This window comes from Dendropsophus ebraccatus, chromosome 11 (assembly GCF_027789765.1).
Source record: "Dendropsophus ebraccatus isolate aDenEbr1 chromosome 11, aDenEbr1.pat, whole genome shotgun sequence".
NCBI classification, from domain to species: domain Eukaryota; kingdom Metazoa; phylum Chordata; class Amphibia; order Anura; family Hylidae; genus Dendropsophus; species Dendropsophus ebraccatus.
The window spans coordinates 19900144-20044322 of NC_091464.1; the positions used below are offsets into that span (position 1 = coordinate 19900144).

The 144179-nt window shown below is 43.7% G+C and overlaps 2 protein-coding genes and 1 long non-coding RNA gene across 3 annotated transcripts in view; 1 reads left to right on the top strand and 2 right to left on the bottom strand.

Moving 5' to 3' along the window:
• Positions 1 to 12715, bottom strand: part of DCST2 (DC-STAMP domain containing 2) — a 14085-nt gene extending 1370 nt beyond the window's left edge. Inside the window, exons 1-15 of the mRNA XM_069945072.1 lie at positions 12607 to 12715; positions 10695 to 11203; positions 10291 to 10461; positions 9263 to 9364; positions 8058 to 8252; positions 6398 to 6463; positions 5929 to 6142; positions 4444 to 4601; positions 3619 to 3783; positions 3328 to 3495; positions 2037 to 2137; positions 1812 to 1942; positions 1600 to 1730; positions 930 to 1023; positions 452 to 688 (exon numbers count right to left, since the gene is read on the bottom strand). Coding sequence (XP_069801173.1) covers positions 452 to 688; positions 930 to 1023; positions 1600 to 1730; positions 1812 to 1942; positions 2037 to 2137; positions 3328 to 3495; positions 3619 to 3783; positions 4444 to 4601; positions 5929 to 6142; positions 6398 to 6463; positions 8058 to 8252; positions 9263 to 9364; positions 10291 to 10461; positions 10695 to 11145 — 2384 coding nt within the window. The 5' untranslated portion in view covers positions 11146 to 11203; positions 12607 to 12715. The remainder of the gene's footprint in view (positions 1 to 451; positions 689 to 929; positions 1024 to 1599; positions 1731 to 1811; positions 1943 to 2036; positions 2138 to 3327; positions 3496 to 3618; positions 3784 to 4443; positions 4602 to 5928; positions 6143 to 6397; positions 6464 to 8057; positions 8253 to 9262; positions 9365 to 10290; positions 10462 to 10694; positions 11204 to 12606) is intronic.
• Positions 12716 to 20747: 8032 nt separating this feature from the next.
• On the top strand, positions 20748 to 89968 carry CTTNBP2NL (CTTNBP2 N-terminal like). The gene is made up of 5 exons (XM_069946048.1): positions 20748 to 20874; positions 51860 to 51967; positions 71680 to 71913; positions 76968 to 77075; positions 78546 to 89968. Exons 2-5 carry the CDS (start codon positions 51869 to 51871, stop codon positions 80004 to 80006), a joined length of 1902 nt encoding a protein of 633 aa, XP_069802149.1. The 5' UTR covers positions 20748 to 20874; positions 51860 to 51868; the 3' UTR covers positions 80007 to 89968.
• Positions 39420 to 100526, bottom strand: LOC138768038 (uncharacterized). Its single transcript, XR_011358926.1, has 3 exons — positions 100475 to 100526; positions 62716 to 62819; positions 39420 to 39659 (listed from the first exon to the last, which is right to left on the bottom strand). It is a non-coding gene; the product is annotated as an uncharacterized lncRNA (long non-coding RNA).
• Positions 100527 to 144179: the final 43653 nt, after the last annotated feature.

The following is a 144179-nucleotide window of genomic DNA, read 5'->3' on the forward strand; positions in this document are numbered from 1 at the left end:
GGAAATAAAGAAGAAGATCACACCTTGATGGGTGAGTGCCTGTTTCTTTATCTGTTTTGAAGGCATAATAATTAGAGATGAGCGAACCTGGAGCATGCTCGAGTTGATCCGAATCCGAACTTTCGGCATTTGATTAGCAGTGGCTGCTGAAGTTGGATAAAGCCCTAAGGCTATGTGGAAATCATGGATATAGTCATTGGCTGTATCCATGTTTTCCAGACAACCTTAGGGCTTTATCCAACTTCAGCAGTCGCCACTAATCAAATGCCGATCGTTTGGGTTTGGATGGACTCGAACCCGAACCCGATTCGCTCATCTCCAATAGTAAAGGATGAGGTTAGAGGAGAACTGAAGGGGAAAGAAGCAGATCGGCTACTATGTAAAAAACTAAGAAAGTCCCATAACTGGGACTCAGTACATAGACTCAGTACATAGAAGTAACATGAATTACTCAGAATCCTCGCCAGTTTCCAGGTCGCTTAGTCCAAAGCCGTCTTCAGAGTCACTGGGCATCATAGACTCCTTATATTTTTGGATGAGTTGGTCGTTCTTTCCTTTTCTCTTAAAAGTTTCTTTTAGTCGACTTTTGATGACTTTCTTCATCTTTTTCTTTTTGGTTTTCTCACCCTTTCCCATTGATTTCGCTGCTTCCATCCATAAAGCGATTTGTTCATCATCGCTGGAGTCACTGAGAAAGATACACAAGAACCAAGATGACGTCTATACATCCCAATGCCTGATCTGCCTATTTATGTATATAACATGATGTCAATATCTAAGGCCATGAGGTCTGTCATAACTACTTCTCTACTTCTCTATGTACTGCTGGAGCGTATAGAACTGAGCACTATATACTGGACTTCAGGGATGTAGTGTGAGTTATTAGAGATATAGTACAGAGTGTAGTAAGATGATGCCAAAGAACTTACATTTCTTCATCGTTGATCTCGTTGCACACTAGAGGTGCCATACAGAGGATGCAGGCATTGTTCAATATCTTGGAGCAACCTCCACAGTATTTTCCTATAAAGACATAGAATGTATATAGGACAGATGTGTATGTGTTTACAGCCAGAGACATAGTATATAGAACATAGAAACAGAAAGACCACCCGGTCCATCTAGCCTGCCCTTTTAGTATTTCCTTTCTTATTATCTTAGGATAGATACATGTTTATCCCTGGCAGGTTTACATTCAGTTATTGTAGATTGACCTACCACATCTGCTGGAAGTTTGTTCTAAACATCTACTACTCTTTTAGTAAGGTAATATTTTCTCATCATGTTTCTATCATGTCCCCCCTTTCTGTTCTTTACTCCAGACTATACAGAGTCAAATCCTTACAGTGACACTGTCAACCCCTTTTTGCAGTATGACTTCTCTACACAGGTGTAAAAGGTAAATTTAGCAGTTTTCATACCTTATTTTATATAATATGTCATGGTGCTTGTTCAAGTAAAAAGTGATCTTTTATCAACTGCAGATTGTGCTAAGTGGGTGGGGCTTCACGGCAACAGCGCCACTTAGCCCTGCCCACATCGCCACCGTTAATCCCGCCCCTGCATGACATCATAGGAACTTAGGCCCGGGCATCCTACCTTTGCATCCAAAAGTGCTGCAGGCATAGTATCCCTCAATGTTTTTGCCAGTAATCACTTGGGCACATCCCATACAATATTCTTCAATGGTAACAAAACGGTTTGCTAACCAGCCAAATAAAAACGGGCACCTGTTGGAAATATTTAGACAAGTCATCTGGAGATCAGGGGCACATGTACATTGATAAAGGAAACATAAGGATGGTAGTTACTTTGCAGCAAGTATTAGCAGAATGTTTATGTGGCCTCTGTCCGCACTGGCTTTTCTTATACCCTCGTATAGAGCCTTTTCCAGGTTACTACGCTTGGTTAGCAAATTGTTGTAAAGATAACAGATCCGCTTCTAAAAGGGAATAAAAGAGACATTTATTACTGATACCTTCTATCCTATAGAACCTGCCCTTCTCATATCTATCGATAGATGTAGAGTGTCTCACCTGCTCAAGGGTTGGGTAGTAATAGGCACATATGTAGCGTCTTACCCTCTGCATATATATCCCAAGGATGGCTATACCAAACGCAGCTCCATGAAGGGCCCCTGTCCATAGAGGAGCAAAGTTACCAGCCAGGAGATAAATAAAAGAAGACAGGATAGGTTCTCAAAGCAAATCTTGGAAAATATACCCTAACTCCATTTTCTATTACGGATCAGTACCACCTTATCACCCAAAGAAGGCATGGATGCTGAGAAATGTATCTGCATTTCAGCCCATAGAGCAGATTTACACATCTTCACTTCCGATCTGAAGACGTTTCTGCCTTTCTACTAGATCAGTGTTTCTCAACTCCAGTCCTCGCAGCCCCCAACAGGACAGGATTGGAGGATATTCCATACAAAGAATAGGTGTGGTGATACCTGATGCACTCACTATAATTATATCACCTGTGAAATAGCAAGGAAATCCTCAATACACAACCTGTTTGGGGAGGGGAGCCGCGAGGACTGGAGTTGAGGAACACTCTAGTAGATTTATGATAAGTGTTGACAGGGCCGCTTCTGCCATGAGGCGGAATGAGTATTCCGCCTCAGGCGGCAGATTCTGCGGCCATGCAGGGGGCGGCAGATAGCCGCCCTGCAGCCGCTCACTTGTCCTGCGGCAGCCGTCCGGTCCCGCCACTAACGCTCACCGATGTCCCCTGCCGCGCTGTCAAGTCAGCAGCTTTCATGGTCCTCCAGCAAGTCGTGAGTGCCCGGGGTCAGCGGGGGCCGCGATGAGCTGGGACAGCGGTTATCGTTGGCGGCGGATGGCGGCGATGACAGCCGCTGACTGACAGCGCGGGAGCGCGGCAGGGGACATCGGTGAGCTTTGGCGGCGGGAGTGCTGCGGCAGGACAGGTGAGCGGATGCAGAGCTGGAGCGCGCGCGGGGGGCGGGTGTTCTTTGTATACGGGGGTGCCGGGTACGCATTGTGGTCTGGGGGGGGGTCGGGAGCTAGTGAGGGGGCGGCCGCCTGCGGTTTGCCTCAGGCGGCGGAGACCCCAGAATCGGCCCTGAGTGTTGAGCAGAATGAATGGAGCCGTGTCATACAGGGGAGGGAATTCCAGTGCATAGAACGGCACCGTGCACGGGAACCGGGCCGCGGTCCGAAAAACGGACCGCGGCATCGGCTTCCCCGTGACGGTGCCGTTCGATCTATGGGTTCAGCTTAAAGAGGATGTACCTGGTGGTACATCCTCTTTAATGCTGTTATATATTTACCCTACTTTTTATTGTGTATAGAAAGGTACCTATAAGGCCATATTCTAGGTAGTTAGGTGCAGTGGGTCGGACTTGGCATTTCCTGGTGTGGATGGTAATGTTGGATTTTTGTAAAGCATCAAATGAAGAGGCCAGGGTGGTGAAGATCTCCTCGGCAAGTCCAGTTCCATTCACAAGCAGGGAAAGTATCATGGGGGCTGAGACAAGAGGAAGAACACAGTGGACATGTTAGTACTGGTATGTTTGTGGACACATATGTATATACTCCTCTCTGCATCTTGTAGAGTGTTACGAAAGATCTGAGAAAGATTGTCACTTACCACGAGTTACTATTTCTCCTCTCATTAGATGGTCCACAAAATCTAGGAACCAGTAGAGGATGTAATCAACGATTATTGCGAGCAGTGCGACGAGGAGGCTACGCAAAACGTTGAAGATCGCGAACGTATATCCTTTCTTTTCTTTCTTTGTCAATGATAATGAGGCTGGAAAGAAAAAAATACAGGGTTTATATAGATGTTCTAGGTATAACCTATAGGCTGTATGTGGACAACATTTCTTTATTTACTTAGGCCCCCTTCACATGGACGTGGTCGTTTTTATGGTCAGGAAACACTGATCAGAAGGGCTTTTAGGAGGCTTCAGGAATTTATTAGTGTTTTCTGACCATAAAAGCGGAAGAGAAAAAAGAACATACTCACCTGCTGCAGGCTGCAGCGGTGCCCCTTCTCCCTCTGTCTTGCGGGTTTTAGAAAGCAAGCTGCAACATGGGGGGGGGGGAGCATGGCCTTCTGTAACTGGACGCATAATGCTACCTTCGGTCAGAAGAGGCCGGGAGCCTGATTAGGGGTACATACAACTAACAGGCCAAGCAGTGCATCCAGAGCTCCGGACAGTTTTTGGGTGCGCATCTGGAGGTGTCCAGAATTCAAGATGCCCCTATAGGGTTCCATGCCAGAATTCTGGTCAATTACAGGACAAGTTCTATAATTTCCTATTTACAGTCATGGACACCTTTCAGGAAAAATCCTGACAGGTGTCCTAGCCCAATAGAACCCTATGGATAGATATTTTTCTGACATGTGAATTGGGCCTTAAAGTTCTATATGACTATACATTAGAATAGCCTTGCATTGTTCTCTCACCGGGTCTGATGAAATCATATGCTTCTCCTGAGGACAGAGGGAGCAGAGTATTGCGGTTTTGTTTTGCTCTCATAACATCTAGCTCAATAAAGTCACGAGTAATGTAGATATTGTCGTGATTGAGGTCAAACAGGTAGTTTTTGCGATAGCGGAGGGCTCTGGAAGAATAAAATATAACATTTACTGGTTTAAAAGACCATATAGAAGTAGTGGAGATGAGTGGAATCTGTATATTCTATATGTAGTAATAAGAATTTTATTTGTATAGCGCCAAAATATTCCAAAGAACTGTACAACTCTCAAGGTGCCTATACAGACATTACAGAGATACACACTCAGAGGGGCTCACTCGGCTGCTGAGTACTGCATCTAGTCCTTAAACTCTAAAGCTACATTCAAACATTCAATAGTTTTTCAGGAGCAAATATGATGTCTGCAGTCGTCCGCAATCAGCAAATAATTTGTCCATAATGGATCCACAATCCGGATCAGCAAAGAAGGGGAAGGTGATAGTTAAAGAGGTTATCCAGCTCTACAAAAACATGGCCACTTTCTTCCAGAGACAGCACCACTCTTGTCTCCATCTTTGGTGCAGGTTTTGTAACTCAGTTCCATTGAAGTGAATGGAGCTTAACAGAAATGACACCTGAACTGGAGACAAGAGCGGAGCTGTCTCTGGAAGAAAGTGTCCATGTTTTTGTAGCCCTGGATAACCCTTTTAAATAAATGGGAATGGTTTGAAGTGATTACTTATCTGTATGTTTTGCAGACATTACTGACATTTCTTTCTGTAAAAATTACAGACGCTCCCTTAGACCTCTATGGGTCAATCTGTGCCACAATTGCGGTCCATACTAGAGCTTCTCAATAATTTTTTGTGGATTGGGGATCCATAAATATATGAACAGTAAGAACAGCCCAATTGAAATCAATGAGCCCTAAACTTGTCCTTAAAGGGGAACTCCACATAAGGAAAAAAAATTCTATTAAAAGTACATTAAAAGTTATATAGATGTGTCTCTATAATGTATTACCGTATCTGTGCGGTTCTGCTACACTGGTAGCTGCATTTTGGGAACTGCTCAACCAGAAAGTGCAGAAACACAATACAGGAAAAAAAACGGATTTTGGTAGCTTCAAAACTGGGATAGATATGTAAGTAATGCGTTATGCTTCTGCAGAAGTTTCATTTTTTTAACCTCTACCTGGAGTTCCCCTTTAACTGCAGATCTGCAGTTACGGACAAAGCTACGGAACGTGTGGATGTAGCTTAAACTGGAGAGGGGAAAGTTAGGAGAAGGTCTTGTAGTAGTCAAGATGGGAATGAAACAAGGCGACAACAGAAATTTTACCTGATTCAACAGCGAGGAAAGGAAGGATTCTAGAAATGAAGGGATTCAAGAACGTGAAAGGGATTGAATGCTGGTGGTGAAAGACAGAGGAAATATTGTAAAGATATGTATAATAATGAAGAGAGGCTCTTACTGTACGTAGGTAAAGACGCAGACAAAAAGCATAGAATAGCTGAACATGTTGACAATCTCCATATAATACTCCACATCTCCCTTTAGGTCTTTAATGATGTCAGCAGCCACATCAAAGAAATGGCGGCTGGCGTTGGTCCCAGAAGCAGAGTCAAAGGCCACGGTGATGTTAAAGTCAAACTGGTCCTTGAAGTCCCTGACTGCAGATAGAACGGCTAGAAGGGAGAGATGTATAATGCCATTATAAATATATATATATATATATATATATATATATATATATATATATATATATTACTATTATACTGACTACCTGCACAGTGCCAGTACAACTTCTATCATATGGGCATATCCTAGGTCTATTCATCATACAGGGCACAAGGAACAATGAAACAAGACAATATGGCTGCCTGTTAGGAGGGATTACTGGAAATATAATAAGAAGCAACAAGAAAATGTCTCATACTTACGATTTCTTATGTGTTTTCTTACAAGCGTTTGCACAAAATCAGGAATGGCACACAGGGCAACCAGAACTGCAACATAGGAACATTGTCATTAATGTAAGTACGATATATAGTCAGTCAGAATGGGTTAAAAGAAAAACAACATCAAGTTAGAAGACCCGCTAAATTTCTTACCTTCATCCTTAGCACTGTTTTTGTTAAAGGGGTATTCCAGGGAAAAAAAATCACTTTTCCCCTTTCCCCTATTCCATTGGCTCCATAGCAACGAATAGAGCCATGGGTTGCATGCCGTACCCGCGGCTCTATTTATAACAGAGCCGGCGGGGTCCAATACGTAGATCGGCAGAGGGTACAGAGGACGGACCCCCCTTATCTCCTACTGTAATTTTATTCTAGACAACCTCTTTAAATCTCCAGCTTTAATAATATGTAGATTAGGCAGTTCGGTGCACTGGGGGTGGTACTACAGCACTAGTGCACCAGTCCACCCTATCGGACCACCCATACTCCTGAATATTTATCCCGCACTCTCTTGTGATGAACGCCGAAGTGACTTGACTGCAGAGCACCACCTCAATATTTATGAGGAAGTATAGGCTGGTGGGGTGACTTGGCTGTAGTACCGCCCCCAGTGCTCCTAGACGCCTAATTTACATATCAATAAAACTGGACATTTACCAAAAGCAAGGATGAAGATTAAAAAAAAATACCTTCATTTTCAGCACTCGGTGCAAATTAGAAACATAACAACAGCTTAGAGTCTTCAAACCTGCTGTTAGGTTCCCTTTGAGAAGAGTAGGTTTTGGGTAACTGTAAAGTCATATCTCATTGTGTAATGCCGATGCACAACATTACAGTGTCAGGGTACGTTTACACGTACCGGATCCGCAGTGGAGAGTTAGCAGCGAAATCCGCTGCGGATCCAGTAGTGTGAAGCTGAATGGGTCCCAGTGCTGCCGTGCACTGATTGGCTGAAGAGAAGCAAGGGGAGTCAGGAGCCTCACAAAGCCGCAATACAGAGCTGGTAATGTATGCTCGGGGCCGGGGCTGCGGGCGGCCGACGGCGGCCGGGTTAAAGGGGCCGTGTCCTATACAGGCAGCGGATCTGCTGCGTGTATGGGACCCATTCAGCTTAACACTACTGGATCCGCAGCTAACTCGCAGCGTGAAATCCGCTGCAGATCCGGTACGTGTGAACGTACCCTCAGTGAATAAAATGCAATGTTCAGGTTCTATCGTCAAGCCTAATATACACAATGGAGAGAATTTATCAAAGATGCACCTGGCATACATTGGGGAAAAGGTGCAGATTTTTGCCCAAATTACCTGGTTTGCCCAAAAATCTGCACTTTTTCTTCAATGTATGCCTCTCTTGCCTGATGAGCAGGCATGGGGGAGCAGCGGGCCTCCTCCTGTTCTGATTTATTATGATTTATGCTTGCTAAGAGACATAAGTCATGGCAAAAATCTACACCAGATATTAAGTTCCCGGCATCCTCAGATCTGCTGGATTAGCTGAGAGGCGTGCGCTTCTTAGTAAATCCATCATGCGCCAGGGGGCAGGGCTTTATTTTGCAAGTATGCCGGCCTTGAGAAACTCCCCTCAATGTTCTGTATTCCATGATGATTATTATATGATTGTGTCGCGTGACATTACACTTACTTTTCGCCAGGCCACACAGAGGCTTGAACGCATCCAGGATGTAACACACAAAGCCCATGAAGGACATAACTTTAAAGCAGTTGTTCTTGGCTTCATCAAACAATCTGTTGCACCTCTTATATGGACGTTCCAGCTCTTCATTACAGATATCACCTATGTTCGCAATGAATCTCCAAATTCCACGGAGTACCTTCCCTATAGGTTAAACAAGACAGAAGTTATTATAGAGGGGTTCCTGCTCCAGAACTCCCTAAAGGGGCTAAGAGCTGTATAGAGGGGGCAGCTGTGTACACACACCATGGCAGGGACAGTCACGGACCACTCCATGATATTAAAGGGAAACTGTCAGCACCCGGGCCCTACCTAAGGTGCTGACAGTGTGCTGTAGCTGTCAGTCCCCTTGTCAGCATGATACCTTTTGGTAATTTGTCTGTGGAGTGGATTATGCGCAATCTCGCATCTTCTACATTAATGAAGAGTTAAAGAGGAGTTGTGGCTCAGTGTTTGTGCTGCACTCCGGCACACCTCACCACTCCTTCCTCCTCCCTCTTCTTCATGAATAATATATGCTGTCCACCCTCCTGCTCACTTGTACTGTCAGCCAGTGTTTATTTAAGACATAAACTCCCTTAAGATGACTGATCTTACTGTGATGGAGCTATGGTGTAGGTGTAAGTCACCCATTTAGAGACCAACAACAGTTTTTTTTTCCTGGGTTTGATTCCTATGATGGAAATGAAATTTAGTTATTTATTTTTTTCCTTATCGTATAAAAAATTAATTTTAAAACTAATTTGGACCTGGTTAGGAATTCTTAGCACTTTTAAAAATGATTCAATGATGAAAAAAAAAAAAACGGATTGCAGATCAGACACTGGCTGACAGCCGAGTGAGCAGGAGGCCGGGCAGCAGAGATTATTCATGAAGAAGAGGGAGGAGGAAGGAGTAGTAAGGCGTGCCAGAGTGCGACACAAACACTGAGCCACAACTCCTCTTTGACTCTTCATCACAGTAGGAGACCTGAAATTGTGCATAATCCACTCTATGGACAAATTACTAAGAGGTAATAGGCTGATTAGGTGACTATCCAACAGTTATGTATCCTATAAATCCTATAATTCCAAACCTGTTTTTCCAATAAACCTACCACAGACCAGTCCCTGCTATCCCAGTAACCCCATTGTGCATATCCTAGGAGTCCTTACCAGCATGTTTAGCTCCTTCAATCATTTTATGAAATAATTTCAATATCTCCTGTGACCCTAAGCGGATCTTGCCTCCAATGTTCTCTACAGATGTTAGGGCACCTGGAAGAAAACAGAGAATAATAGCAATGCATTTGTCAGACAGACTCTAGTAGCAGAATGCCAATATCACTGATTAATGTTATGCAACATTGCATCTGCTGGATTTAACATTTCCAGTCAAACCTATGCCAGCTCTGAGCTCTGAACTATGGGGGACATTTATAAAAAGTTCTGGCAGGGGTGTACACCAGGAAGAAGGCGCAGATTCGCCCCTTCTCCCCGGCATACACCTCCCGTATCCCCCGCACCCCGGTGGACTCGCAGGCATAAATCATGATCCAAATTTAGACCTGCTGGATTACTAGGAAGAGTGCGCCTCTTAGTGAATCTGGATAGGAAAAGAGGGTGGGACCTAGTTTAAGCCCGATGTACAAGAAAGTTGGTCTTGATAAATCCCCCCGTATTTGTCCACACAAAGGAGCTCCAGTGAAAACTGAATTTATGTAGAGGCATTGCGCCTCTACATAAATGCGGTTGGCCTCTATGCTACGGGAACATTTTATAAGTCTAGCGCTTAAACCTCAAAGCCACTGAAAGCGAATGCACCACTAGTACATCGCTTTTTTACATGAATAGACCAGAGCCAGCGCATTAGAATTACTGGAGCTGTGTCACAGAGGGGAGGGCACATGGTCACGATGGGGGCTGGCGGGCCTGCCTCCAGTACTTCCTGCCAGGCCGGTGCTTGGTCATAAGACCAGCACAGTGCGTGGGAACCGGGTGGTGGTTCAAAAACAGCAGCACCAGCTTCCCCGCATCGATGCCAGTCTATACATGTAAAAAACAAAAAAGCAATGTACTAGTGGCACATTCGCTTTAACAAACCTTCCCCCATATGTTTATGGTGAAAAGAAATGTGTCATTGCAAAGTACAATAAGACCTCATACAGCTCTGTACATGGAAAATTAGAAAAAGTGTTACTCACCCAATATTGGGTCGGTGAACTTTAAAAACAGCTCTTTAGTTTCATTCAGAGCCAGCTGTGCCCCACAAGCCATTGACTGCATTGACCGTTTGCCGTTTCCTACTAAGTTTGCAGTCGGCCCGTTCAAAACCATGCTGAATGCAATAAAGAGGATGATGGTCTTCGCTTCACCTAAAATAGGCAAAGTATTACTATGAGCAGTGGTTATGACCCGCATTGCAGATAGTACTGGACTGTACAGTTATAGAGAAGAAAATAATATAATATATACAGATAATAATTTTATGTAGCATATACAGGTAATAATACAATGTGATAAATTCTAATATACATAAAATAGTACAATCCGGAATATAATAACATATAATCTATACCTATATAGTCTAATATAAAGGATCTCTTACTTGAGAATATTTCCGGCAACATAAGTAGCACCGTAATCCTGATTTTCTTTGAAAAAGCCATTCCTAGTGCCAAGAAGCCTCCTATGGCAATGGTTGTTGCTAGGCAGAACCATAGGTTGTAATTTTTGACAAACAACACCATGTACGCATAGAATATAGTAAGTAAAATGCCGACAGTGAATCCTGCAAAGCTTCTCAGAACAGCTTTAGTGGGGGAGTCCTTTCTGATTCTGGCTTTGATAATCCTGTCGGCATCAATGTAGTCGGCGGCACTGACCTCCTCAACCTTTAATCGCTCTTCAGGCGGTGGGCATAACAGGGGCAAACATGTGCACTGGCAGGTGCAACAGGAGCACACTGGACATGGAGAACGACAATCACATTTACACAATGAGCAGAAGTGCTTGCACCAACCGCACAACCAGGCCCCTGGTCCAATCCTCGTCCCCATCTTCAAAGCAAGATGGAGCTACATCTCCAAAGACTCAGTGATGCATCTTCGCTAATATCTGAAGAAAAAACAGACATCAGAACGATCAGTATAAAGAATATTTTTAATTAAATTTTTTAATTTTTATTTTTCCTAAGAATTAATACAGCAACCTAGCACTGGGTTAGCCTATTGACTGATTGCTCAGTCAGTCAACGGCCTAAGCGGGGTCCTGCCTCGGCCGCAGACTGGCTGGGCGGGCATAATACATCCCACATCTGGGACTGGGGGATCAGAGCTGCGGGATACCGGCACTGAAGCAGGGGAGGTGAGAGCATGTTACATGTTTTATCCGCCTCCTCCCCAGCCAAGATTCACCCCAGCCCGGAGTTCCCCTTTAAGCCTGGCCATGTCACTGAGGGGAGGGGATATTCCCCTTTATCATGTGATTTTAGGATAAAAGAATTGGTGGGGGGAGGATGGCAGAAAGAAACACCAATATGCATATAGACATGACTTTTTTTTCCCCCTTATAGAAGTCTATGAGAAAAAATGCCAATGTTTTTGTGGAAAAACATAGCGTGCAGGGCCTGATGCTATTTCAAAACACTGCAAAGGCACTGGGGGGAAAAAACACCAAAAAAAACCTCCTGTGGGTATTGAGTTTCATTTTTCCCCATTGACTTTCAACTAATAACTGGCCGCAGCATTTTCGACCCCCAAAAAACCCTACTATGTGCCAAATTTGGTGTTTTTAGTGTCCCGTTTTCAGAAAAACATTTAGTCTGAGTCCAGCATTATGAACAAACACATTTCTGATTTGCTACAATGTGAGGCCGGTGTGTCTGAATGTGCTCGACCTTTGTGTTAAACTTTTCAATAAAAATATCCCAAATGTAAAAAAAAAAAATCCCAAAGGAAAAAAAAAATCAGTGATTCATTTTGCCTATAAAATAAGACATATTTTTGAAAAGGGCAGCAGGCATTGAGATATGTGTAAGTCCCACAGACGGGACCTTGGTTTATGGGACATTTCTGGCATACCGTGTGAAGAGGTCCCAAATGGCAATGCCCCTTTGGTTATAAACAATAGAGGAACATTTAGTTTTATATTTGCTTGATTTCTCTCCTCAGAATTACACCTGTAGGCCCCTTTCACTCATCGGTAAGATACTGTCCTTCCTCAATTATCGATCTGTAACTGCAGATGGCATTAGTACCCATTGATTTCTATGGACCCTCTCTTTGCAAGTGCCGGATTACCTTTTGTGAGTTGCTATGGAGCCGGAAAATACAGCCAAGCCATATTTGCGGCACAGATGACCCATTACAATCAGTGCGGACAGTAACGTGTACACATCCCTAATCCTGTCCGTAGTGGAGCTGTACATTATTGATGTGTGAATGGGGTCTTATTTCTGCTGTGGATGGGGTGAGGTCCATCGCTGTAGGTCACCATTATAACAGCACAAGGTCACCTACCCTTTGACGATGATGATGCTCTGTGGAGGCCATGTCATCACTGCCAGGACTCTTCTTCTTTACACTATGGGGGAGATTCATCAAGCAGTCTCACAGTCGGAATGTTCATCGTTGCCCATAGCAACCAATCACAGCTCAGCTTTCAAATATTAATGAGCTCTGGCAAAATGAAAGCTGAGCTGTGATTGGTTGCTGTGGGCGATAGAGGACATTCTTATAAGACTGATTGATAAATCTCCCTCCAAGAGTATTGTACTGTACTGTATTGTGTTCACCAAAATAAGTAATGGTTTAAGATTATTGTTAGGGCCATTAATTGTCCATTTGGTATTATGTCAACAACACAAAAACAAAACCAGCAAGAGGCAGATCTTCATAGTGGGGAGTAAAGGTTGTTCAGCAAAAAGTTAGAGTCCCATTCAGCAGAGCACAGTACTATTTGGATAGGTCCCCCTTAGGGTACGTTCACACTTATCAGATCCGCAGCGTATTTCATTTAAATAACTGAACACAGCATCAAATCTGCTGCGGATCTGCTTCAGATTTGATGGTGCAGATTTGATGCTGTGTTCAGTTATTTAAATGAAATCTGCGGATCTGCAGCAGAAAATACGCTGCGGATCCGGTAAGTGTGAACGTACCCTTAAAGGGAATTTTATGCTCCCATAGTGCATAGCGCTGAACATTGTGTGGATCGTGCTGCCAGTGATGAAGCATAAACCCCTAATCTTTATTACAGTCTAGGACTTCTAAAGGAATAGTGCTATGACATGAAGGTGACAAAGAAACCAGAGGGGGCAGAAACTTGGCCTCATAATCCCTGCACGGCACACTATATGGTTCCATGCACTTACTAAGTGCTGTGACAGTTGGGAAAAACATGACATATATAGGGCTTCTTTGGTTTTGGGACATTACCTGCCATCAAGGAAGTATCTGCCGGATCCAGGGCAGTATGTTCCTTTTATGCACTTTTTAAAACTTTCCATACAAAAAAAAAGGGAAGTAGCTATGTCATCTTCTACTCACTCGGACTACTATGAATTGGTTACTATACTTATCTGGTTACTGGGGAAGTATAACTTCTATATTACAAAAAAAAAAAAAAAACGACAGTGCAATCACACACAAACCGTATTGAGAGGCTTGTAGAGATGTAAATCGGGTTAAAAAACTGCGGCCTATGATCAACAGGACACAGACGTGATTGACTATGCCCCATTAGGTCTGAAAGACGGAAAATGCAGACCACAGGACATGGAAGATACATGTGAGGACCTGATATTGGCTGCTTATATGTGTTTTCTGTGTCAGGGAAACAAAAGTGACTCGCGGTAGCCTACAGCTGACATTCTTAAAAGAAAATTTTGGCGTGGGAACAATAATCATTACGGACAGGGGGATAATAAAAAAGTGACAAAGCTTACTTCTCCCGGTGCCGTGTTGCGCCTCACAACCAGGCTCCCATACCCCGCTGGGTGTCATATTCTCCTGGGTTCCAGGTACATCACGACCCCGCTGACCAATTACAAGTTGGTGCGATTTAGCCCCCTCAGGCAATCAGTGATTGCAGTGGCGTCCCGTTCCAGTCACTGACTGACTGAGCAGGACATCCACCAGCGGGGTCGTGACGTAGCCAGAGAGGAGCTGAGAAAACAGCCGGCAGGGGTCAAGGAGTAGGATACAGCATGGTGCATGGGCGCCTGGACAGGCGAATATGATCTCTTTTTTATTGCCCCACCCCCTACCCCCAGACTGTAATTTTTGGATGCAGCCCTAGGGATAGGAGAACGTTGATCCAGCCATAGGATTCTAAGGACTGACTTTGTTCAGCCAACCGCTAGCTGAATGTTGACCTGTCTCACCCAGTGATTGGTTGGGTGGGGGTTTTCTGCAAGTTGGTGGAGAACAGGAAGCTCTGAGCTGAAGGAATGGCACTGGTGCATGACTGGTGGCAGTCTATAAGCATTAAATGGGAACTATCAGCAGGTTAGACGAATCCAACCTGCTGATAGCTCCCTCTTGCACTGAGAATAAAGATAAGTCTCTTACCTTTATCCTCGTCACAGTTCCGGTGCTGTTAGCAGTTTACTCCTTGGTCCAGATCACCATTATGATCACTGCCCCGCCTCCAGAGCACCAGCCGGCCCACTCCTTCTAATGAAAATGAATGGAGCGGGTGGGCCAATTTGGCACTATGGGGGTGGGACAGTGCTCTAAACGGTGCTCCGGACCAAGGGGTAAACTGCCAACAGCATGGGAACCGTGGCGAGGAGGAAGGTAAGAGACATACCTTCATCCTCAATGCCCTGTGTGCTATAGGGGGCTATCAGCAGGTTAGATTTGTCTCCTTTAATCTCAACCCCAATATTAGTGAATCTAGGCAAGCTGGTAAGTACATATATCTGGCACAATCAAGTAGGTCCATCCTAAAGTGTTGACTGAATCGGAAATGCTTTTGCTTTCTGTGTGGTTTGTGCTTCCTTCAGTGACACCACTATGATTTTCATACGTATCTCTGACAGTACTGGTGTACATAAACAGCATTCAGACACCACTATGACTCTCATACATATCTCTGACAGTATTGGTGTACATAAACAGCATTCAGACACCAGTATGACTCTCATACATATCTCTGACAGTATTGGTGTACATAAACAGCATTCAGACACCAGTATGACTCTCATAGGTATCTCTGACAGTATTGGTGTACATACAGACACCACTATGACTCTCATACATATCTCTGACAGTACTGGTGTACATAAACAGCATTCAGACACCACTATGACTCTCATACTGTACATATCTCTGACAGTACTGGTGTACATACAGACACCACTATGACTCTCATACGTATCTCTGACAGTACTGGTGTACATAAACAGCATTCAGACACCACTATGACTCTCATACATATCTCTGACAGTATTGGTGTACATAAACAGCATTCAGACCCCAGTATGACTCTCATAGGTATCTCTGACAGTATTGGTGTACATAAACAGCATTCAGACACCAGTATGACTCTCATAGGTATCTCTGACAGTATTGGTGTACATACAGACACCACTATGACTCTCATACATATCTCTGACAGTACTGGTGTACATAAACAGCATTCAGACACCACTATGACTCTCATACGGTACATATCACTGACAGTACTGGTGTACATACAGACACCACTATGACTCTCATAGGTATCTCTGACAGTATTGGTGTACATACAGACACCACTATGACTCTCATACGTATCTCTGACAGTACTGGTGTACATAAACAGCATTCAGACACCACTATGACTCTTATACGTATCTCTGACAGTATTGGTGTACATAAACAGCATTCAGACCGAAGATTGACACTGCAGCAAAGCTATAACTGCTCTGCAGAAAATCCGGTAACAATATTCCAGATGTGAGATGATGTTCTTAAAGCAGACTTGCACACATGATATAGTATTATACAGGTGGAGTTATGTCACTTGTCTGGAGTCCAGGAATCTTTGAAATGAGTTCAGCTGAGTTCTCAATACCCTTCCAACCATTGAATCATGTTTTGGAGTAGATTCCTGACTCAGTATTGTATTGCATTGCATTGTTTAAAGTAGACATTATTTGAGGTTTCCAAATTCTAGGTTGTGCATAAGCCTTAGGTTTTCAAATTCTTAGGTTTTCAAATATACAACATCAGGGAGGGTATTTATTACCTTTAACTGGGAAAAGTATCATTAGTAGGAATCCTGCTCCACACTGATGAGGGGCAACACCCCGAAACAGCTGTATGTGGATGGTTACCTGGCCTTGGTTTTTCCCTTGTCATTACATTGACTTATAGGGCCACTTAATATGGGGTTTTGCTGGTTTCCTTACAGGTGCCACCACTTGGCTGGGTCCTTCCCGGAGGGATATCAGGCTAGTCCTGTGTTTCGAGACTCTTTGATGAGGCTCCACGGGCTCTTCTTTTGCATATTCATGTTTCCCAGGGGGCAATGCACCTAGGACTTCACTGCTTTGAGCGCTTTCACTAGCAGCTGGCGGTGGTGTTGTTTGGCTGGTCTCCCTGAGATCAGCGATCTGTTTCTCTTATTAGTAGGATAGAAATAGTGCCAAGCTACACCTGCTCATGAGGTACAAAGATGCACCAACTAGAGAGATTTGGTGCAGTTTACTCTAAAGAAGTGTGAATTCAGACTGAGGCGTATAAAGCACCAATCTTAAAGCGAATGTATTATTAACTAAGTGAGGTTTTTTTTCATTACCTGGTTGGCGTTGGCATGGAGATCCCGGTGGCGCAGTTTTTAAAATGCCGCCCGGTTCCTTTGCTCAACGTTGTTTTTGTCATGTGCACCGGCCTGCTCTATGCACTGAAGGTGGGCCCAGCTGCCCCCCATGTAATGATATCCTCTTTCCTTGGTGACGCACCTCCATTAAAATCAAGTGCAAGAATAGAGTAGGAAAAGAGTGACACTCACCAGTAAAAAATGTTCAACTTTTGTTTCTTCATCTTAAAAAATAGGACACTTTGAAGACATCATATAAGCCAAGACCAGATGTGACAGACGTGTGGTCCGTGGAAGCGACAAGGGCGTGAAACAGTCTGTCACCATCTGGTTGTGCCTGCACAGTGTCCTATTTTTAAGATGAAGAAATAAAAGTTCAAGTTTTTTTACTGGTGAGTGCCACTCTTTTTTACTCTATTCTCACATTTGTTCTGAAGGACTTCATTGTTTGAGTATGCACCCCTGGCACATCATAAAACCATATACTTGCTGGGACTAGTAGTGCCACCTCTTTCTCGTTTTTTGACCATTAGAATCAAGCCTGGCCACATCACCGAGGGGAGGGGATCTCATGACACGAGGGGTGCCCGCTGCACATGAAGAAAACTAAGCCTAGCAGCATTTTCAACATGGTAGTGGAAACAAAAGGAAAGATCTCACTTAGTTAACGGAACATTCGCTTTAAGGATACAAACACACACACCGTATACGCAGCAGATCTGCAGCAGATTTGATGGTGCAGATTTGATTCTGTGTTAAGTTATTTAGATCTAATCTGCTGCGGATCTGCTGCGTATTGCAGCAGAAAATACGCTGTGTATATGATGTGTGTGTTTGTACACTGAGGGTACATGTGAACGTACCCTAAAGAAGCCTCCCACCACTTTTTTCTTAGCTGTCCGGCACCGGCCACTCATCCGCACCTGTGCATTCTCTTTGGCGCTGCATTCTTTGCGTTCTGTCTGGACGTCCTATTGCGCTTCTAAATAGTCGGCATCTTGACCAGTTATTTCCATTCATGTCTAATTAAAATAATGTCTATTGTAAAGAATACTACCCAATACTGAGCTGGAAAGATACAATGGTTGGAAACTTATTGAGAACTCAGCTGAACTCATTTCCCAGCTTCCTGGCCTACAGACAAGTAGCATAACTCTACCTGTATAATACTATATCATGTGTGCAAGTCTGCTATGGGAACATCATAGCACATCTGGAATATTGTTACCGGGTTTATTGCTCCGCAGTTATAGCTTTGCTGCAGTGAGTCTCAGTCTTTACTATTAATGCCGTCCATATAACCTTCCCCAATAACGTCAGTCATAGTGATGTCATAGTGATGTCACTAAAGGTAGTGCAAACCATATGGAAAACAAAAGGATTTCCGATTAAGAGCTGCAGAATCTGTTGGTTCTATACAAATAAATATTATTATTATACTTAACTCTTTGATGACCAAGCCAACTACTGTATTTGCTTTTTGCATTTTAATTTTTTCCTGCTTGCGCTTGCATTCATTTGCCCAGTTTTCCAGGACTGGATCCAGCTTTTCCAGGCACCCGCAGCGGAAGCGGCACGGAGTACAAAGCCAGCACTTTGCTTATTTAATACTGTATATTCGCTCATCTCTAGTATTTTACTTTTATTTTACAATACAATGTAGCCTAAGGCTGAGGCTACACAGTGATTCCCAGTCACACAACCAGTCCTGGTGATGGGCAGTGTGCAATGGTGGTTACTGGTAGCAAGATATGTAAGGCCTAAAAAGCATGAGGATAGATAGAGATATACAAGGAATAATATGGAGCATGGTATATAGAGAGGATAATAAGGAGATAGAGTATGGAACATGATATAGAGTTGATAATAAGGAGCTAGGGTATGGATCCTGATAGAGGGGATAATAAGGTGATATAGTATGTGCGATGGTATAGAGGGGATGGATAATAAGGTGATAGAGCATGGAGCATGATATATAGAGAGGATAATAAGGTAATAGAGTATGGAGCCTGATATATAGAGGGAATAATAAAGTGATAGAGTATGAATGATGATATAGAGGGGTAATAAGGTGATATATGTTTTATGGTATGGAGGGGATAATAAGGTGATATAGTATGTGCTATGGTATAGAGAGGATAATAAGATGATAGAGCATGGAGCATGGTATATAGAGAGCATAATAAGGTAACAGAGTATGGATGATGATATAGAGGGGATAATAAGGTGATAGAGTATGGATGATGGTATATAGAGAGGATAATAAGGAGCTAGAGTATGGAGCCTGGTATATAGAGAGGATAATAAGGTGATAGAGTATGGAGCCTGGTATATAGAGGGGATAATAAGGTGATAGAGTATGGATGATGGTATATAGAGGGGATAATAAGGTGATAGAGTATGGATGATGGTATATAGAGGGGATAATAAAGTGATATAATATGTATTATGGTATGAAGGGGGTAATAAGGTGATATAGTATGGATCCTGATATAAAGAGGGAATAATAAGGTGATAGAGTATGGAGCCTGGTATATAGAGGGGATAATAAGGTGATAGAGTATGGATGATGGTATATAGAGGGGATAATAAGGTGACAGAGTATGGAGCCTGGTATATAGAGGGGATAATAAGGTGATAGAGTATGGAGCCTGGTATATAGAGGGGATAATAAGGTGATAGAGTATGGAGCCTGGTATATAGAGGGGATAATAAGGTGATCGAGTATGGATGATGGTATATAGAGGGGATAATAAGGTGATAGAGTATGGATGATGGTATATAGAGGGGGTAATAAGGTGATAGAGTATGGAGCCTGGTATATAGAGGGGATAATAAGGTGATAGAGTATGGATGATGGTATATAGAGGGGATAATAAGGTGATAGAGTATGGATGATGGTATATAGAGGATAATAAGGTGATAGAGCATGGAGCCTGGTATATAGAGGGGATAATAAGGTGATAGAGTATGGATGATGGTATATAGAGGGGATAATAAGGTGATAGAGTATGGATGATGGTATATAGAGGGGATAATAAGGTGATAGAGTATGGAGCCTGGTATATGGAGGGGATAATAAGGTGATAGAGTATGGATGATGGTATATAGAGGATAATAAGGTGATAGAGCATGGAGCCTGGTATATAGAGGGGGTAATAAGGTGATAGAGTATGGATGATGGTATATAGAGGATAATAAGGTGATAGAGCATGGAGCCTGGTATATAGAGGGGATAATAAGGTGATAGAGTATAGAGCATGGTATATAGAGGGAATAATAAAGTGATAGAGTATGGAGCCTGGTATATAGAGAGGATAATAAGGTGATAGAGTATGGATGATGGTATATAGAGAGGATAATAAAGGGGATAGAGTATGGAGCCTGGTATATAGAGGGGGTAATAAGGTGATAGAGTATGGAGCATTGTATATAGAGAGGATAATAAGGTGATAGAGTATGGAGCCTGGTATATAGAGGGAATAATAAGGTGATAGAGTATGGAGCCTGGTATATAGAGAGGGTAATAAGGTGATAGAGTATGGAGCCTGGTATATAGAGAGGATAATAAGGTGATAGAGTATGGAGCCTGGTATATAGAGGGGATAATAAGGTGATAGAGTATGGATGATGGTATATAGAGGGGATATCACGGTGCCCCTCTCTCTATCACACAGTATACAGCTGCAGCCAGTGTGCCGGGGGACAGAAGTTGGGGCAGAACTATTGTCTCCGGTGCCCGCAGCTCCCGATGACAGGAGGCCGGGGAGAGGATGGATGAGGCCGGGGAGAGGATGGATGAGGCCGCTCCCAGTCCTGAGTGCGCGGCCCAATCACCGGCGGCGGCTGACCGGAGCCAATCCGGGAGCTGTTTACATGGAGCGCGGCCGGGGCTCAGCCTTGTCCTGATTGTGGAGCTGGGAGGAAGCAGCCAGGACATCGTCTCCCTGCGCCCTGCTCTACAACAAAGGAGGAGAAGTGTGAGTACAGCGCCGGAGCACCGGGGGGACCGGGGGGACGGGGGACTCCTGCCTGCACGGAGGGGACCGGTGCATAGTGTGTGCCGGGGGGGCACTGTATGGGATGCCCGTATACTACTACTATGCAATGCACTATACTGCTGGGACATAGGGGGGGGCACTATACTGCTGGGACATAGGGGGGGGGCACTATACTGCTGGGACATAGGGGGGGGGGGGCACTATACTGCTGATACTGGAGCTGTATACCTCCTGTGCAGGGTATATATGTGTGTGGCAGGGCGTATTGCTGATACTGGAGCTGTATACCTCCTGTGCAGGGTATATATGTGTGTGGCAGGGCGTATTGCTGATACTGGAGCTGTATACCTCCTGTGCAGGGTATATATGTGTGTGTGCCAGGGCGTATTGCTGATACTGGAGCTGTATACCTCCTGTGCAGGGTATATATGTGTGTGTGCCAGGGCGTATTGCTGATACTGGAGCTGTAAACCTCCTGTGCAGGGTATATATATGTGTGTGCCAGGGTGGACATCTTCACTGCCGATACTGGAGGTCTTCTATACAAGTACTAGTACATAGTATATGCCAACACTAAACACACACTCAGAACAAGTTATTGTTGCTATATAGTTTATTAATTTCCAAAATTCTTTAAAAACAATTAAAAATGATGCGATGGAAGTACAAGTCACAGAGAGCACACAAGGAAATACTGTTATTAGGCACAGGATGGAGAGTAAGCCCCAAATACTGGGTACTCCTGTGGAAAAACAATTGTAATTTGTAATTTACTTCTATTAAAAAAAATCTCAAGTCTTCGGGTACTTATCAGCTGCTGTATGCTCTGCAGCAAGTGATGTATTCTTTCCTGTCTGGAGAGCAGGAGTGGTTTTCTACTGCTGTAGACAGTTCCTGACATGGACAGAGGTGGCAGCAGAGAGCACTGTGTCAGACTGGAAAGAATACATCATTTCCTGCAGGACATACAGCAGCTGATTGGCAGATGAGATTTTTTTAATAGAAGTTAATTACAAATCTCTGGCATCGGTTAGCTTGAAAGAAGAAAAATAAAATCGCTGGAGCCCCACTTTAGGGCTATTATGTAAAGAGGTTTACATAAAATATACAGGGTGGTCTAAAAGTAGGTGGGCAGTATGTGTAATAGGGTTATGAAGGGAAAGATTGATCACACATGGTGTAAAGTGAAACTGGCCCAGTCGCCCTAGCAACCAATCAGATTCCACCTTTCATTTTCCAAAGAGTCTGTGAGGAATGAAAGGTGGAATCTGATTGGTTGCTAGGGGCAACTGAGCCAGTATCACTTTACACCATGCTTAATAAATCTCCCCCATAGTGTAATGTGAACCTGGCTCAGTTGCCCCTAGCAACCAATCAGATTCCACCTTTCATTCCTCACAGACTCTTTGGAAAATGAAAGGTGGAATCTGATTGGTTGCTAGGGGCAACTGAGCCAGTTTCACTTTACACCATGTTTAATCAGTCTCGCCCTTCATAACCCTATTACACATACTGCCCACCTACTTTTGGACCATTCTCTGTATACCGTATAATATAGTGACTGAAAGTGTATATGAAACAGCATCCCCACTCCGCTCTACTCTAATGGATACAGGGGGACTTGATTTGTCTAGCTAAAAATCCCATTGATGTTAAGGTTCAAGCGCTGCCCCCTACAGATGTGTCAGGGCATTGCAGTTTGCTGGCAATGGGACTGTTCAGCATCAGGCTGTTCACAGTGATCTGTTGCAGGGATGGGGGATCCTCGTGTCTCCAGCTGTTACAAAACTACAACTCCCATCATGCCTGGAGACCCGAGGTTCCCCATCCCTGGTCTGTGGGATCTGCTAGCAATTCATAGAGGCAGCACCCCACAACTAAGAGGCCCGGACCTGCTCCTAGGGCGGCGATGCCAGGTACTACAGGACACGCGGAGTAACAGTATGGCTGGTAGAGTTCTTCCTCACCATCCTGAAGGCAGTGTCATTAGTAAACATGGCAGGCGTACCCGCTCCTGTTATGTCTGTGTCCGGCAGTGCCCACTTGTACGGTACCTAACATTTTCCAGACATTCAGTAAATGAGAATACACTTGTGCTATTAATATTCTCGGGTAATATTTTCCACTTATTCCTTCTCTGCCTCCCGCACATACGTTTCTTATGTTATTCCTTTTGCTCACATTCACACCCGTACCACTTACTTTTTTGGGTCAAAAAAGGCCAGCAGTTTTTTGTTCTACACCTTTCTGCTATAGTCCACCAATACAGGTGGAAAACTGCTGCAAAAAGAGTTGAAAATGGACCCTAAATCAGGTAAAAACACCTAAAGAAAAATTTAGCTTTTTTTTTTTTAAGGCATAAAATGACAGCTCGGAAAACATTACGTAAACTTGTCCCCTTTCTGTTAGGTTATTTAAAGGGGTTGTTCACCAATTTTATTTTCTTTCAAATCAACTGGGGCCAGAAAGTAAAAGATATTTCTAATTCACTTCTATTAAAAAAATCTCAAGTCTTCCAGTCCTTATCAGCTGCTGTATGTCCTGCATGAAGTGGTGTATTCTCTCCGGTCTGACACAGTGCTCTCTGCTGCCATCTCTGTCCATGTCAGGAACTGTCTAGAGCAGCAGCAAATCCCCACACAAAACCTCTCATAATACCACTTCTTGCAGGACATAAATTAGATACGTACTGGAAGACTGGAGATTTTTGGAGATCTGCTAGATCGTCGCTTGTTTACTGGACCTATTACACGGCCCGATAATCGTTAAACAAGGGCTGCAGGGACATCGTTACCAATGTCCTTGCAGCCCTTGTTTAAACTATATACATTACCTATCCACGTTCCAGGGCTGCTGCTGCGGTCGTCTTCTCCACGGGTCCCGCGCGCTCTAACTTCAGAGTGGCCTGTCAGCTGACAGGCCGCTCAGCCAATCACAGGCCGGGACCGGCCGCTGACAGGCCACTCTGAAGCTAGAGCGCGCAGGACCCGGGGAGATGAAGACGGCAGCCGCAGCCCTGGAACGTGGATAGGTAATGTATATCGTCAGTCGCCGAGTGCGCGCCGCTATTACACGTAGCGGTGCGCGGTCGGCGCCTGACGAAAATGGTTCCAAACCTATATCAACGATCAGCCGATGATGGATGTCATCGGCTGATCGTTGTATTTATTACATGGAGCGATAATCGGCCGATTGTTGTTCTGTGTAATAGTGCCCTTACTGTGGTTTCCCTGCCTAGTCACAGTATACAGCTGGGGTATGCTCCCACTAAACCCCTAATGATGATCCCGCTGTAAGGACTCTCTTCTCCCTGCAGACTGCTCGGTGTCGGCCTTCCATATCCGTCATGGTCCCTGTAGGGACTGCACTAATCGGTTAATGGCGGCATGTCCTATACATATGCCATCACTGCCAAGAGTAGAATTCTCTAGAAAAAGTTGGGATAACAAATAATACAGCTATGGCTCTATTCACACCACGTCTGCACAACATGCACTGGGAAATCTCCTGATACATATGGGACAGTATCCATAGGCCCAGCTGCCATTTTGGTCTTTGTTAGGGTGCATTCTGTCAGGGGTTCCCATTTATTTGCTGTATGAAAGACCTGGGCGTCTATGATTGGTGTCGTACCCTAGGCCAGGGGTAGGGAACCTTGGCTCTCCAGCTGTTGCAAAACTACAACTCCCATCATGCCTGGACAGCCAAAGCTAACGCTTTGGCTGTCCAGGCATGATGGGAGTTGTAGTTTTGCAACAGCTGGAGAGCCAAGGTTCCCTACCCTTGCCGTAGTGGGACACTGCAAAAATGCATTGTGAAGAGAGTCCTGACTAGCTGCTGAGTAATACGGGGGCAGATTATCTGCTTATATTTTACAGTTCCTGGATTTATGTGTATTTCTCCCTCTCTCCATCAATCGGGGTGTAGTATTGATGCACCAGATCATGTGCATGTGGTTTATCAAGTTTTTTTGCCGCTGTGTTCACACAATACAGTTTTATGCCGTCACGTCACTGTGGCTTCTCTTCCCATTGGTGGGGTCACTACTCTTACCTGTAATGCAGGTTAGAAGATCTCTCTTTAGTCGGGGTCCTCTCGTCAAATTAGACTTTTATATGAGATATTATAAGCTTCATGGCAACAAAAATAGTATATTGTGAGTCACGCGCATCAAAGTGTTCTACCTATGAGTGACAGAACACAGCACGTTCCAGTGTTCAGAGCCGTGTTCTCACCAGATGACTATTTCCAGCACACGACGCTTCATGTACCATCTGGCTGGCTGCCAGTAAGAGGAAAACACTTCTCTCCCCCATACCTACATTATGCACACAGACCTCTTTTATAGCTGTTCTGTTAAAGGGGAACTCCACCAATTCCCCCCCCCCCCAGTTCTACTGGTGTCAGAAAGTTATATAGATTTGTAAATGACTTCTGTTTAAAAATCTCCATTCTTCCAGTACTTATCAGCTGCTGTATGTCCTGCAGGAAGTGGTGTATTCTTTCCAGTCTGACACAGTGCTCTCTGCCGCCACCCCTGTTCGTGACGGGAACTGTCCAGAGCTGGAGCAAATCCTCATAGGAAACCTTGGACAGAGGTGGCAGCAGAGAGCACTGTGTCAGACTAGAAACAATTCATCACTTTCTCCAGGACATACAGCATCTGATAAGTACTGGATGAACCGAAATTTTAAAATAGATGTAAATTACAAATATGGATAACTTTCTGACACCAGTGAATTTAAAAGAAAATAAATCTCCTTATTAATGCCATGTGACCTAATGTGTATACATGACCTCTGACCTTCTGTGCTTCCACCATGTTTTTTTTTTTTTCTGTGCTGTATAAAGATGATGATGTCCAGATGTGATCTTAAAAAAAAAAAAATAATGAAATATAAGCGGCAACATATTGAGAATCCTTATCTTACGGTCATGTTTTTAGTCACAAGGTCTGCAGGTCGATAGAGGTGGGCGGCCAGGACTTGACGTCCAGCTAAGGATGCTGAAGACCACAACTCTTATTGCTTTACACTGCTAAAGGAGTAGTCCAATCGTGGTATCCAGGGCACTCTGCAGAATCCTGTCCATTCACGGCTCCCAGCATCATTGTTAATTATGATGTCGGGATTACGAAGCGGTTTAAAATGTTGCGCTAGTGTACTGACAGAGCCACGCCATGTCACCGGGGTATACTTCTGTTGGTGTCCATTTAGCTGAATCTGCAGCGGAGGCCCTAAACAGAGCCTGTGCCGCAGATGCCAGCCTAGCCTTACCGTGTATGACCCCCTCCAGTGTGACTATATGGCTCCATTAGAATTAGGTAGGGCCATATCACAGAGGGGAGGGGGTATCGTCACACTGGGGGGCACCTCCACTGTATAGAACCAGGCCGGTGTACAAGAAGAAAGCAGTGCCAAGCGCAGGAACTGGGCAGCGTTTAAAAAAAAAAAAAAAATGTGCCACCGGGATCTCTGCACTGGCACAGTGGTTTTATCCCGTTCAAACTGATACTGATAAGTGCAGGAAGTGTTGTCATGAGGATACAGGTAGGAGGGATGTGTCCTCCACCTCCATAAGGATTAAGGTATTTAAATCGTTCTATTCAGTACAGATGATTTGGTAGTTATACTGTATTTTCGTCATCATCATGATGTACTAAGACATCCATATTCATTGCTGGCCCAAGGGGTGAAGCAGCCATGTCTGGCCTAATGATGGGATTATTCTCAATGATGTCTAATTCTAGGCTGAGCCATTTTGCCCGAGGTTTTTCTCTCTTCCTTCCATCCTGTGCTTGGTCTTTGGTTCAGATTCTTCAAGGCGCTCACAGACATTAGAATAATATTGGGGGAGTCTGCTGATTCTTGGCAGTGTGATGTCTATGGGGATCCCCTGCCTGTGGATGGGAGATGTCTGGGTCACTGGAGGACTGTTTTATGTGTATGGCCATCTTAGCTGTACAGCACTGAAGCACATGTAGTTTTTTAACGTTAGGTTCTATTCACACGGAGCAGAACTGGTGGGATCCCGCCACCCTCCCTGTCTCTATGGGAGGCACGCATGCCTCCTCTCTCCGAATCTCTCCATGCTGAGGAATGGACTTGCCAATTCTTCAGCTCGGAGAGAGGAGGCGCACGAGCCTCCCATAGACTATCATTATAACAGGAAGGGTGGCGGGATCCCACCAGTTCTGCTCCATGTGAACACAGGCTAAATGTTTATATGGGCCACATGTTGAACTGTGCGGCCCTTTCCTGCAGTTTAAAGGGGTTACTCCGGCAAAAATCATTTCTTTGAAATCAGCTAGTTTCAGAAAGTTCTATAGATTTGTAATTTACTTCTATTTAAAAATCTCCAGTCTTCCAGTTCTTATCAGCTGCTGTATGCCCTGCATGAAATGGTGCTTTGTTTTCAGTCTGACACAGTGCTCTCTGCTGCCACCTCTGTCCATGTCAGGAACTGTCCGGAGCTCTGGACAGTTCCTGACATGGACAGAGGTGGCAGCAGAGAGCACTGTGTCACACTAGAAAGAACAAATCACTTCCTGCAGGACATACAGCAGCTGATAAGTACTGGAAGGGTGGAGATTTTTAAATAGAAGTAAATGACAAGTCTGTATAACTTTCTGACACCAGTTGATTTGAAAAATAAAGATGTTCTCTGGAGTATCCCTTTAAAGTAATAGGCCGTGCAACATGCTGCCCTTACAAATAAAAACCTTCAAAGCCAATGATTTTTTCAGGAGTTCAGAAAGAAGCGATCTTATGTTGAGTTCCCAATTTCTGTTTGTTTAATGTTCCATTTTGCATATGTTTTAGCATGGTGCTTTCCCAGCTGAAGATCAGGTAACAAGTACATGCAGACCTCACGCTGGGGACAGTATAGATAGTAAATCATACACATGGACATATAAAGATAAGTACCAGACTGTAACAAGGTCAGTAAGGGTAGTAAGGACAGGCACCATCAGTCAGAGTGGTCTCATAAAACTATAGAGCATTAGAGCCCCCCGGAGATCTGGGTCAGCAGAATACTCCTGTCCGGGAGAGAAATGTCTGTTTTATGTCCGTTCTTTACCCCCCATTGATTTGCTTTGAATTCAATGTGAAAACGCATAACAGTTCACATGCAGTTTAATTTTACAGCCGTAATTCTACCCCAATATAGGCATAAAAATAAGCACATGGCGCGTGTTCTGGGCTGTTTACAGGCTAAAAGCATTCGTTTTTATTGCAAGCAAAGGTCAGAATGACGTAAAATTCAACTGAAGAAATATACTGTGTGAAAAAAAAAAAATATTTTTGGCCCAATTTTTTTTAGCTGTAAAACTTTTGATTGGGTGTGTGTGTGTGTTTTTTTCTCTTTTTGAGCTTTAAAGGGAACTAATCATGATGATTTAGCGTTCCGAGTTTCAATAATGATATGAAGAATGCTGCACTGTTTCCTACCATGTAAACTGCTCGTCTGCCATTGCCTCAGTCTCCTCAAAGATGCCGGCCATATGACTAGTTGAGGGAAAGATGCCGGCCATATGACTAGTTGAGGGAAAGATGCCGGCCATATGACTAGTTGAGGGAGAGACTCCGCAATTGCCTCAGTCTCCCCATAAATGTAGTGTCATTGCTCCCCGCGCTGTATAAAAACCTATCGCAATGTAGCGGTATCGTGGCCTGTGGATCACGCCCAGAGAGGTAGGACTACAGCAAGGAGGGGAGTGATTACAGCCCATTGCCCAGTTGAGGGAGAGACTCCTCCCACATGGCTAGTTGAGTGAGACTCCTCCCACGTGACTAGTCGAGGAAGAAAGAAGCAGTTAACATGGTAGGAAACGCTGCAACATTCTTCATAACATCATTATTGTAACTCAGAATCCTAAATCATTATGATTGGTTCCCTTTTAAGGGTACGTTCACACGTACTGGATCCACTGCGGATCCCTGCCCAGTAAACTCTATGGGCAGACAAACTCGCAGCAGGATGGACACCCCGCTGCGAGTTTATCAGCAGCCCGCCCGGTTAACCCCCCCGCCCACCGGAGCCTATACTTCACCTGGTCCGCGCTCCGGCTTGCTTCGGGGGTTCCCGACACGTCCCGCTCGGCCAATCAGTGCACTGCCCCACCGCACACACTGATTGAGCGAGATGTGAAGACACTGGGAGCCCCGAAGCAAGCCAGAGCAGGGACCAGGTGAAGTATAGGCTCCGGCGTCCGGGGGCTTAACTGGGCGGGCTGCTGACAAACTCGCAGCGGGGTGTCTATCCTGCTGCGAGTTTGTCTGCCCATAGAGTTTACTGGGCAGGGATCCGCAGTGGATCCAGTACCTGTGATTGTACCTTTAGGGAATGATCTTACCCCTCAGCCCTCATCCAATTTAGTTATTATTGGTGCAAAAGGAGTCCCAGCCTCTTATATATCCACCTACAGTGCTCGCGGGTATACTGTGAGCTCCAGATGAGATTTCTTACGTATACTATCTTTGTGACTAACCCTATGCCCCATGCAGATGGCATTCCCCAGCTGTTGTGCCCCTCAGGATCAGTACAGTGGAGGTGGGCCTGTGCTTGGTGCAGATGGCGGTCCCCAGCTGTGGTGCCCCTCAGGATCAGTACAGTGGAGGTGGGCCTGTGCTTGGTGCAGATGGCGGTCCCCAGCTGTGGTGCCCCTCAGGATCAGTACAGTGGAGGTGGGCCTGTGCTTGGTGCAGATGGCGGTCACCAGCTGTGGTGCCCCTCAGGATCAGTACAGTGGAGGTCCCCAGCTGTGGTGCCCCTCAGGATCAGTACAGTGGAGGTCCCCAGCTGTGGTGCCCCTCAGGATCAGTACAGTGGAGGTCCCCAGCTGTGGTGCCCCTCAGGATCAGTACAGTGGAGATGGTCCTGTGCTTGGTGCAGATGGCGGTCACCAGCTGTGGTTCCCCTCAGGATCAGTACAGTGGAGGTGGGCCTGTGCTTGGTGCAGATGGCGGTCCCCAGCTGTGGTGCCCCTCAGGATCAGTACAGTGGAGGTGGGCCTGTGCTTGGTGCAGATGGTGGTCACCAGCTGTGGTTCCCCTCAGGATCAGTACAGTGGAGGTGGGCCTGTGCTTGGTGCAGATGGCGGTCACCAGCTGTGGTGCCCCTCAGGATCAGTACAGTGGAGGTGGGCCTGTGCTTGGTGAAGATGGCGGTCCCCAGCTGTAGTGCCCCTCTGGATCAGTATAGTGGAGATGGTCCTGTGCTTGGTGCAGATGCCCACCTGCCCCCATTTCTTCCTTCTCTGCAGTGAATGCCAGCGCTCGCGTTGTCCTTCTAGGGATCTGCTTCTGCAGCTCATTTCCAGGCAATTATGGCCATCTGATTGAATCCGTATGGCACAGGCTATATTTAGTCATGAATGGAGCTCTGCCTGTTTATTTTCCTTAAATTCCTCACTGACCCAGAGTCATAGGGCTGAAATTTCCATTCTGTGTACAGAGAATGAATAGGGATCTCATCGCTGCTGGAGAGCCGGCTTATATTGCTCCCACGTTTATTAGAAATGACACAGTCCTATACTATATATACTGTCAGGGAGTCCTCAGCTCCACAAGGTCATAGGTATAGACGTGTGCGTCTACAGATATAATCATTGTCTTCAACCAGCTCTGTTTTTGCATCAATGAATTGTAAGCTGGGAACTTGATGCAGTTATTGAAATGTGATATTGGATATACAAGGCCTTAAAGTGTCAGTTAGTTTATTTATTTATTTATTTTTTAGAAATCAATAGTACAGATGATTGTAAGAAACTTTGTAATTGTGTTTATTAGCCGAAAAATGCATTTTTATCATGAAAAAGCGGTTTGAAGCTCTTCCCCCACCCCCCCACCTTCATTGTTCTCTATGGAGGGAGATGAGGCACCAAAACAGGACATCAAAGAGTTAATTTACAGCTACATCAGACTATTTCCTCTGATGTCAGCTCTGACCTCTGAATACCAGCTTCACACAGCTCCTGCTGTGTAATCCTTTGTTCTCTGCTGCCGACTAATCTCCCTCCTCCCCTCTCCATAGATTACACAGGGCCCGACTGATGTAGAAGTCGAGATTTCCCCCGGTAGCTAGTCGCACACCTGTGGTAGTACAGTACTGCATAGATTTAAACAGATTTCTCTGTAAAGATACAAACACAATGGGCGGATCCGCAGCGGATTTCTCGCTGCGAATTCAGGGCAGCACACTGATTGGCTGAGTGGAACGTCCACCCAGGAACCCCCGAAGCAAGCCGGATACTGGAGCAGGTAATGTATATGCTCCGGCCGGCTGGGGGTTAACAGGGCGGTCTTCCGACATACTTGCAGCGGGATGTCCATCCCACTGCGAGTATGGCTTCCCATAGACATTACAGGGCAGGGATCCACAGAGGATTTTGCTGTGAGTTCGCATCGAGAAATCCACTGCGGATCCGCCCGTGTGTTTGTACCCTAATACTGATGTCTATCACAGTCTATGGCAATCCATTCTGGCAGTGGATTTAAATAGTGCTGTAAACATGTAAAAACGAATTGCTTAGCTCCCGACATCATACTTACCTGTCCGCATTCCTCTGCCGCCCTCCTGCTCCTCCGAGTTTCCACACACCCACGGCTCGCTCAGCCAAACACTGCGCTGTCCCGCTGCAGCCAGTGATTGGCTGAGCAGGGATCCAGAGAAGCATGTGGGAGCACACCGGTGCAATGCAGACAGGTAAGCATGGTTTGCGGAGCCTAAGTCTATGGCGCAATACATTCTCATTGCAAGAATGGGGTGCCATAGACTTTAATAGAAATCAGTAATGCAGTGGATTTCACTGCACAACTCCGCTGCAATACGGTATGTGTGAACCTACCCTTAGGTTTCATTTACACAGATTATCTGACAGATTATCTGACAAAGACTTGAAGCCAAAGCCAGAAACAGACTATAAACAGAGATTAGGTCATAAAGGAATGCCTGAGAATTTTTCTCTTTCAAATCCATTCCTGGCTTTGGCTTCAAATCTTTGGCAGATAATCTGTCAGATAATCTTTCTGTGTAAATGGACCCTTATGCTACGTTTACACGGAACGATAATTCGCCCGATCGTACGATTAACAGGTGTCGGAGTAACTTTTTTTTTTTTTTTCATAATGATCAGCGTTTAGACGGTACGATATATCGTACGCAAATTCGTTTTGCAATCGCTTAAAGCCTATCTCACACATTGGTTAAATCGGCGAACGACTGTTCACACGGAATGATCTGCGATTTTTTTTTGGCGAACAATCAACAACGATTTGAGAAGTTGTTGCAAGATCAAAATGAACGATTTATAGCTCGTCAATTGATCGTTCGCTGCGTTTACACGTACGATTATCGCTCGAATTCGATCGTTCATGATAATCGTTCCGTGTAAACGCAGCATTAGGCTATGTTACCACTTTGGGAACATATTAGGGAAAGGTGGCCATCTTGTTATATAGACAGCTGCCAATAATGATCATGATCTTAGCGGCTGTCTATATTACAAGATGGCCGCCTTCCCCCATTGTGTTCCCAGAGTGGGAAACATAGCCTTTAAAGGGTTTGTTCACCCACAAAAAAAATTCTTTTAAATTAACTGGTGCTAGAGATTTGTGATTTACTTCTATTAAAAAAAAAAAAAAAAAAAAAAGCGTAAGCGTAGAGTGGCTAAACCTTTTTAGTGCCAGGGTGCTAAGTACTCTCTACAGGAGACGTGACCCTCTCTATAACTGATGTACACTCCTGAGCACCTCTTATACATTCTATGGTATCATCAGCCGCATTTAGTTTCACATAACAAAAAATCCAGAGCGCCTAGGTCATGCATATCCTGCGTGCCAGGGCGCTCCGCACAGGTTTATCAGCACGATTAAAAATAAAACTGCTCTGGGCTTTACTGCAATCCCTTACATGTCACTCTGAAGGATCTGGTGGTGGCGAGGACTGATAGCAGATTACTGTTTCCTCTAAGCTATAGAAGGTATTAGCCATGTAAAGTATATACTATATTACCACTACATCCACATTGCCACTTATTGAACCTGTTTTTGGTTTTTGGACTTATATAAATTAGACCATAGTGATTGATGACTGTGCATCTGTGCTCCGATGACCATCAGTAGGTAAAAAAATTAAATAAATAAAAATATATATATTTATATAGTGGCCCAAAAGTAGGTGGACTGAAAAAAATATAATTTTTTTTTGTGAAACTGGCTCATTTGCCCCGAGAGAGAGATTTTGAAGATTTTGATGATTTCCCCTTTTCAAATCCATTCCTGGCTTTGGCTTTAAAAATCTGTCAGATAAACCTATGTGTAAAGGCACCCTAAGTCTTCCAGTACTTATCACCTGCTGAATGTCCTGCAGGAAGTGGTGTTTTCTCTCCAGACTGAAACAAAGCTCTCTGCTGCCACCTCTGTCCATGTCACGAAGTGTCCAGAGCAGCAGCAAATCCCCATAGAAAACATCCTGTTCTGGACAGTTCCTGACATGGACAGAGGTGGCAGCAGAGAGCACTGTGTCAGACTGGACAGAATACACCCCTTCCAGCAGGACATACAGCTGCTGATAAGTACTGGAAGACTGGAGATTTTTCAATAGATGTAAATGATAAATCTATATAACTTTCTGACACCAATTGATTTAAAAGAAATAAAATAATAAATTACCGGAGTACCCCTTTAAGGTTTCATTCACCCTATTACATGCTTAAAAAAAGCCTCTTGGGTTCCCATGAAAAGTCTATGGTCATAAAACTAGAAAGTGGTAGTGTAGTGTGTGTGTATTGTGTTTGTGTGTGTGTGGTTGTGTGTGTGTGTGTGTGTGTGTGTGTGTGACATTTCTGAGGAACCCTTCCTGTTATGGTCTTATATAACCCTGGCGTTGACCATGCCTGTGGTGATGGATTTGTAGAGTTATCCGGGATGAGGCGCTGTGTATGCTGTTTCTTTGCTTTCCTTCGGACCATGTGACCAGGCCGTAGCCCTGAGTCTTGCAGTCTCTGAATACACAGCTATTACTGTTCCTAGCATGGAGGAGGCCAGCCAGGTGTTCAGTACATAAAGGGCTTCAGTTTCTCCTCAGCGGAGAGGTAACGCGCTGTATCATTATCTGCCATTATGTCCTGGCCACTTTTCCTTTCAGGGTTGAAAGACGGTATTGTGACAGGACTGTGTTTGTGTAGTGCGGGGTCTGCACTCCTTCCTGGGGGCCGGGCCTGGTGCTCAGCTTGTTGGAGAGGGGATTTTACTGGTGTTGTTGGGGCGTGAGGCTCTATAGGTGACACTATGACACAAGGACGCCATTGCGTGTGGAAGAGGAGTTTTCATGTATAATCTTTTTTTTTTTTAATTTATTTATGGCTTTTATTTTGTGAATTTCTGATAGAATGTGACAGAATCCGCACATGTCATCCAGTGTGTCTGTGTGATGCCTTCTCTTGTGGGTAAAGTAAGCCGCCATAGTGTTTAGAGATGAGCAAATGACTTCAAAATTCGTTTTGCGACGTTTGCGAATATTCGCACAAATTTTCGTATGTTGGTATGAAAATGCAGCTAATGTTTGTGTTTGCCGATACGAACAATTTGTTAGATCGGAATGTTTATAACGATTCTTATCCAACATTCCAACGTTTATCTTGTGATGTTCGCAACTGCGTAACGTACGCAACTGTGTATGCTAACATGTGCGTTCGCTATTGCGGTTGCCATGTTTAGAGAACATATTTATGTTTGTATGTTCGTACGAAAATGCCGCTAATTGTTCGTGTTTGCTGATACGAACAATTTGTTAGATCGGAATGTTTATGACAAACCTTTTCGAACACGTGAACGTTTGTCTTGTGATGTTCGCAAATGCATAATATTTGCGACTGCGTGATGTACGCAACTGTTTAAGTGTAAGCTAATGTGTGTTCACTATTGCGGCCGCCATGTGTAGCAAATTTGCACATCTGGGGCATTCGCGAATCGCAATGAGGCGAACTAAACGCCTGATTCGCTGCGAATCGGAATTCATCAGGTTCGCTTTGCTCATCTCTAGTGTTGTTGTGTTGGGTGACAATAGCCGCTGAATCAGGGTATAGGGAAGAAATATTCTCATACTCAGAGTTACTCTGTGTCCACCAATAGGATAAGGTATAACTAATGTTGGTGGGGGTCCAACTGCGGAGACCCCTACCAATCCGGAGGACAGATGTCTGTTGCGTATTTGGAGCGGCTGTGTGCATGAGTGGCTATCGGTCCATTCACTTCAGTGGGGGCTTCTCACCATTGTTAAAGGGGTACTCCAGGAAAAAAATACAAAATCATTCAAATCAACTGGTTTAAGAAAGCTATATAGATTTGTTATTTACTTCTGTTTAAAAATCTCAAGTTTTCCAGTACTTATCAGCTGCTGGATGTCCTGCAGGAAGTGGTGTATTCTTTTCAGTCTGACACAGTGCTCTCTGCTGCCACCTCTGTCCCTGTCAGGAACTGTCCAGAGCAGTAACAAATCCCCATAGAACATTTCTCCTGCTCTGGACAGTTCCTGTCTTGGACAGAGATGGCAACAGAGAGCACTGTGTCAGAGTGGAAATAAAACACTTCCTGCAGGACATACAGCAGCTGATAAGTATGGGAAGACTTGAGAAGTAAATTACAAATCTATATAAAACTTTCTGAAAGCAATTGATTTGAAAGAAAAAGATTATTTTTCCTGGACAACCCCTTTAAGTTCAGTACCCTGTGCTGTCCTCTCTGGATAAGCGAGAGTGTGGCTCTTTTGGCTGGACTCTCTTATGGCACATAATCTCCTGAAGAGGAGGGCGGCACAGCCTGAAGCAAGAGATGCCCACTGCAGCTGTCCTGTGACGTCACACTTCTGGTGGCAGAGCGGAACACGAAGTAAGCTTTGCCTGACTACCCCTTTAAGCTTCATTCACTTCAATGGAACTCACCCAAACTGGAGACAAGTGGTGCTGTCTCTGGAAGGAAGTGGCCATGGTTTTTCTAACTCTAGAAGCCACATGAGAATGGGACTGAACTGCTGGTTATCCCCTGCCCTTACTTGCACCCCTATGAGGACCTTGCTAGGGGGCCCCTTTAATGACTGTGTGGGTTGGCGCACACACAGGCGGGTCTATACTTTCTGCATAGATGTCTGACAGGCCAGGTGTTTTCTGCTTGGCTTTCCTCATGAATCACGGCTCTGTGGGTGGAGGTGTGGACGGCTGGCAGAGCCGATGCTCTTGTAAACTTCGGAGTGATGCAAACCCTGTTCATTCTGGAGCGAAACTCCGGGCTTAAGCTGGAGCCAGAATCTGGGCGGCTCTCATTGAAGGAGGGTTAAAGTTATTAATATATAACCTTATTGTAACACCTTCATGTTTGCTTAGATGAAGCTTTTACTACACCCCTGGCTGGACATCCTGCATATATTATACCAGCCCAGGAACACCTTGTGACTTACTTTTTTTGGTGTTTTTTAGCGCTACAAGATTTATTTTAACCGTTAAGCTACAGGACATAACTTTTTAACAGCAGTTAAAAGGGAAAAAAAACTTACAGTTCCACTGGTGTCAGAAAGTAATATATAGTTGTAATTTACTGTATATAAAAAAAGAAAAATCTCCAGTCTTTCAGTACTTATCAGCTGCTGTATGTCCTGCAGGAAGTGGTGTATTCCTTCCAGTCTGACAGTGTTCTCTGCTGCCACCTCTGTCCATATTATCATGATGACCATCAGTAATGAAAGCTGCAAAATCTTGTTGTGTGAACATAGCCAAGTAGTGTTACAATAAGTTGAATTGTAGGCCAGGCCAGGCTAGGACTACCCAGATCTCCTCTTAAGCCCCTCTTACACGGGGTGATGAGAGGGAGCAAGCGAGTGCCAACCTGTCAGGTCAGCGCTCGCTTGCTTCTTGTTCCACCGCTTCCTGCCGGCGCTATTACATGCCCAGACAGCGAGTGGGTGAGGGTCCTATTACACAGGACGATTATCGTTCGAAAAATCGGTCGGATTTGAACCATAATCGTTTAGTGTAATAGCAGAAGATCATTGGTCGTTTGATATAATTTGGACTTATTTTTATCGTTGATAGCTTGCATGCGTTCGCATGGATTAAGACATCGTTCGGTTGTACGCAGTAGCGACGGACGCAATAGTGACAACAAGACGACCGCAAGAACAATCATAAGTAACGATCTTGGTTCCCTTTTAATTGGTTGAACAATTTCAGGTTGTTTGAGAGAATTGATCATTGAAAAATCGCTTTGTGTAAGGGTCCATTTAAACAGAAAGATTCTGTCAAGATTATCTGCCAAAGATTTGAAGCCAAAGCCAGGAATGGATTTGAAAAGAGGAGAAATCTCAGGCTTTCCTTTATGACCTTTATGTCCTTGCAGCCCTTGCTAAACTGGCATACATTACCCATCCACGTTCCAGGGCTGCTCCTGCCGTCCGCTTCTCCCCGGGTCCCGCGCGCGCTCTAGCTTCATAGCGGCCTTTCAGCTGATAGGCTGAGCGGCCTATCACAGGCTGGGACCGCCGCGGCCTGTGGTTGGCTGAGCGGCCTATCAGCTGACAGGCCTCTGTGAAGCTAGAGCGCACGGGACCCAGGGAGAAGCGGGCAGCAGGAGCAGCCCTGGAACGTTGATGGGTAATGTATATCGTTAGTCGCCGCCCGTGCACCGCTATGACATGCAGCGGTGCGCGGTCGGCGCCCGACAAATAGGTTCTAACCTATATCAGCGATCAGCCGATGATCATTGTCATCGGCTGATCGCTGCATTTATTACACGGAGCGATTATCGGCCGAATCGGGCCAATTCGTCCGATTATCGTTCCGTGTAATAGTACCCTAAGAGTCCATTTACACAGATAATCTGTTAAAGATTTGAAGCCGAAGCCAGAAACAGACTATAAACAGAGATCAGGTCATAAAGGAAAGCCTGAGATTTATCCTCTTTTCAAATCCATTCCTGGCTTTGGCTTCACATCTTTGGCAGATAATCTGTCAGATAATCTTTCTGTGTAAATGGACCCTAATAGTACCCTAAGGGGGGGGGGGAGGGGAGATAGCACTAATCTGATGCAGTCACCTATCTGCATTTTCTCTTTCAACATGTTGAAAGGCAACAATCAGCCAACGCATGTCAGCTGATCATTGTCTTCTATTCTGCATTAACACGGAACGATTTTTGTTCGAATTTTCGCAATAACGATCGCATTTGAGCGATGATCGTTCCGTGTAAACACAGCAAACCATCAAGCGACGAGCGAAAAATCTTTCGACATGCTCTCAAATCGTCGTTCATCGTTCGCTAAAAATTTGTAGATCGCTTCTTGTAAACAGTCTTTCAAAGATTCACCCTATGTAAAAGATGGGCTTAAGCGATCTTAAAAATGATCACAATAACGATTTTTCTTAAAAATATCTAACGATTTATTCGTCTAAACGCTGAGCGTTATAAAAACCAAATTATTGCTTCAAAATCGTTAGACGATCGATTGGGCGAATTATCGCTTCATGTAAACGCAGCATTACACATAGCAATTAATGGCTGTAACAGCTGATATCTGCAAAATATGGCCGATAATCGCTTTGTGACTCTAGTTCTCTGTACGGGAGCGACGCTGTGCAGGGGAAACTTTAGAGGCTCCTGTAATTCCTTCTAGTGACTGACAGGGATTCCAGCTCTTTAGAACGCTCATTGTTTGTTTCAGTAACATCTGTTCCTTTCACGGAAGACTGACCATTCATGTAAAAGTACCAACCCAATGAAACTTATTGGAGTCCTTGTCGTGACCATCATTCAAGAGGGGGAAAGAGTGGCCATGTTTTTGTAGTGCTGGACAACCCCTTTAAGGGTTTCTAGATACAACTGACTTTTTGGAATGCAGTTTATAGAAACTTTTAAAAAGATGGCTCCTTTAAGAGGGAAATCCATACACTACTGTAAACAGTAAGATTGCTTTCTATATATTGGGGCTGGGACTCTAAATCTTGTTTCCCAGCTGGATGTCTTCAGTATATTTTCTAAGTGGCTGCATGTCCTCTGAACCATTCGTTCTGGATTCATATTCGTATTTGTGGTCAATTAACACACAACATCTGACCAGAAAATGAATTTCCAATGCAGATTGCCCTTTTGGCTTTATTTCCCCATCGCTGTCTCACTTGCCGTGCCGACATCTAACAAAGTCAGCGGCATTGTGCTCCTCCAGTGTGTGGTAACCCTGCCAAGTAGCTGATAAGTATATACAATGCCTCCCTGGGAATACTTATTCACGCCAAGGAAGAAAAGCAGGATGGTTCTCCTAAGCCGGTCTCAGGTGGTGGATTGTGTGACTGGGAAATGAGACTTTTCTTTGTACAGCTAATTTAGTTACCCATATGACTACCCATTAACATCCCTATCCCTAGAGAGTACTTGTAAGGATGGAACTCCGCATATCCTATAGCATTATACCTATTATTATTATACCGAACCCCATAGACGTTTTTACCTCTTCAGACATCAGTGATTAAACATTAAACCTTTCAGGGCCTGGCGGGGTCAGGAATGTAGCCACGTTTATTCTGTAGCCTCAGGCTGGAGACTCCATTTACAAAGACGTTGGTGCTTTGTGTTCCTGCGGCGAGCCAAGTCTACTAGAAAGTAAGTCCTGGTAGATAGGAGGAAGAGGAAGCTCAGACCAGGAGCTAGCAGAGCGAGGTTTCATCTGGGGTCTGCATGTAAGAACTTGTGAACATCATACCACTCGGGATTTATATCCTAGAAATGTAAAGAAATTTTAAAATTTTTATAATTTTTTTAAAATTGTAATTGTTTAAAACTGTTCATATTTTAGTTCAGAATCAAGTTCTTCCTAAAGTATTCCGAGATGCTGCATGTCTATGACAAAGTTCACAGCATAACCTAGTGACATATTACTTGTATCGTCCACAGACGTTCTCCCGATATCCTCATAAATATCGAGGACCCTGAGCGCTGTGCACTCTTCATTATGTGTGCATGCTCGGTAGTCCACGATATTTATGAGGTGCCACTCCTATCACCCACTGTCTGCTGATTGGCTTTCCATACCATGTCTAGGCAGACAGCAGGTGGTAGGTGGCGGGGAATTGCATGGCACGGGGCAGATCCAGAGAGTGCCTAGAACGTTGTAGGTGGTACATTGTTCTGTTCAGTATCTGGGGCACTATCCCTAGATTTGTAGCCTGGTGCACTTAATCATCTTTGGATACAGATGCAGAGCAGGAGCTGTCAGTCCCCTGAAGCCTATGAGCTGCTGGGGTGTGATCCCCTTATTGGCTGGCATGAGGATGATGGTACCTGTACAAGGATCCTGTCCCTGCTACTCATTGGCTGCAGATCTGTAGAGAGAAGGGAGCTCGGGTGGCATTTTTGCTGTATGGGGGCACAGAGGACATTATCACCATATGGTGAGGTTTTCTTGCCATCCTGCAGCTTAAAGAATATTCTGCTTTATATTGCTCCCCTGGGGATCCTCCTAGGATGTCTTCAGATGCCCCACTACTTTTGGAGTGGACTCGTTTTGGTGGTCTTAGCAGCCTGCTCAGCCAATCATTGACTTAAAGCAACTTTGTACCCACAATCTGTCCCCCCCCCCAAACCACTTGTACCTTCAGATAGCTGCTTTTTTTCCAAGATCTGTCCTGGGGTCCGTTCGGCAGGGGATGCAATTATTGTCATAAAAACAACTTTTTAATCCTGCAGCGCTGTGTCTAACGGCCGGGGCTTACATTTGTATATGCATTAGGCTGGCACACCCTCTCTGTCCTTCCTCCCCACCCTCTTTAGCATTAGGAATACTCCAGGAACATTTACTGCTGTTTGAGCTTTGCACAGGTGTATTAAAGATCCAGCCCATGTTCATTATGCACACAGGTGGGGAATAGGAAGCAATCTGCCTGGAGCATTCCTAATGATGAGGAAGGACAGAGAGGGTGTGCCAGCCTAATGCATTTACAAATGTAATGCTGCGTTTACACGGAACGATAATTCACCCGATCGTGCGATTAACGCTTTCGAAGTAACAATTTTATTTTTTTTAACGATCAGCGTTTAGACGGAACGATATATTGTACGGAAAATTCATTTCGCAATTGCTTAAGCCTATCTCGCACATAGATAAAACAGGTGAACGACTGTTTACACGGAACGATCTGCAAATTTTTTGCGAACGACGATTTAAGAACATGTTCAAAGATCAAAAAGAACGATTTCTCGCTCGTCGTTCGATCGTTCGCTGCGTTTACATGTACAATATCTAAATTCGATCATTATCGTTCAAATTCGCATGATCGTTCCGTGTAAACGCAGCATAAGCTCCGGCTGTTAGACACAGCGCTGCCGGATTAAAAGTTGTTTTTAGGACAATAACTGCATCATGGACCACAGGACCGATCTTTGATTAAAAGCAGCTATCCAAAGGTACAAGTGGTTTGGGGGGGGGGGTCAGATTGTGGGTACAGAGTCGCTTTAAGGGAGACAACATTGTGGTCAGTGATTGGCTGAAGATTTCACAGAAGGACTCCTGAGACAACGTGCTGAGTATTCTATATTTTTTTTTTTTTTTTAATCTCCAGCTAGCTGTTAAGTTTTATTGGGACTAAAAATGAGCATGACTTGAGTCCAGTTGTTTAGCATTTGATTACTGGTGGCTGAAGAAGTTGGATGCAGACCTAGGGAGTCCAGGAAAACATGGATACAGCCATAGGCTGTATCTATGTTTTCCCAGACTCCTTAGGGCTGCATCCAATTTCTTTATCCACCAGTATTTTAATGCCGATCGATCGGACTTGAGCATGCTTGAGTGACACTGATCTCCATACTGCCAGAGATTCCGTGTTTTTACCCTGTTGTCCTAAAAGTACTTGCTTCCCCTATACTTTGCCTTTCCTGCTGGATTACGTTTTCGTTTTCTTTACATTCTGACATTTTGGACATAAAGCATACATTTGGCAGGTCTACGAGAACACGACGCTTCTGAAGAATTTCCAGCTACATTGTTTTGTTTTTCTAACCTTCTTCTTTGGGTTGTAGAAACAGCACTTGGCAGCATTTATTAGATGAGCGCTGCAATTCCTGTAAAGTTTATTGTTGTGTGTAATATAATGGCATGTGTCCCCCAGCACTACTTATCCTGCCATGACTACCAGTCCTCTTCCAGACCCTTGTTGTTACATATGTGTGTGTTTGGGTACTTCCCAAGTTTATCTTGTCAGCTCATAGTTGCCTTTTTATTTGCGGTTTAGGGCTATAATATAATCTGTCAAGACTTTTTTTTACGACTTTTCTAACATTTTGGGGCTACCATACATTTTGGCCACAGCCTATAAAAGCGGCAGTTCAGCCGAGGATCGGACCCCTATCAATCTAGTATTATGGTCTCTCCGGAGGATATACCAGTGGTTTTAAAATCTTGGATCAGCTCTTTAAGGATTGCCTTATTTTGTCCCTTTTAAGACATGGGTCACCAAACTGCGGCCCTCCAGCTGTTGCAAAACCACAATTCCCATTGTGCCCGGACAGCTAAAGCTTTGGATTTGGCTGTCTAGGAATGATAGGAAATGTAGTATGGCAACAGCTGGAGGGCCGCAGTTTGGAGACCCATGCTTTAAGACCTAACAGGTTGTAAAATGCATTGCATTCCAAGAGCTATAACTCCAGTAGGCCTGACCTTTGATTTTAAAGGGGTACTCCAGGGCTGGGGTTATTTTTATTGTATGGCCGGGGAAGGGGTGGAAATAGAGGCCGCCTGTCACTTACCTCCCCGGTTCCAGCGCCGGGTCCAGGATCACACCGCTCTGTTCTCCTGTCCCGCTACCTGCTCTGAGCTGGCAGCTCAGCCATTAAGCTGTCGTAGTGGAGTCGCGTCACGTCCCAAGCCGCTGCTCAGACCAGGAAGCGAGACGGAAGAACGGGGCGGCGCGATCCGGGAACCGGGGAGGTAAGTGACGACGGCCTCTATTTCCACCCCTTCCTCGGCCATACAATAAAAATAACTCCCCCGCCCAGAGTACCCCTTTAAAGCTAGGCTTAAATCCCCCTCCGCCCCCCCCCAACTTTCAATAAAAATATAGATTTTTATTTATTTATTTATCTACTTATTTTAGTAAACTTTGTGCAATTGATGGTTTGATCCTTTACATCTATTCCCTCTCAGTCTTACACTGTCCCAATAGGCCGCTACCCATGGCAAAAAAGGCGGCCAGCAAGTGAGTGGAAACCCAACTTGTTGCATAGCTCCTCCTGCTGTCGTAGTCAGGTGTGCTGGCTGTTGAGAGGATGCGTACAGCTCCGGTCATCTTGCTATCCAATGAATTAACCTTTATGTCCTTTGCCTTTTGTTAAAGGAAATCTGTCACCAAGACAAAGCTATCTTATCTATCGGCATCGTGTTATAGAGCTGGAAGAGCTGAGCAGATTGATATATAACTTTGTGGGAAAAGAGTCAGTATAACTTGTAACTGGTTGAGTGAAATCCCTGATTATTCTGTGATAAGGAGTCCAGTGGGCGGAGTCACTCAATGGACTGGACTCTTTAGCATGCAAACAGCAGAGGTTTCAATCAATAAATTACAAGTTATACTGAATCTTTTCCCATAAAGCTATATATCAATCCACTCAGCTCCTTCTGCTCTATAACATAATGTCGATAGCTTGGGTAGCATTTTCATTGTGAGGGGTTTCCTTTTAAAGTGTTGGTCAATTTGTACTATAAGCTGCAGGATAGCATTTTATATTGGGTCTGCAGACAAAGTTTATCTAGTTAAGAACTGGTTATGTTCATACAGATCGGAGTCTGCATTATGTTTGTCTCCAAATTGCAATCATTTTAATTAAGAAAAAAATCTAAATACACTAATTGCAAATCTTACATGTGGTATAGCTGTGATTTGTGCAGTCTTCTGCAGTCTTTCACAATATGTGTGGTTTGTAGTTGTATGCAGCTTTTTGCTGAGCCTATGAGTTTTACAGGGATTGTTCCAGAAAAGTGTGGAATTATTTACGTTCAGATTAATATTTTTCATCGTTAAAGATAAAGATGCCACCTAAATACCACAAAACTCACTGGCCGAGATTTGTAAAGCCGTCCATAGAAGCAAGTCATGGCTCATTAACCGGGTACTCCGGGCAAAAACAGAAAATACAGTGGGGGTGGGGGGGACATTTAAGAATGTATACTTACCTGTCCCTGTGCCCCCACAGTGCAGAGTCAGCACGCTCCTGGACCCCTGCCGGATGTCATTTTCTATAGGCTTCCTAGCCTGGGGGAAAGTACCTGCAGCAGTGTCCCGCTTTAGCACTGGGATCGGTTGGTATACATTCTTTCTCCCACACTGCATTTTTTTTTGCCCGCATTATTCCTTTAAGACATATGAAAGCTGAGCTGAGCAGGTTGATAAATCTGGGCCATTGGGGGAGATTTATTAAACATGGTGTAAAGTGAAACTGGCTTAGTCGCCCCTAGCAACCAATCAGATTCCACCTTTCAATTTCCAAAGAGTCTGTGAGGAATGAAAGGTGGAATCTGATTGGTTGCTCCCCCCCTAGGTGGGGTAAACCTGGGCCATTGTGTGTAGTCATGTATCATCTGGTCACAGTATTTTGTAGTTTTGGCAGGAAAAAAACTGCACTAAAAATTTGACCTGTCAGTCGTATAACCGTGGTCTCTCCCTGACCTCATAAGGGGGCACACTCAGCGTTGGCTAGTATTCTGACTCTTTGACAATCTTAATTCATTGATAAACGACTATAGAAATGAACATTGCATTGCTTTGGTCTCAATGCCCACCCTAGATTACTGTGGTTAACACCAACCATATTACCTGATGATCATTTCTGTCCTATACAAATAGTGGAGTACTGGCTGTGTGGCCTAAACTCCACAGTCTGAATAGTGCTCTGTGATTCAGCTGAAATATATTCTGACTTCCTGTGGATTACACAAGAGACCAGTGCAAGGAACACGATGATGAGCGATACATTAGATCATGCAGACCCTTTGCCTCTCAGGCCTTATTTGTTTTGGCCCTGTATGCAAATGCACTGATATATGTATTTTTTTTTCCTTATATAGTATACAATAAATCCATTAAATCTGGCATTTAGAGATGAGTCCAACTCGAGCATGCTTAAGTCCGATCGCTCGGGATTTAACCCCTTAAGGACAGAGCCAATTTCGATTTTTGCTTTTTCGTTTTTTCCTCCTTGTGCTTAAAAGGCCATAGCACTTGCATTTTTCCACCTAGAAACCCACATGAGCCCTTATTTTTTGCGTCACTAATTGTACTTTGCAATGACAGGCTGACTTTTTGCATAAAGTACACTGTGAATCCAGTAAAAAAATAAATGTATGGTGAAATTGAAAAAAAACAAACGCATTTTGTTTATTTGGGGGAAATGTGTTTTTACGCTATTCGCCCTGGGGTAAAACTGACTTGTTATATATGTTCCTCAAGTCGTTACGATTAAAACGATATGTAACATGTATAACTTATATTGTATCTGATGACCTGTAAAAAATTCAAACCATTGTCAACAAATATACGTCACTTAAAACCGCTCCGTTCCCAGGCTTATAGCGCTTTTATCCTTTGGTCTATGGGGCTGTGTCAGGTGTCATTTTTTGCGCCATGATGTGTTCTTTCTATCGGTACCTTGATTGCGCATATACGACTTTTTGATCGCTTTTTATTACAATTTTTCTGGATTTGATGCGACCAAAAATGGCCAATTTTGCACTTTGGGATTTTTTTGCGCTGACGCCGTTTACCGTGCGAGATCAGGAATGTGATTAATTAATAGTTCGGACGATTACGCACGCGGCGATAGCAAATATGTTTGTTTGTTTATTTATTTATTTACTTTTATTTATAACCTGGGAAAAGGGGGGTGATTCAGACTTTTATTAGGGGAGGGGGCTTTTTACTATTAACGACATATTTTTTTTTTTTAACTTTTACACTTATACTAGAAGCCCCCCTGGGGTTAGGGTTATTCCCCTGGGGGACTTCTAGTATAAGTGCTTTGATCTCTCATAGAGATCTCTGCAGCATAGATATGCTGCAGAGATCCATGAGATCGGCACTCGTTTGCTTTCGGCTGCTGCCGAGCCGGGGACGGCGCCATCTTGGAGCGGTCCCCGGCCGGCTTCAGAAACGGAGATCGCTCCTCCGGGATAACATCCCGGAGGAGCGATCTCCTCCACTAGACACCAGGGAAGTGCTGCGTCCGGTAATCGGATGCAGCTGTCATGTTTGACAGCTGCATCTGATTACTGTATTAGCGGGCACGGCGATCGGACCGTGCCCGCTAATACCGGCGGTCCCGGGCTATAAGCGGCACCCGGGACCGCCGCGGTTCAGAGCGGGGTCGCCGCGCTGCCCCGCTCTGAACGTCCTTAACGGCATCAGGGCGTATATATACGCCCTATGTCGTTAAGGGGTTAAAAACTGGTGACTGAAGGCCATAGGCTGTATCCATATTTTCCCGGACCCCCTAGGACTGCATCCAACTTCTGCCACCACTGTAATCAAATGCAGAGCGTTCGGACTTGAGCATGCCGGAGTTGCACTCATCTCTACTGGCGTTTAAAGAAGTTGTCCAGATTTTCTTCTAAACACTCGGCTACCAACTGTTATAGGTAGAGGAAATATGTACTAGTATATGGTGCTCACCAAAAAATATAATACTGCCATGTACTACTTAATCATAAAAGGTCTGTCATAGCCAGAGCTGCTGTTAATGCAGTTACCCATGGAAGTGACCCTATTTTTTTTCCTATGGGGCACTGTTCATAAGCATGCTCTGTAATCTCTGCGACCTGTGAAAAGATCATTCCATGGGCAGGGAGAAGCAGAGCTGCTGTTGTATTTCCTATCAGCTGGTGTCACATTTTGCAGTAATGCTATAGAGATCACTTTACTGCAGACTAATCGCAGCCAGAACAGGAAGTCTGTGCAGTTTTAAGCCTAATGGCCAAAATGAAAACTGTGAGATTTAAGGATTATTTTAGAATATTTAAAGGGGGAAAAACTAAAATTCTTAATCTCTTTAACATAACAAAGTTATACAAATCCCCAATATACACTTATTACAGGAAATGCGTATAAAGTGCTTTTTCCCTGCACTTACTACTGCATCAAGGCTTCACTTCCTGGATAACATGGTGATGTCACTTCCTGGACAACATGGTGATGTCACGACCCGACTCCCAGGGCTTTGGCTGCTGGAGAGGATGATGGCAGGGGGACACTGAGGGACACGGGGCACTGGAGGGACACTGAGCATCCCTCTGCCATCATCCTCTCCAGCAGCCACAGCCCGCACAGCTCTGGGAGTCGGGTCGTGACATCACCACGTTATCCAGGAAGTGACATCACCACGTTATCCAGGAAGTGACATCACCATGTTATCCAGGAAGTGACATCACCATGTTATCCAGGAAGTGAAGCCTTGATGCAGTAGTAAGCTCAGGGAAAAAGCACTTTATAAGCATTTCCCATAATAAGTGTATATTGGGGATTTGTATAACTTTTGGGGGGCAATACAATACTTTATGTCCTTTAAGTCCACTGAGTATTTCCCTCCTGAAGAAGTTGTTTAGTAGGGGACAAAGGCTTTTGGCTGTTTATTTGGTTCTCTGTTAAGTAAAAGGATGGAACAGGTTTCTGTGTGTATTACCGGCCTATATTAGTAGGGAGTGAATCATTGTCTGCTACCTCACCTGTGTATGAGTGCGGTGACCCGTCTGGGTGTGGTGTGGGAGTCAGGTCTTGTGCATTCTGCCATGATGTACGGGTGTGATATCAGAGATCTTCTGTGCAGATGACATCCAGTGTGTAACATTTCCTACTACGTTCAGTCCGTAATAAAATCACCATTTTATTATCCGTTCCCGAGACGATCGCTTAGAGGTGGTGGTCAGTATGGCTGCTTTTTAAGCTGATGATTACATAAAAATGACCACTTAAGTGAAAAATAAAAGTAAGAGTTAGCTGTGCTTTCACATCAGCGTTACGTGGTGGAAACCACACCGCTATTTCTCCCTCAATAATTCCTGCAAAGTTGCACTGCTGTTAGGGAATGGGATGGAGGCATGGTTTCCACTGTGTTTGGCATGAGGGGGATCGGTTAGAAGGGGCCCTGGACAGGCACTTGGGGTCAATGTATAATTTGCAGTGTATCTACCACCAACCTTCTTCTATGTACGTTTTTCTATACAAAAACATGCATACGGCATGATAAATTTGCACATAAAGTTGTGCAGGAAACTGAAAAATAAGACTGCACCTAGCTTATGTAGATTTGCAAAAAAATATAAAAGATCCTGGTGGTTTGGTCCTTTTCTCAAAACATCGCCAAGTCCCCGCGCTCTGCACAGTTTTCTTCTTGTGCATCGGTCCGCTCCGTGCACTGGAGGCGGCCATCAGTGTAAAAATGTTCTCTTAGTGATGTCTCTCCATTACAATCAAGCATTGCCAAGTCACAGAGGGGAGGAGATATTATTACACATGGGGCGATGGGCCAGTGCCAAGTGCGGGAACCAGACGTGTTTTGAAAAAAGGACCATGGTACCGTGATTTCCGCACTGGCAATGTAGTGAATTATTTTTTGATTGTTGAATGCAGACAGTTTTGGGCACTAAACATTAAGGGTGGGTTCACACTGAGGAATCTGCGCTGAAACGTTTCCGTGGATTCCCTCGCCCGGAATCTATTCAGACTCTATTCTGTGCACAGGCAGATTCCGCCGTCTGCCGAAAGAATTGACATGTTTCAGAGGACGGCGTAATGCGCCTGTGCATAGAATGGAGTCTATAGCACAGACTGGGATGCGCGCGGGGGCGAGTGACGGAATCCACGCAAACGTCTTCTCGGAGATTCCTCAGTGTGAACCCACCCTAAGGGTAGGTCCACACTGCAGTCCCTTTTTAATGTATCTGTTCAATGGAAAAAAATATATACAATTTGTGTGCATTACTTGGGATCTGTTTTTCCATTAAATCCCATTAAATTTAAAAAAAAAAAATAATCTTTTATTTATTTTTATTTTTTTTTTAGCTTACACAAAATTCTGGTTGATCACATTTTTGTGTACTTTTTAAAAGTAACCATTGAAAAATGGATCCCTTTAACCCTTAGACGACCCAGGGCGTATAGTTACGCCATGGAAGTCTGTCCCCAGACGACCTAGGGCGTAACTGTACGCCCTGGGTGTTATTCCCGCTATGAAGCGCGCTCCGGAGCGGAGCGCGCTTCATAGCAGGTGGGGGCCGGCTGCAGTGAGCAGCCGGGACCTCACCGGCAATGACACGCTGCAGCGATCGCGCTGCCGCGTGTCATTAACCCCTTAAACGCCGCGATCGCGGCGCGACCGCGGCGTTTAAGTGTAAGTGACAGGGGGAGTCCCCTGTCACTTACCGATCGGGACCCCCGCAGTGTGACTGCGGGGGTCCCGATCGGTAAAACGGACTGCTGGAGGTCTCTTACCTGCCTCCATGCGGTCCGATCGGCGCTCTGCTACTCTAAGCCTGCACAGGCAGGCTCAATGAGCAGAGCGCCGATAACACTGATCAATGCTATGCCTATGGCATAGCATTCATCAGTGTAAAAATCAGACTAGTGTATGTAAAAGTCCCCCAAAGGGGCTTCAAAAGTGTAAAAAAAAAAAAGTTAAAAACACCAACACACTACCCCAAAACCCCTCCCCCAATAAAAGTTGAAATCACCCCCCTATCCTATTATATAAATAAAACATATAAAAATAAATAAATAGATAAACATATAATATACCGTAGCGTGCGTAATTGTCCGATCTATTAAAATATAACAAGTGTCATTGCGAACGGTAAACGGCGTACACGAAAAGAGGGGAAAAAGTGCGCGGATTACCGATTTTATGTTACATTATATATATAAAAAAATTAATAAAAAGTGATCAAAACGTCCGATCTTCACAAATATGGTATTAATAAAAACTAGAGATCATGGCGGAAAAAATGACACCCCATACAGCCCCGTAGGTGAAAAAATAAAACCGTTATAAGCGTCACAATAGTCCCATTTTATTTATAATTAATTGCCAAAAAAAAGGATTTCATTAAAAAATACATATATAACATTAGAGAATCTGTGTAACCTGCATATGGTTGTGTTCAGACTGACCTATAGAATAATAGTATCATGTCGCTGTTACCATATATTACATTACGTAGACACAGGAACCCCCCAAACGTTACCATATTGCATTCTTTTTTGCGATTTCACCAATTTATATCTTCATAAATAATATATTTGGAATTCCATCATACATGTTATGGTAAAATGAATGACGCCATTACACAGTACAACTATTCCTGTAACAAATAAGCCCTTACATGGCCTGTAGATAAAAAACTGAGAGTGCTAGAGCTCTTAGAAGGGGAGGAGGGAAAAACGGAAACACTAAGATCAAAATTTGCGCGGTCCACTGGGTCATTTTGGGCCTGGTCCTCAAAGGGTTAAACAGACTGCAAAAACCCAGTGTGAACCCAACCTAAGAGGCCATCTCCTGGGAACTTACCACACTGGCACCAGGGGCATTGCCATGAGTAAAGCGCTGGCCCCCATTATTTCAGGACACAATTTCCCTCTATCCTCAGGAAAGGGAGTTGGGAATACTCTTTAGAAACTAGGAGGTATGTTTACACTATTCCCACCGCTTTCTGTATAGGACCATCAGCAGTTTTCAGGGCTCTGAAGTGCTGACAGTTTCTCTTTATTTTCAGCTGTGTTCTATGGATTTTGCCTTTTTTTCACATTTGTGCTGAAAATCTGTTGTGCATTGTTAGCTGGCACATCCAGTGACACATCCCAACCCCTCCCAGTGTGAGATGCAGATCAGTATCTTTGTATGCCAGAGCTTGATAAAAGAGTTTCTGGTTTTGGCCTCATACACACAGTTGTTCTATGGCCCAAATTTTTGTTGTACTTTTATAGACTGTTATTGTCTGTGAAGTTCTGTTGGAGACTATGGATATTTTCCCTTTGGGGCAATGCTTGTAGGAGAGAATACCTCTAGAATTAGAAAGAAATCTGGTATTCCTGTAAGATGTTACATTTTCTTAAAGGGGTACTATATATACCGATATATATATAGTGGTTATGTAATGTAAAAGCAATGCATTCATTTTCATGCGTGATATATGGCCTGTACTAGTATGGCCTATTGCTCTGCATTCTAGTAGTGACCTGAGAGCCGGAGAAGCAAGTGGGAGCGTAGACAGTGCTTTACCTGCCGGCGCTCCTGCCTGCTTCTCCGACTCCCAACCTGGGAGACAGAGAAGCAGGCAGGAGCGCCGGCAGGTGAAGCATTGTCTTGTTTAATGCCCGGCAGCTAATTACTTAAGTGGCACTGGCTACATTCTCTCAGCGGAATGAAAATCTGCTGCGAGAATGCAGAGCCATAGGCCATAAGCGTACTGTTATCGCTACAAAACAGTGTGAAATCCACTGAGAACTCTGTACATGTGAATATACCCTTACTGCATCAGGTCTGAGCATCAGGGCTTTGGCAGCAACTCTTGAATTTTGTCAGGCACCGACTCCTTCATAAATGGCTGGTCAGACACTTACCCTAACTTTGCACCACCCCTCCCCCCCACCCTCTTCAGCATTAGAAATGCCACTGGAACATTTTCTCCATGCTGAACATTGCAGGTGCTTAACGATCCAGCCCATGTGCCGGGCTGCCACAGGTGGGGAATAGGAGGCAATCTGCCTGGAGCATTCCTAATGATGAGGAGGGACGGAGGGGTGGTACAGAGTCGCTTTAATTTAATTAATTATTTTTTTTTTTTTGGCTTGCATTTAAAAAAATTAAGAGAATCTGTGGTGTTATTTTCACCATTGAGATTATATATGAGCACTATATAATTTGTATTTCCCTCCTTCTTCCTTCAGGGGGGCACAATGAATCTAGAAAAACTCAGCAAACCGGAATTGCTGACGCTACTGAGCATTCTAGAGGGAGAGCTGGAAGCCAGGGAGCTTGTGATTGAGGCGATAAAGGTAAGTTCTGTCATCCAGCTCATTGATCTTGTGTAACTTTACCTATGAAAACCTTAATCTATGAAAAGATAAAAAGCAACGAATATTAAATCTCCTTTGCCCGAGGCTTAGGCCGTCATCCTTTGAATCTTAATAAGCTTTGCCTCCGTATCTATTTGCCGTGTTTTACAGTCTCAGAATTAGCCGTGTTTCTCTCTGAAGAGATTCCGATCACAAGCGTATTCCTGCCTGATAACGTCAAGACACATTATTTCAGATTTATTTCCACCTTAAATGTGACCCATAATCTGTACAATGCCATTGAAAATAACTTAAAGGGGCTAAATAAAGATAGGAACTAAAATAATGTTGTTGCATTAGTGTGAACACCCTCTTATAATAAGAGATCTGGTTGTGTTCAGAATTAGCCAGTCTCATGTAAGCTCTTATTAAATAGTCGTCCGTACACAGCTACCATCACTTAAAGTGATTCAGATTTTCCTGATCTTTTCTTAGGGTCCTATTACCCAGGCCGATGTATGTATTACTATGACCTGATCATTTTAGTAAACGAGCGCTGATCTGTACCGGTTTACTGGACCTATTAGACCGTCCAATAATTGGGCAGTGAGGGCTGTGTGGACATCAATAGCCGCAGCCTGCGATTGGCTGAGCAAACCTGTCAGCTGACAGGCTGCTCAGACACTGCAGCTGCTGGGACCGGGAAGCTGCAGAGCACAAGAGAGAAGACCGGGAGCGGGTAGCTGCTGTCACTTGGGCTTTAGTCAAGATGTAGGGAATCGGGGATAGATCAAATTATCAGTTTTAAAGATAAATGGGAAATTAACCTTTCAACCCAACATATACCTCCACACCGACAAACGAATGGCTTTGCCAGAAGACCTAAGTTTTGTAATGGCCCAGCCAACTGGATCCAATTGATCTCTAGATTGACCTGAAGAAGGTGCTGTACACAGGAGATACCCTCATGGTACTTTTACACGGTGCGATAATTCGCACGATTAACGATTTTGAATGAATGATGTTTTTTTTATAACTATCAGCGTTTAGACGGAACGTTACATCGTACGGAAAATTCGCTATGCGATCGTTTAAGCCTATCTCACACATAGGTGAAATCGCTGAAAGACTGTTTACACGGAACGATCTGCGAATTTTTTGCGAACGATCAACGATGATTTGAGAACATGTTGAAAGATCAAAGTGAACGATTTTTTTTGCTCGTCGTTTGATCATTTGACCGTTATCGTGCAAAAACGAACGATCAATCGTCCCGTGTGAAAGGACCATTACAGTCTGACAGATTTATAGACTGGCTGAATTGCTCATGTGCCGTGCTGATAGATTTCTACCCAAAAGGACTGAATGTCGTCAGTTTGCTGAACATGAATTTCAGCAAAGTGTTACTTTTAGGGTTGTGCATACTTATGCAACCACATTGGTGCAAACATTTTTAACGGTCATTGAAACAAAATATAAGCTTGTAATGTGCTTCAATGTACTTTTTTTTTTTTTTTTTAATATATCACCAGAGTTGTCCATTTTAGGGTGGGTTCACACGTAACTGGTCCAGAGCAGATTTCACGCTACAAGTTCGGAGTAAAATCCGCTGCGAATCCCTTAGTATGTAAACGCTGGCCCTCTGAACCCACAGCGGCCTGTTGTATACATTACCAGTCCACGCTCCAGCTTGCTTCGGGAGTTCCTGGCATCCTGACGTCCCACTCCGCCAGTCAGATTCGCAGCGGATTTCGCTGCAAACTCGCTGTGGATCCGTTACGTGTGAACACACCCTTAATAGGAAACTCCAGTAGAATATACATTCCAACCTGCTCATATGGCTACAGGCAGTAAGACTATCCATACCTTAAAGTGAACCAATCACCCAGATTTTCCATGTATGCAGAGAGCCAGAAACTAGTCATCAGCACGCCCTGCAGGATGATTGACAGTAAAAGAGGCAAGTTAGAATCCTCTTATAAGAGACTTTAGTTTGAACAGCTAAAGCTTCTCGAGAAGACCCAAGACACATGGTGTGGCAGCGTTTTAGCACATCTTCCCGCCACTGCTAGTAGCATTACCCGGATAATCTGGGTGATTGGTTCACTTTAATTGTGGTTGTCTGAGGCTGCTATTACCTAAGCTTCTTTATAAGAATATATTGAAGTCTCATGTGATGGTCCACTTTTATTGACACCCCTAAATACACAATGTAAAATAATGGAAATGCATTTTGGAGAGAACCGTGCTCGCACATTTTAAGAAAAACTGTTTGTGTTTAATAAAATGGCTCCTACATCTAAAGAGAGAGAGGCAGCACACCAGAAGGGGTAATGACTAGAGATGAGCGAACCTGGAGCATGCTCGAGTCCATCCGAACCCAAACTTTCGGCATTTGATTAGCGGTGGCTGCTGAAGTTGGATAAAGCCCTAAGGCAATCATGGATATAGTCATTGGCTGTATCCATGTTTTCCAGACAACCTTAGAGCTTTATCCAAGTTCTGCAGCCCCCGCTAATCAAATACCGATTGTTCGGATCGATTTGAACCCGAACCTGGTTCGCTCATCTCTAGTAATGATGAAATATAGGAACCCTGCAGACATTCATGTACTGGAGAGAACTACAGGGGAAAAGTGAAGGAAACTACAGGCAGCAAGGAACACCGACAGCATTCCTCATCCTGTTATCACATAATGTTACGCAACGGCCGGGCCATTTCACAGAAACCCTAGCTGTAACTTTGGCCACAGATGTGCCCCTGAGTTATTGCCGCAGTCCGCAGGGGCAAGTTGGAGAGAAAGTGACTCTTATATCACTGTGTTAAGGGAGGCGGCCTCTGTCTCCTACTCCCCGTGTAGAGCATATAACTGGTGACCGGTTCCCTTTAAGGAGTCCTACTCATTTACAGGGGTGGATGAATCATCTTCCATACACTCCATACTTTGGTTAGCTCAGTATTCTTGCCATTCCTTGTTTGTGACACACGACTGAGCCGGCCTTGATCTGTCATTTCATTGTCCTCTTAAACGTCACTAAGCTATAGACTTTCTGGCACAATTCTATCTCTGCCTGGAGTGATAAGCGTGGACGTGCAGTACATTACAAGAATAGTCTGCCTGCATTTAATGCACTTGCAGCTTTAAGGGATGGTGTCCTTTATTTTCTATAGCGTACTACCCATGGCAGCAAGCCTGCCCCATGCTTTATGCACGCTATGGTAGGATTTGACTTCCCGATATGGACCATGTACAGAGGTGCAGCCAAGCTGTGAGCTCTTTAGCAGGACTCTGCGCAGCTCGTGTGCCAAGATTAAGCCTCTGAGCTGATGGAAATGCCTTAATAAGGGCTCAGAGCACTAAATGGCTCAATCCACTTGTTAGAAACAGAGTTTGTTTTCATCCTGTGTTGTGATCAGCTGCAGTGGGCCTGAAGTTGGTGCTGCCTGAGCAAATATGGTCTCATGTATATCCCTCATATTCTTACATCTTATCACTACTTGCTTGCTTACTTAGAGGAGAAGTCAGGTGAAATTTTTTATTAAAGTATTGTATTGCCCCCCAAAAGCTAAACAAATCACCAATATACACTTATTACGGTAAATGCTTATAAAGTGCTATTTTCCCTGCACTTACTACTGCATCAAGGCTTCACTTCCTGGATAAAATGGTGATGTCACTTCCTGGATAAAATGGTGATGTCACGACCCGACTCCCAGAGCTGTGCAGGCTGTGGTTGCTGGAGAGGATGATGGCGGAGAAATGCTCAGTGTCCATCCAGTGCCCTATGTCCCTCAGTGTCCCCCTGCCATCATCCTCTCCAGCAGCCACAGCCCGCACAACTATTCAGGAAGTGACATCACCATGTTATCCAGGTAGTGACATCACCAGGTTATCCAGGAAGTGACATCACCAGGTTATCCAGGAAGTGACATCACCATGTTATCCAGGAAGTGAAGCCTTGATGCAGTAGTAAGTGCAGGGAAAAAAGCACTTTATAAGCATTTCCCGTAAAAAGTGTATATTGGTGATTTGTATAACCTTTTTTTTTTTTTTGGGGGGGGGGGGGGGGCAATACAATACTTTACCAAAAACTTTCGCCGGACTTCTTCTTTAAAAGGGGGCTAGTGGGTACGTGCCCTAGTCCTACAGAGCCTCTGTTCTTGCTCCCTACCCTTCCTATTAGATATGCCTTGGGTGGCCAGCAGGGAGAAAGAGGCATGCAGGCCTAGGGCATGGGGGCTCTAGGCTCCGCCTCATTGACACCATTCTTTCAGATTAAAAGATAATTTTTTTGAAATTGATGCCAGCAGGAGCTATTTGAAACCTGGAACCGTACATTGAATTACCGCAGCAACATTACCAGTGTTTGTTTTTTGTTTTTCTTTTGTGGTGGGGGTCGGGTGCTTACATATTCACTTTAAATTCCCAGGAAGCTCCTTTTAATGCAGTACAGAAAACCAGATACAATTTAGGGCAGTGATCAGTAACACTTCTACAAATGAACAGGTATTACGGTTCTATGTTGCTCAGGCAGGTTCTTGGAAGGTCTGTTTGTTTCCCAGCAATGAGTATCAATAAAATTGACCAAATATGTTAACTATGATCATGACCAACACCGAACAATATAATATATATATATATATATATATATATATATATAAAGTGTATATTATATATATTTCTTTTTCTGTGCTCATATGGGCTTTAAAGTGAGAAAATCTTTATAGTTATCTGATCTCTTGTATTATGTTGTGTTTTATCAATTTTTGTTTGTCAGTACCCCCCAAAACTGTCTGGAAAGGGAGGCTTGGAGGATGGGTTAGGCTAAGGCAGCCGCAGAATAGGAAGTGTGGTGTGTGCGCAGCAATGATTTCATCAGCATCTGGAGCTGTGGCCGGCAGCAGAAGTGACAGGCCGCCAGTGAAAGCCACAAAGACCAGTTCAGCAAAACTGAGATGTCTTTGTCTTTTGTTTCTCTGCTCTGTAGCCAAATATCCACTGAGCTTCCAGATGAAGTCTCTCTTTATTAAAACTGACAAGGTCTGTGATAAGGCATTGCTTATTTGGTATCTACAAGGTAGTGATACCATAAGAATTGTAAAGTGACAACACACATGATGGGGGTTAAAGGGGTATTCCTTTGAGAACCCCCCCCCCCCTTTTTTTTTTTTTTTTTTCAAATCAGCTAGGGTCAGAAAGTTATATAGATTTGTAAATTACTTATTAAAAAAAAACAAAACAAAAAAACAAACAAAAAAAAAACTCCAGTACTTATCAGCTGCTGTATGTCCTGCAGGAAGTGGTGTATTCTTTCCAGCCTGACACAGTGCTCTCTGCTGCCACCTCTGTCCATGTCAGGAACTGTCCAGAGCAGGAGAGGTTTTCTATGGGGATTCGCTGCTGCTCTGGACAGTTCCTGATATGGACAGAGGTGGCAGCAGAGAGCACTGTGTCAGACTGGAAAGAGAACACCACTTCCTGCAGGACATACAGCAACTGATAAGTACTAGAAGAATTGATATTTTTAAATAGAAGTAAATTACAAATCTAACTAACTTTCTGACACCCGTTTTGTCAGAAAAAAAGATGTTGCCGGAGTACGTCTTTAAGGGTATATTCACACGGGCGGGCTCGCAGCGAGATTCTCGCTGCGAGCCCGGCAGGTCCTGTCAGTTCCCATAAACTACATACTTGCTGCGGTCTAAACGACCGCAGCGAGTATGTAATTATACCGCGCTTAACCCCTTCTACTCCCGCTGGCTCCCCCGCTGTAAGCAGCATACATTACCTGTCCTTGCTGCATGGGTCCGGCGTCCTGCTCTCCCGCCCGGCCAATCAGTGGCTGCAGCTGGGCAACACACTGATTGGCCGGGCGGGAGAGCAGTACGCCGGACCCGTGCAGCAAGGACAGGTAATGTATGCTGCTTACAGTGGGGGAGCCGGCGGGAGTAGAAGGGGTTAAGGGCGGTATAATTACATACTCGCTGCGGTCGTTTAGAACCCAGCAAGTATGTAGTTTATGGGAACTGACAGGACCTGCCGGGCTCGCAGCGAGAATCTCGCTGCGAGCCCGCCCGTGTGAATATACCCTAACTTAGAGTTTGCAGTGATTCTTATTATTTGTCCTTTTATTTTACATTCCAAACTGCTGACTGATTCCCTTTCACTTTCCCCCTAACATTCCTGGACTTTTTTATTTTGTGTGATTGTTTTCTACACAGAGGTTTATCTGACAGATTTTTTAAGCTAAAGGCAGGAACAGACTATAGACTGGGAACAAGTCATAAAGGAAACACTGAGATTTCTCCTTTTATTAAGGCTATGTTCACACAACGTATCAGACCGGCCGTTCCGTGACCCCGGCCGGATCATGGAACGGCCGGTCTGTGCCCGGATGATCCGTCCGGCCGCAAAGCTCTGATGCGGGTGCATCAGCGCACGCCCGCATCAGAGCTTCCCATAGCACACAGTGAAGCAAGCGTCCGGAGCCGCTCGCTTCACTGTGTGAACTGACAGGTCTTTCTGCAGCCGGAATTCACTGAATTCCGGTCACAGAAAAGTGACATGTCTGTTATTTGCAGCCCCGTATGGGATCCCGCAAAAAGTATCTGATATGGGATCCCAGCCGGAGCGTATGCACATCGTATACGCTCCGGCTGGGATCCCATATCAGATACTTTTTGCGGAGCGCAACATAACCTTAAGACCGTTGTTGCCGATGGCAACAACGGCCGTACTTTTACGTAGTGTGAACATAAATCCTTTCCTGGCTTTGGCTTCGGCTTCAAAAATCTCAGATAAATCTGTCTGTGTAAACGCACCATTAGGGGATATTAGGGTAGTTGATACAGAGCTGCTCCTTTTTATATAATGTCATGCATGCATAACCGTGATGGTGTTCCTTTAGTAACTGGCAGGACGTGGTAACCCGCAGCTGTGTGTGATCTGGTGAAAAATCATAGGTTCAGCCATAGGCCCAGATTTATCAACTAGCCTAAACCCAATGATCTGAAGTTACCATAGCAACCATTACTGGATTTGCCCATAGCAACCATTTAATGCCCATCTTTTTTATCTTAAGCTCTGCTGATATTAAAGATGAGCGGTGATTGGTTTTCATGGCCACAACCAATCTGGTTTAATAGTACAAACCTGGTCTACTAGTGACTGGTCCATTGATAAGTGTACTGTAATTTAGCAGGACTCCGCAGTGCCAGCGGCCTCCCTTTTACATAGGTATTCTCATACTCGCGTCCTACAAGTATACAGGTGTTAGGCGAATCAAGTCACACATTTTTGCAGACACATTCATTTAGCAAACTTGTCTCTTTCTCCTGATATGCTGCTCTTTTCCTTCCACTGTTGACTGTGTCTAAAGATTCAGCCTATGTGCAGTGGTCAGACAAGAGATGATGAGGAGGAGTCCTGCCTGTGGCATTCCTAATGGTGAAGAGGGCTGGGAGGAAGAAAGGAGAGGCATCGCAGGCCTAGGAAACAGACACCCTAGGCCACGCCAATTCGACACAGGGCTGCAAGTTTTAAAGTTGTTTTTTAGGACAATAACTGCATCACCTGCTGAACGGACCCCAGGACAGATCTTGGATTAAAAGCAGCTATCCGACTGTACATGTGGTTTAGGGGGGTCAGATTGTGGGTGCAGAGTCACTTTAAACACTTCTCGTTCTGTAGTCACCTCCCCAGCAGCTTCTAAAGCAGGGGTGGGGAACCTCCGGCCCGCGGGCCGCATCCGGCCCCTGACACCTCCGGATGTGGCCCGCGGCTCCCCTGTGACATGCGCCGCTCTGGAGGAGAAGGAGCCGACACACACGGCATCCTCCTGTGTCTGTGACAGCTGCCAGGAGGATGCTGTGAGTGCCGGCTCCTTCCCCTCAGAGCGGTGCACATCTTCTGACTCCTGCCCTCCTGTGACGTGCGCCGCGCTGGTGAGGCAGGAGCTGGCACAGACACAGGAAGATGTGTTGTATGCCGGCTCCTGCCTCACCAGCGCGGCGCAGAGCGGCGCACGTCTTCTGACTCCTGCGGGCCGCGCGCGATGACGTCATTTCATCGCGCGCCGCCTGCAGGAGAAGACCGGCACAGAAGAGAGGAGGGAGAAGAGGACCTGGACAGCGTGGGAGCGGAGGAAAGGTGAGTGGGATGTTTATTTTTTCATTTGGGGCAGACACTAGGCTACCAGGGACATGACTGGGGGGGTTAACTAGGCCACAAGGGACATGACTGGGGGGGTTACCTAGGCCACCAGGGACATGACTGGGGGGTAACTAGGCCACAAGGGACATGACTGGGGGGTTAACTAGGCTACCAGGGACATGACTGGGGGGGTTAACTAGGCTACCAGGGACATGACTGGGGGGGTTAACTAGGCTACCAGGGACATGACTGAGGAGTTAACTAGGCCACCAGGGACATGACTGAGGAGTTAACTAGGCCACCAGGGACATGACTGAGGAGTTAACTAGGCCACCAGGGACATGACTGAGGAGTTAACTAGGCCACCAGGGACATGACTGAGGAGTTAACTAGGCCACCAGGGACATGACTGAGGAGTTAACTAGGCCACCAGGGACATGACTGAGGAGTTAACTAGGCCACCAGGGACATGACTGAGGAGTTAACTAGGCCACCAGGGACATGACTGAGGAGTTAACTAGGCCACCAGGGACATGACTGAGGAGTTAACTAGGCCACCAGGGACATGACTGAGGAGTTAACTAGGCCACCAGGGACATGACTGAGGAGTTAACTAGGCCACCAGGGACATGACTGAGGAGTTAACTAGGCCACCAGGGACATGACTGAGGAGTTAACTAGGCCACCAGGGACATGACTGAGGAGTTAACTAGGCCACCAGGGACATGACTGGGGAGTTAACTAGGCCACCAGGGACATGACTGGGGGGGTTAACTAGGCCACCAGGGACATGGCTGGGGGGTTAACTAGGCTACCAGGGGCATCACTAAGGATTCAAATCAGGTACAAGTGGCATCACAGAGGGTTAACTACAATAGCAGGGGCATTAGGGGAACAATACTTTGCCTTGTTCGGGTGCTGCAAACCCCCGCTACTAACTGCCGCGCACGGTATAACATTGAGTGCGGCCCTCGAATGATTTTATTAAGGCCCGACCGGCCCTCGACATGGAAAAGGTTCCCCACCCCTGTTCTAAAGCAATATGATTCTATAGTATAATGTAGGTTTCATTGAAGAGTGTTATGGAGGACTGCTGATATACCTCCGCCATGTCAGGTCTATCGGGTTGACCTCTCCCAGGCCCCTTCTCCCTTTCCTGTTTACTATGCTTGGTATCATAAAGGGCGCTCTTCTACAGGCTGCAATGACATTTGCAGGCACAGAACCTCTTTCATACAGCACTGGCTTTTAGCCCGCTCCAGCTACCGGACAGTTGGGCTCCTTTTCTCTGTGGTTTTCGGGTACAGATAACCTTTGGGTCCCAAGGGTGTTATATGGCAATGCCGGCTTCCTTGTGAGAAACTCCATGAAAGCTTTGTCCTATAGTGGAGGTTAGCAGTGGTTATTTTATCCGGCTCTGATACAGATGGGAGGCTGTCTCCCGGAGATTTCTACTTGGAATAGGAGAGTAAGCCATGCGAGAAATAGCTCAATGAGTGTCTGTGCCAAGCCATGTGCTACACACACTGAGCCACCACCACCGCCGCTGCTGATGTCTGCACCATAGGCGTGCACTAACCTCCCAGCCACACGTTGACTACTCTAGAAGACTAAATACAAGCATAAGGTGGTCTTAAAAAAAAAAATGTAATTTCCAAGTATTAAAAATGTCACCCGCGTGTTTTTCAGAATTCTGGTTGCTGTAAAACATAAGGCAGCATTCAGTAGCATGTTGTTTTCTTAGGAAAATCTTTTAGAGCAGTTATTGGTGCATCAGCTTTTATAGTCTTGAATGAACAAATCTATTTATATGTTCCATCTTTATTCTAGAATTAAAGGGGTATTCCACACGAACATAACTTTTAATATGTTGCTGCCCATGGTGAGAGGAACAATTCCTCCCATACTTGTTATTATCTATTCAGTCTCCTTCCCCCAGTTCTGAGCTGCTGCTTTCTGTTGAAGACGCAAAAATTTGTGTGTTTTTCTCTCTTCCTCCTCCCCCCTCCCTTCCAAGATGGAAGGCCAGATAGTCAGTATGGGGGCGGGGTAACAGTCTTACCGGACAGTTCGGCAAACGTCTAACTGCACCGAAATGGTGCTGAGGATGAAGGTAAGAGACCTATCTTCATCCTCGGCATCTCCTGTGCAATAGGGGGCTATCAGCTGGTTACAGTTATCTAACCTGCTGATAGTTTTCCTTTAACAACTATCTAATATCAGTATGAAATGTGAATTGTAGCTGAGAAATCCGCTTTGGTGGCTGATGCGCACTTTCAGAATTGGTTGAGTCCGGTGAATTTCCCAGCTCTTAGGAAAGCACTTTCCCGCTTCTCATCTCCCCAGTCGTTTCCTGTCATTCTTTGATAATACAGAGGCATGTGCTGCTCCTACTTCCACTACCTTTGTTTATTTCCTTCCCCGCTCTTATTTATGGAACAAAAGCCACTTCTCCGCACATACTGCGAGGGGGATAGGGGGATACAATGGCGTTATCTACGCCGCACAGCGCTAACATTCAGGCACACTTTCATTTGGCTATGTTTGCTTTGTGTACGGTACATTAAACACTGTATACAAAAACGGGGATTCTTACCTTATCTTTTTGTAGAGGAAACTTGTTGCCTAGATTCAGAGCTCGTTCTATTCCGGTTCTGTATAATGATGAAGTATAGGCCTAACCAGGGGAACTTTGAAAGTCTGTTTAAAAAAAAAAATAAATCAGCCAGTTCTTTCTCCTATAGATATTCACACACAAATTTTCTGAACTGCGGAATGGCTGAAATGTATTAACCCCTTAATGACCACCAATAAGCTTTTTAACAGCGGGCCTAGAATAAGGCAGTGTGGGTCACCTGTGCAAAAATTGCCAGAGCTCGGCTCAAGCACCCGGCCAGCGTTACCTGTCATCATGATACCGACAGGCTGTATGGGAGCTTTAATACATTGCACTAGATGACTAGAGTTTTGTATTTCAGTAGTGATCTGATCACTGGAAAAGTCCCTTTGTGGGAAATAAAAAAAAAAATTGTACATAAAAAGTAATAAAAAAAAAATCCCTATAAAATAAACAATACTTTTCCCTGTCCCTTTTTTCTAAATAAAACATTTAAAAAAAATGCATATTAGGCATCACCTGAACAATAAAATATACTTTTCTATCTCGCATAGTGAATGCTACAAAAAAAATGCTAGGAATGCTGTATTTTGTTAATCTGCCTCCCCCAAAAAAATCTGTAAATAAAAAAAAAAAAAAAAAAAAGGGTTCCAAAATGGTACCGATTGTAAGTACAACTTGTCCCACAAAAATAAGCCATATATGGCTATGTTGTTTGGAAAATAGAAAAGTTACACCGCCTAAGAGGCGGCCATGGAGAGAAGGAAAAAAGTTTAGAGCATTAGGGCCCAAAATGTGTGTTTGGGGAAAGGGTTAAAAGTAAAGTTGTTTTTTTTTTTTTTTTTTTTTAGCGGCTGATACCTGACAATCTTCTGACCACTGACATTACTGTTCTGAGTGACCAAAGCTCAGGAGGGCCTAGACATGGCATGTCAGTGTGTATTGCTCCTTGAAGGTTATGGGTTGTTTTATTGTTTATTTAATTTTTTCTGAATGCAAAATGAGGACACTGGGGGAGCGCGGACAGGAAAGCATAGGTTCTTTTATTTTATTTTCTATGTCTATTAAAATGTGCGGCCTCCATCTTTACAAACTCATTACCGAACTTTGCGAAAAGTTTGGTTCCGTAACAAACCAAAATTGTTGTAACGTTTCTAACAAGTCTCGGTCCGATCATCTCTAGATGGGACAGTATAAAGCAGGGATGGGGAAACTTCAGCCTTCCAGCTGTTGCCAATTTACAACTCCTATCATGTAAAGCTTTGGCTGCCCAGGCAAGATGGGAATTGTAATTTTGCAACAGCTGGAGGGCCGAAGGTTCCCTACCCCTGGTATAAAGGGTGCTGCCTCAAGAGCGTCTGTGCAAGTTGCCTTAAGCTATTATGAAGAATAAAAAACTTCTAGATGAGGCCTGAATCTATGGGATGCCAAGCTCTCTAGGTATTTTAGTAGTTCTGATATAATAATGTCGTACTGGGCTGGGCAAGCATGCTGTGGCTTCTGGAACATTTCATTAAAAGTAAGTCTGTATGTGGGAGTCAAGAGACATTAGGTTATTTAGTAAAACAACAAACTCCATCTGGAAGTCCTCAGCGGTCCCGTGACCTCAGTACGCTTGCCAGTTCCCATGATATAAAAACATTGGTATCAGTGGAAGAAAACACATTTGCCCACAGGGTAAATAAGATAATATGGACTGTGGTATTATCTCCCACCGTAATTACCCAGATAATGCCAGCTACATAGCGCCACTGTCTTTGTGTAGAATCCAAACTCCTATGGCCCGATTACACAGGACGGTTAGTGTGTGAATTATCGTTATAAACGATAATCGTTTTGTGTAAATGCAGGCAACGATCAAATGACCAAAGAGAAATCGTCTTCAATCGTTTGATGCTGACACCAAAATCCATTGTTAATCGTTCACTGTAATTCCCCATTTGTTCACTAATCGTTCAGTGTAATTCCCCATTGTTCCTTCATTTGCTGCGGTCAGATCGAGTAAACGATCGTAGTAAGTAACAACAATCGTTCTGTGTAATATGGTGAACGATTTCTGGTAGCTCTCGTTTGCCATCGTTAATCATTAAAAACTGCTTTGTCTAATAGGACCCTTGACGTGTGTGTGTGTGTGCGCGCGCGTTTGTGTTTTTTTGTCCCCCCCCCCCCTTATATTTGTGACGTCTGTCACATATTTGTCACAAAAGTTCTGCTAGGTGTTTTTTTTTTTTATTGATCTTTGTTAGTATAGTTGGCATCTGTTGGCTCTTTGTTTGTTTCTCCCCCTACATAAGACATTTTAATCGATCTCAAAGGGGGTTTGTTTTTCTCCGTTAACTTTACGATGTGACCCCAGACAAGCAATACACTTCATTGACTTTACAAGGTTGGCTTTGTCCGACACTGACTAGCAGGATGTGAATGTGCCCATTAGCTTCTATAAATGAACCCTGAAAGTGAATAGTTTAAAATGTTAAATTCACGTCCGTTCTTACTGAATGGCTGTCAACTAAAGGCAAATAACGACCCAATTTGTTGTTCGTACAATTACGGCCCTTGGTTTAAAATAACTGCTGTTGTTCAAAGTTAGATGACTCGTCCAATAAAAACAGCCACCATTTTGATGGTGTGGGAACATGGCCTAAAGATCCCCATACACTTTATACCTTTTTTTGGAGGATAGTGTATGGGGCTCCTCTGAACGCCCACTCAGTTGATGTCTGGTGTGATGGAAAATCACAATCCGACTTCTTTGCTAAAGCCCCCATTACACGCGGCGGCAGCAAGCGGGTAAGTGCAGGGGAGGCTGCAGGGAGCTGTTGGGGGCGGCTGCCCAGTTAATAGCTAGATCATCTGGGCAGCCCAAAAAGGATAGCGGCGGTCTGCTGCTGCTGCTTCTATTCTGTAAAGCGACGGCAGCAGATCGCTGCTATTGCAGTCATTTGTCTTTCAACATGTTGAAAGACAAACGACAGCGACGATCAGCCGACATCGTTCCTGTCGGCTGATTGTTGCCTTCTATTACACGGGACGATTATCGTCTGTTCTGTGTAATAGGGCCTTTACCCCTCACCTTAGTAAACACAGGAACAATTGGCCGTGCCAAACGTTCCTCTGTATGGAGAGGACGTGAGAGAACTGATGGCCAGACTATCCTTCTGTGACTTCAAGGGGTTATCCATCACTACTATCTATCGTCTTTTTTTCTTCCATAGACAACATCGGTCTTGTCTCCAGGTCAGGTGCGGTTTACAATTAGGTTCCATTCACTTCAACGGAACTGAGTAGCAAAACCTGCACCCAAACTGGAGACAAGACCGGTGCTGTCTCTGGAAGAAAGTGGCCATGTTTTAGTAATGCTGGATAACACCTTTAAATGGTGTAGCATAGCTGTCCTAAACATGCTGTTTATTGGCAGCTGTAGGTCAGCATCATGCCGGCACATAGACATAGTGAGTACATTTACAGATCAATGCAGGTTGCACTTTCTTCTAATAAAAACGTCCTCCATAAACAGAGCTCAGATGGAGGCCGACGTAATGTAATCCTGTTAATGAACTCCACAACCATTGTGTCTATAGAATGCGGAACATCTTGTCCAGTTATAAGACAAGAACCCCCTGCAATTCAAAGGGAATTCCAGTGCAGTATTAACCCCTTGGTGCCATAAAGTGCTGACCTCTTTTTGTCGTCCTTAAGCATTGGCCAGTCATTAGCCCTTTTACTGTCACTTGGATGTACGGCCTCTCGTCGCATGTAACACAAAAAAGCTTCAATGATCTTCTAAATATAGATGTCTGATCCTTTCAGAATGAATGTGATTCCTTTGTGCGGCACTGAGGAGGTGACATTGTATCGACCTCTCCCAGCCACAGTGGAAATTCTCATAGATCCTGGATGTTAGGCTATTCCATCTATTATGTGGATGATATTGGACCGTTCTCTTATACACCACATTGGGTGATACCTTTTTCTACAGTCCTGTTCTTTCCAGATTGAGCATAGTTTTGTAGGACCATCGGTGGAATTATATGAAGGAAGATCTATTTTAGTATTTTCTTTTATTGGTCATTATTAATGGAGCCCATGGAGCCTCTTTGAAGAGTCTTGAAACACAGGACTAGCCAGATATCCCTTTGGGAAGGACCCAACCAAGGGGTGGCTCCTGTAGGAAAACCACCATATTAAGTGGCCCTATAAGTAAATGTAATGACAAGGGAAAAACCAAGGCTAGGTAACCATCCACATACAGCTGTTTCGGGGTGTTGCTCCTCATCAGTGTGGAGCAGGATTCTGGCTAGGTGGAGGCAATGCCTAGTAGAACCATAAGAGAAACAGATCACTGATCTCAGGGAGACCAGCCAAACCACAATACTGCCGGCTGCTAGTGAAAGCGCTCAATGCAGTGAAATCCTAGGTATCCATCCTCCTTTGGCTGGGTCCTTCCCGGAGGGCTAGTCCTGTGTTTCGAGACTCTTCGATGAGGCTCCACAGGCTCTTCTTTTGCATGTTCATGTTTCCAAGGGGGCAATGCACCTAGGATTTCACTGCATTGAGCGCTTTCACAAGCAGCCAGCAGTGTTATTGTTTAGTTGTTGGTCTCCCGGAGATCAGCGATCTGTTTTTCTTATTCGGAATTTGTGGCATGGACACACCAATAGTCTATGGGATCTGTATTTTTTGCGGATGTTACTTGTGTGATGGATTGGACCTGCAATTCTAGCTAGTGTCATCGTTTTTACTAGAGATGATGGAATCTACAGTAGGAACAAAGGAAATCACTTTGTTCCTATCAGGATTCTGCTCATCAGAAGTCTTTGAAGTCTGCTCCACTCCCTGCCGCTCCTCCCTGGGTGCTGGGAAAAGATGGATCCACACCTGGGAAACTTCTCCCAGTTTCCCAGGACTGGATCCTCCTTTTCCCAGCACCAGGGGCGGATAGGAACAAAGTGATACCCTTAGTTCCTTCTGCCGCTCATCTTTAATTTTGACCATTTCTCTAATTTTTACATATTCTTTCCACTTTTATGGATCCGCAAGAAATATGCAAGTAATGGATGGTACTACTGATACACTGTGGACAGATTTTTGCAGATTACGGAGAGAAAATTGCAGATTCGAAATATGGTCTATAAAAATATATAGATGGCGACTTGAAGCCACTTCTTCTCCCTATGACCACACTGTGCCAGCTGGATACTGATTCTCTGCCTTCACATATACATAGAGCTTGTCATCAAGGCTTTTGCCGAAACGCGTCAACCTGATGTGTTTTTATCTTCTGCACTTACTGTATGTTCTGATCTCAATAAAGAAGAATTTTTTTACTGGTATCCTGAGAGCTGGACGTCCCCTACATATGGCCAAGCTTCTGTTCCGGATTTTCCGTGCACCCAGGCCTAGTGCCAGTGGGTGAGCTTACCCATCTCCATGTTTCTGCATTCACATATACTATTACGTAACATGAGCAGAAAAGTCAGTCATAGGAAGTATACAGGATGCCGTGTAGTAGAGCTGGATTTGTTGGGCAACAACAGCATATGTGTTATGTTACACCCACCTATATAGTACAATAGGTTCCAAAGGTCCTGGCGTAGCATTTGATCAGGGCGGTTACCGGCAGCAATAAATAAGTAGTTGTATAACACAGAAGATAAGGGTGTGGCGGGAGTCTCGGCTGCCGCCTTCTGCATTGATACGGGGCCTTCAGATGCCGCAGGCACTGAGCACAATGAGCTGCTTTGTGTATAGCCTCTGTACTATTAATAAACCCTGGCTGGAGTATCATCTTCATTTACAAGGTCTCATCAGCCTCCTGGGCTTCTGTTATATGAGTAGCAATAAAATAATAGTAATATTAGCAATAACTTATCAATAAGGGGGGTTGTCCAAATGAACAACGCATTTAAGTGCGACAAGTCTCTCAATGATGGGACGCTACTGGCGACTCTTCTTGTCACTGTATCAATGGGCCATTCTATATAACAAAGACCTAGAAGAACACTCTGTTAAAGGGGTACGCCAGAAAAAAAATCAGCCAGTCTCTAAAAGTTATACAGATTTGTAAATGACTTCCGTTTAAAAATCTTAAACCTCCCAGAATTTATCAGCTGCTGCATGTCCTGCAGGACGTGGTGTATTCTCTATTCCAGTGTGACACTGTGCTCTCTGCTGCCACCTCTGTCCATTTCAGGAACTGCTCAGAGCAGGAGCAAATAACCATAGAAAATCTCTCCTGCTTTGGACAGTTCCTGTTTCGGACAGAGGTGGCAGCAGAGAGCACTGTGTCAGACTGGAAAGAATAAACCACTTCCTGTAGGACATACAGCAGCTGTTAAGTACTGGAAGATTTTTGATTAGAAGTAAATTACAAATCTGTATATTTTTTTGACAGCAGTTGATTTGAAAACATTTATTTTTCATCTGAAGTGCCACTTTAATAGATTGTAGCAAGCATGGCACTCCTTCTGATGTCACACCTATATGCCCTCATTATCTGAAGCAGCATCAACCTATTTTCATGGCTTATTTACTGGATATAACTACTATTCTCTTTTGAGACGTTCATCAGATCTATTCCTGGGAACGTTGGATGTAAGAAATATGGGCTGACGTTAAACCTCCCACTCCTGAATGTAAATCTGCCTAGTTACACAGATATAAAGAGACTGTACAACAACAGAGGGAGATTATCAGCATACAGTATATAGGCAGATATCCCTTTAATGCGACCTGGGTTACAACCCCTGTAAGAGCTACAAAAACTGCTATGAGGGGTTATATGGTCATTGTAGTTTGCAGTTAGCTCCCTCTATTTAATAGCTATGAGAACTGTAATATGTTTGTTTGGAAATCACTTGTACCAAAAATAATTCCTTAACTAAAAAAAAACTTCTTTTCAAACCACTAACTACTGCCTGTTGTTAGGTAGCAGCAGAGAGATCAGGACAGAACATAGAAAATGAAGGTGAAGCTTAGGTTAAACTTAAGAGAGGGTCTGGACTGTGAATATTCTTTGTTATTTATATTTGCCTCCCCCAGAGGGTCCACACTGTGCCTGAAAGGTAATGCCAAGGCTTCCCTCTTATCTGTGACCATCCATAAAGTTCTGTGCTGCTTTCTTTATTATCCCTTTCTCAATGTAATTTCTTTAGAAAGTACAGGTACGCTATAACTTAGAGACTTTGTCAGCAGGTTTAGGCTGTCCTATCTCAGGGTAGCATAAACTAGTGACAAAGAAGCTGAACAGAATGATGCATCACTTACATTGTTCTGTGCAGCTGATTTTGAGATCTCCTGAATAACATGGACAATAAGTAGTCCTCTCCATTATGTGCATGAGGCCCAGTAGTCCTGGATATTCATGAGAAGCTGAAAACTCCACCCACCAGCTGCTGATTGGCAGTTATCATTCCATGCTGTGTATAGGCAGCCAACTGTCAATCAGTAGCTGGGGGGAGGGGTTTGGCAAGAATCCTATTCTCCTGCATATTAGGAGAACGGCTGAACAGAATGATGTAAGTAATACACCAATCTGTTCAGCATTTCTGTCACTAGTTTATGCTGCCTGCCCTCATTTAGGTGGAATAAACCTAGTGACAGATTCCCTTTGTTTGCTGGGCGTCATAGCAGTTGTATTAAAAATTGTTATCGCACAAGCTTATCAATGCTACATATTGCTGTATATTGTATGTACACACCACATTCTCTCACCGTGAGATCACAACCACAAATGTCGGCAATGTCTCAGACCTATACAATGCTCGTGGCTTTACTACTCCTGTGTGATCCCATGCGGATTACTGCATAATACATCACCATTAAGTTTAAATTCCTGTTTGCGTCAACAAGTTTAACATGTCTGTTGGGTTTTAGGTTGCAGTCTGGTAACAGGAGTTTATGGGAGAAATTATACATTAGCAGCCGATCCTGCGCCTTGTCCCACCCAGTCTGCTCCATCCCTGTCTAAGTAGGTTACAGTAGAGGCTGGCAGCTCCGCCAGTTGAGTAGCTGTTACAAGCTCCATCGACTTTATGGGATGTGCGGTGTATTTAAGGGACGTTCTATTTCTGGAAGTTTTTATAACACTTATTAAATCTGTAAAATGTGGCAGAACTTGGTGTGTACTTTTTATAATGTATTTTTCTCTCTTTTATATCCAATGTAAAATATGGTGGCAATCTACTGTTGCTAGAGAGGAGTGCATTGTGGGTAGCAAGAAGCGTAGTAGAGCTAAGTTTATAGTAAAGTGCATATAAAATGAAATGTTGCAGGGATAACTATTGTAAACCCAGTATATAAGACGTGTAGCACTGTGTGAACTTATGGATAGCAATATATGCTTTAAAGGGGAACTCTGGTGACATTTTTTTCTTTCAGATCAACCGGTGTCAGAAATATACATAAATTTGTAATTTATTTCTATTTAAAATTCTTAAGTCTTCCAGTACTTATCAGCTGCTGTATGACAGGAAGTGGTGTATTCTTTCCAGTCTGACACAGTGCTCTCTGCTGCCGCCTCTGTCCATGTCAGGAACTGTCCAGAGCAGGAGAGGTTTTCTATGGGGATTTGCTGCTGCTCTGGACAGTTCCTGACAGTTCCTGACAGAGGTGGCAGCAGAGAGCACTTTGTCAGACTGGCGCTGTACTGCAGGACATACAGCAGCTAATAGGTACTGGAAGACTGGAGATTTTTAAACAGTAGTAAATTAAAAATCTGTATAACTTTCTGAGACCAGAGGATCTGAAAAAACAAAAAAGATCCCCTTGAAGTGTAGTAAAAGTCTGAGACTTTGGCTCGGTCGATGCGGACAGACCCCCACCAAATACTGACTTCTATCTATGACATGAGGTTGTCTGAAAGTTGGAGTAAACTTAACATTTGCCGAACTTTTTGCTACTTTTTGTTCTCTACTCTTATATATTTTCTCATTGACTTTCCAGGCACAACATAAAGACAAGTTCATTGAAGAACGCTATGGTAAATACAACATCAGCGACCCCCTGCTTGCCCTCCAGAGGGACTATGAGGTCCTCAAGGAAGATAATCATGGACAGAAGCCGCCCCCTGTGTGCTCCAATCCCTTGTACGTCTTGAGTGAAGTGATGAAACAATGCAAGACAATGCAGGAGCGGATGCTGGCTCAGCTGGCCGCGGCCGAGAACAGGCACAGAAAGGTGAAGGTTTGATATACGATCATATTATCTCTCTTCCACTTGGGTGTCCTGGCAGTACCTCAGGGCTTTTAACTCTGCAAAATCAGCAAGAAAAGTTTCCTTTAAGGGCCTGGAGGAGCTCTGAGGTGTCAGTCATGTCTGTATCAGTCATGATTGTCTGTATACTACAGGCTCTGTGTAGACTTGAAGCTTCGGGTCCACGAGGAATCTCCTCTAAGGCCTCCTGGATGTGTCTGAGCCTTGTCAGCCGGATGGAATGTCAAGCACTTTGTGATGTCACCTCCTCAGCTTTGTTTATTCCTGAGGCGTACCATAGACGTGACCTCTCTACAAAAGAGCGCTATTCTTCAAAGGTCACAATGAGTTAATCCCCCACAGACTGCCATCATCATGTTATCCACCAAAACGGCAGAACTTGTCCTCACTCTTCCAGTATATTGCTAGAGGAAAACATTTAAATTTTTAAAATCAGAATAAAAAGCAGAATAAATACTTCTCTATAGTTCTCTTACTTTGTGATCAGGCTCCTCCCTGATCACCCCCCTGGGGATGATCTATAGGACCATACATGCAGGAGATTGGTTACATGCTCCTCCCATTGGGTTCTCCATAGGACCATACATACAGAAGAGTGGTCACATGCTCCTCCCTCGGGGTTCTCCATAGAAACATACATGCAGGAGAGGGGTCACATGCTCCTCCCTCGAGGTTCTCCATAGAAACATACATGCAGGAGAGGGGTCACATGCTCCTCCCTCGGGGTTCTCCATAGAAACATACATGCAGGAGAGGGGTCACATGCTCCTCCCTCTGGGTTCTCTATAGGAACATACATGCAGGAGAGTGGTCACATGCTCCTCCCTCTGGGTTCTCTATAGGAACATACATGCAGGAGAGTGGTCACATGCTCCTCCCTCGGGGTTCTCTATAGGAACATACATGCAGGAGAGGGGTCACATGCTCCTCCCTCTGGGTTCTCTATAGGAACATACATGCAGGAGAATGGTCACATGCTCTTCCCTCTGGGTTCTCTATAAGAACATACATGCAGGAGAGTAGTCACATGCTCCTCCCTCGGGGTTCTCTATAGGAACATACATGCAGGAGAGTGGTCACATGCTCCTCCCTCTGGGTTCTCTATAGGAACATACATGCAGGAGAGTGGTCACATGCTCCTCCCTCTGGGTTCTCTATAGGAACATACATGCAGGAGAGGGGTCACATGCTCCTCCCTCGGGGTTCTCTATAGGAACATACATGCAGGAGAGGGGTCACATGCTTTTCCCTCTGGGTTCTCTATAAGAACATACATGCAGGAGAGTAGTCACATGCTCCTCCCTCGGGGTTCTCTATAGGAACATACATGCAGGAGAGTGGTCACATGCTCCTCCCTCTGGGTTCTCTATAGGAACATACATGCAGGAGAGTGGTCACATGCTCCTCCCTCGGGGTTCTCTATAGGAACATACATGCAGGAGAGGGGTCACATGCTCCTCCCTCTGGGTTCTCTATAGGAACATACATGCAGGAGAATGGTCACATGCTCTTCCCTCTGGGTTCTCTATAAGAACATACATGCAGGAGAGTAGTCACATGCTCCTCCCTCGGGGTTCTCTATAGGAACATACATGCAGGAGAGTAGTCACATGCTCCTCCCTCGGGGTTCTCCATAGAAACATACATGCAGGAGAGTGGTCACATGCTCTTCCCTCTGGGTTCTCTATAGGAACATACATGCAGGAGAGGGGTCACATGTTCCTCCCTCTGGGTTCTCTATAGGAACATACATGCAGGAGAATGGTCACATGCTCTTCCCTCTGGGTTCTCTATAAGAACATACATGCAGGAGAGTAGTCACATGCTCCTCCCTCGGGGTTCTCTATAGGAACATACATGCAGGAGAGTGGTCACATGCTCCTCCCTCGGGGTTCTCCATAGGAACATACATGCAGGAGAGTGGTCACATGCTCTTCCCTCGGGGTTCTCTATAGAAACATACATGCAGGAGAGTGGTCACATGCTCCTCCCTCTGGGTTCTCTATAGGAACATACATGCAGGAGAGTGGTCACATGCTCCTCCCTCGGGGTTCTCTATAGGAACATACATGCAGGAGAGTGGTCACATGCTCCTCCCTCTGGGTTCTCTATAGGAGCATACATGCAGGAGAGTGGTCACATGCTCCTCCCTCGGGGTTCTCTATAGGAACATACATGCAGGAGAGGGGTCACATGCTCCTCCCTCTGGGTTCTCTATAGGAACATACATGCAGGAGAGTGGTCACATGCTCCTCCCTCGGGGTTCTCTATAGAAACATACATGCAGGAGAGTGGTCACATGCTCCTCCCTCGGGGTTCTCTATAGGAACATACATGCAGGAGAGTAGTCACATGCTCCTCCCTCGGGGTTCTCCATAGAAACATACATGCAGGAGAGTGGTCACATGCTCCTCCCTCGGGGTTCTCTATAGGAACATACATGCAGGAGAGTGGTCACATGCTCCTCCCTCGGGGTTCTCTATAGGAACATACATGCAGGAGAGTGGTCACATGCTCCTCCCTCGGGGTTGAGTGCCGGGCAGGATGGTATAGCAATTGGCGGAGCTTCCTATAGGATCACCGAGGGGTATAGTGGGGGGTATCTCTTTATAGTGTCATTGTTATATAGACAGTCAACAGTTTTCAGCATTTGGGGTCTACAGAAAATGGGATCCATAGATCTTTCTGTAGAATCTGCAGAAAATAAGAAAAGCTCTGACCAATCAAAACTTATAAAGTGTTGTATTGATTATGGGAACTTAGCTCCAGCTCCATTTTTCCACTCTTCATGACAGTAAGTAATATCCACACTTACACAACTCTAAAGCACTCATATTATACACGCAACTATACCTGCACAACTCACAACTACACCCGAATCACCAAAACACACACAGCCCTGCAATGTCTGCATACACACACAACCCTGCTACATGCTTCTGGGTACATTTTTTAATAGAGCTCCTTTTACTTGTTGTGGGAAGCTGGATGTGACTGGCACATTGCATCCAGCTTCCCACAAAACCTGCCTTGCATCGATCACACATCAGAACAGAGCGTAGAGAGGACTGTGCAGCAGTGAATGGCTGCACCGCTTCCTCAGTGCTCAGGTACTGTACTGAATCAACACTCCATCCGTTCACTTGGGAAGCAGTCTGACACTGTCGGCCGCACTGACTGCAGACCATAGAACACAGGCACTTTTAAAGTGTTCTTGCTAAATAGTGTGTCTTATAGTCCGAAAAATACGGTTAAATATTCGTCTGGCTCTGTCTTGGAATGTGTTTGCTGTTTATTTGCCTTCCTCGTACTGGCCTAACAGGTTAGTTATGTGTCATCTGAGCCGTCGTATTATCGTCTGGGAAAAGGAATTCAGCCGGAAGTGTTTACAGAAATAGCCAACATTGTAATGTATTGGGAGATTAACGCAGCACGCCACTTGTGTAGTGTGGAAAAAAAAAGACGAGGTTTTAGCGGCCTCACACAGATTTTGGCGAGAATTTGTGTTGCTTCTCTTGAATTATGAACACTTTATGCAGATTTTCCCTGTGGATTCCCGTGCTGATTAATTACCTGATCTTTATATATTGACAACCTATTCCGCAGAGCTGTACACAGATTATATCATCGGTCAGTTCAGGTTCTGTTGTAATTTAGGATTCTAGTGCTGCAAGGAAACTGTCCATTCTATAAAGTAAAGTCTTAAAGGGAAAATCTAGCAAAAAAACATTTCTTTCAAATTATTTGGTGTCAGAAAGTTATATAGTAATTTACTTGTAGTTAAAAAAAAAAAATCTTCAGTCTTCCAGTACTTATCAGCTGCTGTATACCCTGCAGGAAGTGGTGTGTTTTTTTTCCCAGTCTGACAGTGTCTCCTCTGTCCGTGACAAGAATCCAGAGCAGGAGAAGTTTTCTATGGGGATTTGCTCCTGCTCTGCACAGTTCCTGACATGGACAGAGGTGGCAGCAGAGAGCACTGTGTCAGACTGGAGAGAATACACCACTTCCTGCAGGACATACAGCAGCTGATAAGTATTGGAAGACTTGGAATTCTTAAATAGAAGTAAATTACAAATCTATATAACTTTCTGACACCAGGGAATTTGAAAGAGTTTTCCATACAAATTAGTTAAAAGCCAGTCAACCCTACCAATTTCAGCAGTAAATGAGAACAGAGCCCCCCCCCCCCATCTCCCTTTAAACCAAATAAAACTTTTCATACATCTTTGTGACTTATCAAAAGTAATTTTAAGTGACAGTGTTGCTTGTAATGAACCGCTATTTTTATTTATTTTTTTTTGCATTAATAAGTTAAATATTAATACAGACCTTTTCATTCAAATTTTAGTTCTAGATCAAAACCGAATGCAGGGAGCTCTTTTCGAGTTTGCTTTTCATTATTTTACACTGTTACTACTTGGGCGCCCTCTAGTGTAACTTCTGCAGATTGCAAGGAAAGAAACAACATAGCCACATCTCCCCAATCATAGTGATTCAATGCATTACTACAGTGCACCAGTGGCTCGGAGCGTGCCATAGCACTGCTGCTACAAGGAAAACACCACCTCATAACACTTTAATGTAGCTACTGGCACCATATGGCAGGCAGTGGACACTACACTTAGTCATAAAGCAGTCATGTCCAAACTTTTTTCGAAGAGTGCCAAATTTGATGAAGTGAACATGTGCGAGGGCCGACCATTTTACATGCTACATGCTATATGCTTTATAACACAGGCAGATAATAGCAAGCTGGATACCTGGGGGGCCGTAAAAGTTCGGAACGCTGGCCGCAAATGGCCCTCCGGCCGGACTTTGGACATGCCTGTCATAAAGGAATAATTCCTCCTCACTTGTTCCCAGTATCCAGATCTTTTAGTTCCAGATATATAACAATGGCAATGGAACGCTGCATAAAATCTGCAGATCCTGTTCATGTGAATGGAGATTGTATGGGAAAAATGTTAACTGCCTACAGCCCAAATGTTTCTTTACAAGCCATCTCTCCCTGGCTGCAGGTGATCCTAGACCTGGAGGAAGAACGGAGGAGGCACGCTCAGGATGCGGCTGATGGGGACGATGTGACCTACATGCTAGAGAAAGAGAGAGAGCGGCTAGCCCAGCAGGTGACCATGCTTTCTTATTAATTTCATTGGTTTTGCATGATAGAAACCTATCTATATTGTATATATTTGTTTTATCCCTTTTATTTATATTTTCTTTGTGCTTAAGGTAGCTCCATCAGTCTATTTAGTTGACAGATAATTGGGTCACCATGTACTCAGTTTAACCCCAAACAGCAGAGCGATGCCTAAAAGTCAATTTTTGTACAAGACAACGTGTTCTTTTACAGCTTACTTATGTTTATGCAGCTTGTGGTTAAAATAACCCTTTGTCTGTTAGTGATCACAAATTATGAGCGCCGCTGGTCACATCACATGTCACTACAGCGAGGTCTTGAAAAACACCTTTTAACACATAGAAAGGGGGAAAAAAATAATAATAATAATAATATTTTTTTTCTATTAACTATTTAATTTTATTTTTAATTATTTGCATTATTATTCATCTTGTGTACAGTTCTTTTAAACTTATTTGATTGTTCTTGTGGAAGCCTGGATATAAGATACTTACGGATTTGTACAGTCATTGTCTCTCCTTGTTTGCTTTTTAGAGCTCACTCACCATTACAACTTTCCTTACCCTGTCATGTCCTTGCCTGAATTTGTATCATGTCAACATTACTCCATGCTTTTGAGTGACTGTATGTGTCAATATAGTCACTACTTGACTAATTACAGATCAATATATTTAGAATACTCCTGTAAAAAAAATATTTTAAATAAGCTGATGTAATTTAAAAATCTCAAACCTTCCATTACTTATCAGCTGCCGTATGTCCTGCAGGAAGAGGTGTATTCTTTCCAATCTGACACTGTGCTCTCTGCTGCCACTTCTGTCCGTGTCAGTAACTGTCCAGATCAGTGGCAAATCCCCATAGAAAACCTCTGCTTCCTGCAGGACATACAGCAGCTATGTACTGGAAGATATTTAAATAGAAGTAATTTAGGGTCTGTTTACATGGGACGATAAATCACTCAGTCGATCGTTAAACGATTTTGAATATATATATATTTTTTTTTCTCCAAACAATCACAAAAATCCATTTACACGAAAAGAATTAGGAGCGATCGAGACCCGATCAACAATGATTTGTGAACATGCTGAAAGACCATGGACGACGATTTATCGCTCATTGTTAAATCATTAAGAGTATTTACATGGGCAGATAATCTCATTATTTCTACAGTTCGGTCATTATCGCGAATTTATTAACATGTAAACAGACCATAACAAATCCACATAACTTTTTAGCACCAGGTGATTTAAAATAGAAAATAAAATCGCCGCAGTACCCAATTATGGTCCCAGTGCCAGTATATTTCTACATCCCGTTTTGACACATATACATGATGTGAAAGGATACTCCTGATTCCAACGTTAATTTCACTGCTGTAAAATGAATGTAACCAATATTTTTATTTTTCTTCTCTCCTTTTTCCTATATTGTTCCCGTCTACATTTGATGCTTCCAGTTGGAGTTTGAAAAATCCCAAGTGAAGAAGCTTGAAAAGAAACAGAAAGAATTATCAGCCCAGCTAGAAGAGGAGAAGGCCCGTCACAAAAAATTATCCACCGTTCTCCTAAAAGAATGCACAAAAGCAAATAACCGAGCGGCAGAGGAGGGACAGAGGGTGGAAGACGTCAACCTAAAGCTGGAGAAGGCCAGGAGCAAGGTGACTCAGCTGGAGGAAGAGCTGGCCTTCGAAAAGAAACGGAGCCTACAGATGGAAGCTCAAGTGGAGAAACAGCTCTCAGAGTTCGATATTGAACGGGAACAGCTAAGGGCCAAGCTCAATCGGGAAGAAAACCGCACCAAAGCTCTGAAAGAGGAGCTCGAGTCCTTGAAGAAACTTATAAAGGATATGACAGAAGATGACAAAGAGACCTCCACAAAGTCTAACAAGGAATTAGCATCTAGTCTAAGTGCGTCTACAGAGAAGCCAGGGCTTTCATCGGTATCTTGTCAGACGGAAAGTGTCCACCAAGAGAAGAGTAGTAGTAACGAAGCTTTACCAAAAGCTAATATTTCCTTGTCAACACCTAGTAAGATTCCTCAGCCTTACTCGAAAGTAAATGGACATTGTGGCGCTGCTGCCCCGAGCAATGAACATGCCCTGAAGTTAAATGTGGGGGAGGGTCTCAAAGAGAAAGCGTCAAGTTATGACAGCTCATCCGAAAACGGAGGTTCACCCGTTCGAGTGGAGTCTCCTCTACACATGATCACACACGTACCTTCTAGCGGAGCTTCCTCCTCTCCTAGCAGTACTGCAGCCTCCTCTTTAACATCCTCTCCATGCTCCTCTCCAGTTCTTTCAAGGCGTCTGATAGGGGCCACCGGTAGTCCTGGTTACCAGTCACCTTATCAGGCTGGCATCAACCAGCGATTTCATGCTGCCCGACACAAGTTCCAGTCTCAAGCTGAACATGATCAACATGTTTCCGGACTGCAGAGCCCACCTTCTAGGGACTTGTCGCCAACCTTGGCCGATAACTCTGCGGCCAAGCAGCTCGCTCGTAATACAGTCACTCAGGTCTTGTCCCGTTTTACCAGCCAGCAGACCTCTGGTAAAACCGTGCCTCCCAATAGCTCGCCCTTTGGTACAGACTATAGAACCCTCGCCAATGCCTCCAGCCAAAAGAATGATGGGAGCCACTCTCCAAATCCTTTGAAAGTTTCCAGTCCCCTCAGTCCGGTATCTCCGGGAATAAAATCCCCTACTATATCAAGAGTGGAAAGAGGAAACCCCCCACCCATCCCTCCAAAGAAGCCAGGTCTAGCCCAGTCCCCCGCATCTCCTATCCCACCAGCCAAAGCACCCACCCAACCCTCATTACTGGCAGCTTCAGTGGATGTATCCAGCAACCACTGCTCCAACAATGGCATTCTAACAAACGGAAAGGAAATTGAAGTCATGTTACCGTCCGGTAGCTAGTTTTGTTAGTTATTTGGACTTTTAAGATGCTGTCAATTTCGGCAACGCATATCTATACAGTGTAGACGATCAAACTTATTTATTTTGCTAGTAGAAAATATAGTATATTATATGTAGCGTTCGTTTTTTTTTTATTTTTTTTCCATCTAATTTGTAGCCCACGTACAAATTCTAGTCTTAATTTTGTTAAAAGTACAAAGGAATATTTCACATCTTGAAGTTGAGACTTTAAGGTGGCAAATGGCCATCGTGTACAGTTAACTCCATCATGGAGGAGAACGTCTAATGATTGGACGATTGGCGCTCGCCTTTTGAAATTCAGCTTCACCGTAACCATATAAGAAATATTTTATGAAATTGTTGGCAATCAAGCTTTATTCCCTATGGTAGCTTTTCATTGTTTTGCAGCACTTCTTCTGCCGATAGGTCGGAGGCCTCCTGGGTAACTCGAGTCCGATTCTTTACGGATGCTTATACCTAGACCTCCATCACCTTTGTGCTTTTTGTATATGGTTTGTGAACCAAAAGTAAGCTCCCCTAAGCCTTTTAGTGGAGAACTGCTGAGAGATGACACAAAGGAACAAGAAGCAGTGACTGCAGGTTTCCATGAATCTTAGTGTGGAATATATTTTAACTCTTTCAGTTCCCCCATATCAGGATTACTGTAATCACTTTTTTTCCCCTGTTCTATTACATTGGACTGCTAAGAATATAAAAAAAAGCTAAAAGTTTAACACTTTCAGAACTCATCAGTAGCTTAAAGAGACACTGTTGCGGGGAAAAAAAAACATTAAGAAGTGTTTTCTGTGTTTAAATCAACATTCTACATATGACCACTAGGTGTCTCCCTTCACTGCTGTTGTGTACAGCTGCTGTGCGTCCACATTCAAAAACAGAGTCTCCTTGGGGCGCTTGCATTGTATGGTCAGCTCTCCTGTCACACAGAATCAAAACCTCTGTAACCACACAGTGACATAATATTGAATGAATTGTTGCATAACAAAGAGCATTGCCTCCTGGTAAGCTCCAGAGCTGATAATAGAATCAGCAGAAGTTAATTAAGGTGTTTTTCCTTGTCTGAGGGCACAGAGGATTGGGACTTCCTGTGTTTGGTCTCTTTTTGAACAGAGAGAAAACCAATCATCATCATGGAGGGAGCATGGACATCAGTTTGGTCATATGTATAATTATGATATAAACATAGAAAAATAAAGCGAGTATATTGTAAAACTGCTCACGATCACAACCCCTGTTGACTGCTTAAAGAAAATTGCAACAGCTACACGTTTCGAAATGCTATTACAAGTAATTGTGCCAAGGCTCTTGCACTCAATGCAAAGGGAACATATGTATTTTACTGTGACAAAGCACAATATTACCTCTGCTTTTCCCGATAGTCATTTATTCTATACATCCTATAACAGATGCTTTGGTGCTCTTACAAAGCAGTGGTTTACTACCCAAGAATTTAGGTCCTGGTCATGTTTCAGTATAAAGATTATTTTCAGCTTTAATCGTTTTGGTTCAGTTAAAAGGAACCAACTAAAAATAGGAAAAAAGAAAAAAAGTTATATGTGGCAGTCAAAAAAACCACATAATGGTGGCTAGTCAATGCTTCATACACCTATAGAGTGATTAGGTGGGGAACATTTGGAATGTAAAGTGACCAGGTGGTTGTTCCATTACCGTTTAATGGCGGTCTCACTAAGTTAACAGTTGTGTAACGTTATCGTGCAACCAGAGGGGGGCCGTTTTTCTTAGTTTTTTAAGAAATGAACCCAGAACTTTATAGGTTTGGCTTGTCTGTTTTAGCTTTATGCCATTTTGTTTGGGTATATAGTTGCCGTAATGAAGTGATAGATGTGTCCCACTATGTAAAAGGTTAGAAGTAAAAATGTGCACCATGTTGATAAATATGGTGCATATTTTGAGAAAATCCATTCAGAATCCACAAGCTTGGACCATCAGTCGTTACACTTATTCATCACCTCTCAAGATCTTAACATATTAAAGAGGCATTTTTGTGATTTTTCTTTTTTTCTTTTTTTAAGAAATTAATAGGTTTTGTAATATGCTCTTTTTCTATGTTTAAATCAAACTTTTACATATGGCCACTAGGTGTCTCCCTTTACTACGCATGTGTACAGCTGCTGGGGGTGCTTGCATTGTATGGTCGGCTCTCCTGTCATACAACACAAAAACCTCTGTAACCACACAGTGACATTATACCAACTGAATTGTTGCATAACAAAGAGCATTGTCTCCTGGTGAGCTGCAGAGTTGATAATATAACTAGCCTATGTTAATTGCCCTCAGGTGATATACAGCCTGCATGATGGACAGGTGTCTTTTCTTGTGTGGGTGCACAAAGGACGGGGACTTTCCTGTGTTTGGTCTCTTTTAATGAACAGAGAAAAGATGAAATATTGGAGCACAGTTTGGCTGTGTATAAAGTTGATTTAAACATAGAAAACTTATAATAAAAAAGTGAGTATATTGCCAAACTGCCCGTGATCACAACCCCTGTTGATTTAAAAAAAAAAAAAAAACATTGCGACCGTCACACTTTAAGGAAAGGGTCATTCAAGGCTATGACTGTTTGCTGAGAATATTGTGTTTGAGATTTTCACCAGTGAACATCTGTGTGATACCAAGGTATGAGAGACCTTATTATTCATTCTTCACCATCTCTGTAGTATGTGAACACATACATTTTGGGCTGATTTTATTTTTAAAGGCTATGGACATCTTCGACGTGGAACAAAATAATTTTTTGTGGTTTCCTCGAGTTATGTTGTACCAGGTCTGCACTGCATTCTCTCATTCATTTTCAGGCCCCTTAATATTCGGTTTGCAGTCGACTTCTCATTTTTGTTTTTTTATCATGTGGGTGCGTCCTCCCAGTAATACATTCTGAATGTGAGGGCAGTGTGTGTGTTCAGGAGTAAAGATCAGCACAGCTGGAGCAGGCTTGAGTCAGATTATTCGGCATTTGAATACCGGTGGCGTAAGAAGGGGACTGCATCCAACTTTCAGACACCAGTTTTCAAATGTTTGGAGTCGAGCATCCTCGAGTCGCGTCCATCTTTATTGAGGGTTCTACAGGTTGCTGCGGCTACACTGCTTTCTGTCTTGTAAAATGTCTACAATCTGTCTGTGTCCCTTCCTCCCTATTTACAGCTTGCTTGAGTTGCCCTCCATGTATGCTCTACCAACTCTCCACACTCTTCAGTGTTGTATACAAACCCCTTCCCCTCCCTGCTGCTATTTCTAACACTAAGAGAAGGGAGGGGAGAGCAGAAAGAGCCGTAAAAGATTATTTTTAGGTTTAATTTTGCGTAAAAAAAAAACTTTTTTTGCACTATTGCTTACTGCATTGTAACCATAAGTAAAATTGCACGAAAGATAAAGATTAGTGTCCCCACTCAACCATAAAGTGCCTTAAAGTACTAAATTACTAATTATTGCAGGTTGAGGACATCCTATTTAGATACAGTGCTGGATACGGAGGCAGCACCCAGAACTAATGATCCTTTATTTGCTTCTCTTTGTCCTTCTGACAGCTACCTGATACAAGTGCCGATAAACCATTCACAAGTTAATCAGCGTCCATTAAAAAACCCTTTAGATGGGACAACCATTGGCAGGTGCAAATGTATCAGCATATCTCTTGTAACACTGATTCTGTGTGCTCAGCTAATAACCATTTAAATGGTGTCCTACTTTCAAACAACTTCCCTCCATTTGATAACCTGTGTGATCTGTAACATTTTTCGCTTCATTAATCAAAGTACTCCTTACACCAGAAAAAAAACAGCTCTATAGTCTTGACCACTAGTTGTCTCACTGATTTGTAATCTGTTTCCCACTGCCTGTTGTCAGGGGAAATCTGTCTCTAGGAACAGCTAGATCAGGACAGATTACAGAAAGTAGGGGTGGGGCTTAGCATGTGCTATGTGCAAGAGTGTGAGCCAGTATTCTTGCTGGAGATGATTTACATTATTCCTCAAAGTTAAATGAAGGCTTTACATAAAGTTCTTGGAAACTGCCCCCTTTGTAAATACCAGTGTACGTACTACTTTGTCTTGCAGTGTAATTGGACCCCCTTCCCTTTTAGGTTCTTAGCAACACAGTGTAACCCTTTTCCTATTGCATATTGAGAAACCAGTGCATCAGTAACCCCTTTCCTCCTCACATTCCATCTAATACTCCCCTGTGTAAGTTATCAGCCTGGAACAGGACGGCCTCCAGCATTAGGTCATGAGTACAGACTTACCTCTCCCTGTGCTCGCAATGAGCACAAGCCTTGGGACCTCCATAAATATTCTTGCAAGTTTTACCGCAGTGACCTTGCAAGTTTTACCGCAGCGTATAGGACCCATACTGACTATAAGTATTGGATACGTATGTGGGTATTTACAATTAGTAAGAGAGCTTGTCAGGTTGTTTCATTGCCGTAAAATTTACAAATGAACTGGATACGACTATGTCAGAAGCCTGATACATTCCATTAGTATCTGGAGCGCACCATAAAGGAGATACTGTCAAATGTTCTATTAGCAGCGACCACAAGATCTCCCAGAAAACATGTTCTGACCCTCTTTACCTCAACCTCATATGTGATAGCAACTTGATATGGTAGAGAGGTTTGGATGTATATTCCTAGGTTTTCTCCAGAATTTCCCCACCAATCAGTATATGTATCGGCCATCTTTCTTGCGTTCGGGATATGTATCGGCCATCTTTCTTGCGCTCGGTATATGTATCGGCCATCTTTCTTGCGTTCGGGATATGTATCGGCTATCTCTCTTGCGCTCGGTATATGTATCGGCCATCTTTCTTGCGCTCGGTATATGTATCGGCCATCTTTCTTGTGTTTTAGACTCCACGTCTTTTTAGGAAATTTCAACCTACCTTGTTTTAGTCACCGCTAACTTTATTATTCGTTGAATATATACAAATATGAAATTTTTTTTTTTGTATATTATAATATTTTCTGGGAGAGTCTCTTTGTTCCCTTTTCCCTCTTGCTTAGTTTGTGCTGCCTATGTTGAGTACACGATTACATGTACGGATAATATAAGTATATGGATAGAAATTAATGATGTTTTATTGTATATTCGGATATGCACTGACTCTTCATGTATTCCTTTGATAGAAAGCCTTTTTTTTGTATTTTTGTAAATTGGTATGTACTGCCTTTGGTGTCTATTACCCCTTTTTTGAGGAGCCTTATGTTTTATAGAAAGAAATCCATTTTGTTGCCCCATATTTTAAACGTCTATTACTCTGGAGTATTTTAAACTTTTGTGAAAATTGTATGAAAGGAATCATTTAAAGATGGAAGGTCTGTATTCTGTAATGAATGTTATAAAGGCCAAATGTATATTGGGAATCCTAACCTCTTGTTGGTTAAAGAGACGCTGTCAGCAGGTTTATACTGTCCTATTTCAGGGTAGCATAATATAGTGACAGAGAAGCTGAACAGAATGATGTATCACTTACATTGTTCTGTGCAGCTGATTATAGCTGCTGTGTATAGACAGTCAACTGTCAATCAGCAGCGGGGGAAGGGGTGTGGCAAGAATCCTATTCTCCTGCATATTAGGAGAACAGCTGAACAAAATTATACAGGTAATACACTGATCTGTTCAACATTTCTGTCACTAGTTCATACTGCCCTCATTTAGGGTGGCATTAACCTAGTCACAGATTTCCTTTAAAAAGCCCCCAATACAATAGTTCCCAGTAGAAGACAACCTCTTTTGGAACTTCCTTTGAGGTTAGTCACTTGCCACCAGGGCTTACTTTTTATGAGTTCACAAATAACCTATTAAACCTTATTGATACGTCCTGTGTGTGATGGTAACCTATGCTGGTCAACTTGCCATGTTCATTTTGTTATTTATATATGAATGGTTGGCCCCAAAAAACACAGTTTGATGCTAATAGCAGCATTAGTAGTATGTCATGGCTGGTGTTTTTAGTCCTTTTTAGCCCTGATTTTGGGCTGTATGTAATCTTCTTCAATGAAAACATAAACATACAGTTTGCGTTAATATAGAGACTTTGGCAGTAGTTTCGGAGTACAGTACAATATGTAAGCCGTGTTTAGGCACAAAAAACCATAAAGCTATTGCCATGCATATTGTGAGCTTTAACGGTCAAATAATATTGCAAAAGCCATGTAGCGCTGTGTTCACACATGACGTTTAATTAGTCTATTAAGCAGTGAATTGCACAATTCATGGTAAAATAACACTAACGCTAATTAGATGGTATGGGTGAACATAGCCTAAAAGAACCCAATCTTTCTGACTATTGAGCTTTAAAGGGGTGTTTATTTTTAGTTTATTTTTTGGGGGGGAGAGAGTAGTCCCGTGTCCAAAGCCTAGAACTACCTTAAGAATTTTTTGGACAAAGTAATGGTTCTTCAAAATACAAGATTCCTGCATGGTTGTCACATCCAATGATCCCTTAAACTCTGCAGTGTTTGCTCTGGTATACAAGTATTACACAAGTGTTAGGTTCTGATAACCTTTTACCTGTAAGGGTGGGATCACACTACGGAATCCGTGCGGATAAGTTCCAGCGGATTCCGTCGCTCGTACCTGCTCACGGCCTCACGCGTCTCCGCCCGTGCCATAGACACCATTCTATGCACGGGCGGATTCCGCTTTCTGGCTAAAGAACTGACATGTCAATTCTTTCGGCGAGTGGGTACGAGTGACGGAATCCGACTGAACTTATCTGCGTGGATTCCGTAGTGTGAACCCACCCTCACACAGCTCAACCACTGCCAAACCAACTCTGTGCACTGATGGACCAAGTGCTTCTGAAAGTTCTACCCGTTTATTAGACACTGTATTATAATATAGTACTGTGTGCCCTACAGGGTGCAGGCTGATTTTTTAGACAGACATTTTGTTTCTTTATTGGGTGTTTATTCAGCGGAACAAAATGTAAAAGTTACATTGTTTAGTGCTACTTAAGATTGTGCCATCCGCACCATATACCATATGCTCACTCACTGCTAACAGTGGCTCCAGCAAAGAGCAGGGGAGTCTCAGTAGATGCCATGTAATACTATGGTTTTCCCAAAAAACAGAATCTGCAGCAAGTCACTAGAGGCTACCAGCCAAGAGGTGGCTATAGTGTGAGATGGGGACGTCCCAGTAAAACTGCCGATACTCCAGTACTACAGTACCTGCAGCCTTTTTATGAAAATCTGTCAGATATATGGAAACAAAACACAAATATTTCTGTCAATTTAAAACATTACTGTTATATAAAAAAATGTCACACGTCTAAAGTTTAGATCACTTGGGGTCTTGGCAACAAGATCAGATCACATCACTAGATATAGCTGGTTGAAGCAAGCACTTAAAGGTGAAGTCCAGCGATTTTGAAAATCTGGCAACCGGCAGGGGGGGAATTTGATAACAAGTATTAACCTCTCTCCAAGCCCGCGGTGAGCTGCAGGACCTGGCTCTGGGATCTCCGGGGTGTACACATCACGACCCGGCTGATGGACTCGCTGCCCAGCCACTCAGTGACTGGGGGGGGAGGCTGCTCCAGTCACTGATTGGCTGAGCAGCCAGTCAGTCAGCCGGGACAGGCATATTCCCCTGAGTCATAACCTCATCACAACTCGGAGAAAATGCCTTCTGGCGGGGGTTCTGCACCCAGTCCTGCCGCTCACCGCGGGCATGAGGAGAGGTAAGTGCGTACTCGTTATCAAATTCCGCCCCCAACTCTGTGGGCTGCCGGATTTCCAAAATCACCAAACTTCTCCTTTTAATAATGGAGAGTGTCTTCTGTTATCACTGGGATTGAGCGCAGCATCAGGGAGTGAAGCACTTGGCCGCGCTTCTCCCGGCTATATCTAGTAGTCAGAGGGATCTTGGCCCTGAGACCCTAAACAATGTGAACTTTTCTGTGTGACATGTTGATAATGAATTTAAACGACACTAATATTATAAGGCAGAGAAATATAATGGAAATGCTAAAACAGAAATTGTTAATTATTTTTATCGGAATAGTCATAGGAAACCAACCCAGTGTCATCACTGTGAGGTAAGCAGTGACCAAATGGATCTGCATTTAGATGGTTATAAAAATATCTGTATCATGTATAGCAGGTAGACGCCACTCCTGCAGCTGGTGGGAGACTTCAGACTCTACCACTTTGCAGGTAACGCAACCTTGGCAACATGTACAGGAAGGTTCTACCAAGTACTTCACTTAAAGGGATGGAAGGAAGGGACAAATAATTGGAGGGACCTCATATGGCAATGCAGAGAAGTGACCTGAACCAAAAGGGCCAAATATAAATGCTGGCTAATGGACATCACTATAAGAGTTCTGTATTCGGAAAGTGTCATGCTAATTCTGTATTCATTTTCTAGATAAACAGATGTATTATTCAGGTTAAGGGTTATTGAAGTCCTAAATATAGGCAGTTACTCAACATTTTGGAGTGAAGAACAGTAAGCTTTTTCTTTTGTACCACCTCTAAAATTATATTCCAAAGATGGCAAACTAATGATGTACTGTGCTCGGGAAATATTTGACCCATTTAGTTGTCATTAGAGATGAGCGAATTTACATTACAAAGAAGCAAATCTCTTTGTTTGCTCTGCACTCAGCTTATACGCCCGTTGCCTTAGATCTCCATGCCGCTCCACCCTGGGAGCTGGAAAAAGCTGGATCCAGTCCTGGGAAACTTCTTGCAGTTTTCCATGACCGAAACGGAGATCAAATTCAGCCGGCGTATAAGCCGAGTGCCGAGCAAACAAATTGAAACGCTTCATTTGTAATGTAAATTCGCTCATCTCTAGTTGTCGTCTATCACGTTATTGAACCAAATGTCTTGAAAAAAAATGCAATAGAGAAAGAGAAGTTGGGTATTAATCGCTACTTTATGGAAAGTTGTATAGAACTTAACAGGGCAACCCTTTTTGAACACCAGGAATAGAGATGACTGCAACTCAAGCATGCTGCAGTCTGTCCAAACCCGGATGTCTTGGCATTTGATTAACATGGGTGAAGAAGTCGAATGTAGCCCTAGGAGTCCTGGAAAACAGGGATATATTCTATTGTGTATGGCTCAATATTCATGTTTTCCAGGCAGCCATAGGGCAACATCCAACTTCAGCCACTGGTAATCCATTGCCGACACTTCCAGGTTCAGACAGACTCCAGCATGCTCAAGTTATGCTCTTAAGTGTGACTGGGGGCAAATATTTTTCACAGTACTATGACAAAATCTTGATTTATCAATACGAGGAGGCATTGAGAAGTGAAAGCATTGCACATTAAAACTTTATAGGAACATATTACATTCAGTGTACTGTTATGAAATATTGCATTTGTATATAAAACCAGATTATGTTTATTCTTTATTTATGTTTTTTTATACAGATAAAAGTAGAAAAATAACTAGAATTACAGTATTCAAGTGAAATATTGGATGGAGCACATAATGAGTATTCAGTAAAGTCATTTGGCAAAAGTTATTGTTATGCTGGGGGAGGGGGATACGACTTCTCTTGGAGCTTCTATTCTATATACTTAGTCGCAGTCGCCATTAGCCCCCACATCGGTTAATCCAAATTCTTAGCAGCACAAGAACTGGGACCCGGTCTGCAATACCCTATGGGAATACACAGGGTGGTTGTTCGGAATCTTTTAGTAGGCAGTGATTCGTCATTGTTAGAACTAACCCTTCTAAATGTCTATGCTATATAACGCTGTCTGTAGATCTGGCTTATATGAAGGCTAGGTGGATGGTGTTAATATGAATTGCATTTGCTGTGCCGGCTTTTGTGAGTTTAAATGAGATTAATTATGTTAAGTGCCTTTTGTAATGGCCAAGATGTAAATATAACACTATTAGGAAACTGCAAAGTGTTCTCAGCAATACGTCAAACGTTACTCAATAAAAAAATAAAAAATCTTCAGATTCAGCCTCTTTTTTTTTTTTTTTTTTTTTTTTTTATTATTATTATTTCTGAAAGTAAGTAAACTCTATGGAAAGCTACAAGAGTGTGATTATATACTCTTCAGTATTAGTAGAGACCAAATTAAGGCTGTGTTCACACACTGTAATGCATTCGGAAACCTACGGCCATAGCGATCATTGAACACAACAGCCATAGGTTTCCGAATGCATTGATTTGTATTGAATATAATAGAACAATGGCCGTTGTTGGGCACATAGTGCCTCAACTACGGCCGTTGTTTACTGCAGCCGTACAAAATAATGAACAATAGCCGTAAAAAATAGACTGTTCACACACTGTGGGGCAGTTCTGAATGGAAATCAATCGTTAATTGATTTTCGGTCACTTCTGTGGGTTTACAATAATGTTCCTACAGCTGATGCAATATCGGCCAGAGTAACATGTTAAATAGTGGCCGTTGTTTGGCACTCAACAGCTGCGTCTCTACGTTCTTTGAACATGACCTTAAAGTAAAGAATGGATAGCATCAATTAAAGCAGTTGTTCAAAATGAGAAAAACAGCCGTTTTTCCCCAAAAAAAACAGCGCCACTCAAGTTTCCTTGAAGTCACTAAAAGTCAGGGTGTAATACCACAAGTTTTTTTTTTTTTTTTTTCTAATTCCGGATATTGCCTTTAACTCCATGTCTAAAGTAAGGGAAAAATGATCAGGACCCCTGCAGTCATGCTGCTGGGGTCCCCGATCAGTCAGTGACAGGTACTTCTCCTGTCACTGACTCCCTCAAATGCCAGGTCTGCCATAGATTACATTCCATAGAATGGAGCTTACTACACTAAATGGCCACTTTTATTAGAGACGCTTGCCCTAGCCAAGATCGTATCTTCCCCATATGAAAATTAGATCTGGGACCTCAGAGTCACATTAGAATGGGCAAGAATGGCCGGTGTTCATGTGAGAGTAGTCTGAGAATGGTGAGATCAAGAAAGAACATCCAGCCAAGGGGGAATTCCCCCTCATATGGAATAGCACACGGTCTCCCTTGCCAATTCTTCAGCCACAGTGCCCAACATGCTAAATTACAGAAAAGAAGAGTCACCTCAGCCAAGAATTCTGCTGCTTTATGTACAGTTGGAAGGGAAGAAAAATACTTCTCTAGGAATACAGGAGTCCAGGCAAATAGATTCTTTTAACAAGTGCTGGGGAGGATAAACGAAATAACGTTTTCTTACCAGTGCTGGTGGCCACATACCGCCTCTCCAGTCCCTGGCCGCTTCCTGGTGTGAGTTGGACCTCGGTTGTGAGGTGTGCGGTCTGCTCAGCCTGTCAGCAGCCGAGGTGGGACCCCACTACGGCCACTGACTGGCTTAGTGGACCTCACACGTTGCGTCTCCGCTTAGACCAGGAAGCGGCCAGGGACCAAAGCCATGGTATGCGCCCACCAGCGCTGGATCGGGGGAGATAAGAGCATTTTATTTATTTTATTCTCCCCCTCCCCAGCACTTGTTAAAAAAAATCTATTTGCCCAGACTACTTTAATAAAGCTGGCCTGGACAAAAATTATGTTGCCCCTAAAAAAGTTTGAAACAAATGTGACCGTACACTTTAAGGTGTATCTGTAATTGGCACCACAGCTGTCTTCACACATGTAATCAGTCAGTGTCCAATTAAAGGGGCAAATGTAGTCACTGTGCTGCTTGGTATTATGGTGTGTACCACACTTTAAAAACAGACTTAAGAAAGTTAAAGACAAAGTTGTCCTAGGAGATTCGAAAGAAAATTCTAGATGTGTTCAAGGCTATATGATCATCTCCAAACAGCTTGATGTTCCTTTTCCTTGGCTGTAGCCAAACTCTAGACATGGCTGCAAGAGGGAAATTGATGACAAATTAAAAGATGGATAATACGAGCCCAAAGAGCTCATGAATTCTAGAGATTAGAGCTAAACTCCAAATCAACGTTCATCAGTGTCAGATCGCACCATCGGTCACTGCCATTGCCAAAGTAGACTTCATGGAAGATCGGAGACCAAACTACTATTGAATATTTGCATGTTGACAAGCCACAAAGCTTCTGATAGAATGTTCGTGTCTGGAAGATGAGACCAAACTGGTGGAGGCTCTGTTATATTTTAGGGCTCTCTTGATTCGGTGCAGGGTACAATTAAAGTTCAAGAAGCTGCCCAGTGTCCGACAGCTTGGGCTCAGTCACAGGTCATGGGTCCTCCAGTAGGATAATGCAGTGTAGTGGTAAAGGACAGCACTCTGTAAGGCTGGGGGTGCTTGTGGTAGGCTTTTTCGCACAATCAAAAACTAACATCAGGAGTTAGTATACATTTTATTCAGAGTGTACAAGCCCTGACACCTCTACGCAGTTCCTCATTTGTAGTCCCTAACTAGAGATGAGCGAACCGGGTTCTGGTTCGAGTCGATCTGAACCCGAACGTTCGGCATTTGATTAGCTGCGGCTGCTGAAGTTGGATAAAGCTCTAAGGTTGTCTGGAAAACATGGATACAGCCAATGACTATATCCATAATTTCCACATAGCCTTAGGGCTTTATCCAAGTTCAGCAGCCACCGCTAATCAAATGCCGAAAGTTCGGGTTCAGATCGACTCGAGCATGCTCCAGGTTGGCTCATCTCTATCCCTAACCTAATGGCGGCGCTATGTGTAGCTGTGTTATGGAGGTGGTGTGATTGGTCTAGCAGCGGTGGTGTTACTGGACCATTGGATCACTCCCTCTATGGCCATTGGTTTTGTGGTGGTAGTGGTTTCTGCCCTACGCTGTACTATTTAGTTTAGGGACCTACATGAATCGGGAAGTGATAAAAATATATACTAACTCCTGATGTATTGATTGCGCTGAGAAGCAGAGGATCAGTATAAGGCCTAGCATGTCAAACCCTGTCCCGTGGTTCCATTACTTTTGACGCACCAAGAAAACAAATTGATTTCTTAGAGCTGACCTGCTGATAGGACATGCAGCAGGTTATAATATGGGCGGGCCAATCATCAAATCGTGTGTCACATGTGGTGACATAATCACATCCTGCAGCCAGAAGAGGTAAGTATAGCCCTTTTTTTTTTTGGGGGGGGGGGGGGGGTTCTAACTACCATGTGGGGCACTATAGGAGCTGGATGACTACCATGAGAGGCACCATTGGAAGAGGGTGACTACCATGTGGGCAGTATTGGAGGAGACTGACTTGCATGTGGGACACTATTATTGGATTGCCTACTGCTTGGGGGAATAATGGGGTAACTACTGTGTGGGGCCTAGAGATGAGTGAACCTGGAGCATGCTCGAGTCGATCCGAGCCCGAACGTTCGGCATTTGATTAGCGGTGGCTGCTGAACTTGGATAAAGCCCTAAGGCTATGTGGAAATCATGGATATAGTCATTGGCTGTGTCCATGTTTTCCAGACAACCTTAGAGCTTTATCCATGTTCAGCAGCCCCAGCTAATCAAATACAGAACGTTCGGATCGACTCGAACTCGAACCCGGTTGGCTCATCTCTAGTGGGGGCAACTACTTTATGGGGCAGACATACAAAAGTGCCAGTAATGCAGAGCACCACTCAGACAGTACCAGGGGCGCTGCTGTTACAGTACAAGGAATGCTGCAGGCACACTTCAATAAATATCAAGGTTGGCCCATGACTCTGGGCAAGGGCTGCATTGACATCGATTATCGGGCCGTCTAATAGGTCGAGTAAACAATTGCCGATCAGTGCTCGTTTACTAAAATGATCCATGTAATAGGACCCTAAGTGTCCCCTAGATGGGGTCCCACCTGTGAAACCCGCACCTATCTGCAGATCTCCCTCTGCTGGTAAGTGGCCCATGTCTTTTTAAAAAAAAATTATGGATTTGAGTTTGACACCCTTAGTGTAGAGAATGTGGCTGTGTGGCCATGTCTGTTTGTTTATTTGTTTTTCTCCCCTCAGATTAAAGTGAAAATTTTGGTGAAAACCTCTTCTTCATCGATTTTGCATCATCAGGGGAACGGCTGCTGGAGGCGGGAAGACCTCACATGGAGTGGTTGCACTTTCTCCGGACCTCAATCTCATAGAAAACCTATAGGATCAGCTGAGTTGCCATGTAGAGGCTGGTAACTCTGTGCCCCAGAATCTCAATGACCAGAGGGCTGCCCAGTCTGGGATCCCATGCCTCCGCCGACAATAAGGAGACTTAAGAAGTGCATGAGACGTTGTTGTCGGGCAGTAATTTATACTCAAGTACACATGACAAGTTTTTGAGACGTTGCCATTTTTTGTTAGGGTATATCCACCACTGGTGTTGGCTTCTGTTTCAACACATTGTTTGAGATGAGGAAATCCCCATAGCTGCTTCTACTTAAATGCCCAACATTCATGCTATAAAATCACTGGAACTTTTAAAGTTTTTCATTAATTTCACCAGCAAGCCAGATATCCCTATTTTTTTTTTTTTTTTTAAGTACGGCTGGGTTCACACTGCGTTTTTAGCATACGTTTAACGGATCCGTTTTTTTAATGGACAAAAAAAATAGTGTCAGCAACGTTTTTGTGTCCGTCAAAAAAAAACGGATCCTTTTTTTTTATAATGGAAGTCAATGGAAAAACTGATCAAAATGGATGCACACAAATGCATCCATTTTTTGCAATCCGTTTTTCATCCCTTTTTTTCAAAAAACGAATGAAAAAAACAGATTGCAAAAACGCAGTGTGAACCCAGCCTAAACTGTATATGAAAGGTACTGTGTGTCTCCTTGACCTCACAGCTATCTAACACTGCAGACTCTTCAATTAGGTAGCCTGGAGAGGTATTGGTTTCTCCTGGTTTTCCAACATGCCAGCCTTTTGAGATGTTATTTCAGCCGACCACCCCCAGCCCAAATGATACTTTAGTTACTGATGAACTGTGAAGTCTGTAGCTAATAATGCATAGACTCTGTTGTCTATTGGAGCAGTTACCAGAACATAATCTGTTACTTATCCGTAATAAATAGAAACATTACAAATCAGGCCTAATAATTCACAGAGCATTGCTGATGTACCAAACTTAATTTATATTTTATAGCAAGCTTTTTTTTTTTTTTTTTTTTTTTTTAAATTATCTTTAAAAATTTCAACCTTTTTACTGCACAATTGGTAAAATGTAGCTTTTAATGTCATTACCTCAAAATTGCCACTAGAGGGCGGTGCTGTCCATCTAACAATAAAGTCTAGGACATGCGCACCTTGAAATAAGTATTTCACTTTTTTATTGCTCACTTTATAGGTATGTTAAATTAATATGCTATATTTTGAAAGAAAATTTTTAATCATTAATAGAGATGAGCGAACCTCGAGCATGCTCGAGTCCATCTGAACACGATCGTTCGGCATTTGGTTAGCGGTGGCTGCTGAAGTTGGATAAAGCCCTAAGGCTATGTGGAAAACATGGATATAGTCATTGGCTGTATTCATGTTTTCCAGACAACGTTAGAGCTTTATCCAAGTCCAGCAGCCCCAGCTTATCAAATGCGGAACGTTCGGGTTCGGATGGACTCGAACCCGGTTCGCCCATCTCTATTCATTAAGGATATCTTAAAACTAAGTGCAGCCGGCGTTAGCTAAGGTGCAACCTAAAAACAAGGCATTGTGGACGATATAGTTTTGTAACACCTGGAAAGCCACAGGTGTTTGAAGGGATTGCAGCAGTTTTGCCAATGCCACAGCCTCTTCACCATTTACTGGCGCTCAACTTTTCATGCGCGGTACTTTTGGTGTTGGTGCAAGGTACTTCAGCATTTTCTGGTGTACTTTAACAGGGCAGCGCTGCAATTCCTTGTACAAACTCTACAACCCTATAAAAGATGACCAGTTGTATGTTGGGAACCTGACCCCAATTATCTCATATTGATGGCCTGTTATCCAGATTACAAAAAGTACGGTAACCCCTTTAGGGCTATGTTCACACCTTTTACACCATTTTTGCCTTTTTCACAGTAAAAACCTTAAAAATGTATTTGTAATAATAAGTTCCATTTTAGTCCATGGAAAATGGGCTGTTGGTGCACATGGGATGTCAAATATCTTCCATTGTTTTTACAGCCATCACATTTTAAGGTGCTCATTTGGTCTCCAGTTGTGGGTGGTATTGCATCTCGGCTCCATTCACTTCAATGGAGCTGAGCTGCAACACCACACACAAACTGAGGACAAGTGTGGCACTGTGTCTAGAAAAAAAAAGTGGCTATCCTGGATAACCCACTTAATTGACATTTATTGTGGCCAATTTTTTTTTGCATAACATTTTATTATGTCTAAAACAAGGGCCAAAAATGGTGTCTACATGGCCGTAAGGCACTGGAGCAGACTGTGCCTTGTGCAATAAGATGCGTTCTCATCAGGTTTTTTTCATTAGACTATAAAAATCCATTAAAGAGATAAATCTATCTGAAATACGTATGGCATATCCACAGGTTGAAGGTCCTATTGCACAGATGATCAAACAGCACTGATGTTCAGGTTTGTACAAATTTTAACTTTGACTCCCGCAGTCGTCCCGTTCCGTGGGGAAGGTGGTGACAGCCCAAGTCCCGCCTGGAAAACAGGAATACAGCCTCGGCCATAGGCTGTATTCCTGTTTTCCAGGCGGGACTTGGGCTGTCACCACCTTCCCCACGGAACGGGACGACTGCGGGAGTCAAATACTGATGGTTCAAGTTTGTACAAACCTGAACTTCAGCGCTGTTCCATCATCTCTAGCAGCTTCCTGGTCAGCTGACTGGCCACTCAGCCAAACACAGGCCGGAATCGCCGTGCCCTGTGAGCTAACAGGCCGCTCAGGAAAGCTGCGGAGCACAGGAGAGAAGACCAGGAGCGAAGAGAGGTAAGGTATCAGGGGTTTGGGCAAGGGCTGCATGGACATCAATTATCGGGCCATTTAATAGGTCGAGTAAACAATTGCCGATCTAGCAGATCAGCGCTCATTTACTAAAATGATCGAGCCGTAGTCGGCCCATATAATAGGACCCTAAGTGATCAAGACTCCCCTTCTCCCTCCACTGGTAAGTGGGAAGCCATATCCAGTTTTGTACACAAAGTAGTGTTAACTTAACACTACACCATTTGCACTACTCCCATTAAAGTCAACAGGAGATATGCAAATTGCCTAACTCACTGAACTTTTCAAGCCGTTTTTGGCTTCCCAGTTACCTCCCGTGCCCACAAACAGGTTGGAAGTTGCTGGGGAGCCCATGATCTGAAGATCGGTCCCTGGCATATAGTATTGATTTGCCTTCCGTAATGTTTCCATCCTCACGAAGACGTGTTCAGCTATAATTCAGGAAATGCTTTATATTTCACCCGAACGTTCTCCTTCACACAAACACGTGAAAGCCGAAGAGCAAATCTGTTACAGGTTTCCAATCCATTTCTACTTTGGTGTGAATATGTTGCAAAGATGCTGCAGTTAAATGAGCAAGACCACACGTAAGACGCTCATAAACCGTGTGCAGGAACAAAGGGATGTGAGGGGCTTTGAACTAGATACCACAAGGTAGACGGGATATCTTATTATAGTGCAGGTGGATTCCAGATGACACTGGAAGAGTTTGCCTTTTGTTTCTTAAGATTTTTTTTTTTCCCCTATAGTAATTTGTATAGTAATATTATAATCAAATATATAATAGCGACGTAGGTGTAAATTTTTATAAATACAGCCTGTTCTCTGGAGGATCGAACATACTTGTAAAGCACCTGGGTAGCCCATTGATTTAAATGGAAACTGCATAATGCATCATTTTTCATTTATCCTTTATATTGGATCATTGGTCGATGCAACAGTTCTGATCTATTCAACCTGTCTTCGGGAGATTTTTTGACAAACAGGTTGTTCAAAGAAGAGAACCTATCGTTGCCTTCATGTTTCCTAAACCACAAGTCATCGGAGCAACCACCAATGGTACCTCATGCCCCACCGACCTCGATTGATAGAGTTCTTCCTGATCGCATATAAGGTTAGATCTATCAATAAGCGGGCATTTCACACGTTCCGAAATTACTACGGAATGGAGTGTGGAGTTCCAAGCATGATCATTCATGATGACGCCAAGAGCTCTGAAACTGTATACATCTTTGTTGTTCTTTACTGACAGTCGCTGACGATTTGAACCGTTTCGGAGCTTCTGGCAATATCATAAATGATGATGCCGGGAGCTCCTAAATCTGGTGTGTAGAACATTGTCCATAGTTACTGACTGTGCACAGAACGTACATGCCCCCTAAGGGGAAAAAGGGGTAGGGGAAAGCTGCCAGGGGCCACTCTGTAGTTCAGAAAGCATGAAAGGTTCTCTTCAATCGCTTATAAACCCCATCATCACATGTCTTACATGGCTTCCTCCACAAGTGGGTTGTCAAGATTGTAAGATTAGGTCTATGACTTTTCGCCAAAAGTTTTTTATGTTTTGGTTTCTTGGAGTGATTATTTAATCCAGTGTTCCCCAATTCCAGTCCTCATGGCTACCAACAGGTCATGTTTTGAGGATATCCCATACAAAGAACAGCTGTGATGAGATTATCAGAGATGTCAGCACTGTGTCAGACTGAAAATAAAATAACATTTCCTGCAGGACATACAGCAGCTAATAAGTATGGGAAGACATGAGAAGTTTTAATAGAAGTAAATTAAAAATCTATATAACTTTCTTACACCAGTTGATTTGAAAGAAAGTCTTTCGCTGGACAACCCCTTTAAGCCTTGTAAAGACCAGCGCTGATCACCTGCTCTATCATCAGACCACGTAAAAGGGCCCCAAGGATCCCCGTTCTTTTGGCATTTTTTAACAATCGCACCATTACCGGGATTCCAGTTGCCAGAAACAGCCGCTGCCTGAGAATCGACAGCATTTTCCCAGTCTTGCTATCTGACTGATTGGGACGGTATCGGCAATACGTTGCTAGCTTATCCCAAACTTAAAACCATTGTCTGCAACAGCCAATAAATCAATGTCAACCAAGCCTCTTCCATCTTTTTTGTTTCCCATTGAGCACTAACCATCATCCTGTGGATGTTTAGTCTGGGATTAGTAAACTAGCTATGGGAAGTAATGATTAAAGAGAGATAAGAGAAGAGGGCCACAAGAGCTTAGCTTTGTCACCTTGCAGCGTGTAAGGGGTGACTGATGGGGTGTTACGTTTGGGAGGGTTGTAGATAAGAGGACCTCTTACTGTGGGAGAAAAAGAGAGAGATTATGGCTTAATGAAGTGTGGGCTAATATGAGCAAGTCAAGGCTCCAATGTACTTAATTAAAAAAAAAAAAAATTACAAAACAAAAATGACCATGTTCCTCCAAGAACAAACTGGACCTTCCCGAACGTACATCCTCCATAGGTTGTAATTACACATATAAGGAAAATCCTAGTGATGTCAGTGATGTAGAAAGAGTTTCTAGACGACGTTAAGATTTGTTTGACATTTAGGAATTCTGGATTAAGCACAACCGTTTTAGGTCAACTAACCACAATGAGTAATAGTCAAAATTCTGCCAGATGTACATGGAGCATGTACATTCTCACAAGACACGTGTACCTAAGCCAATTACATTACCGGCATCGAATGGGTTAAGATTGCCGACTATTTTTTTTTTTTTCCTTTCTAGAAATGGAATTCGTTTTATAAGAAAAAAAAAACAAAAAAACCTTTCCCCACAAAAGCCCCTGTAAGTGCCGAGCAGTGATGTTTGTTTGAACAGAGTGACGGTGACACACGGGATTTAATGTCTTCCCTTTGCAGTAAACACTTTTGGCCTGTGAAGTATGTAAACCCAAAGTGTTGTTGTGAAAAGTCTTCATACAACAGGCTTAGCATGAGAAAACACACACAGAGCGACTGTCTCTACTTCTCACCGAGGGCCCGCCCTGTGTCAGCACTGATAACCTTCAGAGGGGGACTGCCTACAACCACAGAGACTGATGGCAGACATGGACCATTTGTTCTTTCTACCCAGGAACGTCAACCTGGACTATTTTTTTCTGTACCGTTAAGACTCTTTTAGGAAGCGTTAAAATGTATCCTACAAAAATGATCATCATTCATATCATTCATGTATGTCAGAGATGGGGAACCTTCGGCCCTCCAGCTGTTGCAAAACTACAATTCCCATCATGCCTGGACAGCCAAAGCGAAGCTTTGGCTGTCCAGGCATGATGGGAGTTGTAGTTTTGCGACAGCTGGAGGGCCGAAGGTTCCCCATCTCTGATGTACTGTATGTTCAGTCTGTACATTTTGGACATGATTGTCCTCACATTTGTCTACATTGTTATATTGGCAACGTTTGATTGTCAAGAACCCTATAGGGGATTTATCAAACTGTTGTGAAGTGAAACTGGCTCAGTTGCCCCTAGCAACCAATCAGATTCCATTTTTCATTCCTCACAGACTCTTTGGAAAATCGAAGGTGGAATCTGATTGGTTGCTAGGGGCAACTGAGCCAGTTTCACTTTACACCATGTTTGATAAATCTCCCCCTATGTTACCTTGTTGTTGCAGGTGCATAGTGGAGAGCCCCCATCATGGACAAAGAGCAGTTCTAGCCATTTGGGGAAATTTATGAAGGGGTGTAAATATACACCTGGTGTAAACTGCCCACAGCAACCAATCACAGCTCAGCTTTTATCCAACCAGAGCTGAAAGCTGAGCTGTGATTGGTTGCTGTGGGCAGTTTACACCAGGTGTATATTTACACCCTTCCATAAATCTCCCCCATTGAGTTCTATGGTTGGCATGTAATAATATGCAGGTAAATGTAGGGCCAAATGCACTGTAGGGGGAGCCTGATATTCTACACTTAGTTGCTTTGCAACAATGCAAAAGGAGTAGTATAAAGTAGTAGTGAAAATGAATTACCATATTTTCCGGCGTATAAGAAGACTTTTTAACCACGAAAATTCTTCTCAGAAGTCGGGGGTCGTCTTATACTCTGAGGGCTCAAAAATGGCCGCATCCACACCGTATGGGGCGACTACTATAAAAAAAAAACAACAACATTTAACCCACCTGGGGCCCGTGCCCGGCATCGGCACGCCTCCTGTACCGTTCCTGGCGCAGGCAGGGTGACGCAGGGCTGTGCTCAGGCAGGGGTTAACATTTTCCGGCAAATAAGGTGAACCCCTGACAATCTAATTAAAAGTCAGCGGTCGTCTTATACGCCGATACAAAGAAATTTTCCGGCACTCACTCGATCTTCTGCAAGTGGATTTATTATGTACAAATACACACGGTGAATACAGCAGACTATATAGGACGCGTTTCGGCTCTCTTGCCTTTCTCAACTAGTCTAATACATGAAGTACGCTATCTATCTTATATCGTTGGACGACCTCATGTGATGACGTAGTACGTGCAATAGTCGCGCTCTCTCCTCCGTCACCACACTGGGCAGGGAATAGCTTATGCAACCTGTCATCATACTGAGCGTCCATAGCAACCAATGTAAGCAGATTATTGCAACATGATGCGGGAATAACAGACTACGGGACGGCAGCAGAACAGTAGGTTAAGTGGTATCTTCATGTGACATACAAATATACTATATACAAAATAGACATACATAAAATGAGTACACAAGGCCATACTGACAGGTGGTGTTAATTTTTCAATCAATAATGGTTATCTGTAAAAGATGAAAAAAGTCATTAGGATCTCAGGAAAAACATGTTTTTTATATGAAGGAGAAAAAAAAAAGAAAGTTTTTTTTTTTATTTTTATTAAAATGTATTATTTTGTACCAGGATAATTTAAATTTATTTGACTTAAGTGTGGATAATTCATTCTCTCTATTCAGGCCGGCAGACTCCAGGGTTTGAAGGGTATGCACCCAGAAGGCTTCTCTTCGACGCAACAGTTTTTTTTATGTCTCCACCTCTCCGGGACACATTAACCTTCTCGATCACTTGGAAGCGCAACTGGGACACATTGTGTCGGGCTGCTTTTAAATGGTAAGGTAGTGGTAATAATCTGTTATTGCATCTAATTGTAGAGTTATGCTCTGATATTCTATCTCTGATGCACTGGATAGTTTCCCCCACATATGCCTTACCGCATGGACATTTTACCAAATATACTACATTTTTGCTATCGCATGTGAATTGGCCTTTAATCTGAAAAGTTTTTCCAGTGTGTGGGTGGTTGAAGGTGCTGCCTTTTTGTACATTGTTGCATTGTGCACATCTCAGGCAGGGAAATGTTCCCTTTCTCCTCGGCATCAGCACAGTTTCGCTATCTCCTCTTGTCTCGGAGCCTCTGTCTGCCCTAACTAGGGTGTTATATAGGCTGGGCACTTTTTTGCTATATATTAACGGGGGATTTTCAAATTCCTCCACTTGAGGGTAAGCCCGACTTAGAATGTGCCAATGCCTCAAGGCTGCCTGGAAAACAGGCTGTATCCATGTTTCCAGGACTTCCTATGGCTGCATCCAACTTCTTCAGCCACCGGTAATCAAATTCCGCATGCTCTGGTTCAGTCGGACCTGAGCGTGCTCAAGGTTCACTCATCTCTAGTATTAACTACCTGTCCCTTTTGTTCACAGAGTCATAAGCTGTTGCCAAAGCTGCTTGGTAGTGGCCAAAAAGCCTTTAACGCTTGAAAGGGACAGCGATCAGCTGAGAAAAGGGAAAATGCCCAATAGTCAACTGATCACTTGTTTACAGCAGGGTTTAAAATGTATCATTGTCAGGTGCACATCTTCGTGTTTAATCAGGGTTATGTGTGGCTGATAACGATAAAGGGAAACAGCTCGGATATGTATATAGGATATACTGTACATATAGGATATGTGTATATCTGTGCGGTCAGTTTCCAGATCATAAGCAGTGTGTATTTGCCATCACCGCTGCTTTCGATCCGGCACCTGGCTTCTCCAGTCCTTTAGCCACTGCTGTATCTTCAGACCCTACCTCCTCCAGAATGATTGACAACCGTAGGAGGCGGGGCCTGAAGATACAGCCAGAGGACTGGAGAAGCCAGCTGCTGGATCACAAGCAACGCTGATGGTAAGTATAAACTGTTTGTGATCTGGAAACTGACAGCACAAATATATGTACAGTATATCCTATATATATAACTGTGCTGCCAATTTCCAGGGCTGCACAAACAATACAGTGATCGTTCCTGCAGCCTGTGCTCCTCAATTTATCGTGACATGTAAAGACACTGCAAACGACCGCCAATCTCGCTGATAGGTGCCCGTTTATGCCCCTCCCCCAGCCAAGAAATCTGTTAAATTGAAAGGACCCTTAACAACACAAAACAAAAACACATGGATATTTAGCCTCGTGTATGCTGAACTCAAAAGAGAGAGCTGTCAGCTAAATTAATATTGGTCCAACAGCTAGTGAAAGTGTATGGCCACCTTTAGGGTTCGCATAGGTAAGTATGGCACCTTGCTGATATTGTGATTCCAAATGCTCAAGTTTTTTTTTTTTTTTTTTTTTTTTTTTATTGCCCCGTATCCTATTGGTATAAAGAAAAATCCATATATGCACTGTACACAAATGAAATCCACTTTACCAATGTAAACTGTATCAGAAATAAAAACATGCCAGGGTTTTATCACAACCAGAGATAACGTTTTCCGTGAGTTGGCCCGACTCCTTTTTAGCATCTTTCACAGAAGAGAAGCGCAATTTATTTTCTAAGTTCTTTCATTGAAGAGACGAGCTGAAGGTTAATTACAACATGCCATGTGCTTCCAATAATATGTGTTATAGATTGGGCGGAGAAGCTGCCAAATTCTAACGTTTCACTGCAGGAAAACTTCTCTTGATGCAGAATGAAGACCTATGTATATAGCCGGGATGTAGACTAGCTGGATATATATTGCTGACAAATCACATTGAACGTTATTTCTCACATAATCTATGTTCAGATCCAGCTAAGAGGAATTCTCCCCCTGGACCTGTCATGCAGGATAAATAACGTCCCAATGTTGTTTGCTTGTTTTCTTGTCCCAATATGTAATCGCTGTCATTATCCCCTTTAAGTGCTTGATGTTTATCCTTGGTTCGGTTTCTGTAAGTGTTTTCTGATACACGTAGTCTAAGATATTGTTTCAGCTTGGCCGTATGCCTAAAATAATGAACGGTCAATCAAGTCATCAGGACATCGAGACGAGAGTAATGGCGGATTGTTATTTAGCTCTGTGCCAATATTTGCAAACCAGTTCGTGTTGTTGTGCATGTTTTACAGTATAATCTTTTATTGCCATTCAAAGGCAGTTACCGGGATAGGAAGGACGGGGAAATTGTTAGATATGCAAGATGTCCAAAGAATTGGATAAAAATTCAAGGAGGAATTAAGGAAATTATATTCAGATTACAAACGCTCCAGAATTTATTTATTTTTCTTAATAAAGCTGGAATCACACATGCAGTTTTTATGGCATTGTTTATGTAGTTTTAGACTATGTTCACACACTGTATAAATGTATGTATGTTCACCTTACCGATACCGCATTATCATTTTTTTGTTGTTGCAGGCACATTTGGGTGTGCCTGCAATGTAAATTGCCATTGAAATCAGTGCAATGTACAGCCGCGAGAACGGCCAAACTTTGTATGAACAGACTGTGAACAATGGCCGTTATGATTGGTTGGTTGCTATGTCGTATAAGACATCTTGATAAATCTAATCCAAAGTAAATGTACAGGACCACTGTGGATCTGCAGAAAAATCTTCTTTCTGGGGATTATGACTTTCCCAAAAAAAGGAAAAAAAAAATCTGTGAAAATGCAGATATTGCCCTAATTGTTAATTTCCTCTGACCCTCTAGTGTACAGTGTTCACATATTCACTGGCCATTTCCCAACAAAAAATGTTCAGCACATGGTGCCCTCGCCATGAATTGTACTTTGCATAACTCATCACACCCGGTTACATGTCCAATTGATCTGACAGATGTACTTGTATGGGACTAGGTCTATTGCTATCTATGTGACTGCTGCACTGAGCTGAGCTCCTTACAGTGTATTGGGGAGAAGAGGACAGTCTGAGCTGCTACCAAAAAAAAGGGAGACATATGAAATGATAAAATGGACAGAATTTGTATTCCATTGCTAATAACACGTCAGCATAAGGCCAGCAGAAAAAAAAATATTAGCCAAGACAACCCCTTTAAAAAATTGTAATATTCACCTGAGAACTGGACAGATGGGAGTGATTACTATCCGTGTGCTGTAAGTGAAATAGGGAATACAATCTGAACCAGTTCCTTTAATAGATTATTAAACGTAATGCAAATGTAAGAAAAAAAAATGCACAATTTGCTCCATAAGCCGTAAAATGATGCCCATGCGTTTCAGCTTCTGTACCATATTGTGCTTATGTGACCTAAAGGTGGCTTTCAGTAAGGAATGGACTGGAGAAACTCAGATGACGAAGTCTACATGTCTACAGGCCTGTTGTGCACTTGGCTTACATTGTTAAACTGGCAGCTGTTTTGCATTTGTGAACGGTGGTAGGTAAGGCCTCCGCAGAGGGAGCCCAATCAATCTTGACTGTTTCTTAAAAACATGCAGACTAGTGAATAAGCTGTCTGCTCCCGAGAAGCAAGTCTATTCAATGCATACTGTACATACCCTATATACTGTGTGTGTTGAGATATATATATTTTTTAATGTACGTTTTTTCTTTTCTTCCATAATGCTGGGGGTCCAAATTCTGTGCCTCCTGGGGATTTCTGGATCGACACCTTGTTGGGGTGTTGCTATTGGTTACACCCTTCGTAAAAGCCTGTACTTATTGTAAGTGGTAATGAAAGTAGTGCTAAAGTTTCGCCACTAGATGTCGCTGTTACAGATGTATGTACACAGATGCTGCACAGCTGAAGTATGGAAAGGGTTATTGTTTATTTGTATGTCACATGATTCTGTGAACCTATAGGAGTCTTCTGTCCTATCATCTCTCACTTTACTTCTTCTAATGCACACTTCACCCACTCACAGCGCCCTTTAGATACGCTGGAGATAGGAAGTCACATGGGTGACAGGAAGGGTTAGTTTTAGTCAGATCCCCATATGGGTAGGAAGCAAGACAAGACACAGCTAACAGTTTCTTTTCAGCTTACTTTATACAACACTATGCAGTGTTAAACTCCTATAGGAAAGGACAAGTCAGAGATCATCTCAACCCACGCCGTGAACTAGGAGAGTCACAGTGCAGGACAGTATCCACAGACAGCGGTAAGCTAGGAACTGATCCGGATAAAGCAAAGTTGCTAAGAGCCTAGGGACTCTATCTCGCAGCGCGGTTGTCAGCAGGGAACCCTTTAGCATTCCACTCATCCCAGGTAACAGGGTCTGGGGCTTGTGTCACCCTCATAGGAAGGGTCACCTGACACTGGTGGGCATAAGGTGGTGCGAAGACCCAAAGGTCAAAACACAGGAACAAGTATTCTCTTCTTCTTCCTCTTCTAAAGTATTCTTCTACCTCATCCTCTAACATCATGGCAGAGCATATTACTACTTGGGTTGGGACTCTCACGACATCCTCCCCTCTGCTCCTCTGCTTCTTTGTATCTCTCAACACGCAACTTAGTCAGCACGACTATACTCTTCACTATACTCCTATCACTGTATTATCAAGTGTTCTACCAAGTGTATTATCAAGTGTTTTATCAAGAGAAACGTACCCTATCAAAGGAAAGTTGTATGTTCTGCTGCACACAGGCCTGTATTTAGAGTTCATGCTGCCCTAGGCACTTTGCATGCCGAGGCGCCCCCCCCCCCCCCCCCCCCCGGCGAACTAGTGCCCCCTTCCCCTCGGCACTGGCAGGTTACATGCATGGTGTATACCCTGGCACAGCTGGCAGGCCGGCACTCCAGCACCCAGTACTACTGAGCGGCACCCCCCGACTGTCAGTAGTACTGGGGTGCCCTTTTGCTTGATGCCCGCTCTTCTCATCATCAGACGTGATGGAGGAAGGAAGGAGGGCGGGGACTTAATTTGGGGACCACTTCTGTCCAGTGTCGGACTGGGGCACCTGGGGCCCACCAATATAGAACCAGTGAGACGCGACATGCTGACCCGCTCCTTTCCTGGATTTATCTGTATCTGTGACAAATCTCAGAACACCCTCCATTTATACAGCTCTCAGGGTATGCTGGGAGTTGTAGTCTCTGAGAGGACAACCTTGTAATGACTGTGTGCAGAGTCTCCTGGTGGCTGCAATCTGTGGGTGACAACCATCAGCCCTGAAGGTCCAGCAATACATCTGTCTACACTGTACTACAACTCCTAGCATATCCTGAGGGCTGCAGACTGTCAGTACATGCTGGGAGTTGTAGTGCATGCAGCTGTTAGGTCCTAGGAGGCTTGGTGGAAGATCAGAATACATAGATCTGTGGGGGCTCAGTGCAGGGAAGTGACCCCAGAACATCACTAATAGGGGATAGAACAACAACATCTACTCCTATCCCCTATTAGTGATGTTCTGGGGTCACTTCCCTGCACTGAGCCCCCACAGATCTATGTATTCCTATATGTCGTATAATGCACCTAGGACCCAACTAGAACAGCTGCAGGCACTACAACTCCCAGCATATCCCGAGGGCTGCAGACTCAGTACATGCTGGGAGTTGTAGTGCCTGCAGCTGTTGTAGTTGGGTCCTAGGTGCATCATACACTGGATGCTTTGTGGGAGATCAGAATACATCGATCTGTGGGGGCTCAGTGCAGGGAAGTGACCCCAGAACATCACTAATAGGGGATAGGGGGAGATGTTTTTGTTCTATCCCCCATTAGTGATGTTCTGGGGTCACTTCCCTGCACTGAGCCCCCACAGATCTATGTATTCTGATCTCCCACAAAGCACCTAGTGTATAGGACCCAACTACAACAGCTGCAGGCACTACAACTCCCAGCATGTACTGAAAGTCTGCAGCCCTCAGGATATGCTGGGAGTTTTAGTACCTGCAGCTGTTGTAGTTGCATTCTAGTTTAAAAGTTTGTGCTAGTGTACTGTAGTGACCGCATGGCTGTGTCAGTACACTACCGCAAACCATACACTGACCCATTTAGACCCCAATGGTACACAGGCTCTGCACACTATAGAAGTGATTACAGTGCAGTTACTAATGACTCACAGGTGACGTCTTCTCCGATTGCCGTTGCTCACTTTTTTCTTTCTTCTCCATCTGGTGCAGCCATCATGAAGACTTCTCCGACCACAACTGGTCTGCAGGCGGGCAGCTGGGGGTGACTGGGGAAGGGAGGCAGCTGGGGGTAACTGGGGAAAGGAGGCAGCTGGGGATGGCAGGAGGAACAGCTGGGGTGATAGGGGGAGGGGGAGAAGCTGGGGAGTAGCTGGAGTGACAGGGGGAGCAGGAGAAGCTGGGGAACAGGGGGAGCAGCTGGGGCGATGAAGGAAGCTGGGGCAATGGGGAGAAGCTGGGGCGACAGGGGGAGAAGATGGGGTGGCAGGGGTAGGGGGATAAGCTGGGGTGACAGGGGGAGGGCGAGAAGCTAGGGAACAGGGGGAGCAGCTGGGGCGACAGGGGGAGGGGGAGCAGCTAGGGGTGGCAGGGGGAGAAGATGGGAGGGCAGCTGGGGTGGCAGGGGGAGAAGCTGGGGAATGGGGAGAAGCTGGGGAACAGGGGGAGCAGCTGGGGTGACGGGGGCAGTCGGGTTAACAGGGAGGGGAGAAGCTGGGGAACAGGGGGAGAAGCTGGGGTGACAGGGGGAGAAGCTGGGGAATGGGGAGAAGCTGGGGAACAGGGGGAGCAGCTGGGGTGACAGGGGGGCAGTCAGGTTAACAGGGAGGGGAGAAGCTGGGGAACAGGGGGAGAAGCTAGGGGGAGGGGGAGCAGCTAGGGGTGGCAGGGAAAGGCGGAGAAGCTGGGTAACAGGGGGAGCAGCTGGGGCGACAGGGAGGGGGAGCAACTAGGGGTGGCAGGGAAAGGGGGAGAAGCTGGGTAACAGGGGGAGCAGCTGGGGCGACAGGGGGAGGGGGAGCAGGGGGAGAAGATGGGAGGGCAGCTGGGGTGGCAGGGGAGCAGCCGGGGGGGGGGGGGGCAGAGGGACCAGCGGGGGGGGGGATGGCAGAGGGACCAGCTGGGGGGGATGCAGAAGGACCAGCGGGGGGGGGGGGGATGGCAGAGGGACCAGCTGGGGGGGATGCAGAGGGACCAGCGGGGGGGGGGGGGGATGGCAGAGGGACCAGCTGGGGGGGATGCAGAGGGACCAGCGGGGGGGGGGGGGGGGGGGATAGCAGAGGGACCAGCTGGAGGGGGGCAGAGGGACCAGCGGGGGGGGGGGGGATAGCAGAGGGACCAGCTGGAGGGGGGCAGAGGGACCAGCGAGGAGGGGGGGCGGTGGATTAGCCGGCCGGCAGGGACAAAGGCAGGCTGGGAAGGAAGGTCCCCCTATGCAGGGCCGGCGTGAGCTTCCGGCATAGACTGTCACACAGGCCGGAAGCTCACAGTGCAGCCCCGCGATGCCCGAACTTCCCTGCTCAGCAGCGTGCGTGTGACGTCATCACGCCGCTGCTGAGCAGGGAAGTTCGGGCATCGCGGGGCTGCACTGTGAGCTTCCGGCCTGTGTGACAGTCTATGCCGGAAGCTCACGCCGGCCCTGCATAGGGGGACCTTCCTTCCCAGCCTGCCTCTGTTCCTGCCGCCCGACTGATCCCCCGGCCGACTGATCACAAGACCCCCCCCCCCCCCCCGCCGCACCACCCGGGCGCGGATGTCAGCGGCGGGGCGGCGGAGGGGGTAAAAAAAAAAAAAATTTAATAAAAAAAGAAATGTGTCCTGCGGGTGCCGCCCCCCGCAGGGCGCCGCCCTAGGCACCGGACCACGGGTGCCTAGTGGCAAATACGGCCCTGGCTGCACACTGTGATTACAACCCAAGGGACCCTGTAGCAACCCGGCAGATCACTGTCCACAGGGGAACAAGGTGTAACTGGCCCTTTAAAATAAAAGCAGGTGTGCCACCATACCTGTGTGCCCAACTGGCACTGGCGTCACAACACAACCTCTCAGGGACCAGCTACATATCGGCCAACCACCACAGAAGTTGCATCACACCTCACCATCTAGCAAGTGATAGCCATTCCACTGCCATAGCACCGTGGGGGCTCACCTCATTGGCTCCTGTGCTATGAATGAAGCCATGGGTCAGCATATAACTCGTCTCAATGTTTGGTTGAGTGGGCTGGAGACCCGTAGGAGAACACCAGGGAGCACAGAAAGGTGTGTGTGTATTTTATTGTGTGGTCACCATCTTTTTTAACTTGTTCCAAACTTTGCAAAAAGTTCAGAAGAAATCTCTGTACATAAGATTTGGTTCATTCGCTCATCTCTAACCAGGACCCAAGGTTTCCTAGCCGGTCCTCAGAAAAGGCGGAGAGGAAAAGGAGAAGAAAAAGCTCAAGTAGAGAAGGGAGAGCCAAAAACAAATGAAGAAGAAGAGAGAAAAGAAGGGGAAAAAACGCTCTGTTTGCATGATCTGAAAGCCATTGATGGATGACTTTTTAGCCTGAATCCAAATCCCTTAACAGAGCTAAGTACTCTGGCATACTGTATCTTTAAATGTCATTTACCCATGCTACAATTTTGTGAACTTGGCATTGGAGTTCTGCAGTTAGGAAGATAAGTCTTCTACCTGGACAGGACTGGGCATTGCCATTAATGCACACTATGTTCTGGCACTTTTCTATCACAGCCAGCATTAACATTTTTAGCAATTAATCCCACTATAGCTTTCCTTTGGAGTCACAGGAGGTGGGCTAGGCCTCACTCTTCACATGCAGAAATGACCCTCTTGTCGAATTTGGTGGGTAGTAACCAATGCATATGGAGTTATCTACCAGCTACAATTTTGCCCTTGTCAGAATAGTTTCTATCTTCGTTTTTTCCCCATTTTTCTGCTTCAACATACCAGTGACTGACTGTTCATGTGCTGCCTAATATATCCAACCCCATGACAGCTGCCATTGTTACACCATCATTTATATTCACTTCACTCATCTGTGGTTTTAATATTATGCCAGTGTATATAATGGTGCTTGTAGAGAAAACTCAATAATATTTTTTATTTATATAGCGCCAACACATTCCAAAGCAGCAGAGGGTACAAATACGTATACAGTCAGAGATTATAGAGTAAGCTGATCAACAATAGAAAGTTAGTAGAAAGATCCCAATTGCAGTTGGTGCAATGCCCATGTAAAGATAATATATACAAGTGTACTATACTACTCTGTTTCTCCAAAAATAATCCCTACCTAAGACCTAGCCTCATTGTGTAAGCCTTTTGGAGCAGGCATGACATATAAACCCTATTCCAAAAGTAAGCCCTAGTAGGGGTCTATTCCACGATTCGGCCGATTATCACTCCGTGGAATAGAGACAACGATCAGCCGATGATCGTTTATTTAGGTTCCAACCTAAAGTCATTGGGCAACAACCGCGCGTAGCTGCGTGGAATAGTGTTGCACGGCCGGCAACCAACGATTTTAGAAGCCCAATACTTTACCTAGCATGTTGCAGGGCTTCTCCTGCGCTCCTTCTTCCTCCCGCAGCAGCTTCGGTGCAGCCTGTCTTAGCTGACAGACTGCTCAGCCAATTACTGGCCAGGACCGCTGCGGCCAGTGATTGGCTGAGCAGTCTGTCAGCTCAGACAGGCTGCACTGAAGCTGCTGCGCGCGGGATCGGGAGAAGGAGGAGGGCAGGAGAAGCCCTGCAACATGCTAGGTAATGTATGGTGTTGTTTTAAAACCAGGGCTGCAAGGGCATCGGTAACTATGTCCTTACTAAACGATTATCGGGCCGTGGAATAGGCCCCGTAAACGAGCGTCGATCTGGTAGATTGGCGCTCATTTACATTATTGATCGGGCGGAGCGTATTGATCGGGTGCGGAGCATCAGCCAATCAGGGCCAGACTTGTTATACTCCGCCCCCACCTGCTCAACACAAGCTGCAGAGGAGGCAGGAGGGGTAAGAAGATGCACAGTAGGGGAAATTGAATATGGGGGGACAGAGGGTAAGTGGGCCAACTACAGAGGGGGGAGAGAGGTATACGGTATGGGGACTACCTGCAGAGAGGAGATGTATACAGTAAGGGGACTACCTGCAGAGGGAGGTATACAGTATGGAGGCCTAACTACAGTGAGACATATAATATCTCAGCCAACTATCATATAGAATGGGGTTGCAGTGTAGGGGCATGCTGTGTTTCTCTGAAAATAAGACTTACGCTTAAAATATAAATCCCTGTCTTATTTTTGGAGAAATACGGTACGAATTTTTAAATTGACTAATAAAGGGTACAGTAGATTATTCTTTACAGCCAAAGTTTGAATACACGAACAATTCCTCAAAGTGATTTATAAAAGGAATATTTTTTTGGGGGAAAGGCTTGGATACATCCATATAGAATATTTCACTTTATTTACTTATTAATAAAGATAAACTATAAAACGTGGTAGGTGACAATAAAAGCAGAGAATTAGTAAGAGCACAACAGCTTTTCAATTACCAGCTGCTATTTGCAGTTAAATGACGGCCATCCTCTAAAAACGGACATAATTTTGATGGTGCGTGACCATAGCCTATAGTTGATGTGCTGGCCATATATAACCATGAGGATCAATCCCCATTTTGCATGTTATCCTCAAAAAGAGTACATATATATAGTATTATCTAAATAGTATTTGTATAGTGCTGGAAAATACCATGCCAATATATACAGCACCAGAAAGTGTCAGAACATTGTAAGATAAATCACTTCAAATTCTATACGCTGATTGAAAAAATAAATGTATGTAATGCGTTGGTAATGCACATGTGAAAGCAGGGGGTAATAATACCAGGTGCTGAGAAAAGTATAAATCTTAATGTATTATAGATGATGTTTTAACTGTAAATTCTCAGCATATTTCAACTGCACACTAACCTCTAGTCAATACTCAATATGTTCCTTTTCAATATATATATATACATATATATTATATACGCACATGGGCCAGAACCTGCATATAAGTACATGGAACCCCACAGCTCCGTACTATGAAGCCATAGACGCTCTGTGTTCTGTTATTGTGGTGTCCAACCACGGGTGTTGTGTGCGCACCCAGTAAGTGGGGGGAAAAGAATACTCAGGTATTCTATTTTTACCACTAGGTATCACCACTGTCTTTATCCTGTATACACAGCTGTAGAATCAAATTGTTTGTCATGTCATGTATGCTGACCAGTTGCAGGTGCGCTCTCTCTCTATCCTTTCCTCTTCTCTTGCACACACTCAGCCCCACCACACACAGGAGGGCAAAAAAAAGTGCAGGGCAAAAAAGTGCAGGGCAATCCCCTGAAAGTAAGAGGAATCAACCCCTGTAGGACAAAGCTATAGGTCTATGTATCCTACTGCACAGAGCAAGACAACCGAGTAACCTTGGAAGTCTGCGACACCCAGATAACCGATGACTGGGGCTCGTGCTCACCCACCTAGAACTGGTTCTACGCTACTAGGGGGAAGAAGGTGATCAGACTTTAGATAGTCTAAACGTGAGTGCGAGTATTACTTATCTACCTCTATATTCAAATCAGAGTACAGAGTTTACATTGGGCAGGGCTCCTCTGGCAACTCCTCTCCTATTCTCTCTACCAATACAAAGCACTTACTTCTTCAAGCAACTATTCTTAAAAAGCACTGATTTTACTCTATTGTCAGCAACCAAGTTTATCAAGATTTGCACTGTACTGAGTGTACTGTTCCCTTGCAATTGCATTCAGTAAACTGTTCTATTTTTATATGAAAAGCCCAGGACTCTGCCTCCTCTATTTGCACCTGCACCCACACATATACCACCATCTACCCTGGGTTATTTTTCCCCTTCTCTGTGGGTGGCAGTACCGATATCCGGGGTGCGTCTAGTACCACTTCAGGTTGCCGAGACAAGTGCCCAAGGGAGCCGCAATAAGCTCGAAGGTTACTGACTATTTGGGGACAACAAACAGGGCTAAAAAGGTATCAACATCACACATGTATAGTACTACACAACTGACGTCACAAGTAACATCATGACGTCACTGGCCGAGCACCGAGTACTGTGGTAGAATTGCTATAATGTGTCTTATCGGGTGTATTTATTATAAATTACAAACAGTAGTAGTCTTACACAAAAACGAAAAAGAAATGACATAAGAAGTAATATGATGCAGGGTAATCTCCTGAAAGTAAGAGGAATCAACCCCAGTAGGAAAAAGCTACTGGAATAGGTCTACGTATCCTACTGCGCAGAGCAAGGCAAACGCGTTGGACATTGGAAGATGGGATACCATTAATATTCGCCTCTATCTTTCAGGCTGTATATATATTGAAGAGATTTTTTCACCTCCCACTACTTCCTGCCATACCTACATACACCGAACCTTATCTTTCTCTGACTTGAAACAGAACCGTTGGAAGTACCCGCACACACTCTCCCAGTGTAGGGTGAGTCTCTCCTGGCCTTTAGGGACGCCTGAACCAGGGGGTTCCAAACTAGAGGTAGACCGGGTCATATAGTGACAACATATGACCTATATGCATCATATTAATGTTTGTTATATGTTATTTGTTTATTTCTTTTGTTTGTGTGTAATACCACCTCTGTTTGTAGTTTTTTTTTTTTTTTTAAATGCACGCTATAAGATGCATTATAGTAATTCTACCACAGTCCCTTCACTTCTTTTAAATACTCTCACTATAGGGCTGCGGGGATACTTACCCTGAAACAATCTAAGGTTCCATAACCCGGTCAGTCACACTGGCTATTGAGAGGCCTCAGAGAGATTGTTGGCATACATCCCCAGTCAATGTTCTAAGACTCTCAGATGTGGTGAAACACTGACTTGAAGTGACGTCACTTTGCCTAAGTGGTGTGAGAGCTAAGCTCACCGGACAAGAAATGAGTCACCCTAGTGTGCAAGCACAGATGAATCGTTAAGCCTGTGCAGATGGGGCAGTGTTGGAGTCGTGTGCTCAACTGCTCACACACTGCCTGTACGTACGTATGTAGCGACCAGTTAGACAGTTTGTTTCCACCAGTAATTGTATGTAAACATGGGTAAATGTTAGGATGTGGTAAAACAGGGGCAACCATGTTCTGCCATGCCCATGGCCATAGGGCTGGATTTGTTGGTGTTTCACAGCTGACTGTTCACCGTGCCTACAAGCAGTGGTGTAATACATGTGGCCATGAAACAAAATGTCAGAATTGTGGCTGGAAAAGGATCCTAACCGAGAGGGAGCGGAGAAGAGTTTCATGGCTTGTGGATCAAAATCACTTCCAAGCCCGACAGGAATGGCTGCAGTCAGTGAGTGAAGGTCCTTCCCAACCTGTTACCGAGCGAACATTGCGACAGGTTATCAAGGTCAGAGGCGGAGTCACACAATATAAAATGATTTCTTTAGGGGTGACTAACGTTTTGTCCAGTGAACTTATTTTGCATATCCTTTCTACCCAGAATTCTTAGTAGAGCAGGAATGGCCATAAAGCCACACATCTTAATGACGGTCTCTTCTGAAAGAAAACTAGTATCCCTTTGACCCAGGTATTATACTATTTATGTTTAGTATGATATCAACAGGGATTTTTAGAACTTTTATTTTCTACAGTATCTCTATAAAAACCTGCCTGTGACTATCACCACAGACAGGTAGTCTATGCTAAGGTGGCCTTGACTGGGCACTTGCTTTTGACCATCATGTATAGGAATAACCACTGTATATCAAAGGGGTATTCCACTCAAACATAAACTTTTGATATGTTGCTGCCCATGATGAGACTAACAATTCCTTCCATACTTGTTATTATGTATTCAGTCTCCTTCCCTCAGTTCTCAGCTGCTGCGTTCTGCTGAAGACACAAAAATCAGTGTGTGAGCATTTCTCTCTGTCTCCCGCTCCCCCCCCCCCCCCTCCCCTCCCTTCTGAGTCAGCTGATTTAAACTCCCTGGCAATCTTTATCTGCAACATTGTAGCTTCTTTGTAATGCTGTGAGGGTGAATCATAGTGAGCTCATCAGCAACTAAACCTCAGAATAACCTTCCAAGCATTACAAAGAAGCTACAATGTTGCAGATAAAGCCACTCTGGGACTTGTCTACATCAGCTGTCTCGGAAGGGAGGGGGGAGGAGGGGGAGACAGAGAGAAAAGCTCACACACAGATTTTTGTATCTTTAGCAGAAAGCAGCAGCTGAGAACTGGGGGAAGGAGACGGAATAGATAATAACAAGTATAGAAGGAGTTGTTAGTCTCACCATGGGCAGCAACATATCAAAAGTTATGTTTGAGTGGAATACCCCTTTAACACTTAGAGATGAGTTATAATTTAGGAAACCTCATATGCAGAAAATATGGTATATTCCGTGCTTTCTCCTCAAGGTATGCACAATCCAATCCTAAAACAACACAACTCTGAGACTGTACAATGTTACATTCTCCTATTAGCATATCTGGCAGATAAAGTCTACTTACCTGTCAGCTCATTCACACAAGCCCCAACACCGCTGTGTGAGTAATACTTGTTGGGTGGATTCCAATAGCTATTACATAAAACAGTGGTCTTTGTCTTGGCCAGTGATCCATGAGTCATTAGTACTGCAGTCTACCGGTGTCCTTTTGGAAGATAATTGATAGTTTCAGTACTACAGCAATTGGAGGGGTTTATCCCAATTTATGTGGTATGGGAGCCAAAGGAGATCTAGAATATATTACCATAGAACACTGCTAATGTATACGTTGCTGTTCAGACTGCCTCAATGTGACCGAGCGATCAGTCATACAGATTCACGCATCCTTCGGAATGACCTCGAAAAGTGGTTTACGTGAAGTCTGGCCTGTATTATACTCTATGTATTAAGCAGACTGGATAACTAGAAGTTTTCTTCTTTTATTATTATATTAGGCTGGGTTCACACTCTGTTTTTTTGAAAAAAAAAAAAAAAAAGAATGAAAAAAAAGGATGCATATGTGTCCGTTTTTGTGTTGACCTCTGTTAGAAAAAAATGGATCAAAACAGATCTTTTTTTTTTTAACATACACAAAAACGTAGTCAACCTCATTTTTGTGTCCGTTTAAAATGGACGTAATTGGAAAAACGGATCAAAATGGATGCACACAAATGCAAAAAATAGATGAACAAAAACAGATTGCAAAAACTTAGTGTGAACCCAGCCTTAGCTGTTATAATATAATCATACATTGTATGGAAATAAGTATGGGGAAATGCATTATATATACTGGTGTCAGAAAGGTATAAAGATTTGTAAATTAGTCCCATGTCTTGCAGGAAGTGGTGTATTCTTTCCAGTCTGACACAGTGCTCTATGCTGTCACCCCTGTCTATGTCAGGGACTGTCCAGATCACCCCTCCAGGGACTGTCCAGAAAACCTCCAGCACTGGACAATTCCTGACACAGACAGAGGTGGCAGCAGAGAGCACCGTGTCATAATAAAAAAAAAAGGCAGTGTGAACCCAGCTTAACTGTATTACCTGCTGGCAGTGAAACCATGAGTCAGTATATATCATAGTGCAACCCCAGATGTTAGCAATTTCCACCTAATGGAGATTTTAAGAACAAAACAATAAGAAAACATAATGTAGTAATTTTATAGTAATCATATATAGCTATAGCTTGGCAGATCAGTATATCTTCACTCTCCAGGGTGCCAGGCAAGTCTTCTCAAATCACACTGACTGATATAAGGAGTGACGTGAAGACTACTAAACCTTGTGTTCTTTATATTAAAAAGATACACAAGTCTCAAAGCAGGGATAACATTATAAAGCCTTACAGAGGAAAAAAAACTATTTAACCCCTTCCCGTCAGTAATATGTATATATACTTTCCTGACTGAGGGGCTTACTGATTTGTGCGGGACCGCTGCAGTGAGAGCGATCCCATACACATCAGTGTGTCCAGGGCCGGAGGTAATAAGAGGCAGCTGCGATCTTGCAGCTGTGTGTCATTAACCCCTTAAATGACGCGATCTACTCAGTGGCAGAGCAAGCTTCTGTAATTGACTGTTCGGACTGCGGGGGTCCCAAATGCTTGTGCCGACAGGCGGGGGTAAGTCACTTACCTCCGCCTGCTCTCAGGCAGGCTCTAGGCACTGATTGCCGATTACACTGATCTATGCTATGCTATGGCATAGCGTAGGTCAGTACATAGAATCTATTGATTGCATGTGTTACAGTAAAAAAAAAGGGCGTAAAAAAAAAAAAGTTTTAAAAGTTTTAAGAAAACCCCTTATAAATCCCCTCCCAATAAAAGTTTAAAATACCCCTTTTCACATTATGAAAATAAAAATATTAAAAATACAAATAAACATATTTCATATCGTAAGGTGCGAAATTGTGCGATCTATTAAAATATAACATTATTGTTCCTGCACGGTGAACGGTGTAAACGGGAAAAAAAAACACCAGGATGGCTGATTTTAATAAATTATATATCAGGAAAAAAAAATTAATAAAAGGCAATCAAAATTTTTCTGTTACACCAATATGATAGTAATAAAAACTAGAGAACATGGCGCAAAAAATGACACCTCAACCAGCCCTGTAGGTGGAAAAGTAGAAGTGCTATGGCTCTTAGAAGGCAGGGAGGAACATTGCATTAATTTGACCATCAAAGGGCTCTGTCTTGAAGGGGTTAAAGAACTTTAATAAAAGTTATAGCTTCATTTAAAAAACTTTACTTCACTTACAGACAGAGCTCTTGCCCTATTAAGGCCTATTTTGGGGGCGTTATTCTTGCGCTGCCATAAAGGTCCATGTATACATACTGTGTAGTAGTAGCGTGGCTTTATAAATGTACAAATATGGCAGACGCGGAGGCCTTTGAAAGGCCTCGGCTAATATGTCAACCTTTGACACCTGATATCTTGTGTTTTATCTATATCTTTTTTATCTTGTGTCTTGTGCCTTTTAGGAATCCTTTGAGCAAACCCTAGTGTGCTTCATTTGCAGTGGCTGAAAAAGCTGGATGCAGCCCTAGGGAGTCCTGGAAATCCAGGATACAGCCATAAGTTTTGCTGGACTTCCTAGGGCTACATCCAACTTCTGCAGCCACTGTTATTAAAATGCCACACGCTCGGGTTCAGCTGTATAGGATCAGTGCTGCACACCAATGCCTTAAATTTTAAAGCCGGTGCTCAGTGGTAACTGGGTTCTTCAACCATAAGTCTCATATAGGAGAAAACCACGGCACTCGATATTGCAAGAATAAGTGAGGGTTTATTTATTTAGCAAATAGATACAAGGTATTTACTCCGACCGTACATAAGAAATGCAAGAGATGAGACCAAATAACATATGGTGCGATGTTTCGGTCCGCTATGGACCTTCCTCAGGCAATGGGGTCTCTTAAAAGCTATATGCAGGGAGAAGGGTCGGTGGTCGGCTAAATAAATAAACCCTCACTTATTCTTGCAATATCGAGTGCCGTGGTTTTCTCCTATACACGCTCGGGTTCAGACTGACCTGCACGTGCTCGAGATTTGCTCATCTGTACTTACAGTACATGCCACGGTTGTTGTAGACTTTGGCGTCTTTAGAATTAAAGTGACAAGTGGTAGTAGTCATCTCCCATCTTGCTAGTTGCAGTACAGCTGCTGTGTAGTACAGCTTAACCCAAGTTGTAATTGCATGAGAACAGTCACTGTGCCCATGCGGTTAAATTTTGGACTAAACTGTATTGGCCTTGACCCAGTGTCCCAAGCTAAACTCCAGGATGAGAAAAAGATGGCTGCCGCAATAGGAAACACAACCTGTCCCATTCATTTATACCCATGAATTGGTGGGATGCTCTTCCGAAAAGAAAGCAACTATATGTAATCCTGTAAACCCCCCCCCCCCTTTCCTTCCCACAATTGAGCTAACAACATCTGTCAGTAAACATTTTACTGACCTGTTTATCTCCCCTCTATTTGTTCTATGAGAAGTGGAGTTCCTCTGGGATGTCACTCTGTTGCTTAAGTGACTGCTCTCACATCTGGAATACTGTACAAAGGGCCACACCTTGTGTCTGGAACCTTTCAACGCTCGTCTCGGAGAAATTCTTCTCATACGATATTCCCCATGACCTTAACTTACTAGTGTGTAGCAAGCCAGCTCCTAAGACCCCTTGCGCTTTACGTATTCCTGCACGCTATGTTTACTATTGTTCTATGATGTTTATTGGATGGAGTGACACTGTATCACAATATTAACCAAATCGAGTCTTACCGTAATCCCTCTGAGCTCTTGGGGAAAGAATCTAATGCGCTTCATCACTCCGGCACCTGAACTTTTACCCCCTTAGTCAGGTGTTTTCGGTCTCCTCGACAGCTCAAGTCACGTTTTGCTTCCAGTGCCAATCAAAACACACACGCTGGGTGTAAGTGCTGGAGGTTTTATTGAACGTGTAGACGATGTCTCCAGATTGATATCTGCAGAAGAGATTAATGGAAAGAACATGGATTATACAAATCTGTCAAATATGATGAATCAGCACAGTTGGAGAGATAGATATACAAATGGATCATTCTACTATACCGGGGCACAGAGCATACCTAATTATTAAGTGGGGGCACAGGGACACCTTGAAACTATGGGGGCACAGAGGGGTGTAACTACTATGTAGGGGTACAGGGGACCTAACTACTGGATGTGTTGGAGCCTAAAATATTACTTTGGCAGATTCTGGAGAGAAGATTCACAGCTGGGAGAAAACTTCAAGGTGGCCCAGGCTGGATACAGGGAAAAAAAAAGTGCCACCTGTGAGTCACTGGATGTAACTGCACTCTGTTATAGGGTTGTAATGATAGTGGTTATGGTGTGGCGGTATTATGTAATGGTATGATTAGTGATATCTTTTTGGCTTGTTCAGAGCAGTTTTGAGGCTATATGTAATCACTGGCTCTTAATACAGTGTGGGGGCACTTTCAGGGCATTATATTGTGGATAACACTGGGTTGGGGGGGCACTCTTTAGGGCTTTGTAATGGGCCCACCAGTGTATTTTAATGGCCTTGCTGGGGGGGTTGTTGTGTGTATGGCTGTGGTGTCGGGTGATGTGTATCTGGAGGGGGGGAGGCTGAAGGAGCTTTTTGTTACTTTAAGGGGGGGGGGCACCAAAAAAGGTTTCGCACAGGGTGCCATTTACCCTAAGGCCGGCCCTGTTCCGCCCATCCTATAAGCTCCATTCTATGCTCAGGCAGATTCCATTGTCTGGCCAAAGAATTGACGCGTTAATTCTTTGAGCGGACGGCGGAATCTGCCTGTGCATAGTACTTATCAGCTGCTGTATGTCCTGCAGGAAGTGGTGTTTTCTTTTCAATATTACACAGTGCTCTCTGATGCCACTCCTGTCTGTGGCAGAAAATGTCCAGAGCAGTAGCAAATCCCCATAGAAAACCTCTCCTGCTCTGAACAGTTTCTGTCTCAGCCAGCAGAGAGCACTGTGTCAGACTAGAAAAAAAAAACACCACCGGGGGTTTTGAAAGAAAAAGATTTTCGCCCCTTTTAAAGACAGAGATTTGATGAAGTGTAATGTCAGATAATGCCAGACCTGGTTGGTCTCTCGCTCCTGCCCCCTGACTGTCCCAACCCGATGCAGTGTGCAGACACAGACCCTGATGTTGTCTCGCCTCCATTCCCCTGGCAGCTTGAGGAGGTGTCCCCAGGCTACGAGGAATGTCCTGGAGTGGTATCGGCAAAGAAAACTCTGGTGCCAGAGATTTATTTACTTCTATTTAAAAATCTCCGATCTTCCAGTACTTATCAGCTGCTGTATGTCCTGCATAAAGGGGTGTATTGTCTCCAGTCTGACACAGTGCTCTCTTCTGCCACCTCTGTCCATGTCAGGAACTGTCCCGAGCAGCATCAAATCCCCATAGAAAACTTCTACTGCTCTCCAGACTGGAAAAAATACACTACTTCCTGCAGGACATACAGCAGCTCATAAGTACTGGAAGACTTAAAATTTTATAACAGAGGTAAATTGCAAATCTCTGTCACTTCCTGGCACCAGTTGATTTTTTTTTCTGTACTACCCCTTTAATTGCCTCATCCCAATAACGTTCTTTGCTTTGAAAATATATATATTATCACAAATACTGTCATGAAGGCTTAGCGGTGTTTAACAAGGCACTGGAAACCCTGTATCATCTCCTTGTTAACACTGGCTCTTTACGAGCTGTGAATGCAAGCGTCCTGACAGAAGGCCCCTTGTTATTATTTCACTCCCCTCTAAGTGAAAGTGATGCTACTTAGAATAGAGCTCGGACATCATTATGAGGGTCTCAGGCAGTCGCCTTTCAGCTGTCAGTTTGGAGCAGGGATTGGGCTGTGTAGGGAAGAGGGGGCAAGTGCTGTCACTCTGCAGATTCCAGGTGGCCTCGTGAAATGAAGGGGCAGATCAGTGCATGACAAGTTTGGACTATGAGGCAAGTTGATTAGCTGAGAGCTGAGAGCGTCCAGCTTCTCTGCTGATAGTGTAAGCTGATTGAAAACTGTTTATATGAAAGCCCATGGGAGCCAAGGAAGGAGTAGGCCTTATTAACCCGTCCACTCTTACAGGGGCCGATGCTGCATTAGAGCGCAGTAAACCTTCACTCTATCCCATAGCATATTCTGGTTAGAAAACGTTATATGGCCTGATAACATTTAAAGTGTATAGAACATTTCTTAACCCCCTCCTGCTGCCCCACTGGTAAATTATTTAGTTAAACTATGCCCGACGCTGCAGTGACGTTAATTAACGCTTTAGGATGACACAGGCATAGGAGCTGCGCCTGTGTCATCCGCAGCGGGCCCCAGCCGTCACTGATAGCCGGGGACCCACTGGTGCTGAGAGTTACCCTATAGATACTGCGGTCAGCAAGACCGCAGCATCTATAGGGCTCCAGATAGAGAATTCTCCCTCTACAGAGGGAGAATTCTCTCTCCGGTGTCCATTGGGGCTCTGCGAACTGATCGCAGAGCCCCGATGGTAGCCATGGAAACCAGAAACATCAGGCTTCCGGTTTCCTGGCTACGGAAGCTGGCGGGGTGAGGTGGAAAGGCAGGGCGCGTGGGGGGGGGGGGCGTGATCTCTGCCCCCTCCCCTCTCTCCCCTGACCCTGATACAAGATATTACCAGCGGCAGGGGGCAGAGATACGGACATCAGCTTATGGGATCATTATGATCTTCTAAGCTGATGTCCAATCACGACCAGGGCATTGAGGCATTAATGACCCCTGGTCGTGAAAGGGTTAAAGAACAATGGGGGAGATTTATCAAACATGTTGTAAAGTGAAACTGGCTCAGTTGCCCCTAGCAACCAATCAGATTCCCAAGCGAGCGAATCCCAAAGACGCTTGTGTTATTTGAACCCGAACACTCTGCATTTGATTATCGGTGGCTGAAGAAGTTGGGTGCAGCCCTAAAACAGGCAGAATTTCATCCCGCCTGCCTCAGTGTCACACAGTGTTTCTTTGGCATGGCTCGCCCGCCTCTCCTTCTGTCACCTCGCTCAAAGAATTGACATGTCAATTCTTTGAGTGGGGAGTGGAGGCACGCGAGCCATACCATAGAGACACTGAGGCAGAAGGGATCCCGCCACAGAATTCTGCCTGTTTTGCTCAGTGGGAACATACCCTAAGCCTGACTGGAAAACAGGGATACAGTCATAGGCCATAGGTTGCACCCATGTTTTCCATGACTGCTTAGGACTACATCCAACTTCTTCCGCCATCAGTAATCAAATGCAGAGCGTTCAGGTTTGGATGAACTCGAGCATACTCAAGATTCATTCATTTCTAATAACCATATAATGTAGCCAGCTGTAGCATTGCCATTATAGTTACAGCCAAAGTATACAGAGGCAGTCACAGTATAACCTACTGCAGTGATAGCTGGGATGTCTGCAGTGGAGACCCCCTACAATTGCCCTGTAACAGGGACAGGGCCTCAATATAACATTGCTTGACTCTCCCAGAGGTCTCAAATCTTAGCAGCTATTCAAGTATAGGTCCAGACAATGCTTTACTATGAATGTATTGGACACAGGTTTGACACTGTTGGTATTTTATATTTGTTATAGCTGATGTATTTTCACATAAGGTGTTTAGTAGATTGTAGTTGATTCAAATCTGACTTATCAAGAGAGCTACCCCACTTAAAGGGAACCTGACTTTAAAGGGACTCTGTCAGCAGGTTTCTGCTGCCCCACTGTATCTCAGGGTAGCATAAACTAGTGACAGAGAAGCTGAGCAGAATGATGTATCACTTACATTGTTCTGTGCAGATGATTCAGAGATATCCTCCTGAATACCATGGACAATAAGTAGTCCTCTCCATTATGTGCATGAGCTCAGTAGTCCTGGATATTCATGAGAAGCAGAAAACTCCGCCCACCATCTGCTGATTGGCAGTTATCTATCCATGCTGTGTATAGGCAGTCAACTGTCAATCAGCAGCTGGAGGGCGGGGGAAGGGTGTGGCAGGAATCCTATTCTCCTGCATATTAGGAGAACAGCTGAACAGAATGATGTAAGTAATACACCGATCTGTTCAGCATTCCTGCCACTAGTTTATGCTGCCTTTATTTAAGGTGGAATAAACCTAATGACAGATTTCCTTTAATTTCATGCTACCTAAACCACAAGCAATTAGAATGGTCCTCAGTGGTTTCTGCCAACCCTGACACCCTTCATTGATAAGAAAACACAAAGTGCAGCAGCAATCCACAGGTGCAAGGGCTTACCGTATATACTCCTCCCAACCTACACACGGTAAACACCTGCTCTGTAGATATTAAAAAGTGAGGATCTTAGCAAACTATTTGATCAAACAGAATGTACCATGCCGCCAACGTTAAGGCATCCTCGAGACATGGACCCTACTCTAGTATTTTCACACTAGCAATGGCCTCTCCTGGGCTAAATAAGCCTACAACTGGGCAGATAGGAGCCAAATGATCTCTTTTATAGCACCCTTGGGACATGGGTGGAGTGCAGGCCAACAGGAGGTAGCCCCCCCACACATACACACACATTCAACAGAAAAAAAGGAAATCTAAAAAAAAAAAAAAAAAAAAAAAAAAAAAAAAAAAAAAAGGCACATCTAAGACTCTGTTCACACTGCAGGATGCATGCTGCTTGTGGCTAAAGTACAGACAAAAAAAACAGAAAGTGCAGCAGCAACCCACAGGTGCAAGGGCTTACCCTTTTTTACCCTACATTGATAAATCTCATCTTACACCCAAACAAACAAAATAGACTCCACACCACCACACTGAAATCAGTGCCTGGCATTGATGAAGTTGTGCTGGATGTATCAACTTATCAACTTCCTATACCCTATACAGGGAAATCTCTATCAATCAAGGCTAATGGAGTGGGAAGAAGCAGCCAGGGACCTCCCTAATGACTGCTGGTTTGTGCAGCATAAAAGTAAGAATAAGGATTCAATAGAGGCTAGCATGTATAGATGTCATTCTCTGAGACTTTGGTTTCCACATCTGGCTGGGGAAGCGAGCTTCATTTTTCCATAGCAATGTATATAGCTTAAAGCGGTTATCCAGTGCTACAAAAACATAAAGTATCAGGTGTTTGGGCAATTGTCAGCCGTCCGCCACGCATCGCTATTACACGGAGCAATGTGTGGTTGGCGCCTGACAATCTCAGGTCCAAACCTAAACCAACAATCGGCCGATAATCGTTTCATCGGCTGATCGTTGTTTCTATTACACGGAGCGATAATCGGCCAAATCGGCCCGATTCGGCCAGTTATCGCTCCGTGTAATAAGGCCTTTAGTTCCATTGAAGTGAATGGAGCTTAATTGCAAACCACACCTGAACTGGAGACAAGAGTCGTGTTTTCTCTGGACGAAAGTAACCATGTTTTTGTAGTGCTGGATAACCACTTTAATAAACATACCAATATAAGACCCATTAGTCATTCAGCTTTCTACTTTGATTCATCATACTTGAAGTTGTTGTATCCAATCATTCCTTTTTTTATATGCAAGAAAAAAAAAGGAACTGAAATTCAAAGCAAATTTCAAAAGCCATGTTTTCAACCCAATGCCATTTAAAGTCACTTTACTGGATTTTATTAGTGTTGTTTTTTTATATGGTTCCAAGAGCAATGGTGTAGACCATCATCCATTTAAAATAACATGTTAAGTTAAGCAGCTTTAAGTATATTAAGATCCGCTGGGAAACAATTTGGAGAATTCATTATGGAAGAATTTCGGCCGTATAATTAGACGTTTAATAACATCTTTGAAAATGATGCTCATATTTAACCCGTTGAGTTCTTCAATGGCAAACTGGGTTCAACTCTTTTGATGAAAGCCTTCGAGACATAAATGCTAGCAGCTGGGAGTCGAATCAATTGCTAGAATAACTTCTCTAATGGCCTTTAAAAACAAGGCAACAATTGCTGCCCCTGGAATGCTTTGATCTTATCGGAGAGGGAAATATTATGTTAATGGATTTAACAAGACATTATGGGCACAATGAGTTTCTTCATGACAAAGACATGTTTAATGAAACTGAAGAGGGCTTTGGATTTTTGTAAGCGTAGATATGGATCAACGTAGATGCTATATTTAAAGTTACTATAAATAAAGCTATCGTCGTTTATATGGGAAACATATAAATATTAGCGAGGGTGAAAAATTAAAGGGGGTTATCCGGCGCTTTAAAATTTTTGATATTGTGCTGCAGTTTGATGGAAAATAACTAAGAGCCTATGATGACCTCTCCGTGCTCCCCTTGTTAAATCGTCGGATAAGGTATGTATGTAGAAAATACAGTATAATATAAATAGGTAATCTGACTAAGATCAACTTTTCCACAGGATAGGGGATAAGTGTGTGATCACATGAGGTCCAACAGCTGGGCCCCTCGCCATCACCAAAACGGGGTCCCGACTCCTCTGTTTTGAGTTATTGGTCTGTAAAGCGGCCGAAGATAGCTGAAGACAAGGTTTGGATAGCTTTGACGGCTTCCATAAAGAATGTGTGAAGTGGCGGCACTTGTGCCAACCCATCACTCCATTCAAATCAAAAAGTCCCATTTTATTCCCGTTCCCGGCAGGATCCCAGTGATGAAACCCACTGCAATTTCTCACTTATAACGATCCTTTTTATACGGGATAAGTTGCGACAAGGGGCATAAGTATGTAACTGAGGGCAGCATAAGCCTGGTGAAAGGGGGCCACTGTTAGACGTCTTATTTTTCTTTGCTGGTGCGATGAATCTGGCAAAATCCCTGTTTATCACGGCAGACTACAGAGCATGCACATGCTCAGTAGTATGCAATATTCATGAGCTGCTGCTAAAGCAAATCCACTTATTGATGTTTGGAAGAGTTAAAAGCCAGCTTTGCGAGCATGCTTAAAAATAAAATTTGCAATTGTGCCATGGCCATGGCAGTTGTCCTCTGCGTACAAGGTCAAGAGCAAGGAAAACTGCAGAGCAGGACGGGTATGGTGGGTGGCATAAAAGTCTTTAAAGCTAGAAAGAGTTTTATACAAGGCATGACCAATATTGTGTTCTGTAAGCCATTATGTAGCACTACAGATAACTGTGTAACTGGTTCCTTATAGAAGCCCTATTTGTGTGCAACACTAAGCATCCACCCCCTCATGAAAACAAACGTGAGTTTTTTGGGGTTTTTTTAGTATTTTGCACCTGTTTAACCTCCCTCTTATTTTATTATGACTATCGATGAGCAACTTGAGCATGCTCAAATCCGATCATTTGGCATTTGAATACGGTGGCTGAAGAAGCTGGATGCAGCCCTACGGATTTCTGGAAAACATAGGTCATAGGCTGTATCCATGTTCTCTCGGACTTCCTAGGGATGTATCCAACTTCTTTAGCCGCCGATATTCAAATGCAGAATGATCGCGTTCGAGCATGCTCAACTTACTCTCCTTTCTACCCTTCTAGTTGTGACCTAACCTTATTCTTTAGGTACTGTAGATGATTATTGAGGTGTGTACATGAGAGTTTTTTTCAGGCTTGGAGCTGTTAGAGTGATTCCACTGACAGTAAGGGTATGTTCACACTGAGTAAAATAGGCGGAATTACGAAGGAGGAACTCTCCGCTACGGAATTCCACCTGCTTCAGTGTATCATAACCCGTCTATAGGAGAGTGAACGCTCCTCTGCTGCCACGGCTCTCCGCTCATGTCACTTCCCTATGCCCTGAAAATATGGGCAAGGATGCTACAGTAGTGTCAAACGAAGAAAAGTGATAAAATGCAAGAGTAGGGTGTCGCCTTGTGGACAGCATTGAGGCCCTTTGAGATACCCTTTAAAAAATGTTTTACTATCTTGGAAAACCCCTTTACCAATGTTCAAGAGAGGAAACACACTCATGAAACCTTTGTATTGGGCCCAACAATGTGTTATATCGGACCTGTCTAGGAGTGAGGTCTAGTCAAGCTCAGTATCTGAAATAAAAATCATAAGAAGAAACAAGAAAGAAGAATATAACAAGAAACAAAAACAAGGGAACCGGAATATATAAAAGTTTTTCATGAAAACTTAACAAACAATATGGTGTCAAGAAACTGTTTGACTAGCTAGTCAGTGCTGATAGTGTCAAAGTGTAATGAGAGATGACCTAATTGTTAGTTTCTTCTTGAATTTACAGGAGGACTAATAGACAGAGGGTACAATGTAGAGTTCTTGAAATTATATTCTAAAATTAAAGGGGTTGGCCACTTTATAGTAAAATTGCTCAGTGTACAGTATTAGTGAGTGTACTCACTGTATATACTGACAGCAGCTCCCTGTGTACTCACTGTATATACTGACAGCAGCTCCCTGTGTACTCACTGTATATACTGACAGCAGCTCCCTGTGTACTCACTGTATATACTGACAGCAGCTTCCTGTGTACTCACTGTATATACTGACAGCAGCTCCCTGTGTACTCACTGTATATACTGACAGCAGCTCCCTGTGTACCTCATAGAGCTAATATCAGACTCCCCTCCTCCAGGCTGGACCGTCCTGCTCTGTGGTGTTTTGGTCCATAAGATTACTGACATGGAGGACCATGTGACCAGGCACCGCCCCCCCCAGTGTCCACCACTGAGCCTGTATGTGTCTATGGAGGACACAGGGGACAGGGCATGGTCACATGCTCCTCCATGTCGGCCATTTTATGGACAGAAACAAAACAGAGCAGGGCAGCCCAGCCTGGTGAAGGGGAGGCTGATTTTAGCTCTATGAGGTAAACAGGGAGCTGCTGTCAGTATATACATTTAGTACACTTACTGATACCTTGTACTGACCTATTTTACTATAAAGTGGCCAACCCCTTTAATGGTAATCATAAGTATTAATGAAAACATCCATAGGAGGAGAGCTGACAGGTCCCCTGTAAGAACCTTTGGAACCTAGTATCCTCCTCGGACAACATATTTCATGTTATTATATAGCTATAATGTCTCAAATATCTTTCATGTTTTACAATGTTTAAAAAAATGGCTGAGTGGTAACCAAACATGACCAAATCAGCTAAGGTTGGACCCTTTATAAGGTTAGAAAGCAGAATGAGAGTGCTGTTTGCTTAAGTGGTTTGACAGGATCACATTCCCACAGGATGTGTAAGGGTGTGCATTTTTCTCTTCAGCCATGCTAATAAATAAAGAGTAAAATACCAGCCCCGTACTTCACCCAACCATATGTAGAGATTGGTGGAGGTCCCAGAACTGAGACCCATCCCCAACTGTCTAAGTGACATGTCAAGATTTTCTTTTTTAAATAGCAGAAACACTTTAAATAGCAGCACTTTAACTAGGTCTTTTTTATATAGTTTTATGTACATAATACACTAGAATACAAAAAATAACACAAAAGCATAAAAACAAAACATAAATCTAATAGAGTATTAATGGGATAACAATGCCTCTCACTAGCTAGCCAACACCCTGCTCTGCACTGATGAGGGACAAGCACGAAACAGCTGTCTGCAGATGGGAAGTCTTTCTTCTGCAACCATGTAGCCCTGTGTCTCTATGCTTATATAATACAAAGTATGTGATACGCTAGTCTTATGTTTAAGTGAGTTGTCCCACAATTACAACTGGGACCCAAGTATCCAATCTTATAGGAGACTCAGGTCCTTGTTTTTGAGATAGTGGTGGGTCCCTGTTGTTGGATACCCCACAATCGCAAGAGAACTTGTAACCTTGGGATCCCTTTAAGCTAGTCCTTTGCTTAACAACTGCTACCCCTTTGACCCACATTGATAGGCCTCTCACTAGCCAGCCAACACCCTGCTCTGCACCGAAGAGAGGCAACAACTTCAAAACAACTGCAGATGGGTAGACTTTCCTTTTGGAGGAATTTTTGGATTGGCATAGATCCCCAGTCAATGTTCTAAGTGTTAGAGCTATTTTGCATATCCTTTCTTGCTAACCTAAAGACACTTTTAAAGAGGTCCACTTTTTCCCCCCGACAACTTTTTACTGTCATTTTAAATCATTTTACAGAACATGTACATGGTGACAGTAACAAACTGGTATGCACTGAAGCACATCAAGGCATATACCGGAAATGGCATGTACACAAAAAACAATTATTAAAATAAAACACTAAGCAGAACACCCGCCCATACCCCCCCCCCCTTGCTTGCAACATGGAACCCCCTGACCACACCAAGTAAGCATATACACCATTTAATTGTACTACTAGGGTAGTTGCCCTAGTGTAACGGCCCTTATATACCCGGCCGTAGTCCTAAATGACCAAACAACCTTCCGAATTTTTGCGGTATCTAAAAACGCCACCAACAACGTCTTCCACTTTTTGAAGAAGGCCTTCACCCTTTTCTCCCTGGCTGGTTCATCTGACCCACTACGTGCTCCATGGTGGGCATATCTGCAGTTAACCATTGAGCCAATGCTACTAAGAGTAATGTATGGACTAAATATGTAATTTGTGTATCATCTGAAGGGATATGTAAGATCATCAGATGTGCGTCTACCCGAATCCTGACCTCCAATTTCTCAGTTTAGTGACCAAATTCTGCCACTATGTCCAAGAGATCCACTTTTAAACTATGAATATGCAAAAGAAGAGCCTGTGGAGCCTCAAAACACAGGACTAGGCAGATATCCCTCCGTGAAAGACCCAGCCCAGGGGTTTCCCCACAGGAGCCACCCCTGGGCTGGGTCCTTCCTGGAGAAATATCTGGCTAGTCCTGTATTTCGAGACCCTTAAATGAAGCTCCACTGGCTCTTCTTTTGCATGTTCATGTTTTCCAGGAGGCAATGCACCTAGGACTTCACTGCATTGAGCGCTTTTACTAGCAGCCGGCAATCTTTGGCTAGTCCCCCTGAGATCAGCGATCTGTTTCTCTTATGGCTCTACTAGGCATTGCTCCCACCTAGCCAGAATCCTGCTCCACACTGATGAGGGGAAACACCCCGAAACAGCTGTATGTGGATGGTTACCTAGCCTTGGTTTATCCCTTGTCATTACATTGACTTATAGGGGCACTTAATATGGTGGTTTTGGTGGTTTCCCTACAGGAGCCACCCCAAGGCTGGGTCCTTCCCTGAGGGATATTTGGCTAGTCCTGTGTTTCGAGACTCTTAAATGAGGCTCCATGGGCTCTTCTTTTGCATGTTCATGTTTCACAGGGGGCAATGCACCTAGAATTTCACTGCATTGAGTGCTTTAAGTAGTAGCCAGCAGTGTTATCTTTGGCTGGTCTCCCTGGTACTTTTAAACTATGTCACATATGTCCTCATGTTGTGAGTGGTATTGCTCCCTGGCTTCATTCAGTTCAATGGAATAGAGCTGCAATACCACACGCAAACTGAGAAAAAGCGAGTGGTGAGTGGTCCTGTTTCTGTAAACGTGTAGCTTTGTCGTCCTAATTCTGGATAATCTCTTTAATTTGGATATAAACCTTTAGTTTAAATGTTCATCGCGACATATAAAATACCTAAACGGTGTCATCGCAAAGCAAAAATATTACGGCATTACAACATAATCCACTTGAACTTACATACCTTAGCTATGAGACATTTTTGTTTTTCATTTTAAAAACTTGGAAATGTTGCAATCTTTAATGGAGATCACATTTTTCAACTTTTTTCTTCTCTTAAATACCTATGTCCTTTTTTATGTATTTTCAGTGTCTCCTGTGTTTCTTACATATTTTTGACAATTTGAGTATACGTAAGGTAAGGACAGGGCCAGTGCTTTATAAGGTAAATCTCGAAATGTAGTAATCTGAGCCAAAACTAATGATAAACTATAACTCCAACTTCTGGTCTACATGCAGCCATATTCTTCCATGTAAAGTTTATCTATTGCACAGGAAGGGTGTCATTTTTGGAAGTCAAAACCTTATCTGAAACAGTTGAGTCTATTACACCAAAAGGAAATTGTGATATTAATATTAATAAAAACTGGTCGGCTTCACTCCTATAAAGGGTTGACACCATCATAATGTGCAAAACTACAGGAGGGGCACTGAAAGTACAATGATAAAGATTAGACAAGTTGATGCTGCCATTCAGGAATGTTTGGCAAAATTGGAAAATTATCCTAACTTTATGATAACTTTTAATAACCCCTTCACGTCCACAATATGGCTGACGATGCCCCAGGCAGCATGAACGTATATAAAGTTTGTGGCCATTAAGGGGTTTTAATGTGTGCACCACTGCTTTAATGCAATCAGCATTGCACGAATCAGTGTCCCCAGAGGCGGAGATAATGACAGGCAGCAGCGGTCATGCGGTCATTAGTCCCTTAAACGCCTCGATGCATAGTGATTGCTGCGTTTAAGGATAGGCTCCTGTCACTGACTGATCGGGACCCCCGTAGCATGGCTGCTAGGATCCTAATCATTTGCACTACACTGACAGGCTAGGGTAAAACACTTACCTCCGTCCTGTCGGATGTGCGATCTGTGCATAGAGTCTGCTCTCAGGCAGACTCTATGTGCAGATTGCCGATAATACTGATGAATGCATATGCATATATAATGGCAAAGGCAAAGCTAATGATTGCATATTCAACAGTAAAAAAAAAAAAAAAGGTGTAAAAAAAGTTTTTAAAAATATTAAAAAACCCTTATAAAATATAAAACCCCCAATAAAAGTTAACAGTATATCCTTTCCCATTATAAAAATAAAAATATGTATCATAGAGATGTGGAATTGTTCGATCTGTTAAAGATAAAATTGTTCCCCCATGAAGGCCGTGAACGATAAGAGTAAAAAAAAAATCACCAGGATTGCTGATTTTTTTAATTATATGTCAGAAAAGAATTAATAAAAAGCAATCAGAATTTCTCTTTTATATCAATATAACACCAATAAAAACTAGATACTTGTACTGTATTATCCGGTATTATTGTATCAACTATGAGTGAAATGGATGAATTGGTATTCAACCCAATTTTGACCTTTTATGGGTTGTAAAATATAAAATAAAAAGATAATTGATAAAAATAAATAATAATAATAATAATTATTATTATTATTTCTTCATTATATAGCGCCAACTGATTCCACAGCCCTTTAAACAGCTTTGTCAATTTGGTCCCTGTCCCTATTCAGGCCCAAAATCTAAATTCACCTTTCTGTATATTTTGAGTGTAGGAGGAAATTAGCATGCCCACTATGTATCGGAATCAAGTACTTGACAGACATAGTTAATGCTGACTTCTTACTTATTTTTATAAATATGTATCTCACAAGAAACAGCAAGGTCTCATGTGTTTTGGGGTGTCCGTTAGAGACGGAACGTCCGGTCTCTGGCCGGATCATCTCGGCCAGTACTTAAGTACCGGCCCGATGATCTTTCCGCCCGCGGAGCTCTGATGTGGGCGCATTAGAGCTTCCCATAGCCCACAGTGAAGCAAGCGACCGGAGCCGCTCGCTTCACTGTGTGAACTGACAGAGTTTTCTGCGTCCGGAATTCACTGAATTCCGGACGCAGAAAACGGACATGTCAGTTTTTCCGGCGCCGCATGGGATCCCGGCTGGAGCGCATACGATGTGTGTATGCTCTGGCCAGGATCCCATTCAAAGTAAGGCTGTGTTCCACCCCTGAAAACTACGGCCGTAGTTCTGCGGCGAGAACTACGGCTATAATTTTACGTAGTGTGAACATAAAACCAAAAACAACAACGAATGCAAGACCAATATATATAAATTTACTTTATTGTTTGAATATCAAAAAATGAAATTATTTAAAAAATATATACATCACAAGGGGGCTAGAGCTGATACAAATCCCCATAAGAACGGTGGATTAACTAGGTTCTTACACATAAAATATAACATCACAGAGCAAATGACAGTGGAAAATGAGGAACCTATATATACTGGGCACTGGGCTGGTAATACATGCAATAAATAAATATAGCTCACAGTGAGTATACAGAAATGAATACCATCCTCCTATAATAGAACATTACCCATACGTGTCCTTAGTACATGAATCCACCCACCGTACACCCGACGCGCGTTTCGCGTGTTGCTTTATCGAGGGTGATCACCCTCGATAAAGCAACACGCGAAACGCGCGTCGGGTGTACGGTGAGGTGGATTCATGTACTAAGGACACGTATGGGTAATGTTCTATTATAGGAGGATGGTATTCATTTCTGTATACTCACTGTGAGCTATATTTATTTATTGCATGTATTACCAGCCCAGTGCCCAGTATATATAGGTTCCTCATTTTCCACTGTCATTTGCTCTGTGATGTTATATTTTATGTGTAAGAACCTAGTTAATCCACCGTTCTTATGGGGATTTGTATCAGCTCTAGCCCCCTTGTGATGTATATATTTTTTAAATAATTTCATTTTTTGATATTCAAACAATAAAGTAAATTTATATATATTGGTCTTGCATTCGTTGTTGTTTTTGGTTTTGTGTTGGACAGTGTTGGGTGCGCATGGACCGCACTATTTGAGCCTTATGTAGGAGTAGTGTGAACATAGCCTAAGTCTTTATGGGTGGCCATGGGCCCCCGGATACCGCCTGAAACGGACCTATTATAATCCGCTACTGGTTCTGATTCATGTAGATTTAACCAAAGGGAGAGATTTATTTATTTTTTCTCTACCACATGGCACCAAATAAATATATATATTTTTTAAGTCAAGGAAATGCTGCTCTGGATCACAGAATTTGTGAACTTGTCTGACAAAGGGATCTTGTGAATCCCGAAAGCTCACAGCTCTAACAATTTTTTGTTGGCCAATAAAGGTATCACTCCTAAAATACTTTGATTTCAAGTATTTACCATGATATGGATTTTTCTGGCTAACACGGTCCCATACTATATATATTTTTTTTATAAGGGTATAACTGGAAATTGTTGGGCCCAATAGCAAACTTTTGATTGAGAGCTTGCAGCACCAAGGAGGCCCGCTCGACCACCAGGTGCTTCAAATGATGATGGCTAAGGGGGCCCAGTGTACTGCAGGAGTGGGCCACTGTGCCCCCTGATGTGGCGGGCCCCATAGCAGCTGCTATGTCGGTAAATACCCCCTGCATGTAGTAAAGCTGTAGATGACTACTTGAGTTGTCTTTGTGTTTTGTCCTATATATTTACAACACTGTTCAAAGTCCGGAGCAGAGAAAGCCTTTGACAGAGACAATGTTTACTTCTATCTCTTTTGCCAAGTCTCTCCTTTCCAAAAGGAAGAATTATCTTTCTGCTGTTGCGCTCCTTGGCAGACTTTAATGAGTGTGTCTGGCCTCTGTCAAATGCAGAAATAAAGTTGTTCTTTGCAAAAAATCTGCATGTAAGATGCTAATGAAGGCTTATGTTCTTTACATAGGAAATTGTGGCCCAGATTTACTATTGCAAACTTCAAAAACCATCATTTATGACTTCTGTCACCTTTACTATTTCAGCATTTTTGTTAACAGGATGGCCTCAGTAAAAGGGGACATGGCTTTATTTGAAAAAAGGGGCATGGCTTTAGGGGTGCCAAATTCGGGGGGAAATTTTAGTACATGTTTAAGCCATCTAATTGCTGGTCTGGGCCACAACTTAAAATCCACTGCAGGCAATGAGATGTGGGAGCGTACCAAAGAATGTATACTTACCCTCCTGCCCTCCCCCTATCTACTGGCTACTGTTCCTGCAACATCACTACCTGGGTTCAGTGACTAAGGCGGAGCATCACTGCAGTCACTGATTGCCTGAGTGGGTACTTTACCCCTGTTCATGATGTGCCAGGAAGCTGGGAGGAAATTAAATCTGGCAGCTATCAAAGAGGTGGCAATGCAGCATTATGGGGGCACAGGGACAGGTAAGTATACATTCTTTATTATATTATATTTTTAGTTGTGGTTGGACTTCTCCTTTAAACTAGACAGCCTATAGATGCACCAGATATATTAATCAGCATGACGACGCAGCCCTAACAATGTGGAATTAGTTTTTAACATAGAATTACCTACTTAAGGGTGAAAACACATGACCCGGTTACATTGTAGATGTGGTACAGTTTCACTGTGGTTGGCCATATGCAGTAAATAAGCCGAAATGCTTCTTATAAAGAACAATCTGTTTTTAGTCATAATAATGTGGTGTTATAATAAATCAATGCTAAATTCTAGATAGTCACAATGAAATGAATCAGCATCTGTAGCAATGACTGTGAAAAGATGGAAGGATTAGTAAGAAATAGACAAATAAGCAAGTTTCCACATCTACCAAACTACTGGGATGATCCTCTTGTGTATTGATCAATTAAAGGGGTACTCCGGGACGGGGGTTATTTTTAGGGTATGGCTGGGGAAGGGGTGGAAATAAAGGCCGCCGGTCACTTACCTCCCCAGTTCCAGCATTGGGTCCCGGATCGCGCCGCCTGTTCTCACATCTGGCCGCTGCTTCCTGGTCTGAGTTGCGGCTTGAGACATGACATCTCAAGGCAGCTCAGCCTGCCTCGGCCGCTGAATAGCTGAGCTGCCTTGAGACGTCACATCTCAGACCAGGAAGCGGCCCGGACGGGAGAACGGGGCGGCACAATCCGGAACCCGACCAGGGAGGTAAGTGACCGGCGGCCTCTATTTTCACCCCTTCCCCGGCCATACCCTAATAATAACCCCCTGCCCAGAGTACCCCCTTTAACTACTGCTGTCTACAACATTGCATGTAATGAAATCAGCTCAATCTGTCATTTATACAGTAGCTAATGGCCACCCAATATAGCAGGAAGATCTCTAAGGGCCATATTACATCAAGCAATTATTATCGGCCTTTATTGCCGATAATCACTTGGTGTAATAGCTCCTGATCTTTAGATTGAATTTGGTTTGATCAGCCTTGTTAAATGCCTTTTATGTACTTTTTTTTATAGATGTAAGTATACTTTCTCAGTTTTTTTCCTACTGTTTTAAACCTTTTGTATTGTTTACTTCTAAAAATCAATAAAAACTATTGAAAAATAAATAAAAGGCACGATATTGGCTGATCCTAGTCTTTCAACAAATAATGGAACGATAGCGACGGTCTGCTGGCTGCCATGTCACGTAATAGGAGCAATGGCAGCAGACCACCACTATCAATCTTTAGAGCCCCTCTTGCAGCTTCCCGTAGCCCCCCTTACCTGCTGGCTGTCAGCGCATGTAATGAGCGCCGATCTGAGAAGTCAACGCTCAGTCTCTCCTTCAAATTGTCCCGTGTAATAGGGCCTTAACACTGTGCTTCATTAGCCACTATAGATAAGCGAACCCGAGTGTTCTGCATTTGATTAACGATGACTGAAGAAGTTGCATGCAACTTATTGCGTCAACGGTAATCAAATGCAGAATACTCGGGTTCGGACAAACCCATAAGTGCTCGAGGTTCACTTACCTATTACCTAGGCTGTATCCTGGAATTCCAGGCGGTACTCGGGCTGTCTCCTCCTTCCCCACGGAACGGAAAGGCATCGGGAATCAAATGCAGAAAGTTCGACAAGGTTCATGTTCGATAGAACCTAACTTTTTTCGGTGTTCGATCATCTCTATTCAGAATGTGCAGTAAGTTAATGTTTCAGCATGGTGACACCACTCATTTATGTAACGTAACTCCCTAGTGTGAGTATCCATAATCTGCATTTACAGGCTCTGGAGATAAAAGAAGACAGACAACCTATGAAATCAGAGGGAAAAAAAGTGATTAAATCACTGGTAGCATTGTAACAATATAGTAAATGTCAAAACTATAACAAACAAGCAAGAATGGGGAATATTCGGAAAGTCATATCTGAATTCTGAGTCCAAACAAACACAGATAAAGTGGTTTAACCCAAGCGACTCGTAAGCATCTGTTTGCTGTAATCATCAGGTTTTGTTTGGTTTTCAACCATTCTTTGGCTCGAACATCAGGCCGCACTATGAGAGAAGAAAACATATGGACCCAGGATGTGATTTACGGACTGCAAAGCTATGATAGCAGAAAGTGTTGGCTTGATAGAAAATGAAGAACAGATTGACCAAAAGAACTTGATTGGCCGTCCTACGTATGTGAAATGCTTTAAGAGTCGCCCAATGAGAAGGGATGTCTGCCTTGCAGTGGTTTGCAGAGATAGGCATAGCTTGTGCGACTTGAAGAATATCACAAGTGATTGTAATGTAATGATATAAGTTTATACAGCTGGGGAACGTTCATTTTCAACCTGTGTTCTATGGCTGCCTTATGGCGCGACGGAGGAGAAAGAAGATCTGTGCTTATGTCTTAACCTATTGCCAAAAAATTGCATCGTCACATTCACCACCATTAACATTTTATTGTTTTTTTTTTTGCTTTACAGCACGTCACTGTCTCATTTTTGTACAAATTGTACATTGTCCAATCTCTCCATTTTAACCCCTTCAGCAACACAAACACATTTCCCTGAAGTCAGGTCTGTCTTATGTTTTTAAGTTCACGTGGCAACTTTTCATACAGTGTTTTTTTTTCTGTACTCAAAAAAAAAAACAAAAAAACACACACACACAAAAAAAAAAACGCTCTAAAAAGCACGCTCTAACAAGTATAGTTTTCGATCGTGTATTTGGCTACTCGATACTACTTGGGTACTCGTTAACAAAAAGCTTATTGAAAAGCTGCTGAGCATTAATGTCTTTCTGCATGTATCCATAGAGACCCGGCCTTTGGCCGGCACCTGAAACCGCATGGGCGGAGGGTGTTGTATACTTACCACTCTGGTCTTTTATATGTCTTCCCCTAGCGGTGATAGGGGAAAACAGATAGAAGACCAGAGGGGTAAGTATACATTCCCCATCCCCCCATGAACAGAACACAATATAGCCCCTAGAGGGTTAACAGGGGTACCTGGTAAACTACTGCAGTCTCCCATTGTTTTCAGTGGGGCTTTCTATCGAATCCCAAAAAACACTTGACTCGAATAACAAACATTCTAGTATTTTCTAACTATATGTAAACTATTTGTAATTATTAATCCTTCATACTGTCTGTTGGATCATATCAGAGTGGCTACAATCATTCTCCGTGCAGATATACATAATGTCCAATAGAGCGTTAATGAACGTCATAGAGTATCATTATCATGTATATTGTTGGACAGCTATAAGGGGAATGCATTATGTTGGGCTATAAAGAGAAAAGGTGGCTCATGTTCTTGTCTTGCATGTGGCTATGCTTGTTTTCCCATGACTCATTTTGTGGATTGGCACAACGGTTAGGAATTTTCTAGATTGAAATAACTGAACTTGAAATATGGTGGTTAATATGTTGGTAACAATCGCTCAGAAGCTTATAGTTATAGGTTATAGTTCACAAGGTGGCAATAGATACTTGAATGTTTCAGAAAGAAATAAGAAGTGTAAGAATACAATGGCTTTAAGGGTAAGTGCATACAGGCATCATGTACTGTGGCTCTTTCTGAGCTCCTGGCAGTCTGGAGGGCAGTCCTGAAGGTCTGAACACTACACGACTTGGGGAAATTAACTTTCTGCTACACACTGCACACCAATCTCTTACAGGGTGTCAACCTACATTACATTAGCCTATTACATTACCTAATGTGTCATTGCTCCCATTGGGCCTCAAATTTCTCCATACCAAACTTTTTACATCTGACTCTTCCCTGGGCTGAAAATTCTCACAGACCACATGTTGGCTCTCACAGAGTTCTGCAAGATATTCTCTTCTGCTATTACACCACCTAAGCCCACCATTTGGAAGTGGCAACGATCCTCTAGATCAGTTCACTGCCTTATCCCCATTACATTCTCCAGCAATTACTTGGCAAAGTCTAGGTGACAACTCTCATAATGGGTCCTCCAGTAGCTTACTAGGTGACCCATTGCTCAGCATCTCCTTTGACCACTGAGCAAGCTTACACTGGCCATCAGACACACAATCAAGGGAAGAGTAACCACTGACCTCCAGCCCACTAATGGCATCTGACCTCTAATTCACTTATATGTTCCTAATGGATAGGTCCCACGCCTAGTAGTTACCACATGGCTATACACCCACAAAGCGTCAATATAAAACTACAAAACAGTTTCCTCCAAACAGGTAAGTACACTCTCTTGTCTCATAGTTTTCTTTCCTGTTCTATCTGTCTAGACTCTCTAGACTGTCAGGAAGACTTCCAGCCATAACTCGCCTCTACAGAATCCGCCACACTGCCCTAAATTGTATATGTTAATAGGTAAGAGGGTTAGTATGGATGCAAAGGGCTATTGGGTGGGGGCAGTTATTTAATACCCCCATTAGGTAAATGTTACCAGTAGGTGGGAAATTATTGGGTAGATGCCCCCTGTTGGTAGAGAATTCCCACTGTCTCGCTTTGTCTGTTCTTATGTTGGAACTGCCACATGCGGGCAAAATCCCAGCTGCATACAGTAGCCAAAGGCCACCCAATATAGAAGGAACATCACCAACATTGTGCATTTATTGTTTTGCCCACATTATGCTGTCAGAAACTAGTGCCAGTCTACTTAACACAGCCTGGCCCTTGCAAGCAGGGAGAAAAGTATAGCACTGTGTTGTCACCCACCCTGGAAGTTTAGTGCTAACTAAGACAGAATACCAGTCATGGTCTCCATTAGGTATAACACAGAAACAGTGTTGCTCATAAGGTAGAAGCCCCCAGTAGGTAAATACTCCCAATAAGGTAGCCCCAGTAGGTAAATACTCCCAATAAGGTATGGCCCCCAGTAGGTAAATACTCCCAATAAGGTATGGCCCCCAGTAGGTAAATACTCCCAATAAGGTAGCCCCAGTAGGTAAATACTCCCAATAAGGTAGCCCCAGTAGGTAAATACTCCCAATAAGGTAGCCCCAGTAGGTAAATACTCCCAATAAGGTATGGCCCCCAGTAGGTAAATACTCCCAATAAGGTATGGCTCCCAGTAGGTAGATATTTCTCCCATTAGGTAGTTACTCCTCCCATTAGATAGAAGCCCTAGGAGTTAAATAGCCCCAAAAGGTAGAAGCCCCCAGTAGGTAGATATTCCTCCCATTAGGTAGATACTTCCCCCATTAGATAGAAGCCCCAGTAGGTAAATACTCCCCATATGGTAGAAGCCCCCAGTAGGTAGACACTCCCTATTAGGTAGAAGCCCCCAGTAGGTAGATACTCCCCATAAGGTAGAAGCCCAAGTATGTAGATACAGTATTTCCCCTATAAAGTAGAAACCACCAGTAGGTAGATATTCCTCTCATAAGGCAGATACTCCTCCCATCAGGTAGAAGGCCCCAGTAGGTAATTACTCCCCATTAGGTAGAAACCCCCAGTATGTAGATACTTCTGCCATTATGTAGAAGACTACAGTAGGTAAGTAAACCCCGGTAGGTAGATAATTTTCCCAATTTGTAAATTCCCTCGGTTGGTAGGTAATCCCCCAACACTACATCACTAGAAAAAAAAATAGTCTTTACTTGGAAGGGGGGGATACATCCACAACTCTACCCCCTTAAAGTAAGTCATGGGGTGCCATCCTGTTGTTATCAAATTGGCAGTTTAAGAAGCGCTAATATAGCAGTATCACACAGGATCTTATTGTGTTGTGTCATTTACCCCACTGTAAAGTATACTTTTCTCTGAGTCTCAGGATCTATGGAACATTATTGCTCAGGCAACGAATGACGAAGGGGAAACTCTTTAAATAGGGTACAAGCATTTCTATAGGTGTGTTGAGCGTTTTTGTTGCCATTTTCATATTGTAAACTTTGTCGTTATGGTATCTGCTAATATATTTAAAAAAAATTTAATCTAAAAAAAACAGTTGAATTTTCATACAAATCATCATCCCACCACAAATAAAGTCTCAGATAGTTTACGGGGAAGTCCGGGCAAAACAATTTTAAGATATGTTGTTGCCCAACAAACGTTATGAAAGTTACTAATAGACACTTATTATGGGAAACGCACCTATAGTGCATTTTCTCTGCACTTACTACAGCATGGCGAGTTCAGGTCTCTGAACTTACTACAGCATGGCGTGTTCAGGTCTCTGTAAATTTGGTGATGTCACGTCACATAAACTGCCGACACCTGTTGCTCCAGTCTGTCCCACCATTGCAGCAGGTGTCGGCAGTTTATATGGTGTGACATCACCAACTTTACAGAGACCTGAACACCCCATGCTATAGTAAGTGCAGAGAAAATGCACTATAGGTGCGTTTGCCATAATAAGTGTCTATTAGTAATTTTCATTACTTTTGTTGTCTTAAAATGATTTTGCCCGGACCTTCCCTTTAAATTATTCTAAAAAGATCAAGTATACAAAGGATTGCGGTCTATTCATGTGTATTAATATGTAACTTGAACCCCTCAATTGTTAACAAAATAAATGATAAATTCTACAGAATTAATTCTCTGCAAATGCAGCTATTGGGTGATATTTGCATGGAAGGGGTTACATGTCAGCTTCTCTTTGCTGGTTCAATAAACAGCAATTATTCAATGTATTAAAGAATTAAAAGTAGATGTGAAACATAGAAGGTTGATATGAAGTTAAAGTCAGGAAGGTTTGTATTACCCTTACCATAAATCACATCTAAAAAGAGACCAAGATATTCAGTTTTTTACATTCTTCAGTACGTGAAACCATAACTTATAGCTAAGGGGAGACCAGAAGATTGGAGGAGTTTGACATTCATATATAATATTTTCTTCAGTTTTCATTGTGATGTAATGTGATAATTTATTGTTGGTAAGGTCGGAGTGTTAAAGGGGTTATCCAGCGCTACAAAAACATGGCCACTTTTCCTCCTACTGTTGTCTCCAGTTCAGGTGCGGTTTGCAATTAAGCTCCATTTACTTCAATGGAACTGAATTTCAAAACCCCACCCGATCTGGAGACAAGAGAGGGGGAAAAGTGGCCATGTTTTTGTAGCGCTGGATAACCCCTTTAAGACCTTCCACTAAATTTTGCAATTGAATATAAACCAAAAGTTCACTCTCGGAAAGGTGCAGTTAAATGTGACGGTGTACGTAATAAATGTGGTCAGGATAATGGCCATGTGCTCACTATCAAGTGATTTCCAGTAATGTACTGTGCATACTGCTCAGGCTAATTAGTCAACAAAAATATACCAAATATATTGCCCAACAAAAGACTTATCAGTTAAAACAAGGATTAAATTCCTTCAATATGGCAATCTAACAAAGTGTGGCAGAAGATGCTGGTTGTTCCCAGTTAGCTGTGTGTTAAAGGAGTTGTCCAGGGCTTAAAAAAAAACAAAAAAAACTAGCATTGTTTTGACTTCTGTGCATGCAGTATCTTCTATATACACCTTCATTATTTGTTTCTAGCTCATCTTGTATTCTCAGTCACATGACCACTATGCTTGTGATTTGTTTACTTCTTGTGATGTCACGTTCAGTATCTGTTTCCTGTTCCTTCTGCTGAACACAATCACAGGTGGAGTCACCAGGTGGGTGGGGCAGGTGTCTCTCTCATGGGCTGGTTGGAATTACACATTTATGTTAACCCTGCCCCTATAGGAGGAGATAATACTGGAGTTCAGTAGAAACTGTAGCAGAGAGGGTAGCAGGGGCTGATAGTTACCTTGTTTGAGTCCAAGGCAACAAGGCTAACACCTGTGCCACCTGCAAGGTAGCTCTCAGCCCCTTCTTTTCTCCTGCTACAGCTTCTACTGAGCTTCAATTTTAGCTCCACCTACAGGGGCAGGGCTAAAATCAATGTGGAATTCCAGCCAGCCAATAAGAGGCACACCTGCCCCATCCATCC

Excerpts from the sequence above, each read along its gene's own strand:
- CTTNBP2NL (XM_069946048.1), top strand. The coding sequence starts at position 51,869 with ATGAATCTAGAAAAACTCAGCAAACCGGAATTGCTGACGCTACTGAGC. Across the intron at positions 71,914-76,967 it reads CCGAGAACAGGCACAGAAAG|GTGATCCTAGACCTGGAGGA; the intron begins GTGAAGGTTTGA and ends CCCTGGCTGCAG. Across the intron at positions 77,076-78,545 it reads GAGAGCGGCTAGCCCAGCAG|TTGGAGTTTGAAAAATCCCA; the intron begins GTGACCATGCTT and ends TGATGCTTCCAG.